At 42.5% G+C, this 144,179-nt stretch overlaps 3 protein-coding genes across 6 annotated transcripts in view; 1 reads left to right on the forward strand and 2 right to left on the reverse strand.

Annotated features, from left to right (window-relative positions):
• Positions 1 to 5,091: 5,091 nt before the first annotated feature.
• On the reverse strand, positions 5,092 to 75,182 carry LOC139762310 (metaxin-2-like). Its single transcript, XM_071686931.1, has 7 exons — positions 75,047 to 75,182; positions 70,579 to 70,746; positions 16,891 to 16,967; positions 10,015 to 10,107; positions 7,924 to 8,088; positions 7,336 to 7,412; positions 5,092 to 6,016 (listed from the first exon to the last, which is right to left on the reverse strand). The coding sequence occupies exons 1-7, from the start codon at positions 75,177 to 75,179 to the stop codon at positions 5,791 to 5,793; spliced, it is 939 nt and encodes a 312-aa protein (XP_071543032.1). The 5' UTR covers positions 75,180 to 75,182; the 3' UTR covers positions 5,092 to 5,790.
• Positions 75,183 to 75,249: 67 nt separating this feature from the next.
• On the forward strand, positions 75,250 to 98,982 carry LOC139762309 (uncharacterized). 3 transcript variants are annotated; one of them, XM_071686928.1, is made up of 9 exons: positions 75,250 to 75,386; positions 79,226 to 79,336; positions 83,194 to 83,793; positions 87,901 to 88,601; positions 91,575 to 91,713; positions 92,689 to 92,846; positions 93,501 to 93,622; positions 95,773 to 95,896; positions 96,530 to 98,982. In XM_071686928.1, the coding sequence occupies exons 1-9, from the start codon at positions 75,318 to 75,320 to the stop codon at positions 96,669 to 96,671; spliced, it is 2,166 nt and encodes a 721-aa protein (XP_071543029.1). In that variant the 5' UTR covers positions 75,250 to 75,317; the 3' UTR covers positions 96,672 to 98,982. The 3 variants fall into 3 exon arrangements, with proteins under 3 accessions (XP_071543029.1, XP_071543030.1, XP_071543031.1); XM_071686929.1 differs by having other exon boundaries at positions 91,590 to 91,713; XM_071686930.1 differs by lacking the exon at positions 79,226 to 79,336.
• Positions 98,983 to 132,887: 33,905 nt separating this feature from the next.
• LOC139762315 (ubiquitin-conjugating enzyme E2 S) overlaps positions 132,888 to 144,179 on the reverse strand; it is a 72,562-nt gene continuing 61,270 nt past the window's right edge. For both annotated transcript variants that reach the window (XM_071686946.1, XM_071686945.1), the window contains exon 5: positions 132,888 to 135,238. In XM_071686946.1, the coding sequence (XP_071543047.1) occupies positions 135,092 to 135,238 (147 nt within the window). In that variant the 3' untranslated portion in view covers positions 132,888 to 135,091. The remainder of the gene's footprint in view (positions 135,239 to 144,179) is intronic.

The following is a 144,179-nucleotide window of genomic DNA, read 5'->3' on the forward strand; positions in this document are numbered from 1 at the left end:
TGACTTCCTTAGAATGCAATAATTTGTATATCTTAAGAACCAAATGATAATTAGAACAGTATGCTGCATGATACCGTTTAACCCTGAACGGTGGGTGCAACATTGAGCAACTCAAATTTCCAACGATGAACAGGAACGGCCTTCCGGTGATTAGACCAGTTAAACGAATTTTATTTTAAGAAAGATTAAAACTACGCCATCACTTAATTTGCTTATTATTTCAAAGGAGAAAAGACGTAAAACAGCAGGGATCGGGTGAGATACTAGAAAGACCACTGGGAAATGCAGGTTACTAATTATTTTCAGAAAATTTGAAATGATTTATCGTTGAGGATTTGTAATTTCATGTTATATCTCCAGGTTGCTCTTTGCTCATATATCTTGAAGAAGTGTTCACCGTCCGTCGTCGATGTTTTAAAATATGTAGGGGTTGCGAGCATTTCACCACTCAATCCTTCTTAAGGCGCAATGGCAAGACTTGAGATGCATATTCTACTTTCGGACTATGAACAGCCTGTGAAATATTTCCTTATCCATTTACGCGACAGCTACTCTGATATTTGCCTGACAGTTTGTCTCCTTCACCGCTATTAATATTTTCATGCTACAGGGATAGAATGCATGTGTTGGCAATAAAGTACTGTGACATCATACACTGTATTAGGGAGAATAGGTTGAGACCATAAATGCTTCAAAAAGAGTTGATGTTGAAATGTAAGCACACTATGTACCAGCACATTCATTTCCTTCCTATTCTTGAACTTCATAACTTTACATATCTTGTGGATGATAGAGTTTCGATTCTTGCAGTTAGATATCTATAATGAACATCATACAGATGTGGTATTAGGTGAAGTAAACTTCCTGTAAAGGTGGAAATCTGATAAGAATGTTAACATTTGAAGGTGAAATTATCAGACTGGAGGTAGATAGATTGCCTAACTATATCAAAGAAATCTATATCTTGTGTTCATGGTTAGTGGTGAGAAAGTTGAAGTGGACATTAGGCATTTTATCATATAAATATTGATTACAATGCCTGGGAACTATGCATGAAATATAATGGGAAACATGTTATTAGGATACATAAAGTGAGATATTCTCATGGTGGAGCATAATTTCATTGGATAAATGAATACATGTCACAGAGAATACATGATAAGTTGGTTTGAAACCATGTTAAGACTTCAAAAATCTTTTAGAAAAAGTGGTGTGACATAAAAAGGGAGGTAAATTTAATTGCAAAATTTGGAAGGGAAATTCAGATAAAAGCAGCCAATATTGCTGTTAACAGATTAGTTAAACATTAGTGAAATAGTAACTCAACAATTGGAAGAGGTTTGGTATTACTGGGCAAGAATTGAAGGTATCACTTATCACATAACAATTCTGAAATGTGAAGAAAAATACAGAAAGGGAAAGAAAAATGTCACAAAATTACATTTTAATACCAAAGCACAGTCTATCATATTCCTGACAAGGGGAAAGATAATAGTAATGTTAATTCTTTACCATATGGGATTAAATTTCATTTCTGTTTTGGAAGTAGCAAGGAGAATGATTGAAATTTCTTTACAGAGTAAGTTAGATTAACCTTCTACAGCAAGTACAGCTGATTCAAAAGGAGCTAATAATAAACATCAAGAATACAGAAATCAGCAGGATAAAACGTTTTGGCCCAATTCTTCAACTTGAAGCTGAGGCAAGAAGAAAGGCCACAAGAGTATATATATCCAGTTTCACCTATAATATCATCCACAGACAATCCATCCCCATTATCTGCCTAACTCAATCACTCATCCTTCCATGTCAACCTAATTTTATAAAGATGCATTTGGATAACTATTTAGTAAGAGTTACTGCTGTACTACATATCAAAATAACATTTACATTTTTTTGTGCTTGTTTTCTGTTTTCTACATACTGAGGTAGTGCCAGGAACAGATGAAGAATGGCTTCCTTTACTTGCATCCTCTCTCTAGCTGCATATATAATGATGTGAAACTAGAGCCCCCTATCCACAGCCAAGCCCTACAAACCTTTTCATTGTTTCCCCTGGACACTTCACAGGGACATGTTCAGCCCACAAACAAAACACCACCCCTTGTATACCACATAACTCCAAGTTGCCCTATTCATGTGCAACTTTCCCATTCATGCATGTTAAGACCCCAGTAACTCAAAGTTTCTTTCACTCCATTCCTCCTTATTGGTTGTCCCTTCTCCCTTGTTGCCTCCACTTTTGATACATATATCCTCCTAGTTAGTATGTCTTAACTCATCCCATCCATATGTACATACCATTTTAGCATGCCTGATCAATTCTCTTAATCTTACTCCACTTCCTACCAAATCTCTCTCCTACATTGTCATTCCTGACACAATCAACCCTCCTTAAAGCATGTACTGTCCTGAAGCATCTTTGCCCTCACAGACAGTGATCTCTCTTTCTACACACTCCTCAGTGCATCAAGAACCTTTGCCTCTCACACATCCTATGTTCACTTCAGCCCCATAGTTCCATCTGCTGCCAAGCCCACTTCCTCCTGGTTCTCTCCATTCAAAATCACACTCAAATCACCATGTCTTGTCCCCTCTGCTAAACCTCATAACCTTACTTTTATTCACTATTTACTCTCGACTTCCATCTTTCATAAAGTTCTAAACTCAGACACCTGCTTCTCCAGTTTCTCAGTCGAGTTGGTCACGAGAGCTGTATTACCTTCAAACAGCAACTGATTCGCCTCCAAGGATCCACCATCCCCAGAATACTGTTGAACCTCTTCTCTCTCTATTTACCTTCCTCACCACACTATCAACAAATAGATTAAACAGCCATGTTGACATTACACACCCTTTATGCAGACCACCTTCACCTGCAACCATTCATCCTTCTTCCTCCTTACTCACATACGTCTTACTTTCTCAATTAAAAACTCCTCATTGAATCTGATTGCTTTCCTTCCATACTTCATACTCATAATTCCTCACTAAATTCATCTCTATCCTTATCATTTGCTTTCTCCAGATCCACAACTGTTCTACAAATCCCTCTCTTCTCCAGGTACTTCTTGAAAGCAAACACTTGATCCAAACATCCTCTTCTACTCTTAAAGTCACATTGCTACTCCCCTGTCTGATCCCCTGTGCATGCCACTACTCTCCCTTGCAACTGATCGGGTATACTCAACAGATTTATACTCTGTAATTCAAGCATTCACTTTACCCCCCTTGCCTTTACATAATGGCAATATACAGGCATTCTGGTAGTCCTTAGGCATCTTATCTTAAACCATACATATACTGAAAATACTGACTGACAAATTAACAAAACTCAATCTCTTTCTTGAGGAATTCAACTGTAATCTCATTCATTTCAGCTGCTTTCCCACACTTCATCTTATTTTTTCTTATTCATTCACATTTATTCCAGAACCAATTTCTGTGGTAATAGTGTTACCCAGGAATCTTTCTAACAGCTCAAGGGTGCACCACTTCCAGTAACAGATAAATGTAAATTCCTTTAGAAAGAGAAGTTCTTTGACGACACTGTACTCCCATAGGTGACTTTTCACTTGCAGTATAACCTTGAGTAGGCAGAGTCCAGTAACATCCATTTCACCTTATGCAAGGTTTTCTCCACCTCTTCCCATGTCAACAAACTATTTGCCACGGCTCTGTTGTTTCTCATACCTCCACTTCTTAAACTCTCCACACCTATCACCCTAATATTTAACATATCAAACAATCATCTGAATCACTTACTCCATCTCTATACCTCTTCTTTACCTGTTGCCACTTTCCATTTGCATCCCTAAGTGACAATCCCATTTTCTCTTTTTCTCACAGTGTTCACGTCCTTCCAAAAAAGTTTTTATTCTCCTTTAAGTTTGCTGATATTCTCCCACTCTTATCATTCACTTGCCTTCTTTTTCAGCCCCCATACCTTCATCTTGACTTTTTTGTTACTTTCTCTTGTACATCAAATCACTTGCGCTCCTTCACTGTAGGTAGAGCTTATAAACCTCATTTCTCTCTTTTTTGCATATCATCTCTCTCAAAAGCTACTCATCCTACTTTCTGCATGTCACATACTTCATCTGCACAAGTAAACAATGATTCGGTAAATAACCTTCCATTACTCACCTACTCCCCCAGTTACATTTACTCTTACTGTATGCCATTCTTCACCTAACATCTCTTGGTATGTTTGCACACAAGCCTCTTTTCCTAGATCACTCACTTTCACCACCTTCTTCCCTCTCATGTAGTTTTCTCTTTTCCTAAAGCCACTACAAATTATCACACCTAACTCTTATCACATACACATCCATGAGTCTCTCCCTTGCACATCTTACAATTAATATCTAATCCAATAATGCCCACTCACTCCTAACTCTACTCACCCCCATATACTTATGTATACGCTATTTCTTATACCAACTATTCCCAATTAATTGTCCTTTTTCAGAACACAACTCAATAAGTTTTACTATTTTCATTTACACTGGATATCCCATACCCAAATTATACCATTGACAGCCACATCAACCACTCTTGTATTGAATTTTATTGGTATCCATATGTATTTACATGTGTTTCACTGCACTGCATATCAATTTACATGTATTGTCTTTTACTATGAAAAATATTCCCATGTCAGTTCCAGAGGAACGTAGCTAGTAATTTTACACACTATTATGGAAAAATTGGATTTGACTAGAGTTACTGCAGAGTCACCCTTTCCAATAATGCAGCCTCAGCATTAACCCAGGCTCTCTTGTAAATGGTTCTTCAAACAAAACAGGTAGCAACAACAGCAAATGAACATCATCTCCCTTTGCATGAACCCACTCTCTACCTAGCATATACATTGTACAGAAAATATCACCTACCATCAAAAGCCAACTCTAACAGACTATTCCAAAGCTTACTTTCTCAATGAGCAAGAAGAGACAAGAAATATGCAGCTGAAAATGCATGAGACAGAATAAATTGGGCATATATTTTGATTGTAATGAGATTACAAGGAGGCTAGCCACCAAAGGTGGTACAAAATGATGGCAAAGTTCTATAATTAATACACCTTAATAACCATATCTGAAATTTATTGTATAAGATGTAATGACATTCCATGTTATTTACAATTAACATGAAATATTCATTATAACATAAGAAAAACTTTGTACATTAAACAATCTCTAAGTGACATTACGGTAATCTTGATTCCTCATGAAAACTAGGACATCTGTATTTATGACTTTATAGTTAAAGTTATTTGTTCTTCATTTATAATGAAAGGTAAAACTCTTGACTATTCTACATGTTTGATACTATTCAAAACAATTTCCAAAAATCTTCCAGCAAAACAATATTTCAAAAGCTTTAAGAATATACTGTATTTTGCCTTCTCATTTCAAATTACACTGAGATATGGATGCTTGTCTCTTTTTTCAGATAATTTCTAACATACAATGCCAATACCATCTATCTCACAGTTTTCATAAATAAAACTTTTTACACCAACACTGGACCTACTATTCTGATAATTTCACATGTGACATACTTCCACATATCATTTGGTTCCCTAAGTTCAAACAAAAATTTTCAGATTCATCTCTGATCTTGTCAAATCCCAATGTAAGACTTTAAAAATGGGCCTTTGCTATCTGTTCTTACTATTTCTCTGGATTTGGAGCATTTATATCATCTCTTTTTCCCCATTCACAATCTCATTTCATTCCTATAATCTTTAAATTTCTCTGTAAATCATAAATGTCCTTTAAGTGATCACATAGGGAGCTGGTTTAGATCTTCTAGCTTGTCATAATCACCTTCACCATTACCACTGCTGCTGCCTCCATTATTTTTCTCAAAGAAGTCTCTTTCAACCACCTGACAGAGTTTCACCAAGTTCCCAAATGATCGGACAATAGTTGCCAATCGGTTATCAGGCAGTGGTGTTGTAAGAAGTGTAAACAGATGTCCAAACACCAAGGCATCTAATTCTGTTGGTCTGTAAATAAGCACAAATAATCAAAATTCTGAAGTATGCTGTAAAATCAATTTTGAAATTCTATACAGTATATGCAAATCCACTTTCATTTGGTAGTTTCATGCTTGTTTGTCTCAAAATAAGAAATACAGCTTTATGCATGATGGTTACAACTTGTGATATCTACAATCAATAATTCATTCTTGGATTTAAAGCAACTTCATACACCATGGATAGTGCTAATGCGAGAACACTTAAAATAATAACTGAAATTCTTATACACACTTTCTCATGCTCGCCAATCTTTTTTTTTCTTTCATCCCTACTGTATTCATTATTTTCTATGTAAGTGAGTGCTTGGCTCCTTCTTGTGTTCCTTCTTTTGGAAAGTAATACATGAGGGTTGGATTTCCAGCTACCTGCCCCCTCTCCCAAATCTAATAAAAGCATTTCTCTATCAATCTAAAATTATATAGCTAGCTGTGCAATAAGCATGTGAATAAACTTTAATATTCTGCCCCCAAAATATTCAAAAACAAAATTAGTTGCTGAATGGTCTGAGCCATTACAGCTTCAAACATGCACTGCTAATGCTGCTTAAGCTAGCTCACTAAAACAAAATGCAATAAAGTGAAGGAATGATGGGCTTTAAGGCAATATTCCCTCTATACGGTAAAACAGTTGGTGAGAAAGACCACCTGTGACATGGAGAAATACAGTAGAAGAGTACTGGAAAGACAGAAATGTTGGAAGATGTGTGGAATACTGTATGTGAGGTAGGCATGTAAGGACAGTAATAAGTGACAATTTTAGCATGGTCACCCCCTTGATAGGGGTTCCCAGGAGGAATGGGCATCAAAGATATAAATAGATACATAAGTGTTAATTGTCAGCAATATTACTGATAATCTTTGAGCCTAGGATTAAGTCTCAGTTCAAATACTGAGTTCTTAAGAAATTCTGCTATTTATCATCACCCTTTTGGAAATAGTGATGATGTATGTACCTGAAATATGCTTGGCAAGGACATGGTATATCCAAGTTGTAATGTCCCAATAGATAGGTTAAAGAACTCTTCCAAAGGCTCAGGAGCTAAAATGTCAGGTAAGTGCAGCAGCAAAAGGCCAGCCAGGGTGCATTAACTATTGGCAATACATATAGAAGACATGCACAAATAAATACTGTATAAAACACCGAGTTAAATAATTAAAATGCTTGTATGCACTATCCAATTCTTATTACTTGGAAAAAAGAAGATTCTGCAGCTCTGTATTTCTATTTATTGCTGGATCCCCATCAAACTGTTACTTTCATATAAAGACAATGAAAATGATTCTCACCTGTTACCAAAGAAAAAGTCTTGGTTGTCCAAACGCTCAGACAGAGCACTACAGCAATGCTCCACTTCATTGTAGACCTTTAAGGAAATTTGAAGATAGGACATGAAAAATAACCATAAGAACATTCTTTTCTTATTTCAAATACTCTTGAAAAGCAATTACCATAAGCTAAAATAAGGTAAAAAATTACTGACATTTCTACTGCAATAACAATAAAAAACAATCACAAATTAAAACATCAGTAAACGTTTTAATCTATCTTACCACAAAATGCCTCTTACACTCAACAAATACAATAATCTATCCCTCTATCATCAAGATCACCCACATCCATATGGTGACTTAATCTCTTAAATACCTTACAGAGATTCACTTCCCTGAATATTCTACCTTAACACCTTGGTCATGAAAATCTGATCTTTGGCTACGACAATCAAACCACTTGAGTACACTGACTTCTCCCCTTAGGGAGTATATCAAACCCTTGATCATATTCCATGTGTTGATATTTGTTTCATATTTCTGTTAAGATGATGGCAGTTAAGGCAATAAAAAAGTTAACTATAAATGAAATAGTAAAAGACTTACTTCCTCCAAGGACTTCTGTTTCCAACCTAAAACACGTAAACGTCTTAAGACTTGATTGCGCTTCTGATGTGTCAGAATTCGATTAAGTGGCCAAGGATATACAGAACCATAGCGAGGTTTTGTCACCTCTTCAAATGTTACTTGATCAATCCAAGAGATGTATAACTGTGAGAAAGAGACATCATGTAATCTCAGTATGATGAAATACAGAATTACTGTATACCTGAATAACAGAAAAGAACTCTAAAATTGCCTATTATAAGAACTTACAGTGAAAGCAGGTAGTAAAAATTACAACCTATCTAAAAATCTTACAATAACACATCTACAAGTACTCGTAAAATCCACAAAATAAAATTAGCTGTTTACAAATTCATAACTCACCATAACTCACCAAGTATTTAGTAGGTTGTTAAGGTTCAAGTGCTTCTGTGGTCAAGTAACCAGTAGTATATCAGTTTACAAGGAATAACAATCATTTGATTATTGATAAGATTTTTGTGCATTATCAGGAGAGTAAATTAATAACTAATGAAATAAATTATACCCTGAAACAGCAAAACATGATAAGAAATTCCATGCAACCAAAAATTAATGTCCAGCATCCACAAATGGAAGTGCAAATCCCCTTCTATGCATAAAAAAAACAGTAACATATGCCTCTAAAACCATTTCATGGGACTATCTTAAGTTCTGAGACTGCACTCCATGCAAAAGCAGAGGAATGATGAAGTCCTTTAAAGCAAAAAGATCCTCAATGAGGCTGTAATACTTTCTGTCCACTGACATCAATACAACCTTGCAGGTGATTACTTGCTTGTGGTGTAGTTAGTTGCAGATGGAGTCTAGTAACACCTCTACATAAAAATATATGATGAGGGAGGAATGCTACTACAAGAGATGAAGAATTTTAGTACACTGTGCATGGAAGAGGGAAGAGAGGAGGGTGAGTGGTTCCATGGTAAGATGGGTCTGCAGTAGGGGTTTGTGATGTCACCATAGCTGTTTAATCTGTTTATGGATGGGGAGGTGAGGGAGGTGAAATGTGAGATCTTGAAGAGAGAGACAGGTTGACAGTCCGTTGGGAGTAGATGGGGACTTACAGGTGAATCAATTACAGTTTGCTAATGACAAGGCTCTGGTGGTAGATTCAAGTAAGAAATTGCAGATACTGGTTTTTGAGCTTGGGAGAGTGTGTGAAAGGAGAAAGTTGAAATTCACTGAGAAGAAAAGCAAGATTATGAAGTTTAGTAGTGGGGAGAGAAAGGTTGGTTGAAAAGAGTGTGAATGGACAGAAGTACAGTGTTTTAGATACTGGAAAGATATGGCAGCAGATGGAGCCGAAGTACGCCATAATGTGAGTGTGGAGGCAAAGGTCTTGTACACACTGGAGAGTGCGTGGAAAGAGAGGTCACTGTCAGTGAGGGCACTGAAGTGTGTGTGGAAAGAAAAGCCACGATCAACAAGGGCAAAGATGGATATATATGATGTGATAGTAGTCAGATGCAAGGCATGGGCCTCAGATGAAAAGAAAAATAAAAGAGGGTTGATATGGTGGATATGAAATACTTGAGGACAACATGCAGTGTAAGGAGAGTTGACTGAGAAATAAATGACAGAATAAGAGAAAAGTGTAGTAGTAAGTGTGACAAGTGAGTATCTAAGGGATTATATGTGTATGAAATGGAAGGGAAAAGAAGCAAAAAGACCAAAGTGGAGACAGAATAACAGAGTGAAAGATGTTGTGAGGGGTAGGGGTTTGAACATGCCAGAGGCTGTAAGTCCTGCGCAAGAGAGAGTGGTCTACAGCGATGTGGTATACAAGGGGCAATGTCCTGTTTACGGACTTGAATCAGGGCTTATCATTTCAGCCCCAAAATATACAATGATTGTAATGACCAATGCTTTATTAAAGCTCTTTATATAAAAATCCTGCCATGCTTGTAAGTGCACTTAAAAGACACTTTATTATTTATTTGGTTATGGGTGAATGAAAACTTTTTAATGTCAAATTACGTGAACTGTTTTCTGATTACCATATGAAAAACTTACATTAAGGATAGTGGAGCACCTCTGCATGATTACACTTACCTCAGCATTTGCTAAGACATTGCTAACAAGTGACATGTAGGCCCGCATATCTGCTCTCTGTGTTGTGTCCAAACCTTCTGTCAGTGATACACCCTGGAAAAGGTAATTTAATACTATTATTAGTCTTTAAATCTCATTAAACCTCATCACATATATTGCATTATATTAATTTCATTATACTTAATCACTATTTCCCGCATTAACGAGTTATTGCCAGGAAAAAGACAAAGAATGGCCCATCCACTCATATACACATAAATATACATAAACACCCATACATAAATATACATAAACACCCATATGTATATGTGCCATGCACATATACATACATATACATATGCATATCAACCTGCAAACATATACATACATATATATACAAATACACAGACATATACATATGTCCATATTCATACTTGCTTGCTTTTACCCATTCCTGGTGCTATCCCGCCACACAGGAAACAGCATCGCTACACCCTGCTTCAGTGAGGTATCGACAGGAAAACAGACAAAAATGGCCACATTCATTCACTCTCAGTCTCTAGCTGTCATGTGTAATGCACTGAAACCACAGCTCCCTATCCACATCCAGGCCTCACAGACCTTTCCATGGTTTATCTGACATTTCACATGCCCTGGTTCAGTCCATTGACAGCAAGTTGACCCCGGTATACCATATCATTCCAATTCACTCTATTCCTTGCACACCTCTCACCAATTGCTCAATATCTTTTTCACTTCATCCTTCGACCTCTTTCAACCTCCTGCATGGTAAGGGCCTGATCAATCAAAATCTTTTTCACTTCGCCCTTCAATCTCCAATTTGGTCTTCCCCTTCTACTTGTTCCCACCACTTCTGACACATATATCCACTCTGTCAACCCTCCTCACACATTCTCTCCATATGTCCAAACCATTTCAACACATGCTCTTCAGCTTTCTCAACCACACTCTTCTTATTACCACGCCCCTCTCTTACACCACATTTCATTTCCTACAAATCCATCCTCCTCCACACATCCTCATCTAGAGCCCATCCCTTGCATCCACACAACATCACTGGGATTATTATCCCTTGAAACTTACCAATTTTTGCCCTCTCAGATAACCTCTCTTTCCACACATTCTTCAATTCTCCCTGAGCAGTAGCTCCCTCTTTCACTCAATGACACTTCTACTTCCATTGTTCCATTTGCTGCCATGTCAACCCTCAGGTATCTAAAACACTTCATTCCTCCAAATTTTCACCATTCATACTCAAATCCCAACAAAATGCTCCCTGTATTCTGCTAAACCCTCTAAATAATAACCTTCACATCTACTATTAAGATAAGGCTGAGTGAAGGAGGGAGGATGTATTGGAAATTAATTGTCTGAGGACAATATGTGGTGTGAGGTAAGTAATGAAAGGGTAAGAGAGAAGTGTGGTAATAAGAAGAATGTGGTTGGGAGAGCAGAAGAGGGTGTGATGAAACGATTCAGATAATATAAGGAGAATAAATGAGGAAAGGTTGATAAAGAGGATGTATCAGAAGTGGAGGGAACAAGGAGAACAGGGAGATCAAAATGGAGAAGGAAGGATGGAATGAAAATTATTCTGGGCAATTAGAGTCTGAACATGAAGGAGGGTGAAAGAAGTATGTGGGATACAGCGAATTGTAAAAATGTTCTACTGGGGTCAATGTGCTGTCAATGAATTGAACCAGAGCATATGAAGCGTCGGGGGTAAATCATGGGAAGGTCTGTGGTGCCTGGATGAAGGTGTGGAGCAGCAGTTTCGTTATATTACACATGACAGATATAGAAGGGATGTGAGTGGGTGTGGCATTTCTTTGTTAATATGCTACCTCGCTAACATAGGAAACTGCAATAATATATATATATATATATATATATATATATATATATATATATTTTTTTTTTTTTTTTACTTTGTCGCTGTCTCCTGCGTTTGCGAGGTAGCGCAAGGAAACAGACGAAAGAAATGGCCCAACCCCCCCCATACACATGTATATACATACGTCCACACACGCAAATAATACATACCTACACAGCTTTCCATGGTTTACCCCAGACGCTTCACATGCCTTGATTCAATCCACTGACAGCACGTCAACCCCGGTATACCACATCGCTCCAATTCACTCTATTCCTTGCCCTCCTTTCACCCTCCTGCATGTTCAGGCCCCGATCACACAAAATCTTTTTCACTCCATCTTTCCACCTCCAATTTGGTCTCCCTCTTCTCCTTGCTCCCTCCACCTCCGACACATATATTCTCTTGGTCAATCTTTCCTCACTCATCCTCTCCATGTGCCCAAACCACTTCAAAACACCCTCTTCTGCTCTCTCAACCACGCTCTTTTTATTTCCACACATCTCTCTTACCCTTACGTTACTCACTCGATCAAACCACCTCACACCACACATTGTCCTCAAACATCTCATTTCCAGCACATCCATCCTCCTGCGCACAACTCTATCCATAGCCCACGCCTTGCAACCATACAACATTGTTGGAACCACCATTCCTTCAAACATACCCATTTTTGCTTTCCGAGATAATGTTCTCGACTTCCACACATTCTTCAAGGCCCCCAGAATTTTCGCCCCCTCCCCCACCCTATGATCCACTTCCGCTTCCATGGTTCCATCCGCTGCCAGATCCACTCCCAGATATCTAAAACACTTCACTTCCTCCAGTTTTTCTCCATTCAAACTCACCTCCCAATTGACTTGACCCTCAACCCTACTGTACCTAATAACCTTGCTCTTATTCACATTTACTCTTAACTTAACTTATATATATATATATATATATATATATATATATATATATATATTATTATATTATTTTTTATTATACTTTGTCGCTGTCTCCCGCATCTGCGAGGTAGCGCAAGGAAACAGACGAAAGAAATGGCCCAACCCCCCCCCATACACATGTATATACATACGTCCACACACGCAAATATACATACCTACACAGCTTTCCATGGTTTACTCCAGACGCTTCACATGCCTTGATTCAATACACTGACAGCACGTCAACCCCGGTATACCACATCGCTCCAATTCACTCTATTCCTTGCCCTCCTTTCACCCTCCTGCATGTTCAGGCCCCGATCACACAAAATCTTTTTCACTCCATCTTTCCACCTCCAATTTGGTCTCCCTCTTCTCCTCGTTCCCTCCACCTCCGACACATATATCCTCTTGGTCAATCTTTCCTCACTCATTCTCTCCATGTGCCCAAACCACTTCAAAACACCCTCTTCTGCTCTCTCAACCACGCTCTTTTTATTTCCACACATCTCTCTTACCCTTACGTTACTCACTCGATCAAACCACCTCACACCACACATTGTCCTCAAACATCTCATTTCCAGCACATCCATCCTCCTGCACACAACTCTATCCATAGCCCACGCTATATATATATTCATTTATTTACTTATTTTGCTTTGTTGCTGTCTCCCGCGTTTGCGAGGTAGCGCAAGGAAACAGACAAAAGAAATGGCCCAACCCACCCCCATACACATGTATATACATACACGTCCCCACACACAATTATACATACCCATACATCTCAATGTATACATATATATACACACACAGACATATACATATATACCCATGCACACAATTCACACGGTCTGCCTTTATTCATTCCCATTGCCACCTCGCCACACATGGAATAACATCCCCCTCCCCCCTCATGTGTGCGAGGTAGCGCTAGGAAAAGACAACAAAGGCCACATTCGTTCACACTCAGTCTCTAGCTGTCATGCAATAATGCCCGAAACCACAGCTCCCTTTCCACATCTAGGCCCCACACAACTTTCCATGGTTTACCCCAGACGCTTCACATGCCCTGATTCAATCCATTGACAGCAAGTCGACCCCTGTATACCACATCGATCCAATTCACTCTATTCCTTGCCCACCTTTCACCCTCCTGCATGTTCAGGCCCCGATCACTCAAAATCTTTTTCACTCCATCTTTCCACCTCCAATTTGGTCTCCCTCTTCTCCTCATTCCCTCCACCTCCGACACATATATCCTCTTGGTCAATCTTTCCTCACTCATTCTCTCCATGTGCCCAAACCATTTCAAAACACCCTCTTCTGCTCTCTCAACCACACTCTTTTTATTTCCACACATCTCTCTTACCCTTACATTACTCACTCGATCAAACCACCTCACACCACACATTGTCCTCAAACATCTCATTTCCAGCACATCCACCCTCCTGCGCACAACTCTATCCATAGCCCACACCTCGCAACCATACAGCATTGTTGGAACCACTATTCCTTCAAACATACCCATTTTTGCTTTCCGAGATAATGCTCTCGACTTTCACACATTCTTCAAGGCTCCCAGGATTTTCGCCCCCTCCCCCACCCTATGATTCACTTCCGCTTCCATGGTTCCATCCGCTGCCCGATCCACTCCCAGATATCTAAAACACTTTACTTCCTCCAGTTTTTCTCCATTCAAACTTACCTCCTAATTGATTTGACCCTCAACCCTACTGTACCTAATAACCTTGCTCTTATTCACATTTACTCTTAACTTTCTTCTTTCACACACTTTACCAAACTCAGTCACCAGCTTCTGCAGTTTCTCACATGAATCAGCCACCAGCGCTGTAACATCAGTGAACAACAACTGACTCACTTCCCAAGCTCTCTCATCCACAACAGACTGCATACTTGCCCCTCTTTCCAAAACTCTTGCATTCACCTCCCTAACAACCCCATCCATAAACAAATTAAACAACAATGGAGACATCACACACCCCTGTCGCAAACCTACATTCACTGAGAACCAATCACTTTCCTCTCTTCCTACACGTACACATGCCTTACATCCTCGATAAAAACTTTTCACTGCTTCTAACAACTTGCCTCCCACACCATATATTCTTAGTACCTTCCACAGAGCATCTCTATCAACTCTATCATATGCCTTCTCCAGATCCATAAATGCTACATACAAATCCACTTGCTTTTCTTATTATTTCTCACATACATTCTTCAAAGCAAACACCTGATCCACACACTCTCTACCACTTCTGAAACCACACTACTCTTCCCCAATCTGATGCTCTGTACATGCCTTCACCCTCTCAATCAATTCCCTCCCATATAATTTACCAGGAATACTCAACAAACTTATACCTCTGTAATTTGAGCACTCACTCTTATCCCCTTTGTCTTTATACAATGGATACAATGGCACTATGCACACATTCCGCCAATCCTCAGGCACCTCACCATGAATCATACATACATTAAATAACCTTACCAACCAGTCAACAATACAGTCACCCCCTTTTTTAATAAATTCCACTGCAATACCATCCAAACCCACTGCCTTGCCGGCTTTCATCTTCCACAAAGCTTTTACTACCTATTCTCTGTTTACCAAATCATTCTCCCTAACCCTCTCACTTTGCACACCACCACGACCAAAACACCCTATATCTGCCACTCTATCATCAGACACATTCAACAAACCTTTAAAATACTCATTCCATCTCCTTCTCACATCACCACTACTTGTTATGACCTCCCAATTAGCCCCCCTTCACTGAAGTTCCTATTTGTTCCCTTGTCTTATGCACTTTATTTACCTCCTTCCAAAACATCTTTTTATTCTCCCTGAAATTTGATGACACTCTCTCACCCCAACTCTCATTTGCCCTCTTTTTCATCTCTTGCACCTTTCTCTTGATCTCTTGCCTCTTTCTTTTATACATCTCCCAGTCATTTGCATTATTTCCCTGCAAAAATCATCCAAATGCCCCTCTCTTCTCTTTCACTAATAATCTTACTTCTTCATCCCACCACTTACTACCCTTTCTAATCTGCCCAACTCCCACGCTTCTCATGCCACAAGCATCTTTTGCGCAAGCCATCACTGCTTCCCTAAATACATTAGAAGAGGGAGTTTTAAAATGGTTTGGTCACATGGAGAATGAGTGAGGAAAGACTGACAAAGAGGATATGTGTCAGAGGTGGAGAGAACAAGGAGAAGTGGGAGACCAAATTGGAGGTGGTAAGATGGAGTGAAAAAGTTTTGAGTGATCGGGGCCTGAACATGCAGGAGGGTGAAAGGCGGGCAAGGAATAGAGTGAATTGGAACGTTGTGGTATACCGGGGTCGACGTGCTGTCAATGGATTGAACCAGGGCATGTGAAGCGTCTGGGGTAAACCATGGAAAGTTGTGTGGGGCCTGGATGTGGAAAGGGAGCTGTGGTTTCAGTGCATTATGCATGACAGCTAGTGTGAACGAATGTGGGCTTTGTTGTCTTTTCCTAGCGCTATCTTGCGCACATGCGAGGGGGGGGGGGGGGGCCTGAGGTTTTTTTTTTTTAATGTGTGGCGGGGTGGAGATGGGAATGAATAAAGGCAGACTATGACTTATGTACATGTGTATATATGTATATGTCTGTGTGTATATATATATTTATACGTTGAGATGTATAGGTATGTATATTTGCGTGTGTGGACGTTTATGTATATACATGTGTATGTGGGTGGGTTGGGCCATTCTTTCGTCTGTTTCCTTACCTCGCTAACGCAGGAGACAGCGACTAAAAAAAGCAATATCATATATATATATATATATATATATATATATATATATATATATATATATATATATATATATATATATATATATCAACTCTTACCACCGCATTATTCCCCAACTCTAGCTCATCACCCGGCATTCTCTTCCCATATATACTGCCTACACTCTTCTTCATACATGTCCTTGATAACGTTAACACACTCCCCTCTCCCTCTGACGCCACCCCTGCCATGCACTGCTTCTTCCCCCTACCGTGCGAGGCTTTTGGTCTTTACCTTGTTGGCAACAAAGGCCACGATGGGGTCCAGCTCGGCCACCACGAAGGCCCCGGCCTTGATGAAGGGAACCCGACCTGCAACACGACAGACGCGCCTTAGGATACTGCTTTACAAGTAATTAACTAGTTGGTAATCAGTGACTACTTACACTCCACGAGAAACAGCCAGCCTGCACTAATTGCTAAGGATGACATTTAATATTATAACATATATATATATATATATATATATATATATATATATATATATATATATATATATATATATATATATATTATATATATAGATAGATAGATAGATAGATAGATAAATAGATATGCTGATCACACTAATCCGTGATGATTATTTATGGAGGTGAAATCGAAATTCAGTAGTTGATATAATTGTATTTAACGCATTTTTTTTTTTTGTCCATGAGGCATAGTATATACAAAAAATTGAATGCCAAATAAAATCATATCTACTACTGTACTGCGATTTTACCTTCGTGTGTGTGTATATATATATATATATATATATATATATATATATATATATATATATATATATTATCCCTGGGGATAGGGGACTAAGAATATTTCCCACGTATTCCGTGCGTGTCGTAGAAGGCGACTAAAAGGGGAGGGAACGGAGGGCTGGAAATCCTCCCCTCTCGTTCTTTTTTTTTTTAATTTTCCAAAGGGAGGAACAGATAGGGGCCAGGTGAGGATATTCCACAAAGGCCCAGTCCTCTGTTCTTAACGCTACCTCGCTAACGCGGGAAATGGCGAAGTTTAAAAGAAAGAAAAAAAAATATATATATATATACCTTTTATATCTTTATTATACCTAATCGCCATCTCCCGAGTCAGAGAGGTAGAGCAAGGAAACATACGAAAGAATGGCCCAATCCACCCACATACACATGTATATACATAAACGCCCACACACGCACATATACATACCTATACATTTCAACATATACATACACATACATATATACCCATGTACATGTTCATACTTGCTGCCTTCATCCAGTCCCGTCGCCACCCAGTCACAAATGAAATAGCATTCTCTCTCTCTCTCTCTCTCTCTCTCTCTCTCTCTCTCTCTCTCTCTCTCTCTCTCTCTCTCTCTCTCTCTCAGACGTAGCGCTAGGAAAAGACAACAGAGGAGACATTCGTTCACACTCAAGTCTCTAGCTGTCACGTATAATGCACCGAAACCACAGCTCCCTTTCCACATCCAGGCCCCGCAAAACTTTCCATGGTTTACCCCAGACGCTTCACATGCCCTGATTCAATCCACTGACAGCACGTCGATACCACATCGTTTCAATTCACTCTATATATGTATAACGAGTGGAAATTATCACAAAAAAAAAAAAAAAATGATGGGAAAGACGAGTATTGGGGAAAGAGGGCAAGGAATGGTAGAGTTCGCTGGGAAGGGAACACCACACAGCCATGGAAATGAGGCATTCTGCCTAATTAGAATTCCCATTTCTCTCACACAAGATGGGCCACGTAATTAAAAGCGATGGACTAGACGGTCCGCCACCACAACCTATGAAATACCGTGAGTGAGTCAGTGTTAGTCCCGACCAGGGTATTACTGACCATCCCACATCACAGCCGTTGTATTTAGTTGACTGACTGATGTGCTCAGCCTGCTGCCCCGGCGTGGGTACGTAACATCTAAAAGTGGACATTAAGACAGTCACGCTAGGTCAATCTGGCGGACGGTCCTCGAGCAGGGGCGTGTGTGTCGTACTGCTGGTGCTGGGGGATCAATGACTCTCTGCCCCAGGTGGGCTGCTACCATTGGGATGAGAAAGGGAGTGGGGGGGATCACACTGAAGAGAAACAGGTCTCAGTGGTACACGGGAAGCTGCTGTGCCTACCCGAGAGGGAAGAAAATAAATTGCAATAATCCTAAGAAGACGAGAGAGTCTCCCGTTATCTCTTAAGTCCCTGACGAGACATTGCTGTCCTCCATCCCTCGAGAAATAACCTGTTGTACCAATTCTCAAGATGAAGAGAACGGTGGGCCAAATCCCCCAGGAAACAACGTTATATTAATCCCTCTGGCAAGAACTTTTGCACCACAGTCTCAGGTAAGAGAAAGGACCTTCTTACGTACATATACAATGAAATTTTGCCATGAGAATGAACTAGCGCGCAACGCTAAAGAGAGAAAAAAAGGACACACAGAGAGATAATTAAGTCATATACACATGATGCTATGATGATACAAGTAAAACATCTGCTGTAAAATTACGCGGAGGGGGGAGGGGTATAGCACGCGTTGGGTGTGGCAACATCTTTCCCGTGGACCTTGTGCGCTGATCAATGTCCTAACGCCAGCCAGGCACCACCCACCCATCTATCCTATTTCACACTAAACTTTTCAACCATGAAATTCTAACTCGTAGAGTAAACATTTCAAAATAGAATGTAACATATCATTTTATTTTGGACAGGGATGAGCATGATGCGTCTGTAGGCTCTACGAAACCGAAATGATCCTCTTTTTGTTGCTCTCGTGGTATTCATAATTCCGCCATCCATTAAACCACTTTGCTGTATTACACGTTATTTAAACGCTTTTGATATAATCTTTTTCCTTAATCTAGGAAAACATTTATACAAAACTCATTTAACTGAATTTCTCAGTCGTAAATGAGCTCTCGGTTACCGCAGACCGTGTCCACCTAACCATCATGGGATATGCAATAACTACACTAAAGGTGATAGTGGATCATAACAGAAAAATGCCAGTTTGAACCATAACTATACTATCACAAGCTGACAAATCTTAATCACAGACTCTACCTTGACCATTAACTTATTATGGTTATTATAACTATACGTATGTAACTGTGCCCACCAAAATCGACCAAGCTAGGCTACCTTTGCTCACCAAAATCGACCAAGCTACGCTACCTTTGCTCACCAAAATCGACCAAGCTACGCTACCTTTGCTCACCAAAATCGACCAAGCTACGCTACCTTTGCTCACCAAAATCGACCAAGCTACGCTACCTTTGCTCACCAAAATCGACCAAGCTACGCTACCTTTGCTCACCAAAATCGACCAAGCTATGCTACCTTTGCTCACCAAAATCGACCAAGCTATGCTACCTTTGCTCACCAAAATCGACCAAGCTATGCTACCTTTGCTCACCAAAATCGACCAAGCTACGCTACCTTTGCTCACCAAAATCGACCAAGCTACGCTACCTTTGCTCACCAAAATCGACCAAGCTACGCTACCTCTGCTCACCAAAATCGACCAAGCTACGCTACCTTTGCTCACCAAAATCGACCAAGCTACGCTACCTTTGCTCACCAAAATCGACCAAGCTACGCTACCTTTGCTCACCAAAATCGACCAAGCTATGCTACCTTTGCTCACCAAAATCGACCAAGCTATGCTCCCTTTGCTCACCAAAATCGACCAAGCTAAGCTACCTTTGCTCACCAAAATCGACCAAGCTACGCTACCTTTGCTCACCAAAATCGACCAAGCTACGCTACCTTTGCTCACCAAAATCGACCGAACTAGGCTACTTAAACCAAATGCACACTTGTTCTCTAGAACCAGTTCTCCACTTCGAAATGTACCTTGTTCTCCAGAGTCGTACAGTCGTATTCAAGAGGAGAGCAATAAAAATGGCGGTAATACTGTAATATGATTATCAGTCCATACCATTTTCAAATTATGAACCGGAAACAAATAAATGCATTTTACCCGTGTACTCAAAACACACGGTTATCAATTATTTATTAGCTGTTGAAATTTCAACATCAGCCAATGGTGAAGCGCCGGGAGTCTTCAGCTGGAGGGAGCCACAGAACATACCACCTGAGGCTTACAATAACAGGTTTTCTTGTGCGGGGCTCCCACAGCGGTGAGGAAGTCAGCCACGTCCTCCAGCCGGGACTACGAGTCGTGAAGTGTGGTGATGTGTTTTGTCTGGGCAGGGTAAGTGCATGAGTGTCGGCTGACGGTGTGGTCGAGTTATAACCTGGCCATGATAAGTCCTGTGAAATACTATGCGTATGCTTTTGGTGTTTTGAAGAGATGGGTGGACGTTCTTGCCATACGTACGAAAACACAAAAGAGAAATAATCAAATTGTCTGACAGGTAATTTCATCCGTAGGTTATGTAAATGTACGCAAAATATATATCCACATGAGGGATATATATTTTGGAATATATATAACCAGGCTCTCTTTCCTGCTATCTATCGCTAGCTGGGAAGCCATTCCCCTCGCCTTACAACCACCACACTCTGGTGTGCTGTGGTGGTTTCTGGCGATGACCTAACAACAATGTGGTGTGTGTGTGTGTGTGTGTGTGTTGATCTTGTAACACTGCCGTCCGGACACCATAGAGTAAGATAACACCAATGCTATGATTTACAGGAACTCTCAAACCTATCAGTTACCACGACGGTACCTGACATACAAGGGTATCATACCTTACGGTCGTATATTATCGTACTCAACGGTCGTATATTGTCGTACTCAACGGTCGTATACTATCGTACTTAACGGTCGTATATTGTCGTACTCAACGGTCGTATATTGTCGTACTCAACGGTCGTATACTATCGTACTTAACGGTCGTATACTATCGTACTTAACGGTCGTATACTATCGTACTTAACGGTCGTATATTGTCGTACTCAACGGTCGTATATTATCGTACTCAACGGTCGTATACTATCGTACTCAACGGTCGTATATTGTCGTACTCAACAGTCGTACCGTCGTGCTTCAAGGGTCGCCCTGTCTTACACAGGTCTTAAATGATAACAGATCATAACTGGTCATACCTGATGCCAACCACAACTCCAAAACCTCTCTCAACAACCATGGCATCTAACAATCCCCAACCCCTTTCACCACAGCTTAACATCAACCTCTCCCCCAGCCTCCAAATTCCTCCCTCCACTCTGCTAACCTCAGTGACACCCTCCCCTCTCACCAAACCCGAGGTCCAACCCCTCACTACCATCCTACGACTACATCTTTCCCAACATCCTCACAACATCCTCACACCAGGGTCAACCCCTCACTATACCATCCTACGACTACATCTTTCCCAACATTCTCACCCCACGTCCTACCCCTCACTATACGACTACATCTTTCCCAACATTCTCACCCCACGTCCTACCCCTCACTATACGACTACATCTTTCCCAACATTCTCACCCCAGGTTCTACCCCTCTCACCCCACCGACAGAGTCAACATCTGACCCAATGCCTCACCTCACTCACCTACTTACTCCACCGAGTAAACACGAATGAGACCCAGGCGGAAGGAACTCCGCAAACACACACAGTCCAGCACACACAGCTGGAGGACAGTTGACACACGCGCATACACACGAGCACGAACACACATACATACACCCGAGCACGGATACACATACATACACACGAGCACGGACACACATACATACACACGAGCACGGACACACATACATACACACGAGCACGGACACACATACATACACACGAGCACGGACACACATACATACACACGAGCACGGACACACATACATACACACGAGCACGGACACACATACAAACACACGAGCACGGACACACATACATACACACGAGCACGGACACACATACATACATATGTCTACACGTGTTGTTATCAATACACTCAGACACACACACGCACATACGCGAAGCACATACATAGAGGTACACATGCAAACACATATATGCATATATCCTTACGCACACGAAGGCAAACAAACGTATGTACACAGACACAATCTCTCTCTCTCTCTCTCTCTCTCTCTCTCTCTCTCTCTGTGTGTGTGTGTGTGTGTGTGTGTAAATCATGGAATATCGGAGAAATTTTCAATTCACATAATAACTGCGATTTACCTGAATCGCCTCGGGGGTCACATATTTTGCACCCGGGATCATACTGCTGTCCCCTGTCCTCTGGTTTACAGCGGGCTCTTGGTTGACTGTAAACCACTGGGTTTACTCCCACGTTAGCAAGTTTACTTATAGGTTCCGTCAGTTGCCATGGGTGAAATGATGGATCAAAGTCAAATGTGATCCAGGTTAGGTGGCTCTTCCTTCTGTCACCGGCTTTCTCTTCGGTTATCTGCTCTATCTTTAGCCACCTGCTTTATTCCCCGTTATCAGGTCTCCAGTAAGTCATCTAGTTTACCTTGTATCGACAGGTCTATTCCCGGCCATGTGGGCTACTTCGGGTCGCGAAGTTTACCCTAGGTAACCCCGGCCTACCAAAGATAACCTGGTATACCATGGCTCATGCAGTTTACCGCAACGAAGGTAATTTACCCAAGAAGACCTGGTCAACCCTAAGTCACCTGGTTTACCAAAATTCAAGTTGGTTTACTCTAAGTCACCAGATATATATATATAAAATGGTATACCGAAGACCACCTGATCCATCAGTCGTTAAACAGTTCACCCGTGAGTATCCATTAGTCACCAAGTTTACCCAGTGTTAACTAGGTTACATGAGGAAGGGGGGGCTGCAGTCAGGTGACAGAGGGGGGGGAGGGTTGTTTCGCGATGTGACGGATAATGACTGGTTGTAAGGAGGCAAAAGGCTGGTGGAGAGGAGAGTGTGGCGGGTGAGAGCAGTGAGAGGAGCAGGTACAAGAAAGAATGAGAGAGGAAGGAACAGGAGACGAGGGGAGGTGGGAGAGAGAGGATGAGAGGGAGCATGAGGGGGAGGGAGATAGGAAGGGAAGGGAGGGGCGGAGAAGATGGGAGAGGAGATCAGAGGGGAAGGAAAACAAGAGTGGAAGGAAAGGATCAGGAAGTATGGGGAGATGATGGGAAAGGAGAGAGGAAGGGAGGGGAAAGGAAGGGAAAGGGGAAAAAATATATGAAGGAGGCAGTGGGAGAGTGGCAGCAGAGAGACTTGAACTGGTGAGATGTGGACACAGAAGCACATGAAGACAGGACGGAATGAAGAAGAAGAAGAAGAAGAAGAAGAAGAAGAAGAAGAAGAAGGAGAAGAAGAAGAAGAAGAAGAAGAAGAAGAGGAAGAAGAAGAAGCAGAAGAACTGGAGAAAATTAGACTACCTGGTAAAAGAAAGATGAAATGGAAAACAAAGTGAGTAACAAAAACTAATTGTATAAGAAAAGAGAGAGGGGGAGAAAGATGAAAGAAAACGGGGTAGGATACTCCTTCATATGTGTGTGTGTGTGTGTGTGTGTGTGTGTGTGTGTGTGTGTGTGTGTGTGTGTGTGATGAAGCCCCAGGGTGGCAGGGAGGGAGGCCCTCCCTCGCCTCACCACACGATGCTCAACTTTAACCCAACCTGAACAGTTCGCCTCCAGGTAACGGCAACCGGGAGGGTGTAGATCACTTGCCCGAGAACCCATCACTGAGGTCCTCCCTCGTACCTGCTGCCTCCTGAGCACTGCTCCTACCGTGGGGCGCCGCCGCCCCCTTCCTCCAGCAGCCAGCGTCAGCGTGCCCCCCGGTGGGGCCCACATTACCATTACTGCCAGGGAACGCCGCACTGCGTCGTCCCACACACACACACACACACACACACACACACATCGTGTACCGCGACATCCCCACACACACACAATTCTCCCTCACCCTTACGATGGGCACCGTATTGACACTGTCGACTGACGAGCGTGTATGGATGCCTCTCTCTCTCTCTCTCTCTCTCTCTCTCTCTCTCTCTCTCTCTCTCTCTCTCTCTCTCTCTCCTCAGACGCCCGCACACCAGCGAGGGTCAGAATGGCTTTTATCCCCGTAATGCCGACATTTTTTTCTGACCTCATGAATACTCTCCTTCTTCCTGACTGCCCACGTGAGGATCCTCGCTTGACCTGACCTCTGACCTACTTCGTGACCTCCCACACAAGGTTCTTCTTTAACCTCCCACGTGACCGCCACTCCCTGACCTCGCAGGCAACACCCACTCCCTCACCTCACACAAGACCTCCTATACCTCATCACACAACATCCCACTCCATGATCCCAGGGGACACATCTTCCTTGACGTCCCATGCACTCCCTAGCCCTGGCCTCCCAGCCACCCAGGGTAGAGCCCCAGGGTAGAGTTTCCTTGCGCTACCTCGCAAACGCGGGAGACAGCGACAAAATATATATATATATATATATATATATATATATATATATATATATATATATATATATATATATATATATATATATATATATATATTAAGCGTAAATGAGATGGCCTTGATTAGGGCATCCAGTTTTACGTACCGTCTCAGCTGACACACACACACACACACACACTTTCTATAAGGTCCTGGATAGACCTCATCTGGAATACGATGTTCACCTCTGGTCACCAAACAATAATCAAAGATGAAGAAAAAGTACAAGGACGTTAAAGATCACAAACGAATCTAATTTCGTTCCACAGAAATAAGCCTCGTAAGGAGAGACACATGTGTGAAACTGTCGTCTAAGCAAAAAGTGCAGACTTCGGCGAGCTACCATTAGCTTTCACAAGTACTCATATAGTGTCGAAACTTTCCTCACGTTGTACAGCAATTCAGATATACCAGTATGTTATTGTAACGTGTGTATAAAGGCCGCTTCTCAGCTGGAGAGCTTCAGAACCCTGGTGTACTCTACCAACAGATGTGGTATAGAAAAGGACCATCAATGACTCTTACAAGCCTTAGTGGTATGTGTTATCACTAAACTGTCCTGCTTCGAGAACAGTTTATAATATAGTGTCCATCCCCAGTAAAGCAGCTTCAAGAACAGTTTATAATATAGTGTCCATCCCCAGTAAAGCAGCTTCAAGAACAGTTTATAATATAGTGTCCATCCCCAGGTAAAGCAGCTTCAAGAACAGTTTATAATATAGTGTCCATCCCCAGTAAAGTAGCTTCAAGAACAGTTTATAATGTAGTGTCCATCCCCAGGTAAAGCAGTTCTGTATTTAATTAGGAACGTCCAGCCCAGATAAGGCAGTTTCTATTGAAAGTTATGAACGTTTCCCTTTCACACATTCCTCTAAAATGTACCACGGCGGTGTGCTTTCTTCGTACTTCATACGGTTCCGTTTCAACTATTTTTCCTGGTGGTAGTTGAGCTTGGAGGGAGAGGTGGGAGTGGGCAGGTTCTAATTTTCATTTCTAATGGGGTAGTTAGAGCAGGGGTTGGACATGGGCAGGCGAAGTTCTGAAATGGAGGAGAGAGTTATAGAGGTGTGTGGTGTAGGTCATGCGAGAACATATCATGTTTCTCCTACGATTACGACCGCGCATCTCCTCGTCATGAACCCTCAGGTCTCCTCTTATCCAATATTTGCATGTACTCTCATGCAACCCTCGCTCCTCGATCTCCCATGCGAACACCGCCCCCCCCCCCCCCACCTCATTCCTGACCTTCCAGGCGACCTCCACCTCCGGCTTATCTCCCACGCATCCACCCCCCCCCCCCACCTTCCCGATTACGCCCACTTCCCTGGCTGACCTCCCACGCGATCCCCTCCCTTAGCTGACCTCCCATGTCTCACGTGACCTGCCCTGTCGGACCTCCCACGCCACTCCCTCAGGTCACTTTCCACACAATCCCATCCCTCAGCTGACCTCTCACGTGACTCCCTCCCTCGGCTGACCTCCCAAGCGATCTCCTCCCTCACATCTTCACATGACCCTCCTCTGCCTGACCTTCCACGCGATCCTTCCCTCCCTCGCCGACCTAACCTGGTCAAAGATCGCTCCCGCGTGAGCACATGACCTAATCTCGTCTCCAGGGAGGGGGGGAGAAGCCATAAATCATGCCTTCCTTCGCCATGTGAACCGCAGCAGACATGAGTTAATCTGTGATAATCTGTGAATACTTCCTCCGAATCACCCAGTGATTCCCGCCATCGCCGCCAGGTAGCCGCTAGGAGGCCTCACGATCTCAAATTGTAGCGTCGGTTAAGGCTCCCGATGTCAGCGAGTCGCCCCCAGCTCTAATGCACGAATCCCCCCAGGGAAGTTCAGGTTCCTCCATGTGTGCCAAATGACATTCATGTCTTACTGGGTGAATAGAATCTTCTGATATTCGTCAGACTGGAATCTTTTGATATTTGTATGTCTGCAACGTATTCTTTCCATGGACGAAAGAAGAAAAAATTGGGCAACTTTCGTTCCGATGTTCGCGAGCCTGCATGATTTCGGTTTGCTAATATCAATACACACATATCATTGCTCTCCTGATCTATAAACTTTAAAGATGACTTTCTATATTCCCCTGGATCCCGATAAGACTAATATGATCACAAGAATCGCTAATAAAACAGCCAAATCTAAATATATAGAAAAAAATAAATTATTTCGTTTATGCCGGAAAAAAAAAATTACTGGACAAGAACTATCGAATATCAGCGAATATCAAAATCCCTCTTTCAGTGATACAACAGCAACTGATTCATATCTGTTGTGTCCACTGGTGTAATATCTGCAGCCTATCGAACATTAACTGTTCATACCTACAGCCTATCGAACATTAACTGTTCTAATATCGACCCGCAGCATCGTCACAATCATAACACTTCTATACCAACCTAACGTTTACATTAGTTACATGTCATTATTTCTCCAACGTAATTACGAAGCCCATTAAATCCTATGACAAGAATAGACGCAAAAATCTATTTTTACCTTCTCAATTTCTTCGTGATGTGTCAAGACAACGTCGCTTCCCAGAGCGCCCGCCACATGCACAAGACCCACCGTGACCAGGGGGGTCGCCTAATCTATCAATCTATTGCTATACACTGAATTGGCTTCATCTGCACACACACAACAAGAGACACACGACATACTACCCTTCCTCTCCTACTGGCATTCCCCGTAAGAAATGGGGGTACTCAAAAAGGCATTCGTCCGTAAGGGGTAATTGTCATCCCTTTTCAACACATGTTTTGTTGTCTCCACGCAAAAATCGACGAGTGTCTGGGACGGGGAAATATAGAGCATACGGGTGAGGGGAAACATGACGGTTGGAAATTAGCAACGAGACGAGTTCACCTCAGCAGAGGACAATGCACCCCAGGCCCCATAAGAAGTCATGCCAAGCCAAGAGGAGGCTAGACACGCGATGATGACGTCCCAATAACAGAGCCGAGCGAACATCAATCCAGCAGCGTACAGTATAATAAGTCCAGGAGAACAGCCAAACAGCATAGCCAGGCTCATGAGATCACAGCAGAATGTAGATAAGGCAAGTCGAGAACAGCTTAACAACGCTAAGCGGAGGTGAGTACCATCTCCCTCCGTGGTGTAGCTGTTAGCGTTACTGACCCGCAGCCAGGGATGGGTTGGCTGCCTGGGATCAAGCTCGCACAGATTCGAATCCTGGTTGCGGCAGCCGGTCCACAATTCACCCTGCTGTTCATCCTCCCCACGGGAGCTGAACAATAATATGGATCTCTAACATACGATATGGCGTGTATGTGTTTGAGTCTGTGCAAACATACATACACGATTTATGGGACATATATACAAGGTTATGAAACGGGGCAATACGGGCGTAAACCTCTCTCCCCGTAACACACGAATTTCAGTCAGAAATAGGGATCATACACTCAAGCCTGTAGTCATGGGTGGGTCGTGCTGCAACCCACCAACATACATCAGTACCACCCCACCTCATCACAAACCACACTAACATCGTTACACCACTAAGAAACATACTAACATGACCACATCACAAAACAAACTAATATCATTACACCACTAACAAACACACGAACACAACAATCACACCACATCATAAAACAAACACACTTACAACGTCACACCAGCAACAAGGAACATCAAGTGAAGTTAAAACATCAACGCCTGAACAAAGAAGTTGATGTAAAGAAGGCACCGATCCACCAAGGAGCAAGAAAGCAACGAACACCAGAGTGACACACACACACGTACATCATCATCATAAACAGCCACACAATCTTCCTAAATCAAACGTATTCGAGGTGAGTTACAGCCGCCATCCACAGGTTCGCCACAAGAATGTCCCTCTTTATTCTTCCTTTTGGTCCGCACTCGGTCGATAACACCCCCCCCCCTACCCCACTCCCTCTCCCGCAGCCCTACCCATGCCAGATCCCCTTTCGAGCCTTGGTCTCTTTCATGCCAATTCCACCCAATGCCTTGCCAGATTTGGTCTCTTTCGTGTCATTCCCACCCAATCCCCTTTCAGAATTCATCGCGCTGAAAGCAATTCTGTCTAATCCTTGTTCAGACACTCTCTTTCATGGTAATCCCATCTGATCTTTTCCCAGACAGTCTTCTGTACGGTAATCTCAAATAATCCTCTTAAAGGCTTCGGTTATTCAAGGTAATCCCACTTAACCCCTTCCCAGACTTGGTCTCAAGGTAATCTCGCCGGATCCACACCCAGAGATCAGTTCTCTTTCAAGGGAATGCCACACAATCCCCAGACGCAGTCTCCCACACGGAAATCCCAGCCAATTCCCTCCTCCTCAGGGTTGCTCTCAGGTAAGAATGCAATTCCCTCCCTCACATACCATCCTTCACAGAGGCGGGGGCGTACCTAGATCCTCCGAGAAAATACCCCCACCATACACACTCGAGCTGTATAACGAAGAGATCTCCAATATAAGCCGAACCCTATTTCACGTGTATTATTTCGGCCGATGTTCCCGCGAGCTGCCTGGAAGTGTCTTAGCCACCCTATGGGCCTGGAGCTTTACGTGTTGTGGGAGGTCCAACAATACCAGGGAAGAACAGAAGGTGATGATGACGTTGTCTGCTGACCTGGCCAGAAGATACGGCCGGGAGGACCCCAGCCAGAGAGGCAGTCACAGAAATGTCGTGACGAGAAGACCTTCCTTGGGTATCTAGATCACGACGGCACGACCCGTGGGTACAGCAACCACGACCTTAGACCTGAGCGTCGGAGGTCGAGACCATAAGTCAGGCCGTCGTAGGGTTGTGCTCAAATGGTTACCTGTCGTAATGAGGAGAAATTCATTTCATCTTTACTGACAAGACTGTTCCACATTGTCGTGGCACTGCACACGTCACCCAAAGCACTGCTGTGTCTATCCAGGTGGTCATTACTAGCCTCCCTCACCCTTGCCTGTCCTGCTCCTGCTGCCGCTGGCCTGTGGTCAAATGTAGGTCGTAAATCGAAGGTGTGATCAATGCCTCCAGTCCGCCAGCAGCTTCCCTTGTCCCGGCCCGGTGACTGGCGTCCAGTCCTCACCAGGAGACACCGATACCTTTCTCATGCTCCAGCCGACGATATCTCACAGACTCGAACACAAATAAATAATGACAATAATAATAATAATAATAATAATAATAATAATAATAATAATAATAATAATATCATTATCAATATTACTATTATTATCATTATCATTACTATTATTATTATTATCATTATTATCATTATCATTATTACTATTATTATTATTATTATTATTATTATTATCATCATCATTGAGAGAGAGAGAGAGAGAGAGAGAGAGAGAGAGAGAGAGAGAGAGAGAGAGAGAGAGAGAGAGAGAGAGAGAGAGAGAACTGCGTTACCGGATTCTGTCTACATGTCTTTAAAAGCAGCAATAGAGAAATGTCACTTTCAGCTTGGCTGTATAATCGTCAGTGGACGAAAAGGAGTATAGGCTCGCCGCAAAACTTTCGCTCCAAGAGCCCAACCTTTCCCTGCTACTGACTCACTTGTTTTCCACTGGGTAAATTTCACAACATTACAGTTCACCCGAGCAGTATGTGAAACATTAGCGACAGCTGTACCCACCCATCTATCTTCCAAACCTCACGTAGAGAACAGTACGAAAAATATGTTTCACACAAGCTGTGAGCGCTGTAAAAGTACCATAGTTAATTTGTCATCTCTCGTGATTAGCTATTCCACATCTGTAGATGTATGATTTGCCCCAGTATGGAGAACTGCTTACATGCTTCGTTTCTAAGAGTGACAGACATGGCACGGGCGAAGCGTGCCTCAATCAAGGCCATCTCGGATGAAAGAGAGAAAAAAAGCAAAAAAAGAAAAGAATGTCGACATTAATTAGGAATCCGGAGGTGTACAATTGTAGACCAGAGAGGGAGACAAAAAAAAGAGGAGAATTCCAAAGGATAGCCCTTCGAGGGAAGAAGTTGATATCCCCCATCTATCACATCTCTTCAACCATCCTTTCCTTCCGCCGTGATGTCGCTGCTCTCTCCATCACTAAGACCACCACTGCCCTTGTGGGCTCCGTTAGCGTTCCGAGACTATGGCTTGGACTGGTGGCACGCGTGCTCTCGGCTGCTGCATCCTACTGATTGTGTGTGGAGACCAGCCATATGAGGACTAGCCGTTGTAATATCTCATTCTTTTCCCGAGACCCAAAGATGTGGATTCACTCCCTTTCCACATTCCTACAACTTTCCACCTTTTGGAGTTGGGTCTACAAACACCTATACAGTAATAACAAAAGTATCTTTTCCTTAAGTTCCATTTTACGTTCATCCAAGAGCTGGCCACGATCATGTCATGCTTCTGCTCGATTCGTGTCCGACAAATAATAATAAAAAAATAAAATAAAAATGTGGCTCCACTAGCTCCCTGTACCGTACAAATATTCGATAACATTATTTACCCGTATCGTGTAAATATGTCATCACATACACAAACCATACGCACATACTCTCTTAAATCATCTCTGCCGTTAAAGATTGAATGTGTGCAAGAGGGAATGACCAGGAGGAACACCTGATACATTACATGACACAAGCGGCGGCCCAGAGGCATTACAAGACGCAAGGCATTGCGCCCCTGGCAACTCGCAGAAGGCGTGGCCAACGACCCTGATTCTTTCCAGGACGAACAACGTTCACATGTAGTGCAAGATAGCCCACTTATTTCCCAATATACGTAACTCCATCAGATCTTACCCTGACCTGAACCTCTCGTAATGAACACCGTGATACTACCTCTAAGTAAACAGCTTAAGGAAATTCAATTCACTAATTAGAGAATGGGAACTTGTTAACATTGCCAACTGCAGTGCTCACCAAACCATCATAAACATACAGAATTTTTTTCTCATGTACATCAATGTTCGGATGGATACCATAGACAGTTTACTGGGATGCCTCTACACGTCCTAGATCGTTCTGGCGAAAATATATATTTGAAGTTAAAAGCTGAAAAGACGAATCGCCGCGCACACCAAGCAGGGCCTTCTTCTGAGCCTGACTGGTTATTTTGATTTATGTCAACTCGTCTAGTGTTGCTGACAGCCTGTGTGTAGTTCAGCTTAGTTACATGTGTTGCTGACAGTCTGTGTATAGTTCAGCTTATCTACATGTGTTGCTGACAGCCTGTGTGTAGTTCAGCTTAGCTACATGTGTTGCTGACAGTCTGTGTATAGTTCAGCTTATCTACATGTGTTGCTGACAGCCTGTGTGTAGTTCAGCTTAGCTACATGTGTTGCTGACAGCCTGTGTGTAGTTCAGCATAGCTACATGTGTTGCTGACAGCCTGTATGTAGTTCAGCATAGCTACATGTGTTGCTGACAGCCTGTATGTAGTTCAGCATAGCTACATGTGTTGCTGACAGCCTGTATGTAGTTTAGCATAGCTACATGTGTAGCTGACAGTCTCTGTGTAGTTCAGTTTAGCTACATGTGTTGCTGACAGTCTGTGTGTAGTTCAGTTTAGCTACATGTGTTGCTGACAGCCTGTATGTAGTTCAGCATAGCTACATGTGTTGCTGACAGCCTGTATGTAGTTCATTTAGCTATTTGGGTACATGTGTTGCTGCACAGGGCTCTGTGTCGATTAGTTCAGCTTGTAGTCGTTTCTACATGTGTTGCTGACAGTCTGTGTGTAGTTCAGTTTAGCTACACGTGTTGCTGAGAGCCTGTGTGTAGTTCAGCTTATCTAAATGTGTTGCTGACAGCCTGTGTAGTTCAGCTTATTTACATGGGCTGCTGACAGTCTGTGTGTAGTTCAGCTTATCTACATGTGTTGCTGACAGCCTATGCGTAGTTCAACTTATCTGTGTTGCTGACAGCCTGTGTGTAGTTAAGCTTATTTGCATGTGCTGCTGACAGTCTGTGTGTAGTTCAGCGTGTCTTGTGTTGCTGGAAGCCAGTGTATAGTTTGGTTCATCTGGATGTGTTGCTTGTGAGAGGCTTTGAAGTCTGGACGAATTCCATCGCATCCAAATATGTTCTTTACACACCGTCTGGGTGTATTGCAGCGCGTCGTCCGGGTCTATCAGTGTCCGGCGCACTTGGGCAGTGCACGTGAGTGATGCGGTGTCCATCTTCCAAGCTTATATTTCCTGGTTTATGCTGGCGTGTTTGAGCACGACGACTCTTGAGTTCTGAACACGACTGCGCGAGTCGTCTGAGCACAACGGCATGACCCTTCTTAACGCGACGTTACGACCCCTTGAACTTCAAGCTTACGACCCGGGAGCAACGAGAGTACTACGACCTTTGGGACATGTGTTTTATGACCGTTCCATTAAGGATCTGGTCAAAAGGTCAGGCAATCATGGAAAAAAAATGTCATACCGTCGTGCTAAAAGGTCATACCGTGATTTTCTGCATCTCGTCACTCGGACTTTAAGTGCTACTGCTTTCTTTTACCAGGCCAGCCATTAACACCACACGACAAACGTTAGTTGTCTTAGGGGGAACGAAACACAACTAGAAAAAAAAAACCAACCATCCACCACTTGAGCAACATTGCCATCTCGCCTGAATCCGAACATGGGTATGTCAGAACATTGCTCTCACGTCAACCTCTTCACAAACGCTGACATCACTCTCAAAAACTACAAAAAACTTCTTCCTGTAAATACATAAAGACTCGGCCACGTACGATATTATGATCAAATATTGACACGTCAGCGAATATAGAAAGCACGACCGCCATCAATTACCTCAAGTTGTTGACACTGGCACAAACGTTACGTTGCCTCCGTCCACGCGATCAAGCGCAGGTCTTCGGGACCTACATAATGGTGTCCTTTACTTCCACGAAACCTTCCAGACTTTTAGTCCGCGGAGGATTTGGCGGCTTTGAAACTTATTCTTAAGCATAAAGTCGTCAATCTAGTATCACTTTACCTCTCAGAGATACGTTATTTCAATCCTGAAAAACTTCAGTGTATGCGAAACACCATATATATGATATAATATAATATAATATATATATATATATATATATATATATATATATATATATATATATATATATATATATATATATCAGTACGTGATAGCCTCCATCAAACTTTCGCGCTTAACTGTAAAGGTCTGGAGAATGTGTCTTATTTTACGCGTTTTTATTCCACAGAAGCACAAGAACTAACATAAGGAAAAAAAATACAATGGGAATCACTTACAGCTCCTCAGGTGTTTGTGGATTCGACCCATATAAACAAAAAAAAAGAAGAAAAAGGAGATACATAGACGAAGATAATTTCACAATTGCCCTGACCGCAGTGAAAAGAGACCATAACAGCCAGTGAGTGATCCCACGACTCTGTCTCCACACAGTAACCATGAAAAGCAGCAGCCAGTAGCGGTCCGCGCGTCCAAGTGCAAAGGGCTGAGACACACTCCTAGGAGTAGTGACCGAAATGATACCTGTACAGAGAGAGAGAGAGAGAGAGAGAGAGAGAGAGGAGAAGCAACATCATGGCGGAGGGAAAGGGATGGTTGGAGAGAGGTGGTAACAGGAGAGTCAAATGATGTACAGAAACCACCTGCCTCCACTCTGACTATAAGAGATGCGGAAGAACTGCCACGCCAGGTTATAAGAGCAGTACACCATACAGGGGGACGAATGAGGCCTCTGCAGATACGGAGAAGCTGTTCAGAGTGTAACAACGGCACCTGAGCAACACAGCCTTAGTGACAGGGGAAAGAGATGCTGTGAGGTGATTTACGTTATTTTTAGGAGTGGAGGATATGACAGTGACTAACGTGTTGATGCTAGTGTAGGGGTGGATTGTGATGTCTTGAACATTCGATAGTATGGGAAGAGATATCTAGAGAGAAATTCAAGAAGATTGCGCTCTTCCGCCGAATTTAACGAAGGCACTGTATTCCCATTTGGAATTGCAGCCCAGGCTCCGAATTAAGAGGGGGAACTAATCCATTCAGTGCAAGGAAAAGAATAAGCAGAGTGAGGAAGGGGAAGGTGAGTATGCTGAAGAATGTGGGGTGGAATCGCCGGCGTATGAATGAGCCGGGGTAAACAAAATACCACCTCGCGGCCATCTCGGCACACCACACAGATACAGATAATGTAAAACCAAAGACACAACTCATCTTTAATAGCAGTAACCTGAAGACCGAGAGAGAGAGAGAAGAATCATGCCTCAGCTACGACCATCACGACCTGGGCAAAGTTATCCTGACGGAGGGATGTAGTGGCGGTGGTGCAGGGAGACGAGGCAGGTGAAGTAGAGAGTGTAGGCTGGGGCGGACGTGCGGTGTGGGTGGGGGCGGCGTGCCTCCCTCGCCAGGAAAACCTCTGGGTCCAGGCAGCCAGTTGGCTCTCAGCTAGTGTTCCTCGTGGTCGATGCTCACACCCTCCAGTGTCAGACACTCCACGCCGCAACCTCTCCCCCGTACTACACCCAAGTCATCCTCCCGTGAGGGGGGTCATCTCGAACTCGAACCCCCCCCCCGAGTGTTAAGAGTAAGCAAAATCTGTAGTGTTGCCTCTGGTGCTCCTGTTACTAGTGCCTTGAGACGCTCCTAACGGTCCATTAGTTGCCAGGCTAATACAGTACCTGGAAATAAAGTTCCGTAAAGTGTTTGGTAAAAGAAAATATAATAAAGTATCTAGACGGGAGGCGGCCATCCCAGGCAAGCCGGATCTACGCCCTCACCGACACTACGGCACAGTTTTCTCTTTAACACTGCCAGACTCTCGGCCGTAGTGGGGCCAGGAGTGTGTGTTCGTCTTCCAGCAGGCAGGCAGGTGGGTGTTTCATAATCAATGCAGGTCCAGGAGGAGACATAAATAACAGAAGTCGTGCTATTTCTTGTCTCAACATGGGTCATCCATCACTACACATGTACCTCACACCGACAACTTTCCATCGCTACTCGTAACCGATGATGAGAGCAAAAGAAAGCAGGTCGAGATCTATTTGTTCACGGCGGGGGTGTGTGTGGGAACGAGACCAGAGAGTCGAGGAATGTTCGAAAAAGTGTGGGTCGTATTTCACGAAAACAGTGACATCCAAAGAGGCATTGTCTCACGTCGCGGAGTCCCATGAGCCCAGGAACTGTACTGAGTTGAGCAGGACGGTACGAGGGTGACGTGTACCACCTCTAGCAGGACGGTACGAGGGTGACGTGTATCACCTTTAGCAGGACGGTACAAGGGTGACGTGTACCACCTCTAGCAGGACGGTACGAGGGTGACGTGTATCACCTTTAGCAGGACGGTACGAGGGTGACGTGTACCACCTTTACAGAACGGTACGAGGGTGACGTGTACCACCTCTAGCAGGACGGTACGAGGGTGACGTGTACCATCTCTAGCAGGAAGGTATGAAGGTGGCGTGTACCACCTCTACCAGGACGGTACGAGGGTGACGTGTATCACCTCTAGCAGGACGGTACGAGGGTGACCCGTACCACCTCTAGCAGACGGTACGAGGGTGACGCGTACCACCTCTAGCAGACGGTACGAGGGTGACGTGTACCACCTCTAGCAGGACGGTACGAGGGTGACGTGTACCACCTCTAGCAGACGGTACGAGGGTGACGTGTACCACCTCTAGCAGGACGGTACGAGGGTGACGTGTACCACCTCTAGCAGGACGGTACGAGGGTGACGTGTACCATCTCTAGCAGGACGGTACGAGGGTGACGCGTACCACCTCTAGCAGACGGTACGAGGGTGACGTGTACCATCTCTAGCAGGAAGGTATGAAGGTGGCGTGTACCACCTCTACCAGGACGGTACGAGGGTGACGTGTACCATCTCTAGCAGGACGGTACGAGGGTGACGCGTACCACCTCTAGCAGACGGTACGAGGGTGACGTGTACCATCTCTAGCAGGAAGGTATGAAGGTGGCGTGTACCACCTCTAGCAGGACGGTACGAGTGACGTGTACTTCAGCAGGACCGTACGAGGGTGATGTGTAACACTAAGCAAGACGGTACAGAGTGGCGTGTAACACCTTCAGTGTGACGGTACAACGGTAACATGAACCACTTAGATAAAGACGTTAGGAGGGTGACATGTACCATCTTGAGCATGACGGTATGTATGTGAGATGTACCATCCTAGGTACCCAATCCACCCAGACACCACACACACTCCTCCCTACTCTACCACACTCTCTACTATACACCTAAAGCCAATGTGCAGACCCCAGACGACGCGCGGAATCAAATCTTAACATTCGACATGGCGAGCGATGTGGTGTATCTTTAAGCGATATACTGGTAGCGCTGTGTACCTCGCGGTGTACCATGGCCAGCAGGTACATACACTCACGTACCTGTCTACCTCTTATGACTTACGTGTGCACAAGGGTCTTGCTGTGACACACAGCGGCCTTGTGCGGTCCGGGCCGTCATGACCAATGGCTGGATGTTCGATGACTGTGAAGTGTCACTAGCCCATCACCAGCGTGGATGTGGAGCCAGGGGTGTGAGGGGTGAGAGGAATGAGGTCAGGAGGTGATAAGGAGATATGAGGCGCTTACTGCTGTCTGCACCGCACCGCAATACCCCCGTCCATTCAGTGCCGTGCTCCCCACCCACCAACCATACATCATTCTCCTCACGCACCAACCTCCCAGGATCATGGTCCTCACACACCACTCCCCCAGCACTAGGCTCCTAACACACCACTTCCCTACCACTAGGCCCCTTACACACCAATCCCCCAGCACTAGACTCCTCCCACACCACCCCACCTGTACCAGGCTCCTCACACACCGTTCCCCCAGCACCAAGCTCCTCATACACCACTCCTTTAGCACCAGAATCCTTACACACTGCTCCCCCAGCACCAGGCTCCTCAAACCTCAGCCTGTGGCGCCTGGCCCACTCCCCTGCAATGCTCGCTGCTCACTAAGCCTCCCCCAGCCTTCCACAAAGCCCCCATGAATATACCCAACACTTTCCAACCATCAGTATGCATGACTTCACCACCAACACTAACAAAGTTACAGCAGCCACTCAGGTGGCCACTCCTTACTTTCCCGCCTAATACGAAACTCCTCTCGCCCAGCTAACACGTTAACTCCATAATTTCCCAGCTAATGACTTGTTCGATTAGTGCCGCTGTCGGCGGCCAGTTTATAGGAAACTCATCCTCATTTTCCCAGGTAACTATACAATATGCAGTAATAATACTAATTCCACTTTATGAGGTGTAATTCAATTCAGCCTCAGTTCCAGCAAGATATCCCCTATGTTGGGTTGGGGCGCCACACCCCATGATCGGAGAGAGCACACACACACACACACACACACATACCTCACAACTTCCTCATACCAACACCATCCTGTGGGATTTTACCTCATAAACTTCAGTGATTACACTGACGGTCATTTACGCTCTTCAAAATCAATGATTCATCCCTTACAAAACTTTTCACTACATAAAAAAAAAAAAAGTATACTCCTCAACTCTCCTGAATGCTCAAATAAAAACAAAAAAATTCCCGTCAGTCATCCCTTAAACATCTCTCTTGCCATAATCTTCCCCAAAAGGTCCAAAATCCCGCGGCTCGTGACGCGTACTGCTTCCCAGACTTTAAGCCCAACACAGGCTAAAAATCAGGCAAGCGAGGCCGAGTCATCTTGATATAAGCCAGTCAGGACGTGTGAGTGTGTTGGTGGCAACACCGCGTCTTGCCGACATGCCTCACGTAATACTTGACTACATGATGCCATGCTACAATTTACCGTCATTTTACTGACACTGGCCACGCGACCTAACCTCAAACCCACCGTCATCACGGACGTGCCTGTGTGGCGGGGGCTCCGCGTGCAAGGCCCCTCAGCATTACAGTCTGACACTGTGGGTTCCTGTCGTTATGCATCCGTGCATGACGATGGATAAGACGGTTGTGGCCGTTGGGTAACGCTGAGAGACCGAGGGGGGGTGAGTGTAAACCATGTCTCCCCGCACGATACAAATAGTTATAAAACGCATACACGTTCCTGGCTGATTGACGAACAAATAGTTATGAAACATATATATACACGTCCCCTTATTGATTAAACATACAAATAGTTACGAAGTGCATGCGCGTTCCTCATTGATTAACAATTTCCATGTGAATTTTCTAGAAAGATGACGGCACAAGATAGATTTCTTGTCCCAGTGAAAGAATAGCATCCCTGGCCACTACATACTATCAACCTAATAAAACTATACTAAATTTCAGATGATATAGGGTTGGAGGTGCCAGGGAATATGCAAATTCGGGTGCTACAGCTATAGAAAGATAATCATTTTACGTGCTGCTCTCGGTGAGGTTGGGATATATTCTTAATGAAGCGCTAGAAATTTGGTTATTCAGTGCTTTTCTGCAATAAAAGAAAATATCTAAAAAGACTGAGAAGACTGGAAGCGGAAGTGAATCATAGGGTAGGGGAGGGGGCGAAAATCCTGGGAGCCTTGAAGAATGTGTGGAAGTCGAGAACATTATCTCAGAAAGCAAAACTGGGTATGTTTGAAGGAATAGTGGCTCCAACAATGTTGTATGGTTGCGAGGCGTGGGCTATGGATAGAGTTGTGCGCAGGAGGGTGGATGTGCTGGATATGAGATGTTTGAGGACAATGTATGGTGTGAGGTGGTTTGATCGAGTAAGTAATGTAAGGGTAAGAGAGATGTGTGGAAATAAAAAGAGCGTGGTTGAGAGAGCAGAAGAGGGTGTTTTGAAATGGTTTGGGCACATGGAGAGAATGAGTGAGGAAAGATTGACCAAGAGGATATATGTGTCGGAGGTGGAGGGAACGAGGAGAAGTGGGAGACCAAATTGAAGGTGGAAAGATGGAGTGAAAAAGATTTTGAGTGATCGGGGCCTGAACATGCAGGAGGGTGAAAGGCGGGCAAGGAATAGAGTGAATTGGATCGATGTGGTATACCGGGGTTGACGTGCTGTCAGTGGATTGAATCAGGGCATGTGAAGCGTCTGGGGTAAACCATGGAAAGTTGTGGGGGGCCTGGATGTGGAAAGGGAGCTGTGGTTTCGGGCATTATTGCATGACAGCTAGAGACTGAGTGTGAACGAATGGGGCCTTTGTTGTCTTTTCCTAGCGCTACCTTGCACACATGAGGGGGGAGGGGGATGGTATTCCATGTGTGGCGAGGTGGCGATGGAAATGAATAAAGGCAGACAGTGTGAATTGTGTGCATGGGTATATATGTATGTGTCTGTGTGTGTATATACATGTGTACATTGAGAAGTATAGGTATGTATATTTGCGTGTGTGGACGTGTATGTATATACATGTGTATGGGGGTGGGTTGGGCCATTTCTTTCGTCTGTTTCCTTGCGCTACCTCGCAAACGCGGGAGACAGCGACAAAGCAAAATAAATAATATAAAATATATATATATATATATATATATATATATATATATATATATATATATATTGGCTTACTTAAAGTTTCCAGTTAGAAAACATGACACGCAAAAAAAAAAAAAAAAAAAATTCTTTGAAAATCTAGTTATGTAGAGTTGCTTTCTCCATAGAAGTATGAAACAAATTCTTGCTTACAGACTTTCTGGGGCTTCCCTCCTACATCATCTTAAAATCATATGTTTTTCTACGACTTGTTTCTCTTGCATTTTTCTTGGATGCTCTCTGGCAATTCAATCTCTACGTCATCATACATTATTTAATTTTAGTGTTCTTCTTTAAATGTTTCTCTTACATTTTTTGGGGGTGATTATATATCATATGTCACCAGAATAGAAAAAGGGAAGTAAATTAACAAGCGGAAGCAGCAGCCTTCCCAGCCTGAAAACCAGCAGCACTTCGGTTCCACTGACGTACTGTCGTCCCTGCCTGAGCACCATCTCGCCAGGTCAGCAGCCAGTTAACAGGAATATTCCTCTTCATACTCTACTCATAACAGTAGCTCCGACAATGATAGCCAAATGTACATCTTGATATAAGCTGCTGATGTGTGTGTCTCAACCAGGCCCTACAGTGTTGCGTTACCAAAATGTCGTTGGAGAAACTTAAAATATGAACAATTTGGTACTTTTGGCACATACTGTTCTGCTATCTTAACGAAAGTTTCTCGACACACAGTTTTAGGTTCGTTAAGCAAAGAACCAGCCGAACGAAAATGTTAAGTACTCGCTGTGGCCCAAATTTTTGTTTATAGCGTACTTTTTGCGTTTATGTGTGCCATGCGTCTCCAGTGCCTTTTGGCCATGTTCCAAGATGATAGTCCTCACACCGTACCCCTCACCATGCTCCTCCTCTCCTCCTCCTCCTCCTTCGCTCCCAGCACCGTGATCTTCACCGCGTCCTCGTCTCTGTGATATGCAAGACGATTCTCTTTTTTTTTTTACTTTACGTTCATGACCAAAATTTGCGCTGTCGAGGAACGTAATGTGTAATACGTCTCACTACATTATTAAACACGAGGAAGAATGTTAAGTGTGTGGTACTAGTCTAGGAACGGAACATATTCTAGGGACGTTACTAGTCTCTCTCTCTCTCTCTCTCTCTCTCTCTCTCTCTCTCTCTCTCTCTCTCTCTCTCTCTCTCTCTCTTCATCGAGTCTGGTGGAGTTGGTCGGGCGCACGTTGCTCTTCAAGCCCACGCAGCCTCCACCCCCGGGACACATTCTGATAACATCATCACACCAACAACCTTATCGTCTACTGCCAAGTGGAAGGGAAATACTGTTCCATTTTTTCGACATCTTTAAAGAGTCTCTCATCCTTCCTTCCTTCCCCCTTTCGCACTCATACACACGTTCACATCTCGCACACACTCCCTTACAGAAATACCACCCTCCTTTCTCTTACACACACACACACACACACACACACACACACACACACACACACACACATAAACAACAGGTTCAAACATATCATTCCACGAAGGAAGGCGATTTATATTATTCAAAGCTACATTACTTTTTTTTTTTTTTTTACCTCGACTCCCTTGCTCTATACATGACTCATAACTCTACTCACAATATGCACTCTCTGAGCACGCTTCATCCCATCCGTCACGCATGATCACAACCACAACAGGTCATCATACATCGTTCAACAACGCCATCATGCGACACATCTACTCCTTGAAATCATTCCTGTTCCCGAAGTTACCAATAAAAGATGACCATATTCGTGAGGGCGATGTGAGTGAGTAATGTTTACATGAATATAAACACTATGAAATACAATACAACAACACAAAAATACACACACACACACACACACATTTCTCCTTTCTTTAATATCAAAAGCTTCAGTCACTGAAGCCAGACCTTGAATGAACCATGGATGAAGCGAAAATAAAAAAAAAATTATAACACTCGCTGAAGTGGTAGAAAGCTTGCTGCTATTGGGAAAGACTTGAGAGAGTTAAGACTTACAAGACTTCGTAATACAGGGATAGAAAGACATCAACTCTAATCCTTCGCGCTGTAGCAATGCTATCTCAACCCCAATTGGTTCATCAGTATTTTCACGGAACCTCCTCCTGCAGCTCCCTCCACACGTAAATATTAGCACCTCAGTAGAGCTGACTGGAGTAACTTACGTCAATTCTTTTCTGACTTTCCTTGGGTAGATTACTGTCTCTTATGTGCTGATGCTTCTACCATACACATGGTATGAGATACTGTTACGGGAAGGGAGGCATGTATCCACTCTTCCTCCCTGACTAACACTTCCCCCAGTCCATGGTTCAACCGTTCTGAGGCCACACAGTAAAGGGATCAGGCATATCGGGCTTGGGAAAACCCTCTCCTTCTTCCGACTTACATTCAGCCTGTAATCACTGTACGTACGTTATCCGTGAGGCAAAATAAGCGAACAAGGACTGAGGGAACACAATGACGGCCTTGAAGATATGGATATAGCGGCGGTGTCTGCAGTGAAAACGGGTACAGTGAGAACCACATGAACAAAACTAGTCTTGACGCACCTCAGTAAAAATGAAAAGGTACGGTGAAGATGAGAGGGTAGTGAGGAGGTAAGCAGTAAGCGCGAAAAGATCTCTGAACACAGCAAAAAGATTGGGATACTGTGGAGGTGGGATGTAGCGTTGAAAAAGCTAAGCACAGCTTAATGAATATATGGATATTGTGAAGATGATGTAATGGAGACCATGGTGTGGTGAAGATGATGGCGAAGTGACGATGAGAGTGTAACAAAAAGGGGTTTTGTCGTGGGCACAAGGGAGTAGTGATAGTGAGGTTATGGTAAAGATGTATGTCAGTGAAGATAAGGATGGAGTGAAGATGGCCTTCTTGACCACACCCTACAGCGATCCAAAATAGGTTCACAACCATACGAAACAGTTCGTATATCATAGTTTTTGACTCAATTTCCGCCCATCTGTTCATCGAAAAATCCTTACAACTTTCCTCTCTCCTGTGACAGATGTTTAATTTCACCTCCTGACTCCGTGAACATACGCGGTATCACTGTAACATCTACACTACCTTGGAAGCCCCAGCACTACGGAAATAGCTAAGTCTGCCTCTACGATATTACAGGTCCTGTTTACATGTCGAATTTCTTGTCTTGCGAGGAACTGCTCCATCTATACAAAGGACTGGTCAGTCCTTGCATGAGGAACTGCTCTCACATCTGGGTCTGGGGTGGTTCTAGCTCTACATCCTTACTCGACTCAAAAGCGGTCCGACTTATCAACTCTCCCAGAATACCTTCTTGCCCTATGCCGCCAAGTTGGTTCATTTTCCCCTCATCTATACGTTTTTGGCGTCCGAGAGTTGGCTGCCTGTGTGCCCCCCACAACTAGCCAAACCACGCCATATTCGGGAGGTTATTGAGTCACACGATTACTATGGGGTCGTTGGTAACTCAAGGGTGGATCATTTTGACAACTCTTTCTTTCCCTACACCTCGAAGCTATGGAACTCTACCCTCTCATGTCTTTCCAACATAACTATGACCTGCGCATTTCAAAAGACAGGCTTTCCACTTCCTTCAAGATTCGTAAATACTTTTCCTTGTCTCTTCTTTATCTTTCATTAATCTCTTTTATACTTCAATTAAGGGCTGGCCTTGGTGAGGACATTTGTCTGTGACTGGTGCCTCTAAAATGATATATATATATATATATATATATATATATATATATATATATATATATATACATACATGTGTGTGTGTGTGTGTGTGTGTGTGTGTGTGTGTGTGTGTGTGTGTGTGTGTGTGTGTATTTGTACGTTACAGGAAGCGTGTTCTACACTCGTGGAGCCTCATCTCTTGAACCATATATAGCACAAATCTCTCAAAATTTTGGAAGCTGTTCGACATTCACTGTCAACACTCAGCTTAGTCCATTCGTCCACTACTCTTGTAAATATGAAAGTCCTCCTTTTATACGGCCTTTTTTTTTTACACGTTTTTTTTTCACTTAATTTCACGTAATGGCCCCAGGCTATTCTCTCTCTGCATTATTTCAAAGAAATATTCATTGTATACATCGGGCAACCTGGTCCCCCCTGCACTCTGCCCGCCCCCAGAGAGAGAGAGAGAGAGAGAGAGAGAGAGAGAGAGAGAGAGAGAGAGAGAGAGAGAGAGAGAGAGAGAGAGAGCGTAGGTCTGCAAAATCAATGACCACACAAGATGCACGTCTGTACGCAAGTCATTCATCCCGTGGAAATGGCAAAGGGTGTTAACAAATAACAGACGGACAGACACTGACTCATGTTCTGTATTTGAACGGGAGTCTGTCTGTTGCTACGCCAACATGGATCATCACCAACACAGAGACCTGTTATGAACCAGGTGAAGATTTATGGCCTTCCATCCTCATCCCTCCACCTCCCGTGATGGGGTACATATAATGAGAAGGCGACTAAAAAGGAGAGGGAGCGGGGGCTGGAAATCCTCCCCTCCAGGTTTTACTTTTCCAAAAGAAGGAACAGGGGCCAAAGTGAGGATTTTTTCCACTAAGACTCAGTCCTCTGTTCTTGGCAATACCTTGCTAAAGAGGAAAATTGCGAATATATATATATATATATATATATATATATATATATATATATATATATATATATATATATATATATATATATTTTTTTTTTTTTTTTTTTTTTTTTTTTATACTTTGTCGCTGTCTCCCGCGTTTGCGAGGTAGCGCAAGGAAACAGACGAAAGAAATGGCCCAACCCCCCCCCCCCCCCATACACATGTACATACACACGTCCACACACGCAAATATACATACCTACACAGCTTTCCATGGTTTACCCCAGACGCTTCACATGCCTTGATTCAATCCACTGACAGCACGTCAACCCCTGTATACCACATCGCTCCAATTCACTCTATTCCTTGCCCTCCTTTCACCCTCCTGCATGTTCAGGCCCCGATCACACAAAATCTTTTTCACTCCATCTTTCCACCTCCAATTTGGTCTCCCTCTTCTCCTCGTTCCCTCCACCTCCGACACATATATCCTCTTGGTCAATCTTTCCTCACTCATTCTCTCCATGTGCCCAAACCATTTCAAAACACCCTCTTCTGCTCTCTCAACCACGCTCTTTTTATTCCCACACATCTCTCTTACCCTTACGTTACTTACTCGATCAAACCACCTCACACCACACATTTTCCTCAAACATCTCATTTCCAGCACATCCATCCTCCTGCGCACATCTCTATCCATAGCCCACGCCTCGCAACCATACAACATTGTTGGTACCACTATTCCTTCAAACATACCCATTTTTGCTTTCCGAGATAATGTTCTCGACTTCCACACAATTTTCAAGGCTCCCAAAATTTTCGCCCCCTCCCCCACCCTATGATCCACTTCCGCTTCCATGGTTCCATCCGCTGACAGATCCACTCCCAGATATCTAAAACACTTCACTTCCTCCAGTTTTTCTCCATTCAAACTCACCTCCCAATTGACTTGACCCTCACCCCTACTGTACCTAATAACCTTGCTCTTATTCACATTTACTCTTAACTTTCTTCTTCCACACACTTTACCAAACTCAGTCACCAGCTTCTGCAGTTTCTCACATGAATCAGCCACCAGCGCTGTATCATCAGCGAACAACAACTGACTCACTTCCCAAGCTCTCTCATCCCCAACAGACTTCATACTTGCCCCTCTTTCCAGGACTCTTGCATTTACCTCCCTAACAACCCCATCCATAAACCCCATATATATATATATATATTTATCGAGGATGTAAGGCATGTGTACGTGTAGGAAGAGAGGAAAGTGATTGGTTCTCAGTGAATGTAGGTTTGCGGCAGGGGTGTGTGATGTCTCCATGGTTGTTTAATTTGTTTATGGATGGGGTTGTTAGGGAGGTGAAAGCAAGAGTTTTGGAAAGAGGGGCAAGTATGAAGTCTGTTGGGGATGAGAGAGCTTGGGAAGTGAGTCAGTTGTTGTTCGCTGATGATACAGCGCTGGTGGCTGATTCATGTGAGAAACTGCAGAAGCTGGTGACTGAGTTTGGTGAAGTGTGTGAAAGAAGAAAGTTAAGAGTAAATGTGAATAAGAGCAAGGTTATTAGGTACAGTAGGGTTGAGGGTCAAGTCAATTGGGAGGTAAGTTTGCATGGAGAAAAACTGGAGGAAGTAAAGTGTTTTAGATATCTGGGAGTGGATCTGGCAGCGGATGGAACCATGGAAGCGGAAGTGAATCATAGGGTGGGGGAGGGGGCGAAAATCCTGGGAGCATTGAAGAATGTGTGGAAGTCGAGAACATTATCTCGGAAAGCAAAAATGGGTATGTTTGAAGGAATAGTGGTTCCAACAATGTTGTATGGTTGCGAGGCGTGGGCTATGGATAGAGTTGTGCGCAGGAGGATGGATGTGCTGGAAATGAGATGTTTGAGGACAATGTGTGGTGTGAGGTGGTTTGATCGAGTAAGTAATGTAAGGGTAAGAGAGATGTGTGGAAATAAAAAGAGCGTGGTTGAGAGAGCAGAAGAGGGTGTTTTGAAACGGTTTGGGCACATGGAGAGAATGAATGAGGAAAGATTGACCAAGAGGATATATGTGTCGGAGGTGGAGGGAACGAGGAGAAGTGGGAGACCAAATTGGAGGTGGAAAGATGGAGTGAAAAAGATTTTGAGTGATCGGGGCCTGAACATGCAGGAGGGTGAAAGGCGGGCAAGGAATAGAGTGAATTGGATCGATGTGGTATACCGGGGTTGACGTGCTGTCAGTGGATTGAATCAGGGCATGTGAAGCGTCTGGGGTAAACCATGGAAAGTTGTGTGGGGCCTGGATGTGGAAAGGGAGCTGTGGTTCGGGCATTATTGCATGACAGCTGGAGAATGAGTGTGAACGAATGGGGCTTTTGTTATCTTTTCCTAGCGCTACCTCGCACACATGAGGGGGGAGGGGGATGGTATTCCATGTGTGGCGAGGTGGCGATGAGAATGAATAAAGGCAGACAGTGTGAATTGTGTGCATGGGTATATATGTATGTGTGTGTGTGTGTGTATATATATGTGTACATTGAGATGTATAGATATGTATATTTGCGTGTGTGGACGTGTCTGTATATACATGTGTATGGGGGTGGGTTGGGCCATTTCTTTCTTCTGTTTCCTTGCGCTACCTCGCAAATGCGGGAGACAGCGACAAAAAAAAAAAAAAAAAAAATATATATATATATATATATATATATATATATATATATATATATATTTTCTATTATACTTTTTATTATATGAACGCTCTCTTTCAAAAGACACATAATACCCTTCAGCAGTCAGAAATCGAAACCAGGACCTTTGCGTGGTAGTTGAGAACGCTAACCACGATCATAGCCGAGCAGTTAGCGTTCCCAACTACCACGCAAGTGTCCTGGGTTCGAGTATATATATATATATATATATATATATATATATATATATATATATATATATATATATAATACAATACTTTGTCGCTGTCTGCCGCGTTAGCGAGGCAGCGCAAGGAAACAGACGAAAGAACGGCCCAACCCACCCACATACATAAGCATATACATACACGTCCACACACGCACATATACATACCTATACATTTCAACGTATATATATATATATATATATATATATATATATATATATATATATATATATATATATGTGTGTGTGTGTGTGTGTGTGTGTGTGTGTGTGTGTGTGTGTGTGTGTGTGTCCGGCAGCTCCACCCGTTACCCCCCAGCACCTCTTCATCTCCCTTGCTACACGATAAACTATAACTGCAACGTCCTAAGCTGGGGGGCGAGAGCCTCACCTCTCTCTCTCGCCCCCAGCAGTAAGGGCGGCAGTGTGAGCGTGGCCTCCTCGGGTGTCCAGCCAATCCTCGGCCTATCCTGGACAAAGACGTGCTCGGCTCAAGGTCTTCGTGTCTCCAGGGTCGTCCTCTCGCCCCCTCCATTTCGGGAGATTAACCCTCAATTGACTGTGGTGATCACCTCGGCTCCCCAGCTCATCCACCCGTCTCCAACTCATCACCAGCTGTGCGAAAGCCCAGCGCCAGTAGCCGCTACTCACTTACCACCGAGGCCTGGCACATAGCTGGCTCCAGTGCCCCCTCCACAGCACCACGCTAGCCAGCCTGGCCATAATTAGACAGATAAAAGGAAGCCACAGTCTGGTCACGCAACTCCCCACTGTTGTCTAACTTCCAAGAAGATAAGAACGGTTATTATGTCAGGGGAAATACCTTCACACGACACGCCTCCACACCCTGCCCTGCTTCCTCCTGCACCAAGCAACCTCAGTTATAACAACCAAGTTAATAATTTTACAGTTTCCCGTGGGTTCAGATACGCGGAGGGAGGAGAACGAAATTTAGACTCCAAGTTGGAGTGAAGGAGAGACGTCTGTGTTTTTTTTGTTTTTCCAGTGACTCTAATCTGGTCCTCTTTACCTGCCTGCCTGCCTCCTGGACCACAAGATAACACGGAGGGGAGAGAAATTACGCTCTGAGAGGGCAATGGAAAAGTCCCAAGTGGTTCTCCAGTGACTCGGGCATACACTGACTTGGCTGCTTGTTTCGCGAACCACAGGAGCAGTGATGTCACTCCTCTCCTTCTAGTGACCAAGTGATTCTCTCTCTCTCTCTCTCTCTCTCTCTCTCTCTCTCTCTCTCTCTCTCTCTCTCGTTCGCCAGTGTTTCTGCCTAATTACGGCCTCCGTGCCTCCCTGCCCCTGACACGCCCGTGACACACGGTACGACATCAAGCAGTACCGTCCCCCCCACACAACCACAACACACCAACAGAACCAAATCATTACGTCGGCGGACCCCGACCTCAGCAGTTGCCTGCACCAGGCCAATGCATCACGATATTTGTTCCTCAGAAAATTTACCAAAAAATAAAAAAATGGCTTGACGAACGACGACACACTTCTAACAGAAGTGCCGTGATTCACGATGACATACGTGGCCCAAAAACATGTGCACAGATAAAGTTTACGAACGTATCATAACGTATGCAACGACTCCTGTACTTCATCATGACATCTATCGTGAAATCATGAGGAACCACTTATCAAAATAACCCTGCCAATGGCTGGCGGGGCCACTTACCACCTCACCACACCTGCAAGATTGGACGAGAGTTATAGGCCCGACCATCGCGGTATAATGACCTGGCCTTTGACCTGACCAATTCCTTGGTACAGTCGTCTGGCCTTTGACCTGACTAGCAAAGGTCATCATGCCTAAGGGTAGTATATCCTCCTGCTCAATATGGTTACCAATGTGCACATGATATAATCTTATTCATCATTCGTATATAATCTATTATACTTCAGTGACATGGGGACTAATGCATGGTTATACTACACATGTACCATGCCACACTACCATGGGTATGGTGGGGCCTCTCGTGCCATGATAGAGGCGCAGGATGGAGAACACCATGGGTATGGTGGGGCCTCTCGTGCCATGATAGTGTGGGTGCAGGATGGAGAACACCATGGGTATGGTGGGGCCTCTCGTGCCATGATAGTGTGGGTGCAGGATGGAGAACACCATGGGTATGGTGGGGCCTCTTGTGCCATGATAGTGTGGGTGCAGGATGGAGAACACCATGGGTATGGTGGGGCCTCTCGTGCCATGATAGTGTGGGTGCAGGATGGAGAACACCATGGGTATGGTGGGGCCTCTTGTGCCATGATAGTGGGGGTGCAGGATGGAGAACACCATGGGTATGGTGGGGCCTCTTGTGCCATGATAGTGGGGGTGCAGGATGGAGAACACCATGGGTATGGTGGGGCCTCTTGTGCCATGATAGTGGGGGTGCAGGATGGAGAACACCATGGGTATGGTGGGGCCTCTCGTGCCATGATAGTGGGGGTGCAGGATGGAGAACACCATGGGTATGGTGGGGCCTCTTGTGCCATGATAGTGGGGGTGCAGGATGGAGAACACCATGGGTATGGTGGGGCCTCTCGTGCCATGATAGTGGAGGTGCAGGATGGAGAACACCATGGGTATGGTGGGGCCTCTCGTGCCATGATAGTGGAGGTGCAGGATGGAGAACACCATGGGTATGGTGGGGCCTCTCGTGCCATGATAGTGGAGGTGCAGGATGGAGAACACCATGGGTATGGTGGGGCCTCTCGTGCCATGATAGTGTGGGTGCAGGAGGGACATAGGACCCAGCCCGTAAAGCGTGGGCTGGCCGCCTCATTACCCGACATCCTGGCCACTAACGACCCCCCACTAATGGGGTGCTCAGCCATCTCAAAATGTCCCCACCTCCCTCCCTTCCCACCATTGCCTTGATTGCACTCGTGGCACTAAATAAAACTGTAGCTAAACTCTCTGTAACGTCTTAACACCCCAAGCTGGTACATCTCACTTCTCTGTTATTTGTTTTCAACAAAAGAACTAAGGGAAAAAAAAATAGTTTCAGTTGAACAATTAGGAGTGTCATGCGACCCCGGACACCAGGCGAGGCTGCCTGCCGTCTTGACCTTGACTCTCTTCCTGCCTCACAACCCGAGTGTCAACTGACCTTGACTCTCTCCCTGCCTCACAACCCGAGTGTCAACTGACCTTGACTCTCTCCCTGCCTCACTTGACTCTCTCCCTGCCTCACAACCCGAGTGTCAACTGACCTTGACTCTCTCCCTGCCTCACAACCCGAGTGTCAACTGACCTTGACTCTCTCCCTGCCTCACAACCCGAGTGTCAACTGACCTTGACTCTCTCCCTGCCTCACAACCCGAGTGTCAACTGACCTTGACTCTCTCCCTGCCTCACAACCCGAGTGTCAACTGACCTTGACTCTCTCCCTGCCTCACAACCCGAGTGTCAACTGACCTTGACTCTCTCCCTGCCTCACAACCCGAGTGTCAACTGACCTTGACTCTCTCCCTGCCTCACAACCCGAGTGTCAACTGACCTTGACTCTCTCCCTGCCTCACAACCCGAGTGTCAACTGAACCTTGACTCTCTCCCTGCCTCAAAACCCTGTGACTTGATCTTTGCCTTTTCCCCTCCTCAACCTGTGACCTGACCTTAGCCTTCTCCCCTCCTCAACCTGTGACCTGACCTTAGCCTTCTCCCCTCCTCAACTTGACCTGTGACCTGACCTTGGCCTTCACTCCTCTTCAACCTGTGACCTAACCTTGGCCTTCACTCCTCTTCAACCTGTGACCTAACCTTGGCCTTCACTCCTCTTCAACCTGTGACCTAACCTTGGCCTTCACTCCTCTTCAACCTGTGACCTAACCTTGGCCTTCACTCCTCTTCAACCTGTGACCTAACCTTGGCCTTCTCTTCCTCAACTTTGTAACCTGACCTTGGCCGTCTCCCCTCCTTTACCACGTGACCTGACCTTGGCCTTCTTCCCTCATACCAACCTTATAACCTGACCTTGACCTTCTTCCCTCCTTACAACCCCATGGCTTGCACGTATCCAGTCTGGCTCTTCCCTAGAACATCAACTTCCCTTCCTCTCCCTCCCTATTTTGCGTTCCTCCCCACCCCACTAGACTCCCACACCAACCCCTCTCCCCATCCCCTCACCGGTCATTAGTTCCCGTGATGTCACCTGGGGTCATTACCATACAAGAGGGTAGCAGGGACGAGGAGGCCACACCCCTGCAGTTCCCGGGTGGGTCAGGCCGCCCTTCTACACCTGCATGATGACAGCAAGGACGGGGGAGTGGGCTGTACCCTAGCCTCCGCGCCACTGAACAAGTCTTCGCCAACGTAACCTTGAAAGAAGGAAGCTGGCGTGGTGGCAAGTTTTCGTGAGTAAATAAGCTGTGACAAAACAAAGGTTGTGTATATAGTGTATCTTGAAAAAAAAATGGGAACCACACACACACACACACACAGACACAGAAAAACTAGATGCTCCTCAAAATTGGTCATCGCATGTCAAGAAGCATAACGAGCCATTAGAAAGGGTCCAAGAGAGAGTATCAAAGATGGTACCAATATTATGAGAGCTGAGTTACAGGGAAAGGATATGAGGCCTTAAATTTACCCACCTTAGAACAAAGAGGAGCGAAAGGCGACCTGACCGTAACCTTTTAAGTTATCAAAACAGTGATGATGTAGACAGTAAAATGTTCAAGATGTGTAGAGCATATCATGAAAATTAAACAGATTTCAAGAAGTACTTCCCCGGTATAAGAGTAATGGACGAACGGATCAAAACAAATGAAAACATGGCCAACCCTGACAGCATACAAAAATACAACAAAGTTTTCATGACTCTAGAAAATGTTCAAGAGATGGGGACGCCACGAGTGTAAAACTTCCTCCCCGCACAGTACAAATGGGGAAATACAGTGACCTAGCAGAAAGTCCTCTTGAGTCAGCGTCCGTGTCTTCAACACAAGAGATGATCAAGTCATCTGCTCTACCACTTAATGACTGCAGCTGAACTAGGCTCTAATGATTAGCAGCCGGAGCAGGTGCCCCAGTCACACGAGACGTAGCTATATATAACCTAGACTTCATTCTATCAACGGGATGAAATGCGGCAGAAAGTTGGAACAGCTATCCTAACTCCACATTACTAACTCCGTGACCAACACGGTACGACCCTTGAGCCTGATTCCTGAGCCCGACAGTACGATCTTTGGGCATGTAACACCTTACCCCCCTTACCAGTATTGTGCTGGGGGTGGGAAGGAAGGCCCTTAAGTCTGGCCAGACCTCAGCCTTCACTAGTGTTGTATGTAGTGTGGGATTGGGGAAGTCCCTGGGCCTTGGCTAGGCCTCAACCTACCACTGTTAGTAGGCTACGATGAGGAAAGAAAGCCCTGGAGTCAGGCCAGCTGTCATCCCCACCATTGTTGTGTGAGGGAGGGGAAGGAAGCCCCTGGGACCTGGCCAGGCCTTGCTCCTCACCAGGACACCGGCGGGTGACGCACTCCCCCTGCAACACGGCAGGTCACACCGCTTATACAACTTTAAACTACAATACATCAATACATCAACCAAGGACGCCTGGGCGCCAATATACATGAATACAATGAATGAAAAAGAGAACGGTCTATGACCGGGGCATAAAAGAAGAACATGCGTTGAGAGAAATCCATAACCCTGTCTGAGAAACGTCCTCATGATTTAGTACCCTGCGCCACAGATTATCAACAGAACATAAATCTACTTCATGAGAGAGAGAGAGAGAGAGAGAGAGAGAGAGAGAGAGAGAGAGAGAGAGAGAGAGAGAGAGAGGAGAGAGAGAGAGAGAGAGAGATCACACAAATCTTTTTCACTCCATCTTTCCACCTCCAATTTGGTCTCCCTCTTCTCCTCGTTCCCTCCACCTCCGACACATATATCCTCTTGGTCAATCTTTCCTCACTCATTCTCTCCATGTGCCCAAACCATTTCAAAACACCCTCTTCTGCTCTCTCAACCACGCTCTTTTTTTTCCCACACATCTCTCTTACCCTTACGTTACTTACTCGATCAAACCACCTCACACACACATTTTCCTCAAACATCTCATTTCCAGCACATCCATCCTCCTGCGCACATCTCTATCCATAGCCCACGCCTCGCAACCATACAACATTGTTGGTACCACTATTCCTTCAAACATACCCATTTTTTGCTTTCCGAGATAATGTTCTCGACTTCCACACAATTTTCAAGGCTCCCAAAATTTTCGCCCCCTCCCCCACCCTATGATCCACTTCCGCTTCCATGGTTCCATCCGCTGACAGATCCACTCCCAGATATCTAAAACACTTCACTTCCTCCAGTTTTTCTCCATTCAAACTCACCTCCCAATTGACTTGACCCTCACCCCTACTGTACCTAATAACCTTGCTCTTATTCACATTTACTCTTAACTTTCTTCTTCCACACACTTTACCAAACTCAGTCACCAGCTTCTGCAGTTTCTCACATGAATCAGCCACCAGCGCTGTATCATCAGCGAACAACAACTGACTCACTTCCCAAGCTCTCTCATCCCCAACAGACTTCATACTTGCCCCTCTTTCCAGGACTCTTGCATTTACCTCCCTAACAACCCCATCCATAAACCCCATATATATATATATATATTTATCGAGGATGTAAGGCATGTGTACGTGTAGGAAGAGAGGAAAGTGATTGGTTCTCAGTGAATGTAGGTTTGCGGCAGGGGTGTGTGATGTCTCCATGGTTGTTTAATTTGTTTATGGATGGGGTTGTTAGGGAGGTGAAAGAGGGGCAAGTATGAAGTCTGTTGGGGATGAGAGAGCTTGGGAAGTGAGTCAGTTGTTGTTCGCTGATGATACAGCGCTGGTGGCTGATTCATGTGAGAAACTGCAGAAGCTGGTGACTGAGTTTGGTGAAGTGTGTGAAAGAAGAAAGTTAAGAGTAAATGTGAATAAGAGCAAGGTTATTAGGTACAGTAGGGTTGAGGGTCAAGTCAATTAGGAGGTAAGTTTGCATGGAGAAAAACTGGAGGAAGTAAAGTGTTTTAGATATCTGGGAGTGGATCTGGCAGCGGATGGAACCATGGAAGCGGAAGTGAATCATAGGGTGGGGGAGGGGGCGAAAATCCTGGGAGCATTGAAGAATGTGTGGAAGTCGAGAACATTATCTCGGAAAGCAAAAATGGGTATGTTTGAAGGAATAGTGGTTCCAACAATGTTGTATGGTTGCGAGGCGTGGGCTATGGATAGAGTTGTGCGCAGGAGGATGGATGTGCTGGAAATGAGATGTTTGAGGACAATGTGTGGTGTGAGGTGGTTTGATCGAGTAAGTAATGTAAGGGTAAGAGAGATGTGTGGAAATAAAAAGAGCGTGGTTGAGAGAGCAGAAGAGGGTGTTTTGAAACGGTTTGGGCACATGGAGAGAATGAATGAAGAAAGATTGACCAAGAGGATATATGTGTCGGAGGTGGAGGGAACGAGGAGAAGTGGGAGACCAAATTGGAGGTGGAAAGATGGAGTGAAAAAGATTTTGAGTGATCGGGGCCTGAACATGCAGGAGGGTGAAAGGCGGGCAAGGAATAGAGTGAATTGGATCGATGTGGTATACCGGGGTTGACGTGCTGTCAGTGGATTGAATCAGGGCATGTGAAGCGTCTGGGGTAAACCATGGAAAGTTGTGTGGGGCCTGGATGTGGAAAGGGAGCTGTGGTTCGGGCATTATTGCATGACAGCTGGAGAGTGAGTGTGAACGAATGGGGCTTTTGTTATCTTTTCCTAGCGCTACCTCGCACACATGAGGGGGGAGGGGGATGGTATTCCATGTGTGGCGAGGTGGCGATGGGAATGAATAAAGGCAGACAGTGTGAATTGTGTGCATGGGTATATATGTATGTGTGTGTGTGTGTGTGTATATATATGTGTACATTGAGATGTATAGATATGTATATTTGCGTGTGTGGACGTGTGTGTATATACATGTGTATGGGGGTGGGTTGGGCCATTTCTTTCTTCTGTTTCCTTGCGCTACCTCGCAAATGCGGAAGACAGCGACAAAAAAAAAAAAAAATATATATATATATATATATATATATATATATATATATATATATAATATATATATATATATATATATATATATATATATATATATATATATATATATATATATATATTTTCTATTATACTTTTTATTATATGAACGCTCTCTTTCAAAAGACACATAATACCCTTCAGCAGTCAGAAATCGAAACCAGGACCTTTGCGTGGTAGTTGAGAACGCTAACCACGATCATAGCCGAGCAGTTAGCGTTCCCAACTACCACGCAAGTGTCCTGGGTTCGAGTATATATATATATATATATATATATATATATATATATATATATATATATATATATATATATATATAATACAATACTTTGTCGCTGTCTGCCGCGTTAGCGAGGCAGCGCAAGGAAACAGACGAAAGAACGGCCCAACCCACCCACATACATAAGCATATACATACACGTCCACACACGCACATATACATACCTATACATTTCAACGTATATATATATATATATATATATATATATATATATATATATATATATATATATATATATATATATATATGTGTGTGTGTGTGTGTGTGTGTGTCCGGCAGCTCCACCCGTTACCCCCCAGCACCTCTTCATCTCCCTTGCTACACGATAAACTATAACTGCAACGTCCTAAGCTGGGGGGCGAGAGCCTCACCTCTCTCTCTCGCCCCCAGCAGTAAGGGCGGCAGTGTGAGCGTGGCCTCCTCGGGTGTCCAGCCAATCCTCGGCCTATCCTGGACAAAGACGTGCTCGGCTCAAGGTCTTCGTGTCTCCAGGGTCGTCCTCTCGCCCCCTCCATTTCGGGAGATTAACCCTCAATTGACTGTGGGTGATCACCTCGGCTCCCCAGCTCATCCACCCGTCTCCAACTCATCACCAGCTGTGCGAAAGCCCAGCGCCAGTAGCCGCTACTCACTTACCACCGAGGCCTGGCACATAGCTGGCTCCAGTGCCCCCTCCACAGCACCACGCTAGCCAGCCTGGCCATAATTAGACAGATAAAAGGAAGCCACAGTCTGGTCACGCAACTCCCCACTGTTGTCTAACTTCCAAGAAGATAAGAACGGTTATTATGTCAGGGGAAATACCTTCACACAACACGCCTCCACACCCTGCCCTGCTTCCTCCTGCACCAAGCAACCTCAGTTATAACAACCAAGTTAATAATTTTACAGTTTCCCGTGGGTTCAGATACGCGGAGGGAGGAGAACGAAATTTAGACTCCAAGTTGGAGTGAAGGAGAGACGTCTGTGTTTTTTTTGTTTTTCCAGTGACTCTAATCTGGTCCTCTTTACCTGCCTGCCTGCCTCCTGGACCACAAGATAACACGGAGGGGAGAGAAATTACGCTCTGAGAGGACAATGGAAAAGTCCCAAGTGGTTCTCCAGTGACTCGGGCATACACTGACTTGGCTGCTTGTTTCGCGAACCACAGGAGCAGTGATGTCACTCCTCTCCTTCTAGTGACCAAGTGATTCTCTCTCTCTCTCTCTCTCTCTCTCTCTCTCTCTCTCTCTCTCTCTCTCTCTCTCTCTCTCTCTCTCGTTCGCCAGTGTTTCTGCCTAATTACGGCCTCCGTGCCTCCCTGCCCCTGACACGCCCGTGACACACGACACGACATCAAGCAGTACCGTCCCCCCCACACAACCACAACACAACACACCAACAGAACCAAATCATTACGTCGGCGGACCCCGACCTCAGCAGTTGCCTGCACGAGGCCAATGCATCACGATATTTGTTCCTCAGAAAATTTACCAAAAATAAAAAAATGGCTTGACGAACGACGACACACTTCTAACAGAAGTGCCGTGATTCACGATGACATACGTGGCCCCAAAAACATGTGCACAGATAAAGTTTACGAACGTATCATAACGTATGCAACGACTCCTGTACTTCATCATGACATCTATCGTGAGATCATGAGGAACCACTTATCAAAATAACCCTGCCAATGGCTGGCGGGGCCACTTACCACCTCACCACACCTGCAAGATTGGACGAGAGTTATAGGCCCGACCATCGCGGTATAATGACCTGGCCTTTGACCTGACCAATTCCTTGGTACAGTCGTCTGGCCTTTGACCTGACAAGCAAAGGTCATCATGCCTAAGGGTAGTATATCCTCCTGCTCAATATGGTTACCAATGTGCACATGATATAATCTTATTCATCATTCGTATATAATCTATTATACTTCAGTGACATGGGGACTAATGCATGGTTATACTACACATGTATCATGCCACACTACCATGGGTATGGTGGGGCCTCTCGTGCCATGATAGAGGCGCAGGATGGAGAACACCATGGGTATGGTGGGGCCTCTCGTGCCATGATAGTGTGGGTGCAGGATGGAGAACACCATGGGTATGGTGGGGCCTCTCGTGCCATGATAGTGTGGGTGCAGGATGGAGAACACCATGGGTATGGTGGGGCCTCTTGTGCCATGATAGTGTGGGTGCAGGATGGAGAACACCATGGGTATGGTGGGGCCTCTCGTGCCATGATAGTGTGGGTGCAGGATGGAGAACACCATGGGTATGGTGGGGCCTCTTGTGCCATGATAGTGGGGGTGCAGGATGGAGAACACCATGGGTATGGTGGGGCCTCTTGTGCCATGATAGTGGGGGTGCAGGATGGAGAACACCATGGGTATGGTGGGGCCTCTTGTGCCATGATAGTGGGGGTGCAGGATGGAGAACACCATGGGTATGGTGGGGCCTCTCGTGCCATGATAGTGGGGGTGCAGGATGGAGAACACCATGGGTATGGTGGGGCCTCTTGTGCCATGATAGTGGGGGTGCAGGATGGAGAACACCATGGGTATGGTGGGGCCTCTCGTGCCATGATAGTGGAGGTGCAGGATGGAGAACACCATGGGTATGGTGGGGCCTCTCGTGCCATGATAGTGGAGGTGCAGGATGGAGAACACCATGGGTATGGTGGGGCCTCTCGTGCCATGATAGTGGAGGTGCAGGATGGAGAACACCATGGGTATGGTGGGGCCTCTCGTGCCATGATAGTGTGGGTGCAGGAGGGACATAGGACCCAGCCCGTAAAGCGTGGGCTGGCCGCCTCATTACCCGACATCCTGGCCACTAACGACCCCCCACTAATGGGGTGCTCAGCCATCTCAAAATGTCCCCACCTCCCTCCCTTCCCACCATTGCCTTGATTGCACTCGTGGCACTAAATAAAACTGTAGCTAAACTCTCTGTAACGTCTTAACACCCCAAGCTGGTACATCTCACTTCTCTGTTATTTGTTTTCAACAAAAGAACTAAGGGAAAAAAAATAGTTTCAGTTGAACAATTAGGAGTGTCATGCGACCCCGGACACCAGGCGAGGCTGCCTGCCGTCTTGACCTTGACTCTCTTCCTGCCTCACAACCCGAGTGTCAACTGACCTTGACTCTCTCCCTGCCTCACAACCCGAGTGTCAACTGACCTTGACTCTCTCCCTGCCTCACTTGACTCTCTCCCTGCCTCACAACCCGAGTGTCAACTGACCTTGACTCTCTCCCTGCCTCACAACCCGAGTGTCAACTGACCTTGACTCTCTCCCTGCCTCACAACCCGAGTGTCAACTGACCTTGACTCTCTCCCTGCCTCACAACCCGAGTGTCAACTGACCTTGACTCTCTCCCTGCCTCACAACCCGAGTGTCAACTGACCTTGACTCTCTCCCTGCCTCACAACCCGAGTGTCAACTGACCTTGACTCTCTCCCTGCCTCACAACCCGAGTGTCAACTGACCTTGACTCTCTCCCTGCCTCACAACCCGAGTGTCAACTGACCTTGACTCTCTCCCTGCCTCAAAACCCTGTGACCTGATCTTCGCCTTTTCCCCTCCTCAACCTGTGACCTGACCTTGGCCTTCTCCCCTCCTCAACCTGTGACCTGACCTTGGCCTTCTCCCCTCATCAACCTGACCTTGGCCTTCACTCCTCTTCAACCTGTGACCTAACCTTGGCCTTCACTCCTCTTCAACCTGTGACCTAACCTTGGCCTTCACTCCTCTTCAACCTGTGACCTAACCTTGGCCTTCTCCCCTCATCAACCTGACCTTGGTCTTCACTCCTCTTCAACCTGTGACCTAACCTTGGCCTTCTCTTCCTCAACTTTGTAACCTGACCTTGGCCGTCTCCCCTCCTTTACCACGTGACCTGAGCTTGGCCTTCTTCCCTCATACCAACCTTATAACCTGACCTTGACCTTCTTCCCTCCTTACAACCCCATGGCTTGCACGTATCCAGTCTGGCTCTTCCCTAGAACATCAACTTCCCTTCCTCTCCCTCCCTATTTTGCGTTCCTCCCCACCCCACTAAACTCCCACACCAACCCCTCTCCCCATCCCCTCACCGGTCATTAGTTCCCGTGATGTCACCTGGGGTCATTACCATACATGAGGGTAGCAGGGACGAGGAGGCCACACCCCTGCAGTTCCCGGGTGGGTCAGGCCGCCCTTCTACACCTGCATGATGACAGCTAGGACGGGGGAGTGGGCTGTACCCTAGCCTCCGCGCCACTGAACAAGTCTTCGCCATCGTAACCTTGAAAGAAGGGAGCTGGCGTGGTGGCAAGTTTTCGTGAGTAAATAAGCTGTGACAAAACAAAGGTTGTGTATATAGTGTATCTTGAAGAAAAAAAAAATGGGAACCACACACACACACACACACACACACACACACAAAAAAAAAAAAAAAACTAGATGCTCCTCAAAATTGGTCATCGCATGTCAAGAAGCATAAAGAGCCATTAGAAAGGGTGCAAGACAGAGTATCAAAGATGGTACCAATATTATGAGAGCTGAGTTACAGGGAAAGGATATGAGGCCTTAAATTTACCCACCTTAGAACAAAGAGAAGCGAAAGGCGACCTGACCGTAACCTTTTAAGTTATCAAAACAGTGATGATGTAGACAGTAAAATGTTCTTCAAGATGTGTAGAGCATATCATGAAAATTAAACAGATTTCAAGAAGTACTTCCCCGGTATAAGAGTAATGGACGAACGGATCAAAACAAATGAAAACATGGCCAACCCTGACAGCATACAAAAATACAACAAAGTTTTCATGACTCTAGAGAATGTTCAAGAGATGGGGACGCCACGAGTGTAAAACTTCCTCCCCGCACAGTACAAATGGGGAAATACAGTGACCTAGCAGAAAGTCCTCTTGCGTCAGCGTCCGTGTCTTCAACACAAGAGATGATCAAGTCATCTGCTCTACCACTTAATGACTGCAGCTGAACTAGGCTCTAATGATTAGCAGCCGGAGCAGGTGCCCCAGTCACACGAGATGTAGCTATATATAACCTAGACTTCACTCTATCAACGGGATGAAATGCGGCAGAAAGTTGGAACAGCTATCCTAACCCCACATTACTAACTCCGTGACCAAAACGGTACGACCCTTGAGCCTGATTCCTGAGCCCGACAGTACGATCTTTGGGCATGTAACACCTTACCCCCCTTACCAGTATTGTGCTGGGGGTGGGAAGGAAGGCCCTTAAGTCTGGCCAGACCTCAGCCTTCACTAGTGTTGTATGTAGTGTGGGATTGGGGAAGTAAGTCCCTAGACCTTGGCTAGGCCTCAACCTACCACTGTTAGTAGGCTACGATGAGGAAAGAAAGCCCTGGAGTCAGGCCAGCTGTCATCCCCACCATTGTTGTGTGAGGGAGGGGAAGGAAGCCCCTGGGCCCTGGCCAGGCCTTGCTCCTCACCAGGACACCGGCGGGTGACGCACTCCCCCTGCAACACGGCAGGTCACACCGCTTATACAACTTTAAACTACAATACATCAATACATCAACCAAGGACGCCTGGGCGCCAATATACATGAATACAATGAATGAAAAAGAGAACGGTCTATGACCGGGACATAAAAGAACATGCGTTGAGAGAAATCCATAACCCTGTCTGAGAAACGTCCTCATGATTTAGTACCCTGCGCCACAGATTATCAACAGAACATAAATCTACTTCATGAGAGAGAGAGAGAGAGAGAGAGAGAGAGAGAGAGAGAGAGAGAGAGAGAGAGAGAGAGAGAGAGAGAGAGAGAGAGAGAGAGAGGACTCAGCCAAGAGAGAGCAGGGATCACGAACACGGAGCTCCCACCAAAGCTCTTAAACAATATAAGTTGCATTATCCTTACCCCAGACACAAGGCCGCTCATATCCCATTTCTGTAACGCGTCTACACCCAACACTGACACACTAAACTATTTCCCCACATTTTCCAAATTCTGTGCTGACTTGTGTCGACATGACCGGTAGCCCTGCCCCCAACCTCTCCAGCACGCTATACGTGTCACGAGTTCGTCAGTACACAGTGTATAATTCGTAAAAAAAAATCCAAGGTTTACCAAGGACATACAGACTTATGTACATAAACCACAGGCGACTTCCAGCACGTCTCCAGCAGCAGTAGGCAGCCAGAGTCAAGGACGCCCTCAGCAGGAGGAGGAGTGCAGCTGTGGGCGGGCAGATCGGTACCGAGAGTGGCCACGGTGATATCGGTGAATGGATCCCGCTGCTATTGTGGCCACGGTGAGGACTGGCATCAAGTGCGGCAGGCGGTCCCCCCCTCAAGCCCATCCCTCAGGCAACACAACCCACTGCACCACCACCACAAGATCTCACACCCTCCCTCATCCCACGCTTGTCTCAAATGCTTAACGCCTCTCGGTTATTTTAATCGAACCACATCCTCCTTCAGCACCAAAGTACGACTCTTAAGTATGATGGCCTGCCCTTTGACCAAACACATAAATGTCGTATCGTCGTGGCTCATGGGTAGTATAGTTGTAATCCAGGGTTGTAACTCCCACCGTCGTACGTAAGGATCGAATCGTCAGGCTAAGTTATGATCACGGGTTGAACCGTCATAATTAAGGGTCGTAACATCGTAAACAAGGGCCGTATTGTCGTGTTTAAAGGTTGCATTCTCGTCTTTCAAGGGTCGTACCTTCATGTTCGAGTGTGGCGTATCACCGTGTTCAAGAGTTTAACGTTAGGTCGTGGGTAACGTGTGACATTACTCTTGGTCAAACATTCCTCACGGATGGCAAAATATGACCCGTTACATGTGATGTGTATGATGCTTCGTATGCCTGTACGTCGAACTTAAGTCTTGCATATATTATCTTGACATCATCATCAGTTATTACTATACACACACACACACACACACATGTATAATAATAACGCATCACCTGAAGATCTGTTTCCCCAAACGACTTCTACGCTCTTAGGTTAGGGCAAGGGACAAACCTTATGTAACCTAGCATCAAAAATTGCCTGGGGGATGAACCTTCAAATGAGCCATCATAACTATCGATGTACAGTGAGAATGACGTAACTGTCAAATATTAGTCGGTAAATATTTTTCTGTATGGCCCCTCCGATAAGTAAATAATGTCCGCATTTGTTCATTCATGATCATGTTCCCACCTCCGATGAAGCCATAACATACGCAAACACTAGGATCAAATATTGGTCCAGAGCCACTCACTGTCCATTAACATTTAAAATCGCCCCAACGTGCGTCGAATATCATTAAAAAAATCATGACAAGAGCAAGTATGGTACCGACTGAAGGAAATGAATCATATATAAGAAAAGGTGTAAGCTTGGCTAGGCTTCAAGTAGTTTAATGCACGGAACTCCCTATTACTGTTACGGACGAATCGCAGGCTACCGTAACTACCACTCAGAGTACCATGCCTTTCTACCACACACACCCCTGGTAATTTGAAGAGGCCTCAGCAGGTATGTGAGCAGTAGTGTCAGTGGCAGTGCCCGATGGTAAGGAAGATAAAATGGTCAGGGTGGTTAGCGAAAGCCATGGGACACTTCTTACATAGCCAGTGAGGAGGCCACTCGACTGCTAGGATAGCACAACCCTACAGGAGGCGATGCGACCCCCAGGCATGATGGCATTATCCCTGAACTTAAAGATTTCAGGTCAAAGGTCAGACCATCAGGGTCAAGGATCGCATCTTCATGCTGAAAGGTCCTATCGTCGCGCTCAAGGGAATAAAGGAATTAGGGTCACCCGGTGAGTATCGTATCGCTGAGAACGAGCTACGCTATCCTTAATATAGGAACCAAGGAGAAACATAGTACCAATAAGAGATTGTCAGCTGGGGCGACAGTCCACTAGGAATGTGGTAATTACCATAAAAAAAAACATAATGATAAATACCAGATCAACTTCAAAGACGGAAACTCACATCGTCTACACAAGTGAAAAGAAATTTCCAGATTCAAACAATAAATTGTAAAATACTAAGAATAACAGTATATATGAGCTGTAAATATCTGAATATACAAACTAACATTACGCTTGCCTGATGTACTGGTGCAATGTAAATATTGTGTGTGTTTTTGTGTGTATATATGTACTGACGAATGTGACCGTGCACGCACACACACACACACACACACACACACACACACACACACACACAGTTTTCACTAAACCACTATTTCTACTGAAACCTGTCAATCAGAACCAGACACGCACTTCACCAATCGCTCATCACAGTTCACGTCTCGATTGCCTCGGGTAAAATCTTCGTACAACCAAATCACATCGCTCGGGTGACTCTCTGCGGCCTCAACACGTGAGTACGTCCATAATTCAACTGATAGTACAGACTTTGATAATCTAAGAACACAAACTTATCACCTTCAGCACGAAGGTACGACTGACTGTTAGAAGCATGACGGTACGAACCAATGACGGTACGAACCATGTGCAAGGCGGTAATACCCTCGAGTCCTTGGTGGTCTAGTCTTAGACCTGTCTTTTAAGGGTCAGGTCAAGGGGTAGGCCATAATATTCATGGGTCGCGTCATCGTGCTCACGGGTTATAAGAAAAAAAAAGTTTAACCGCAAAACTTCTACAAAAATGCAAGCGAGGCAAAAAAAAATGTGGCGTGTCCGCCACAAACACCTCCATAAAGGCAATTCGAGGCGCCATCATCACCCAGAGTGGCCTTAACCTGTTAAGATTTAGCCTAGTCTGGGACACTGACTACCATCACGACCTTAAACACCACCATCACCCCACACATATCATGTACAACCACCATCACCCACACATATCATGTACAACCACCATCACCCACACATATCATGTTCAACCACCATCACCCACACATATCATGTTCAACCACCATCACCCACACATATCATGTACAACCACCATCACCCACACATATCATGTTCAACCACCATCACCCACACATATGTACAACCACCATCACCCACACATATCATGTACAACCACCATCACCCACACATATCATGTACAACCACCATCACCCACACATATCATGTTCAACCACCATCACCCACACATATGTACAACCACCATCACCCACACATATCATGTACAACCACCATCACCCACACATATCATGTACAACCACCATCACCCACACATCATGTACAACCACCATCACCCACACATATTATGTACAACCACCATCACCCACACATATCATGTACAACCACCATCACCCACACATATCATGTACAACCACCATCACCCACACATATCATGTACAACCACCACCATCACCCACACGTATCATGTACAACCACCATCACCCACACATATCATGTACAACCACACACAATCAGGAAAGTGGTACATAGGCTGGACCTCTGTGGTGGTGATAATGGATTGTGTGTGGTAATGGTAAGTGGCGAGATGGTGTGTAATGTGGTGGCTAGCAGTGGTGGCTGCTGTGGTAGCTCGGTGACGTGATCGTTGGTCTTGTGGTGTGATCATATTCACTGTGGTGGTTGGTGTTGTGCTGATGAGGGTTGGAGTACCAGACGAAAGTTTGAACCGTACGTGTGGTGGCAGAGAAGATGCCGACCCCTTGTTGCTGAGGAAGCAGCCGGCAACTGCATTTCCAGGAGTAAGACGTGATCAAGGCTTTAAACCCAAGACATTTTAGCGTTATTCAACAGGTAGCCGACTCACCTTTGTTACAAATAATGTATTAACCAACTCTAAGAAAAAAAAATAGAATAATCCCTGCCGGACACAACCTTATGGTTTAAAAATCAAATAGGTCAACCCCGTACACACACACACACACACACACACACACACATATATATATATATATATATATATATATATATATATATATATATATATATATATATATATATATATATATATATATATTCCTATGAGTATCGAAGGACAGGTGTTACAGGAGTCCGCCTGCTTGAGGTTACACTGCGGCTCAAGTCACCTATGGTGATGCTGTATCATCAATTGAAGAAAGAGTAGTCTCGTCAAAGACCTTCTTGCTTCAAGGGAGTCCAACCTGTCCCTGTCACTATAGCGCAGCCTTGGAGCTACAGGAGCCCCTGAATGCCCTAGGGTAATACCAGGACCCTTTCCTGAAGTAGTCCCTTTCAGAAAGAAATCCTGGGGTAATAACATATAAATAAATATCCAATCTTACAGCGCAATGAAATAAACATTCCGCGCTGAAGAGTGAAAGGCAATATTTTCCAGGGCCAGGGAGATCAATACACACAGGCCCAAAGACACGAGTGATACGCCACTCCAGTAAAAGGGGTCAAATGAGGTTATGTTAAAGCAATCTACTTCAACGGCGGCCCCTGGCCCCTGAGGCGAGCAACTCACAGGTAAAGTCACTCAGGCTGCTTTACGACCCTCGCTCAGGGCACGTGAATACTATACCATGCAGAAGTCTGCACTTATTCACAAACTATTAATTTCGTTTCAGCTTGAACGTGGTGTCTGGTGATAAGTGTGTCACAAAACTACCTCCCAGAAACAAAAGAACGCTAATAATGTACCTGAACTGATGGACACGTCACGCCGGTGTAAGCAGGAACGATATATAATAATAATAATAATAATAATAAAAACAAAATCAAACTGAGGAAGCAATACTTCGCGGATATGAGCCATACGTATGAATGGAGGAAGCGCGACAACCGTTTTGAGTGAGGCTGGAGCCACAGCAGGATGGAAGCTACCACGCCCCACGACACGACAGGTGCTGCTGCCGCCACCACCACCAACCCGTCCTCCGCCTTCTCCCTCCTCCGATACATGCACAAGGCAAGTTATTGACCCTCCTCCTACTTGGCATGAAAAAAAAGAAATAGCCTGTTCTTAATCTTTCCGTGTTACGTGTGTGATTACTATTTTCTTGTGATCAATTTTGTATGTTACAGGGAAAGAGATTTACATTTGTGCTGCCCCGGCTCTTAACCTTGTATGTGATCCGTGTACACACATACACACAACAGCCTTAGATAGGTGCCCAATCATCGACAAACCCCAAGGGGAGGATGAACACATGGGTTGGGTGCGGGCCTATTGCCGCGCCCAGAATCCATGAGTGATGGCTCATAAGTAATGCTAACCACCATATCAAGAAAGTGCGCAACCATCTCACCAACATATATCCTGCTACTGATTGTAGTGCAGCCTTAAAGCTGCAGGAGTCCCATAAAAAGGGTCCTGTGGATGTAAAATATTAATATCCCTGAGAATAGCGGAGAAAGAGCACCCACTTATCTCCCACGTGTCGTAGAGAACGATTTGAGGGTCGAGTGTGTGATGGGGGGGGGGAGGGGGTTTGGGGCAGCCAGGCAAGGACTTCTCCATCAACGAGCTCAATCATCCGTTCTTAGCACTAATTCGCTAAGGAAGTGGAAGCAGAAGAGGGTGTATTGAAATGGTTTGGTCACATGGAGAGAATGTGAGAGGAAATATTGAAATGGTTTGGTCACATGGAGAGAATGTGTGAGGAATGATTGACAAAGAGGATATATGTGTCAGATGTGGAGGGAACGAGAAGTGGGAGACCAAATTGGAGGTGGAAGGATGGAGTACAAAAGATTTTGTGCGATCGGGGCCTGAACATGCAGGAGGGTGAAATGCGTGCAAGGGATAGAGTGAATTGGAACTATGTGGTATACCGGGGTCGACGTGCTGTCAATGGACTGAACCAGGGCTTGTGAAGCGTCTGGGGTAAACCATGGAAAGTTTTGTGGGGCCTGGATGCAGAAAGGGAGCTGTGGTTTCGATGCATTATACATGACAGCTAGAGACTGAGTGTGAACGAATGTGGCCTTTGTTGTCTTTTCCTAGCGCTACCTCGCGCGCGTGCGGGGGATGAGGGTCATTTGATGTGCGGCGGGATGGCGACGAAATGAATTAAGGCAGACAGTATGAATTATTACATGCGTATATATGTATATGTCTGTGTATGTATATGTATGTATACGATGAAATGCATAGGCATGTATATTTGCGTGTGTGGGCGTTTATGTATATACATGTGTATGTGGGTGGGTTGGGCCATTCTTTCGTCTGTTTCCTTGCTGTACCTCGCTAACGCGGGAGACAGCGACAAAGTATAATGAATAATAAATATTACCAGTATAATCATCACTACTAATACAGGTGCTAATATAGTGTATATTACTATCATCATTATTATACAACCCCAGGACCCCTTACAAGTGCTTCTGCAGCTTCATGGCTGGCCTACACTGGCTAGCAGGGAGAGGATGGATTCCTCCATGTGACAAGTCCTTCGAAGAGATCTAATTTGTCACCCATCATACTGTCTCGGCAACGGTGACTCTCTCTCTCTCTCTCTCTCTCTCTCTCTCTCTCTCTCTCTCTCTCTCTCTTGTAGGTCCACGAAGACAAAATGATAGGTAATCTATCAATCTCTTGAGGTTAGCGTTCCACACATACCAAGCCAATTAGGATAAATCTTGGCGCACGAAAGAATTTACTCTTAATCAATCAATTCATTTTAAGCTTTGTATGACCTACTCTCAAGTATTAAATAAAAAAAAAAAACTACACGATCAGATTGCGTCTTGGGGTTCACTTGGCATTTGAATTACAGCTTCAGTGAAGAATTCCACCAAATAATCATACATTTTCCACACACATCCCACTCAGCAGCGTGCGTCACGAGCGCCTGCCAAAGCAACGTGCATTGTGGGCGTCCAGCGTCTTTTCTTAGACGACTGACAGGAAAATTAAATACATTTTTAAATTGACTTCACGACTGACCTTAATAAATCTTGCCGAGCCTGGCTCTGGCTTGGTTCTGTTTACGGTTGGTGATGGTCAGGACAGCCATCACTAAAAAAAAAAAAAAAAAATCCTACAAGCTAAAATAGTCTACGCACGATCTCTCTCTCTCTCTCTCTCTCTCTCTCTCTCTCTCTCTCGAGAGAGAGAGAGAGAGAGAGAGAGAGAGAGAGAGAGAGAGACTCATGACGGTTACGTCTTGGCATATAAATCGTCCTAAGGACTTACGTGGCATGAGAAGCCAAGGTCACTGTACGACACAGGGCGTCACAGTCACGCAAAGCAAATAGTTCAAGCAATCTCGTCTACCTAAGACCGCGCTGATATTATAATAAAATGTTAACGTTTGATTATACAAATCAGTCTCTCAGGGCTATGTCTTTTACATGGATGAAAATAAAGCATATAAAATTTAAATTTCCGTGAAAAAAAGTAAGCAAAGAATTTGAAACCGTAATTCGTTTTCTAAACGGGGTCATGGTATGAACGTCAAACTGATGGGGCTGGAATAATTTTAAGAGGAGCTGTATGCATTTGGTGGCTGTGATGCCAATTTACTCTCGTGAATTTGGTGGTGTGGAAAATCTGACAATATGGTACATAACTAGTGGTTCTAGGACAAAATTTGGTCATCACGGGTAAATTTAGCATATGGAGCGAACGTTGTCACCCAAAACAATAAAATTTAATGACCAAACAGTGAAAAGCACCTATTGGACTGGCACTACTAATGCTTTATTGCTATTCAGGATCTAACGGGAATGAGGCAAATTCAACAGTTAATAAGACAGAGCTGATGGTACTGTGTGGTATGATTTTAGTCCCAGTGTGATGACACTGTTTCTGATGGTGAAAATTCCCTATAATAATGGAACACAATCTTTCACATCATCACCTAAGCACTGCAAACACTACTGAAATATCATGCCCTTCATTCATCGACACTAACCCATGAAATCTGCTTTGTTTATCCCACACGTCAATGCTTTGTCTCATTAGATAAAATTCATACAAACTAAATCAATCAAAAGAGTACCAAATCAATAAAAAGAAAAAGTATATCAAGTTGCCTACTGGACCCTTGGATGCCAGGTAAAACTGGTAGGACACCCAACAGATTCGGATGAGAGAGGGATGGTAAAATTGAAAACAGAACTAAGGCAAGATGCAAGAGGGGTAAACATCTCCCGGTGATATGTACTTCCCTTAGGTTAATGGTGTTTGACCAAATGCAGCCAACTGAGTTTACGAAGCAACATCTACAAAGAAATTATGTACATGTACAATGATTTATTACATATGGTAGTGTTCACTTAGTATAAACATCGGTAATAAATGAGGTTAAAAATATACATAATGTATTGTGTACTTACCACTAGGAGACATATGCTCAGCATTGCCTCTCATCTCTAAGCTATAGTTGAGATGGCCCATCTTAAGAAATGCCTGCACTGCCAAGCAGTTGGCATTATCAGGTAACAAAATCTGTTCAACCTCATACTGCTGGAACAATTTCACATCATTTGGCCAAGGCTCCTGGGCTGAAAGGTAGAAAGAGAAGTACACATAAGTAATAGATATGCAAAATGAAGACTACATGAAATTATGAGACTAAAATATGCTTTTGGACAGCTATTCATCCTCCCCTCAGGGCTAGCTGATAAATGGGTATACATGTATATAAAAATACTGTCAAAGTGACCAATGATGGGTAAGAGCATAACAAAGAAATTCTCCTACTTGTAAACCAGTATCTTTCCAGTATAAACATTAGCATGGGCATGATTGGCAAAAGTGATGTGCTACCTATTATTCAGATCTACTTCAAATATTCTAAAATTACTTAAGGTCATGCATACTGCACATGAGTGTCTGAAATTCTTGATTCATCATGATTCAGTCCAGCAGTTAGTATCTGAAATCTCCCTTAAATCTATGACTGATGCACTGAAAATAAGTACACTAATTTCTGTAACACTATCACAGTATGGCTAACACAAAGCAAACTATCCTTGTGAGAGATAAATCAAATGCAAACAACAGCCATGTTGCAACAGACAGATAATTAACAATTGGCCTTTTTTCAACAATTATTCTAAATGTTGTTTTTCTCTATATATGTTTAATAAATTGTGCAGTTAATTAGAAATCTTGCACACTCTTATATACATCATGAAATGCTTTTTATTTTATGGACAATAAATGTAGCACTTTTTTTAATCAAGAATTTCAGCATGACACTGAATAAATTTATGTAAGGCTATATGAAAAGTCTAGATCTGAACTAAAAACAAATGTCAGCAGTTAATAAAAACATCAATATACATATATATATATATATATATATATATATATATATATATATATATATATATATATATATATATATATATTATCCCTGGGGATAGGGGAGAAAGAATACTTCCCACGTATTCCCTGTGTGTTGTAAAATGCGACTAAAAGGGAAGGGAGCGGGGGCTGGAAATTCTCCCCTCTCGTTTTTAATTTTCCAAAAGAAGGAACAGAGAAGGGGGCTAAGTGAGGATATTCCCTCAAAGGCTCAGTCTTCTGTTCTCAACACTACCTCGCTAACGCGGGAAATACTGAATAGTTGAAAAAAAAAAATATGTGTATATATGTGGGGATAGGGGATTAAGAGTACTTCCCACGTATTCCCTGCGTGTCGTAGAAGGCGACTAAAAGGGGAGGGAGCGGGAGGCTGGAAATCCTCCCCTCTCGTTTTTTTTTTTTTTTTTTTTTTTAATTTTCCAAAAGAAGGAACAGAGGGGGGCCAGGTGAGGATATTCCACAAAGGCCCAGTCCTCTGTTCTTAACGCTACCTTGCTAACGCGGGAAATGGCGAATAGTTAAAAAAAAAAAAAAAAAAATATATATATATATATATATATATATATATATATATATATATATATATATATATATATATATATATACAAATATATGGTTTGATCGAGTAAGTAATGTAAGGGTAAGAGAGATTTGTGGAAATAAAAAGAGCATGGTTGAGAGAGCAGAAGAGGGTGTTTTGAAATGGTTTGGGCACATGGAGAGAATGAGTGAGAAGGATTGACCAAGAGGATATATGTGTCGGAGGTGGAGGGAACGAGGAGAAGTGGGAGACCAAATTGGAGGTAGAAAGATGGAGTGAAGAAGATTTTGTGTGATCGGGGCCTGAACATGCAGAGGGTGAAAGGCGGGCAAGGAATAGAGTAAATTGGATCGATGTGGTATACCGGGGTTGACGTGCTGTCAGTGGATTGAATCAGGGCATGTGAAGCGTCTGGGGTAAACCATGGAAAGTTGTGTGGGGCCTGGATGTGGAAAGGGAGCTGTGGTTTCGGGCATTATTGCGTGACAGCTGGAGACTGAGTGTGAACGAATGGGGCCTTTGTTGTCTTTTCCTAGTGCTATCTCGCACACATGAGGGGGGAGGGGGATGGTATTCCATGTGTGGCTAGGTGGCGATGGGAATGAATAGGGGCAGACAGTGTGAATTGTGTGCATGGGTATATATGTATGTGTCTGTGTGTGTATATATATGTGTACATTGAGATGTATAGGTATGTATATTTGTGTGTGTGGGCGTGTGTGTGTGTACATTGTGTATGGGGGTGGGTTGTGCCATTTCTTTCGTCTGTTTCCTTGCGCTACCTCGCAAACGCGGGAGACAGCGACAAAGCAAAATAAAATAAATAAATATATATATATATAAATATATATATATATATATATATATATATATATATATATATATATATATATATATATATATTTTTCTTTTTTTTCATACTATTCACCATTTCCCATGTTAGCAAGGTAGCATTAAGAACAGAGGATTAGCCTTTTGAGTGAACATCCTCACTTGGCCCCATTCTCTGTTCCTTCTTTTAGAAAATCTAAAAACGACAGCGGAGGATTTCCAGCCCCCAAATTTTCAAGGATTTTCACAGCCCTACCTACTTAATAATTATCAAATGTGGTACAAAACGAAATATGTCCCAATCACAGTCTACTGTTCTTAACACAATATGCTTATACAACAATTCTATAACAAAAACCTGTGAGATTCTACAGTTGAAAAGGTGGGGGGTTTGTTAGATGAACATTACCTCCAAGTGGATTTGAAATAGATCAAGAGTATTGATTACTCTTCATTAACAGTGCCTCAACAAAGTAGGTAAAAGCACATATTATACTCATCGATATCCGACTTGTTAATGTTATGTGTTTTCCTTTGCATGCCTTTATCAGTACAAAATCACCATTAGTCTTGATTCAATATTAATTGTGACTAGCACTTCAGATACATAAAATCTGAATCAATCACTTTATGGATCAAGAAAAGCAAAGTTCATTTCTCCCAGTCTGTTAATTGTTAAGTCACAGCCATGCTAATCACAAGCCAACCTGAAAATCCAACGGGAGATGCTACCTTGTTATAAACAACTTATTAATCTTTATGAAAAAAAGTAATTATAAAATCAAAGGGCACAATCTCTGGGAATATCAGAGATTTCATTTTGCAGTGATGGTATACTGCATAAAAATGCAACAGAACAGGAGTGCATGATTTGGAGCAATTTCTTATCCTATGACCTTGGATATGTTAAAAAGTAGGAAGGACTGTGAAAGTCATGGAAAATAAAGACTCCTTATCATAAAAGTAGTTTAACACTTCTAGAAATCACGAGAATAAAAATGTGTGTCCTTTTTGTCCCTCTGCACACTAGTTCTAGCAAACCACACAAGAAGAGGAATGAAAAAAATGATCAAATATGCTGACTGCAACACAGAACAGGGTATCAGCCACTAAGACAAGTTACTTGAAGTTTTTCAGGTTCTGTTCATTAGGAATAGACTTTCATCCAACTCTATTCTTACCACCCATCCCAATTTCCCCGCTCTTCACAGCCCTCCTGACTATCAACTTATTTATTATCAAAATTTAACACAAATTATATCTAACTTCTTTTCCTTCACAAATTCATCTCTAACATAAAAAAATGAATAAAGAAAAATGATTCATAGGATGACCTGAGAAAAGTAAAGGATTATCTTCAAACTGGGTTAAATTTTGGTGTTGCTTTACATTGCTCTTAGCTTGGATACTGAGTGATTTTGGTCAGTAATGCTAGTGCAGTCTTTATAATACAATAATAATTGTGGACCAAAGATTAGTTGACACCTAATGGTATTTGTGAGATGCACAGTCATGGGTGTGACTAAAAGCTGAACATTAAGATAAATCTCAACTGGTAGGGAGGTCAGATGAAACTTTCATAAAATGTTCATTTCTTACATGTGTATAACTATCCTTTACTTGAACTGACCCCACATTAGTCACTTATTCAATAATGTTATATAAAATCTAATAATCAAAATCATGCTCCACACCAATTACTGTATTATCTAAACACTACGCTAGCAATGCAGGGGAAGAAAATCATTCGATATCCAAAGATTATAGTAATGCGGAGCTAAACTAGACTGATACCATCTACTGGTCTAACTGCCCCAACGATGGATCGTTCTGACTACTGCTAGTATTTAAGGCTCATTTATCATGACATCTCATGTTCACGTATACTTTTCACCACTTCTGCCATAAACTAATATCTACATGAACTGTTATTTGCTATTTTTCGTTAAAAAGGAACACCGGCCTGCAGGTTTAGCTGACATTGGCTCTCGACCATGGCCTGAATCTCGTTTCCCTACATTTCCTGAGACTACACCCCAAGAGCTGCGTGTAGGCTGTATGTATTACATATTAATTCGATACACCAACTTCTTCTCAAAGGCTAATAGGAACATACATACCTCCCAATTCCACTGATATAGAGTCTGTCAACAACACCGACGGCATTTCTCTGGACTGGGGCAATGTTTTGGTTGCACTGGAACAGCTGATCCGCCTTACCCAGAATGCTCTACGACGACAGAAAATGAGCATCGTTTCCATGGTAACGCGACGCGCTCGATACAATACGGCCTCCGTGTGGTCAGTCGCTAGGGATCTCTCACGTGAGATGATCACGCCTCTAGTCTTCCAGCTGTGTCAATTAAATACCTCTTAAAAATCTACTTCCAGATGAAACCAGCCGACCTCTCGCCTCGTAACGATGACGGCTCAAGTCAAGACAGCTCTTTGGATAATGAGGTGAGCGCATCTTCTTTTCTATACAAGTTTGGATAATGATGCACAAAATTATTTCACATCAGTGTGGAGATAAATTGCAAAAGGTAAGAAATTATATATATATATATATATATATATATATATATATATATATATATATATATATATATATATATATATATATATATATATTCCAATTAGACACACAGGGACAATCTGCACTTTATTTCCAAGCTACAGTTCTAACCACGCTATCTATCACTGATCAACCACGATCAACGTTTCCGAATAAATACCATACTGTTCTCTAAGGAAGTCTTGCTTCAAATCACTGAAACTTGGAGACAGCCGTTGTTTCCACCTTATGTGTGTCATCATCTATTTGTACTGTACAGGAGGGAGTTTACTCGCGAGAGGCACCATCTCTGAAAATTCTCCACTGTCACACAAATTTCTGCACGCTGACTGCAATAACCATGTCTTCAGTCACTGTATTCCATTCATCCGTCACTCTTGTACTATAAAAGTACAGCACTTTTTCGCATCTTTTTTTAACAAGTATCTTGTTTATTTTCAAGTTATGTCCTCTGCTTGATCTGTCTCTATATCTCTAGAGGAACTAGTTCCTCTACCACGTCATCAATCTTTCAAAAAGTTAAAGGTTAAGATCAGGTCACCCCTCATTTTTTCCTATTCCAAGGTGGGCAAAGTTAAGACGTCTAAACTTCTCTTTATCTTAGTTCTCTTAAGTCTGGTACCATTTTCGTTATCCTCCTCTGGACCTTCTCTATTGGTTCTTTGTGTGTCTTTAGATGCGATGGCCTAACGTGGGAGCATATTCTAGTTTCTGTCTTATGCAGTAAACACTTTGTTGAAAATTTCCTTATCAATGAACTTGATTGTAATTTTAATCTTACTAGCAGACAGTTGGTCTCCTTAATTCTTGTACTAAGGTGGTACTCTGGTGATAGGTGAAGTCTGTTCGCAAGTCCTTCTCGCACACAAATTTCCTTACATATGATAATCAATCGGGATCTTCTTTCGCTGTGAACCTTTCTCATTATTTTACACACAATTGGGTTACATTACATTGCATTACCTTCAACTTCATCAGTCATGCATCAGAAACAACTATGGACTCTGTCAAAGTCTCTTTGTAAGATGATGCAATCATTCACGCTTTTCACTTCCCTCATGATTTTTCCTTCATACATAAAGCTATTCAGGTGGGATTCCATACCTTCTGGTAGAATATTCACATACCTCAAGAAGGGAAATAGTCCCAGAACAGAGCCCCGCGGCACTCCACCACTGACCTCAACCTTCGTTCCTTTCCACCGAAATAACATTTAGTGAAGGCGTCTCGTCCTTTTTCCTACTTAGTGATTCACCTTCTTACTCAGCCTCTCATGCTGTACGGTAGCAGTGTCAAATGCTCTCCGGCAGTCCAGATACAAACATTCCGCTCAGCCTTCCCCTTCTGTCTTTGACAAAGCTCACTCCCTCATCGTAATTTGAGAGGCTTGTTAGTGTGTGTGTGTGTGTGTGTGTGTGTGTGTGTGTGTGTTATAACCATGTATATATTCACTCAGTGCTTTTTCTAAGTAAGTTTATATGAATGTCTTCGTCTGACGTTAAGTTCTTACGGACTTGTATGTCTGTGTGCCTTACTAATTACCATCATGATGTAGGTACTGTACGCGGTGAATAGGCAGCCTTCCCACCACTAGACGTGGTAGTTGGGTGGATGTTGAACCTGTATGAATCAGTTTCCTCCTACAGTGATATGACCTTACATTACGTTTTCATCAGCCACCCGTGCCTACCCCGCCATATTGCTTTTAATGAAACACCAAAATGAATTTTTGTAATACATTTAACGATAATTGTACCGACTAAATTCGATATGATTATTTTCCACCATTCTGAGAGCTTCATGGGAATAAAATTGATACCCCGTTTCTATTTTTAGACTCTCATTTTTTTTCTAGATGTAGACGTCGTCTTTAAGTCTGCTGAATACTGGAAATACATCCAAGTTTTATGTCCTGATGACCCTGCTAGACCTGGTCAAACTCCCCACCGCAGACCCCGTTCAAATCTGACACATAGTTATAGACCTTATATTATGAACCTTTCAACCTCGCACCATAAACTTCGAAAGTCTCTCTGAACTACAGACCCCGCCAGACTCTGTGCTATGTACCATCTCCCTGTACTACACACCCTGCACTGTGAACCCTCGACCAGAACCTTGCACAGTGAACCATCTCCCTGCACTACACACCCTGCACTGTGAACCTCGACCAGAACCTTACACTGTGAACCATCTCCCTGTACTACACTTTCTGCACTGTGAACCTCGACCAGAACCTTACACAGTGAACCATCTCCCTGTACTACACACCCTGCACTGTGAACTTCGACCAGAACCTTCCACAGTGAACCATCTCCCTGCACTACACATCCTGCACTGTGAACCCCCTACCAGAACCTTACACAGTGAACCATCTCCCTTTACCACACACCCTGCACTGTGAACCCTCGACCAGAACCTTACACAATGAACCATCTCCCTGTACTATGGATCTCACCAGACCAAATTCTTCATGATTTTCTATCTTCCTAAATTCAAGACTCCACCAGACCCTGTGCTACGAACCGTCATCCTAGGACAACAGACCTTCCTGGACGAGAAGTGAAGGACCTCCTTCCACAATCACTACGGTCGGAGGAACACCTGTAATAGCAAACTATTTATGTACCCGAGATAGACAGGTGCCGTGAGAGAATCGATCAGGTCCCGCGATGTTTCAGGTGAAGATGCCACAGGAATGACTGGGGATCGGATGCATGTGGAAGTACCATGTGTAGATACAGGTGGTGTGAGTAAAGAGGTTGGCTTAAGTTGACGAATCAGTGTACGAAATGAAATCAAAGCACTTTTATAAGTGTGAAAACTTCTGTTTCACCTTACTGCACTGGGAATTGAGTGAGGATGGGTTTAAGAGGTAGTTTGTACCTGATATATCCTACGTGTAGGCAGCATGTACCTAGTACACCTCACGGGGAGCCAGAATGTACCTCATACACCTCATAAGAAAGTGGTACCTGGAACACGTCATAGGGAGGCTGTACGTACCTGGTACACATCATGGGGAGGTCGAACACCCTTATAGGACTGCTGTATATACCTGGTACATGTCATGAGGTGGTAGTATATACCTGGTACATGTCATGAGGAGGTAGTATCTACCTGGTACATGTCATGGGGAGGTAGTATATACCTAGTACATGTCATGAGAAGGTAGTATATACCTGGTACATGTCATGGGGAGGTAGTATATACCTGGTACATGTCATGAGGAGGTAGTATATACCTGTTACATGTCATGAGGACGTAGTATATACCTGGTACATGTCATGAGGAGTTAATATATACCTGGTACATGTCATGGGGAGGTAGTATATACTTGGTACATGTCATGAGGAGGTAGTATATACCGGTTACATGTCATGGGGAGGTAGTATATACTTGGTACATGTCATGAGGAGGTAGTATATACCTGGTACATGTCATGGGGAGGTAGTATATACCTGGTACATGTCATGAGGAGGGAGTATATACCTGGTACATGTCATGAGGAGGGAGTATATACCTGGTACACGTCATCCGGAGGCTGTCTGTACGTGCAGTCGCCACATGGGCGCTGAGTTATTTAGTAAGATGATCAGGAGAGAGAGAGAGAGAGAGAGAGAGAGAGAGAGAGAGAGAGAGAGAGAGAGAGAGAGAGAGAGAGAGAGAGAGAGCAGGACAACTGCAGCAAGACAAGTGTCAGTAACAACCATACTCCTGGCAGGAGGGCAGCAGCAGGAGTGCGCCGAGGTCGTCCTCCAGGAGCGGTAGCCGCACTTACTACTGCACCATCTGCCACACCTGCTCACCTGACGGCGGACACCACCATACACAGGTAACCCCACCTGACCCTTGCGTAAATCACTCGCAGTCACCTCCATCATCGACAGGTAATCTTATCTGTTACTCGTCAGGTAAATTCAGTCCACAATCAAGTAACTCACAGTCGCTCATAAGTAACTCTCCTCTCTGGCCAGTGGATGAGATGAGAGTAGTTGTTGCCTCTCAAAGTATCTATATATAATTAATCTTTTCCTTCCCATTGTGATCCTCTTCTTCCAAACAACTCCCTTTCATCACACAGTAGACTCTCTTCTCGGAAATCATCATCCATGCTCTTAAACACGGTACAGGAGACCTTCGTGGTGTAGTGGTTAGCGTTCCTGACAGTGACTGACGCATTCCGAGCCTCTCATGGTCGAGCGCATAGGTTCCAATTCTAGTTGCGCCAGTCGGTTCACGGTCAACCCAGCTGCTCATCCATCGCTAAGGGTTATTCGAAAAAATGGGTACCTGGTTCAGGTTAGGGTATAAATGCACAGCGTTAATGAGATGGCCTTAATTACAGCTTCATTTGCTTGTGCCGTCTCAGCTAACATAAAAAAGACAGGCATCTTACCCTCCATTGTCACAATGCTACCAACTATGTCACAGTACCTGGGAAGATCCCCAGCAGGAGGGCGAATGGCAGGCAGACTGTGGCTGGTTCGGCATTATCACCTTCAATGGAATGAGAAGCTGTAGCGTCCGCTTCTGTTCATTAAGGGTCAGGTCAAAGGCCAGACTACCATTTCCAAAGGTCGTTCTGTTGTGTTCCTGCGTTATTCCGTAGTGCTCAAGAGATTAACAGAAAAAAAAAAATATGTATTCGTGTGAAAATATTATGCTGGTTAAAGTCGGCGAAGACTTCATAAAAAATTATTCTTCGAAAATTAAAAGTGATTTTCAGACATTATCTCGCCATGTTTCAATCATTTTCTTTTTTCTTTTCTTTTTTTTCGTCCGGGAAAAAACGTTCATTCAAACTTTTTTCTTTCAAGCTCAGTAAATATACACCAGTCATGATATTCTTTACGGTAACATTTCCGAAATTGAATAGACGCAGCTGATGAATAAAATCTTTTATGTCGGAACGTACCGTACGCATACATTTTTTTTTTTTCTTAATTTCATGTGAGATATCATCGACCAGGAAGCCGACATCAATGAGTTTTGAGGTAACCTCCCGATAGCGGCCGTCGGCACTACACTACGCTCGCTTACATGACTGGAGCTCCACATGCTGTACACAAACTTCTAAGTAAATGATTGAAGGAGTGGGCTTAGTCACTCTGAATAATCAATACCTTTCTATAACACGAGTGTGAACAACTCGACTGAACTCTCCCGTCATTAGAGCGACCTACTATGTACGAAAAGTTTGTTAGAATCAATTTAGGTAGTTACACTTCCCGGAAGGAACGTTGCCATAAGAGGATGGTTTATTTCTTACTTGTTCTCCTCGTTTCTCTCATTTATACATTTATTCCTCCAAAATAAGGGAACAACATATTTCAGTTCCATGAAAATAACTTCGAACAACATATTTCAGTTGCATGAAAATAACTTCAAACAACCGTACAACCTCATCCACATTATATCATATTTACGTTTTGGAGTCAGTGACTCACCGCGTGGCAATTGTGAGAACATATCTTGCGTGAGGGTTCCAATATTGGCGACCGTTGATGCACTTAAGATATGGATGGAGTGACAATACGTTGGAGAGATCCAGGTCATCGCTAATGGCGATACAAATAAGAAAGCTGTTCTGTGGTCGGGGAATATTTCCTAGTACGTGTAGTCGAACACAGACATTTTTTTTTTTTTTTTTTGTACTTTACCATGTATTGATCCATACCTAAGTGGAGATATCGTTCATTCATTAGGATTTCATGTCCATATGATAGAACTTGACATGTAGATATGTGGGAAAATGATTTATCAAACTGGCACACTGAAGAGAAAATATATCCATCTAATATCAGCTTAACCTAACCTTTCGTCATTTGACTTTCAAAGTGAGATAATATGAATAGATAAGCATTAGACTACAAGCTACAAAACACATGAGGCAACCGACTGACCTTTACTAGCCTTAGGGTTCCCCTGGCTGGCGGGTCTGGCTGTAAAGGTTGGGTTAGTCTTTTCCATCGGCTGCCAGCGGGTGCGAGGCATCTGGAAACCAACCTCTCACGCTAGGGAATTTACCCTCTCATCACGGGAGTGACGATGTGCAGGTACGATTACATTTTCCTTGTCAATTTCTGATGATCATGGACAGGGGCGTATCCATGATCTGGTCAGTGTGGCAGCAGCCAAAATAATTATGAAAAACTCAAGAACAAGATGAGTTAGAATATGCTCAATGTATCAGAGAATTTTGCACCTTTTGATTTATCTAGATGCTAAAAGAAATCACAAATAACTCAAACTCTCATGAAATTGAATACAGGTGTTGTGCATAAGTTTAATATGAGACCGGCGACCACATTCAAATGAAAATGTATTTGAGAACATAAAAGCTGATGACCGAGAAGTGTGTTCAGTGAAACACACTGACATGCGTGCATCTAGAGAAAATTTTATGATAAAATATTGTCCTGTTTTAGGACTGTGATGAAAATGACAAAGGTGTTTCAGTTGATCAATGGTGTAAATCACAGTTAAATCAACATACATCCACGTTCATTTTTCCTTTCGAAGGACTAAACAGGCGTCCTAGTTACGTTCTCTTCGTTGTATACCAAATGATTGTTACATTTCTTTCTTGTATCTCCCCTGATGGTGTCATTATTACACGAAAGTGCACTTGGGAACTTATCGTGTTTCATTTCCCCGTGGACTCATAGGAATATATATATATATACATATATATACATATATATATATATATATATATATATATATATATATATATATATATATATATATATATATATATATATATATATATATTGAGTACGTAGAGTAGGCTATACTTTATAACAAATCACCTCTTCCCTTCGGATACGCCTTTGGTCATGGTTATACAAAGTACCGAAAGATGAATAACTTCTTTCAGCAGTTCTGAGTGAATGTCAAGAGTAGATTGGAAAGCCGAACGTTGCAAAACGAACGAAAAAAAAAACACGAATAACACTAGGATAGTTTGAACGCGATTGCCCGTTTAAAACAATTTTTCCATGCAAATAAATCGCCAGTTGTAATCCATCCATCTATTTCATCATTGAGCCTTCACCTTCCATCCACCTCTCCTCTCCCACTTACTTGAATTCCTGACATTTGTCTGGTGAATCAGAACTCTCAAAAGCCCTATTTTCAGCATAGGCTACTCCGCTAATCATATTCGGCAACTTGCTTCTCTGTACATATATCTATATCCTTCCACATATTTTCCAATTCTAGACTAAACCTGAGTTGGCTTGGTCAACATGGTTAGTATGAATTCTATTCAATGCTCAGTTCGAAACGAAATCATTATTTTGATTCTTCTATAATGAACGAAATGATTGCTTAACAAATATCAGTCATGCAAGAGAAAAGCTTAAAGAAATGCATGTTTTATTAATATTTTCGACAGAAATTTGTTCATACTAATTTTTAGGATATTGATATCAATTCCTGGAATTTGGCGAAAATGATAAATGAGGAAGTTTACAACATTAGTTGCAAATTATAAAGTACCATCTCGAGAGAAAGGCTCTGTGGCCATTGCTCTCTGAGATGGTTGTAGCCCTAGCAACCTCCACTGCAAAATACACCTGATATAACTTTTTGAATCTGTGACTGACCTGATCCATGACGGTAATTGATAATCAAATCTCATTCATGACGACCTCCTCATCTGTACGTGTGTCATCCATGTTTCAGAGCAACAGCGAATCTCCCAGGGTGGAAGCAGTGAATAAAGACACCGCCAATAACAACACCACCATTAACAACACTGCCAACAACAACACTGCCAACAACAGCACAGCTAACAACAACACCGCCAACAATAACCCTACCGCCATTAATAACACCACTAATAAAAACATCACCAACAATAAACGTGAGGAAGGTGTTGACCCCAGTGATAGTGAGGGCCCGTGTGGTGACAGCGAGACGGAGAGCGACGCGCCAAAGGGACGGTTGAAGAAGCCGTCGTCCGGAAGAGCCAGCATGAGTGGCATGGAGTCCCCGCACGATGTGGACCTCATGGAGGTCATCAAGATACCTGAGGTGAGCACCAGGAGGCCCATCACGGAGGTGTTGTCGCAAGTGGTCAAACTTGAAAGGTCGTCCTCGTCGTCGGCGTCAGAACTGACGAGGACCTCAGAAGCCCCAGACATAGTGACCTCGACGACGAAGGGGCGGGCGAGGAAAATGGCGCCGCCCAAGAGGGCGTCGAGTGGGGAGCAGCGTGGCGCAGACGTGACCACCCTGGCCATATTGTGCCAACACTACGCTCAGCTCGTGCAAGCACTCAAGGTAGGCGTCTGCACCATCTTCTTGCGTATGGACTTTAGATTAGCCATTCTCACCAGCTGAACGCTGGTTAATTTGCTCTTGTTGTTATGAACCGACATGTGAATACTACTGGCATACACACAAAACCAGTTAACGAACATGTAAAGGATTTAAGGCACACTCCTCTGTTCTTAACACTACCTCGCTAATGCGGGAAATGGCAGATATATATATATATATATATATATATATATATATATATATATATATATATATATATATATATATATGTGTGTGTGTGTGTGTGTGTGTGTGTGTTGTGTGTGTGTGTGTGTGTGTGTGTGTAATGTGCACGTGCGTTAGTGGCCATAAACATAGGTACGTACAAAAATCAATGTGTATAGACACAGACACGAACAAAAGCACCAGATAATCAAACAAAAACTAAGAACCCGAAGCGCTCAGGCGAAATAGTGAGATATGGAGAGGTAATGGTTTTTCGTTCGTGCTAGGCTGTCCCTTGTCCGGCCAGGCCTGGACGCTATCGGTGAATCATGTTTCCGGGAGACAGAGGGTTGAGTAGGGAAGACAGGGAACCGAGGAGTTAGAACAGGAGTGGGGACGTGTAACCCAGGAGGGAAGGAAAATGTCCCGGCCGATACAGTTCGCCTGTAAAGGCAATAAGAAAATTGTATTATGTAGCCACATGGATGAAAAAGCACGAGAAGTGGAGGTGTATCTCATTACAAAATCTAAGTGATATTTTCTCCCTTATTCCCAACGTTACCTCGGCAGACTGTATTTGAATTAGGCTCCGTTAGGTCGGGTTTGATCTAACTTTGGATTTGAATATTGTTGTCTACTGTCGTGTAGTCTTGGGTTGTAAAACTTGATTTCATTAAAGGTCACCCGATATTAGACAAGGTGGCGGACATGACAGGACCTTAGAGGAAAATTTTCACCTGGCTCCTTCCCTTGTTCTCTCCTTTTAGAAAATAATGACCTAGGAGTTCCAGCCCAACGCTCCTGCACCTGTTTTACTTGCCTCCTACGACACGCATGTGTTAAGTGGATGGTATATTTCCTACGGTATCCCTTAAGATAATAATTATAATAATAATAATAATGATAATAATAATAATAATAATAATAATAATAACAACTAATGATAATGACAATAAGTACTAATGATAATAGGCACAGGTTTGTTGAGGGGGGGGATGGTGAGGCGGGACACCGATGAATCAGCGCCGGCCACTATCGACCAGACCATGGGAGACGACCATGGTGGCCATTCATTATTCACCAACAGGTATCATGGCCTGGTTTCAGTATTGTGTTTTCCGTTAACAACCTTGCTACTTATAACAGTCTAGTGGCCCCAGACGCATGTAAATACTTTAGCGAAATAAAAAAAAAGAAAAAAAAAACACCGACGAGCAACATTACACACTAAATTATTCAGTGGAGGATGGTATGGGCGCACATAATTCACAGTATCATTACACTGTCGCAGTAAATACCCTCAAAGGGTATTTTCTAGATGGGCAAAAGGCATGTATATCAATTTTCCACTTGATATATTCGCACACAGGGAACTGTGTTTGTTGGCAATGCAATAAGATCCCGGTCTGATATGGCTTCATGTTCCTGTTTTTAATTCTATCGATTTGCTGTGAACACACACGCACACACATACACAAATACATATACAGAAAGGCAGACGCTCACTTACAAACATGCACAAGTAAACATACAAGCACACGCGTAAAAATACATACGAATTTAAAGAAATACGTAAGTATTCTCCTCCTGGTCCAGGAGCGAGGCTATTATTAATAACTCCTGTATATCTTCCCTAGTTCTCCAGCACTAGGCTGTGGAAACGAAACCCAGAAATCAGCTTTAAGGAAAGACAACATGGATCAATCTTACTCCCAGCTTCAGTCCAATATTTTTCATCCTGCTGTTATCTTTAGATTCAATCATTGGAAATACGGCGAAACAAAGAGTGCGGCGGTATCTTTTATAAGGCAAGAGGGACGGTAATGAAGACACGAACCCCAACTTCCTGACGTGTCTGGAGAGCCAAGATGGGCCCCTCTTGCACCACACTCTGAGAGGGGAGGTATTTCTTGCTGCTCCCAAGGAAACATTTCAAATGCAGTTCGTCCTCAATTCCTACGCGCGTCACTGACGGTTACTTGATGAAAATAAGAGCCGCGCGCCCGCCTCAGTTTCAGGCGTTTCCCATCACCCGACCTAGACATGATTATCAGAATAACTTAACCGAGACATCGATGCTCCTCATGAAATTAATAACTGCTACAACCGCTAAAAATAACCTTGTTACAACAGCCAAACTTAATAACCTTGCTACAACAGCCAAACTTAGTAACCTTGCTACATCCGTTTAACTTAATAATCTTGCTACAACCTACAGACTTTATTACCTTGTTCCGACCGCTAAACTTTGCAAGTCTGCCTTCTCATGATACCCCCACCAGTGACGTTCTGCTCGTCTAAAAGCCATGTTGTCTTCCTCTTCGAAATCTATTTGATTACTCATCTCCCTCTGTACTCTATAACTTTTGCCTCCCTCCCTTTCTTTTTTATTTAAGATCTGGTTTGAATGGGAAATTTTGTCGTTGAAGAGTTGGGCTTATATATAGTACCGAATTTCGTTCTGATCTCTGAAGTAGCATACATCAGCAAGGCTCTATCTAGACAAAATCACATACACAGATTATATCCTCACTGTTAAGCATGCGTTCAAATGAACAAAATAAGTTGAACAGAAAATCGTTCAAGAAAATGTGATTATTGTAGTGTCTTTTGTTGACGTCCGTCGACAATATGACAAGAAAAGAAATTCGGAGCCACAAGGATGACGGGAATATGGTATCTGGCACTAATGTTTGCTCGTTCTTTTGTTTAACCCCCTCCCCGGTCGCATCCTTGCATCTCAGTATCATCAGCATTCCACGTCAGCAGTCTGGTATCTCCAGAATCAATGGCGTTCGACATGTATGATGTTATCTGTTACAGACCTCACCTACATCTAAGGGCCTGAACTCCAACGCTCGGCTCTCTCTCGATTATATATCTGCCCCGAGCTACGTATATCCTTCTCTGGCTCTCACCTACTAGTCCAACTTATCCTCAGTTCAAAAGTCCGGATGAATGTTACAAAAAATATGGCGCGAAGATTTTATTGTGCTAATAGGAATCGTTTTTACGTTTACGTTCGATTTCAGGCCTTGACGAGCGTTCAGGGTAGAGCGTCGTCTCAAACCGTGGAAATTCAGGCTTAATAACTGTATTTCAGTGGTACCCGTGAACGTCACCAGAGGGTCATACACTACGCACTAGAGCACATGATTCTCACGCAGGAGTCACGTTTAATTCTCGATCGTTGCTGGAACAGAGGCCTCGTCCCACACACCCGTACATCACTAGTTAGAAATCAAGCTTCTTAGCTCATAGTGGGTCACCAAGCTCTTCTCTGCTTCCTTTTTCAAAAAGAAAAAAAAATCGTAACAACACATATCTACTTAGATTCGGTGACGAATCAGACCGGCGTCACCATTCGAGGTAGACTGGATGGTTCCTGGGACCACTTCATCGACATAAGTGACAGGAGCCAACTCTAGTCTTCTAGAGAACTCTTACTATTATCATTTGTGTAACTTTTGCGGATTGAAATTTACTCTTTCCGCTGCAGAACAACATGTCCACTAACACACGATAATCGGACCAACTCATGTAGAAATCTTCGTATATATAATTCAATATCACGCGAGGTCAGCACGCGTGCATTATCCTCGCATGTTTAACTTCTAAACTGATTTCACTTTACCGTAGGATTACTCTATTGTCGCACCATTACTACATATCATCAGTCTCCAGCGGGGACAGATTATATGTTCGACATATTTGTCAGAGTGACAGGCAAATATCTGGTCTGAACTGCACGTCATTAATTTCATAATTCCCTCTAGGCCTCGAGGTTATCGCCACTCACTGAACCATTCCATAACCCTGCCTGTCTTGCATCCTATATCCTAGGGTCATGATCTAGTGAACAGACGTGTTATGACCGGCTCTATCATCCTTCATCCCTTTCAGGAGGAGAACTACTTGCTGTCCTGCGCCAGGAGTCTGCCAGCCACGCCCAAGAGCAACAATTCCCGGGGCGCCACGAGTGAACTCAAAGGGCGGCCGCATCCCGCCAGCTGCAACGACTGCACCAATAAGGGTATCAAGGGCAACTTCACCTGGGAGTCCGAGATGATCAAGAACAGTGAACAGCATCGACCGGCCGGGACGGGCAAGCAGGAGGTAGATGCCTCGACCCCCCTGAGTGAACACTGTAAACTAATATCAGATCTCCAGATGCCGAATTCTCCCAGGAAAATCAAGGTACAAAGAAGTATATCAAGTTCTCGGGATAACTATAACAGTAGAAATTCCCCAAAGCAAAGTCCGGCAAGAGTGAAAGACAGCGAATCCCCTTACGCTAACCCCGGGGCTGACTTGCCCAAGGACAGAAGACCTTGGAACCTCAAGCCTCTACGATCCAATCCCAGCAGACATAAGAGGGACTCTAAACACCACAGGAAAAGTTCATTCAGTTTCTTCAGGGAATCAAAAGACGCCGAAAAAGTTGACACGGGTAATGCCACCGACTCGCCGCTCCTCCGCAGAAACCAGGCGAGCACGGTGCACAACCCAACGGTCGGGGTCTTGTCCTCCAAGATCAGCGAGATGGAGGTCAAGATTCAAGAGATACTGAAGCTGGAGCCTATCGACCTCATACTCAGGGAAAAGTAAGTGTGACGTCTTTGTTGATGAAGGATAACTTGTGGTTTTGTGATGCAATAGTGACTATATAAATCAATGTATAACTCAATATAAAAACCTAATATATATATATATATATATATATATATATATATATATATATATATATATATATATATATATATATATATATATATAGAAAAGATCACAATTTTGCGCGTGATCAAGTGTATTCCTATGAGTCCACGGGGAAAATGAAACACGATAAGTTCCCAAGTGCACTTTCTTGTAATAATCACATCATCAGGGGAGATATAAGAAATATAAGTCAGTTGATATACAACGAAGAGACGTAGCTAGGACGCCGTTTGGCAAACAAGTGATTGTCCATGACAGACAACGAGCGTATCAAACTTATGTGGACAAGGTGAATTGTTTACAAATTTTATCAACAATAAGGTTATTCAATTTGTATAGACCTTCACTAATATCAAGGTTATAATTCTTTGTGTATTTGATAATACAAGATTCAATATTTCTCGTGGTACTAGAGTTAAAGTTAATAACTGAAATGGCATTACTCCAGTCAATACAATGATCATTCTTGTCCTGTTATACTATATTTATGTCGCTTAAGTCTAACAGAAATATCCTTACCATTCTGCCCAACATAAAAGTTATCACTGTTTCTACATGGCACTTTATAGATGCACCCAGGAGAATTTTCTGGTGAATCCCTGATTAAGATATTCTTTATAGCAGTATTGTTGCTGAAGGCAACATTTTCATGGAAGGATTTAAGCAACACGGGAAGTAAAGTAAAATTATTATCAAAAGGGAGAACTAAAATATTCTTGGTGTCAACGGAAGGTTTGGGTTCCACTCTATAAAATGATGTGATTATTACACGAAAGTGCACTTGAGAACTTAAGGTGTTCCATTTTCCCCGAGGACTCACAGAAATATATATATATATATATATATATATATATATATATATATATATATATATATATATATATATATTTTTTTTTTTTTTTTTTTTTTCTTATACCAATCGCCATCTCCCGCATTAGCGAGGTAGCGCTAAGAATAGAGGATGAGGACTGGGCCTTTGAGGGAATATCCTCACCTGGCCCCTTTCTCTGTTTCTTCTTTTGGGAAAAAAAAAAAATGAGGGGAGGATTTCCAGCCTCCCGCTCCCTTCCCTTTTAGTCGCCTTCTACGACACGCAGGGAATACGTGGGAAGTATTCTTTCTCCCCTATCCCCAGGGTAAATTATATGGGAGGGTATTGATTGAGAGGGAGGGTGAAGGCATGTACAGAGCATCAGATTGGGGAAGAGCAGTGTGGTTTCAGAAGTGGTAGAGGATGTGTGGATCAGGTGTTTGCTTTGAAGAATGTATGTGAGAAATACTTAGAAAAGCAAATGGATTTGTATGTAGCATTTATGGATCTGGAGAAGGCATATGATAGAGTTGATAGAGATGCTCTGTGGAAGGTATTAAGAATATATGGTGTGGGAGGAAAGTTGTTAGAAGCAGTGAAAAGTTTTTATTGAGGATGTAAGGCATGTGTACGTGTAGGAAGAGAGGAAAGTGATTGGTTCTCAGTGAATGTAGGTTTGCGGCAGGGGTGTGTGATGTCTCCATGGTTGCTTAATTTGTTTATGGATGGGGTTGTTAGGGAGGTGAATGCAAGAGTTTTGGAAAGAGGGGCAAGTATGAAGTCTGTTGGGGATGAGAGAGCTTGGGAAGTGAGTCAGTTGTTGTTCGCTGATGATACAGCGCTGGTGGCTGATTCATGTGAGAAACTGCAGAAGCTGGTGACTGAGTTTGGTAAAGTGTGTGGAAGAAGAAAGTTAAGAGTAAATGTGAATAAGAGCAAGGTTATTAGGTACAGTAGGGTTGAGGGTCAAGTCAATTGGGAGGTGAGTTTGAATGGAGAAAAACTGGAGGAAGTGAAGTGTTTTAGATATCTGGGAGTGGATCTGGGAGTGGATCTGGCAGCGGATGGAACCATGGAAGCGGAAGTGGATCATAGGGTGGGGGAGGGGGCGAAAATTCTGGGGGCCTTGAAGAATGTGTGGAAGTCGAGAACATTATCTCGGAAAGCAAAAATGGGTATGTTTGAAGGAATAGTGGTTCCAACAATGTTGTATGGTTGCGAGGCGTGGGCTATGGATAGAGTTGTGCGCAGGAGGATGGATGTGCTGGAAATGAGATGTTTGAGGACAATGTGTGGTGTGAGGTGGTTTGATCGAGTGAGTAACGTAAGGGTAAGAGAGATGTGTGGAAATAAAAAGAGCGTGGTTGAGAGAGCAGAAGAGGGTGTTTTGAAGTGGTTTGGGCACATAGAGAGAATGAGTGAGGAAAGATTGACCAAGAGGATATATGTGTCAGAGGTGGAGGGAACGAGGAGAAGAGGGAGACCAAATTGGAGGTGGAAAGATGGAGTGAAAAAGATTTTGTGTGATCGGGGCCTGAACATGCAGGAGGGTGAAAGGAGGGCAAGGAATAGAGTGAATTGGAGCGATGTGGTATAACGGGGTTGACGTGCTGTCAGTGGATTGAATCAAGGCATGTGAAGCGTCTGGGGAAAACCATGGAAAGCTGTGTAGGTATGTATATTTGCGTGTGTGGACGTATGTATATACATGTGTATGGGGGGGGGGGCCATTTCTTTCGTCTGTTTCCTTGCGCTACCTCGCAAACGCGGGAGACAGCGACAAAGTATAAAAAAAAAAATATATATATATATATATATATATATTTATATATATATATATATATATATATATATATATATATATATATATATATATATATATATGAGTCACGTCACGTTATCATACGTAACATCATGTATTGCATGACGTAATATATAAATGACCACCGAAACGATGATGTAGATGATATATATCCCTGAACCTTGAATGCAATGCTACTGATCCATGAGTCATGACCCCATCACATGTCATACACCGTGACTGACGCAGGTCTCCCGCCAGCAGCAGCCTGGACAGGTCGCCGGCCAGGAGGTCGCTGGGCAGTGGCGGGAGCCTCCGCCGGTCAGCCAGCGTGGGCCAGCGGGGGGATTTCTACCGTCACAGCGTCAGGGATACGCGTAAGGACCAGGTATGTGGGTGTAGAGCTGGTGGCTCTGGGTGTGGGGCTGGTGGCTGTAGGTATGGGGCTGGTGGCTGTGGGTGTGGGTCAGGTGGCCGTAGGTTTGGGGCTGCTAGGTGTGCGCCAGGTGGCTGTCGGTGTGTGGCTGATGGCCGTAGGTGACGGGCTGGTAGCTGTGGGTGTGGACCAGGTGGCTGTGGGTGTGGATCAGGTGACTGTGGGTATGGCGCTGGTGGCCGTAGGTGTGGGGCTGGTGGGTGTGGGTGTGGGGCTGGTGGCCGTAGGTGTGGGGCTGGTGGCTGGTGGCCGTAGGTGTGGGGCTGGTGGCTGTGGGTGTGGCGCTGGTGGGTGTGGGGCTGGTGGCCGTGTTGGGCAGGTGGCTGCAATTTAGGAAGGAGTTAATGAGGAAAGATTACAGGGTGTTCAGATAAGTAGCTAATTAGTGAGAAAACGTAAAACAAGGGAGACATTAACAAACAATAAAGAAGGCCAGAAGTAAAGTTTAATGACCCATTAGTGTGGAATAGTAAATTATGCCACAAAGAGGTACCAGTCTAGAATCACTGGTAAAATGTCGAGAGGAATTCAGTAAAAAGGAAATATTTTAACTGATACTACTGAAGGTTATTTGCGAGAGATGCGTGTTTTCGTGGACCCTGAAGGTTATACACACAATAATATCGAGCAGCAATATGAAGTACTTATTATGTTAGAATCATTCCATTTGAGGGATTAATGATATAGTTCCTTCATTTATAAAGAAATGAAAGAAAATGGTCCTCTTGATAAGATAAAGATGTTTTCTTGTACTATCAACGTATTTCAAAAATAATTCCACTATCATGACTGAAAAATCTGATTAAACCTAATTAATTGTAATTGCCATGCCTCGACGGTTATACATTAAAGTAACATTCGAGTTTAGTCAAAAAATATATTAGTCTCGTCAGCTGTATTCTGCAACGTCTCCCCTCGCAACCCCAGCGCCACCAAGACGGGTCGTGCGAGTCGGACGACGTGGGTGAGGAGGGCTGGAGGAAGGGGTGCGGGGCCGGTGGCGGCTGTCAGTACCAGGCCCTCGCCCAAGCTGCACACGTCGAGGTCGACAAACTCAGGCAGCTCGTCCAGCTCCTCAACACCAGGTGAGTGAGACCAGCAACTGTATTCAGTAGTAAGGGAAAGACAGACTCGAGGACCGCAAGTTGTCAACAGAAAGCAAACCTAAGTCTATAACTGGTAAATTACGGGTTAATAATAGGTAATTAACATTAATAATAGGGCATTAAATGATGCCTCAGATAGGGATAGCCCATTAGGAGGTACTCATACGACAAAAGTTAAATAAATCTTGGCGACTTGAAACAAACTGTTCTCAGACAACGCTAGGCGAGTGAATGGACTAGATAACGTTTGGTGAGTAAAGGAAGACCTTAGACAACCATAGGCGAGTACCAGAAAGCTGACAATGTGTAGTGAGTAAGGTGGATCTCAGATGATAGGATGTTAGTTTCTGATGAATTTAGCATTAGGCCATCACCGGTAATTACTAATTAACTATTATTACTAAATGTCAGTAATTGCAAGTGATTAAACCAATGTTAACAGAGGTATGTTACAGACTGTAAGTAATGTTAGTTACTGTTTGAATTATCGTGTTTTGACATACTTTCTTTAAGGCCAGAGACCATTTCTACTACGGTTAAACCTATAGTGCAAGTTTACTATATCCTTTGGCACCAGTATATCACCTGGTTAGGATGTGTAGGGAAGTGAGAGAGAATGTGTTCCTCCTACAGACTGACGGAGCTGAGCGGGAGGATGCTAGAGGCGGAGGCTAAGCTGCGGGAGGAGCAACAGCGGGCGGCCATCATGGAACGATGCCTCGAACGTCGGAGTTTGGAGTCCGGTCGGGCGTCAGGTAGGCAGATGTGGACACTTTTTGTTACCTTTAACCCCACACTGGTTAACGTACGGGAAGTGGGGGAAACAACCAGATCAAACAATATCCAGCTTAAGTTTCTTCTCGTAAGAAGGATTAACAGGGAATCATTATCTCTTAAACCCTAATGTTTTTTACAACAATAAACGGAACCCAACGTCCAAAATGAGTTCAACACGTCAACAACTGCACTGCTGAGGCAGGTCATCAATCCCTCGTCCCAATTAATCCCTTTCATGCTCTGATCACGCAAGTCGAATTCATGTCTCACTTGACATGAAACCGTCACTACCTGTGTTTGATGTTATTAGCAGTTTTTTTCACGGCATGATTTAAAAGTCTTCCATCCTGACCTGACCTGAGGGTTGGTAATGCCTTCTTGGGGTTGGTATAATGCGGAAAGGAACAGTTGTGATGAGAGAGGGCGAAGGTTCCCCCCCACGCTGAATGGATAATAGGATGACGCACGAAATCCAACCATAATGGCAACTGTACGTCAAGATTTGAGAACCAGGAATTCTTCGTATTCAGTGCTTGACTTTGTCTTCAGCACGTGGAAAGGCAGAGGTAACACTGACTGGAAACACGCAACTGAACCCACATGCATATACAAACAAGTTGCCACACTCACACACACACACACACATATATATATATATATATATATATATATATATATATATATATATCAACCAACAACACCATCATAAAACAAAAAGAAACATCTTCCTTACGCTAAAACAACCTATACTCACAATCCTACTCTTCCCCAAACACGCCAAGCATTGACATAACACATTCACACTTCACTTTACTGGACGTACGGCCATCTGCAACGATGCTCCCGGACATGTACGTGTTACACTTTCTCGGTTGTATTCTGGCCATTATTCCATCAGAAACGTCAATTCAACATATCCAAAGGTCCTTCTCGTTCGAGAATAAACTTCCATATTGAAAACCACGCACACCTACTTCAGCGCTTGTCCAGCAATCACCCCACAAACACACATCACCGCACTTTTTGACCGCTAGTCCCGCCTGGTGGACTTGCTACCTTCCTGAGCGATAAGAAAGCCTGCTGAGAGGGGAATTCTGGGAACAAGGGAGAAAGAACTCTACCTACATATCTGCTGCGTGTCGTTGTAGGTTAATCAGAAGGGTTGGAAATTCTCCCCTTCTTCATTATCACCAGAAAAAAGGTAGGAACAGAAGGAAGCAAATGGAGTTTTCTTGAGTATTAAGCTGGTCAGTTCCCGATGCTACTTTGTTTAAAGTGGATATGGTCTGTGGGGCCTGGCTGCGGATAGAGAGCTCTCGTTTCGGTGCATAATACATGACAGCTAGGGAATGGGTAAGCCAGTGAGGCCGTCCTTTCCCTCTTCCCGGCGCTAACGCAGGAAACGATGATATATATATATATATATATATATATATATATATATATATATATATATATATATATATATATATATATATATATATATAATTCAATTATATGTATTTTACCCTGTTGCCTTTTCCGCCTCAGTATCAGGATCAGATAAATGGCCTCACTGGCACATATTCAATCTCTGCTCGTCACGTAACGTAACCAGAGCCCATCATGCCGTCATATCCCACAAAGCACTCCATGGTTTATCGCCACTACTTTATTTACCCTAACTCATCCTACTGACCGAACGTGATCCCCTCCCACCCCATATAACTAATCGATCCAATTCATTTTATCCAGCGCACGCCTCTCACCCTCCTGAATGTTCTGGAGCCTCAAAAACTCTCTCCCAACCGTCTCCAAACTCTCTCCCTCCATCTCCTAGGTCTTCCACTCTCCCTTGTTTCTTTCACCCTTGACTCTTGTCTTCCTTTATTCAGTCTTTCCTCATTCATCCTTTCCATAAGCCCAAATCATTTCAATACACATGGTCGGCCCCGTCAATCAGACTGCACGCACTACTACATCTGTCTGTCGCTGTCCTTTCTTACTTGATCAGTCTGTCTCACACCACATATTATACAAACGAGTAACATTCCCAGTACATTCACCCTCCTCATTTCCTTTGCATTCGAGGCCTAAGTTCACATCCATCCCCTGACCATCACAAGCTTCATTTGCCTGTTCGTTGTAGGTGATGCTGGGTCCCGGCGGGGTCGGAGGTCACCCGGACATAGCTCAGAGCGGGGTGGCCGGAGGCACAGACCAGCCCTCCTGGCGTGGGGCGACGCAGCCACAGAAACTCTGCTCAGGAACAAGTAAGTTCACGCACATCTGTACACAGTGTCCTGACATAAGCATTACTGGTTACAGTCTAACTATTATTCTTTACCGTATCTACTTATGTACTGAGGCTACAGTTACGAAGTTTAGTAAATCGTATATCTCGACAAATTAATGGGAGCAGCATTCTTTCATGCAGGAACACTTGGGTTGTACTTGAATGTACTACATGTTATATGTACATAGTGCAGATGTAGTACTTTATAGGGTAGTACATGACAGAGGCGAGGTAAACCTTACAAGGGAAATAAAGGCAAGGGTATGGAATAAATCGAAGATGTGAGCGCTACATGTAAGATGAGAGGTTAAAGGCGAGTTGCAGTGTTATATGAGATCAGAGATGCATTAATGTTAAGAGTTATTAGTAAAGTTAATCACAGTTGAGGGTGTACCTTAGGGTGTCATACCAGATGAAGGGCCGTGCTGTAGCACTCAAGAAGTTAATGATGCTTATGACAATTCAGGATACACATCAAATCAGCAAATATTTAGCTCTAAAAATAAACTTTGATTCTATCATTTCTTTTTCTTATTCTGCTAAGAATCTTACACCTAACTGACCCTTACAAGTAAGCATAACTCAATCCTTGTCTTTGGTACTTTGACAGAGTGGATATGGCAAGGGAGGAGATCGAACTTCTCCGCCAACACATCGATCTTCTGCTACGCATGCGTCAGGAGGATCTTAAGGTATACGAGTCGACAGTGGACAAGTTTCGACACACGATAGCCTCTGGCACCCAGTGGTAGATAAAAACAGGGACAAGACGGACTCAGCTACCACTGGTACAACAAGTGTGGGACATAAACTCAGCAGTGGACCAAGCCTAGAACATAACCACAGCAGCCGTAACAGGTTAAGCCTACGATACGGTAACTGCAACACTCAATCAGACTTACGAGAGTAAATTCGAGTTGGTTGTGAGAGCCCAACTAAAGAAATGCCTCAACAACCATGGCAGGCTAACTGTGGGACGTGGCATGCAGCCTAAGGTACCCTGAGATGCAACAGCGTTGGGACATTGTCGGGACCGAGTGCAATACCTCTTCGAACTCTTAGCGGTAAACCGACCACATGACACAAGTCACCTTGCAGAAAATGTTGGAACCTCGACACTCTCGTGTACCAACCGAGGAACCAAACCTAAGACGTGACAACAAAAGACACCAGGTGATACATCAACCCTGTTACATGGAAGCAATGAGATGTATATCAATGGTGAGGCACAGTAACCCCCCTCCCTCTCCAGTCTTCACTGACACAATAGAGATATGATTGATAGTTTCGTATACCTTCATTACCTAATCTGACATATATACATGTATATCACTGATATCAATATCCGATCTGGCATGAGCCATCACGGATGGAAGAAAAAAAAAAGTAAAAATTAATTAACCAGGGCTCTGTAGGAACTTTCATACCTTTTTAAAGAAGGAATGCTACTGGGTGAGGGAAAGACGAATGGAGAAATAGAATTCCATACCCTAGTTAGAGTGAGGGTGACTAAAGACACTCAAAACATCCATGGGACACGTCATGTGTGGTAAATGCAACCTTCCTGTTATATCCTTAAGCCACCGGATGAGTGTCAACTGGGAACACAGAGCTACAAGTATTCGGTGACAGGATCACATCACCTTACGCTATGCAACTAATGTTGTTAACTCTACCAGATCTCCGGGTTATACATCAAGCCATGCTAATACCAGAAATACCAAATGCTCTGGAATAATACAAATCAAACATCAGAAAATATTGGATTTATGCACTACCTTATATTGTGTTTGAGCAAAATGCCTGTTCCTTTTACTTAAAATATGTAATTAGGTTTTGAACATCTGTAATTGTATCTGTCCTGGTGACATGGTTGAGTTTTCGATGAGTTAGTGGTATGTCTTGTACTGCCATCCACCTTTTAAAGGCCGGGGACACTTTAAAGTGTCAATCAAACCCCCTCTAGGCACACACGTACAAGGGATGTGACGAAAAATGTGTATTTAGCGATTCACCTTACTTTATCATCTAGTCCTGGATTTTTATGCATGCCATTTTTGTAGTATCACAGTTACATTTCGTAAAACAAAAGCAAAAAAATTGCACATCACAAATCTTTTTCTTTGTAACATATTTTTGCTATTAATATTTGATAGTATCACATGACCATAGTGATATTTCATTTTTGTTTCACTTTAAATACTGTAACGGCAATAAAATCCATTACTTTTGATATCCAAGTGTACTCGTATCCAATAGTACTCCACATTTTTTGATAGAGCTTTACTCCCAAGTTCGTCACGATATTTAATACTGAAAAAGGAATGGATATTCTTTGAGCTGGGGATCACATTAGGCGCTGTGTGAATGTGCATCAAGAAATGTGTCTGGTTATCTGAGGCTGCCGGTGGGCAAGTGCTGAGGTTATATGATTATATGTTAAGCTATAGAATCTAAAGGTTATTCAGTGCTTTATAGCAGGAAACAAAACTTTTATATGAAGTTATATACTTTGGCCTCCTCTAAGAAATTTCAAGTATTAGAGTGTACCATGTAAACCAGCCCATGCTGCAATAATCTCCACATAAAGGACCAGCATTACAGGGCTCGGCTTCCAATATTATTAAACCACTCCTCCTAGACCTCATCCAACTCAATCAGATCGTAATTAGAAGACGAGGAAGACTTTTTAATCATTCTTATGTAAGAATCAAGCAAGCATGAAGAGAAAAAAATATCAAAGTAGTTTGTTAGGCGTACTTATGACTTTATCAGCCAGTTTCGTACACCCTACCTAACCTGACTGGATAATTTCATGTTACTGCTGAAAACTCAACAGTCACAACTGATTAGTGAAAAAAATCTGGATATTAGCCCATCTTCATACTAAAGCCTGATTTCCTAACTTTGTCTAACCTCATTATACCATTACTATATATATCATACTATGACCAAGAGAATAAGCAATCTATTCAGTTTATAGGTAGGCTGGAAAAAAGGACTTGGTCGAGATTACTAGGCAGTATTATAATGTCATGATTATAAATATAAGACTTACAAATGCACATCAATTTCATTTATCCAAATTAGTCTCATTCGGCTTAAGATGACCCTAACAGTACCTGTTGTGCTGGGAAACCACCACAACTGTTGAGTTTGTGGAATACATACAGCCTAATGGTTTTTCAGCGCTTTATAGTACGAAAAAGACGTGGAAATTTTTAAAATCATCAATAAACATGAATTTTAGCTGCCTTTACAACATAATCACTATCCAACCATAAGAAAACCCGATCATTAGGCAGAACTGACCATGAGAGACCCACTACTACAGGAGACTGACTAGTCCGTCAGACCTCTGGATATGAGGAAAACTTTTTTCTGGGAAAGACCAACCCATGGACGGTGCGGCGAAACCACCAACAAACGATCAGTAACTAAACACACACACACACACACACACACACACATATATATATATATATATATATATATATATATATATATATATATATATATATAAACGAACAAAGAGCATATGAACGCGCACCTTCAGAGAACATACAAACCTCCCACAGCCAGGATCGAACCCGGGACCCCTGTGCATGAAGCGGGAGCGATACCGCTAGGATATGATCGCCCCTAATAAGGATATGACTATTTCAATACTATGTACTCGAATACCCTTAGTCTCACGTTGGTGAGCAACGGGGTCTACACCGGTCATTTCCCATCAGGCTCACACAGCCAGCAGTTCGATCCTGGCTGTTGAAGGTTTGTATTTTCTATGAAGGTGCGCGCTCAATATGCACATTGTCCGTATTCATATCCCTCCGCGTTGTACAGTTAGGTTCGTTATATATATATATATATATATATATATATATATATATAATTACATTTACACGTTACCGGACTCTGCCTTCTCGTAGGTACAACGTAAGCGAGTAGTCGCTCTGGCAGGGATGTATCACTGGGAGTTCGGTCTCATCAGAGAACCTCTCACTCCCCAGAGCCATCCACATATCCTTGCTCCTGGAGCCTAAGACGTTTTGGGAAATATCAGGATTATATATATATATATATATATATATATATATACATATATATATATATATATATATATATATATATATATATATATAATCTCCATGGTTGTTTAATTTGTTTATGGATGGGGTTGTAAAGGAGGTAAATGCAAGAGTCCTGGAAAGAGGGGCAAGTATGAAGTCTGTTGGGGATGAGAGAGCTTGGGAAGTGAGTCAATTGTTGTTCGCTGATGATACAGCGCTGGTGGCTGATTCATGTGAGAAACTGCAGAAGCTGGTGACTGAGTTTGGTAAAGTGTGTGGAAGAAGAAAGTTGAGAGTAAATGTGAATAAGAGCAAGGTTATTAGGTACAGTAGGGGTGAGGGTCAAGTCAATTGGGAGGTGAGTTTGAATGGAGAAAAACTGGAGGAAGTGAAGTGTTTTAGATATCTGGGAGTGGATCTGTCAGCGGATGGAACCATGGAAGCGGAAGTGGATCATAGGGTGGGGGAGGGGGCGAAAATTTTGGGAGCCTTGAAAAATGTGTGGAAGTCGAGAACATTATCTCGGAAAGCAAAAATGGGTATGTTTGAGGGAATAGTGGTTCCAACAATGCTGTATGGTTGCGAGGCGTGGGCTATGGATAGAGATGTGCGCAGGAGGATGGATGTGCTGGAAATGAGATGTTTGAGGACAATGTGTGGTGTGAGGTGGTTTGATCGAGTAAGTAACGTAAGGGTAAGAGAGATGTGTGGAAATAAAAAGAGCGTGGTCGAGAGAGCAGAAGAGGGTGTTTTGAAATGGTTTGGGCACATGGAGAGAATGAGTGAGGAGAGATTGACCAAGAGGATATATGTGTCGGAGGTGGAGGGAACGAGGAGAAGAGGGAGACCAAATTGGAGGTGGAAAGATGGAGTGAAAAAGATTTTGTGTGATCGGGGCCTGAACATGCAGGAGGGTGAAAGGAGGGCAAGAAATAGGGTGAATTGGAGTCATGTGGTATACAGGGGTTGACGTGCTGTCAGTGGATTGAAGCAAGGCATGTGAAGCGTCTGGGGTAAACCATGGAAAGCTGTGTAGGTATGTATATTTGCGTGTGTGGACGTGTGTATGTACATGTGTATGGGGGGGGGGGGTTGGGCCATTTCTTTCGTCTGTTTCCTTGCGCTACCTCGCAAACGCGGGAGACAGCGACAAAGTATAAAAAAAAAAAAAAAAAAAAAAAAAATATATATATATATATATATATATATATATATATATATATATATATATATATATATATATTTTTTTTTTTTTTCTCTTTTCATTTCCCATGACAGTTAGAGACTGTGAACGAATGTGGCCTTGAATTTTCCTAGCGGTTTGGATGGTATTGCAGTGGAATTTATTAAAAAAGGGGGTGACTGTATTATTGACTGGTTGGTAAGGTTATTTAATGTATGTATGACTCATGGTGAGGTGCCTGAGGATTGGCGGAATGCGTGCATAGTGCCATTGTACAAAGGCAAAGGGGATAAGAGTGAGTGCTCAAATTACAGAGGTATAAGTTTGTTGAGTATTCCTGGTAAATTATATGGGAGGGTATTGATTGAGAGGGTGAAGGCATGTACAGAGCATCAGATTGAGGAAGAGCAGTGTGGTTTCAGAAGTGGTAGAGGATGTGTGGATCAGGTGTTTGCTTTGAAGAATGTATGTGAGAAATACTTAGAAAAGCAAATGGATTTGTATGTAGCATTTATGGATCTGGAGAAGGCATATGATAGAGATGCTCTGTGGAAGGTATTAAGAATATATGGTGTGGGAGGCAAGTTGTTAGAAGCAGTGAAAAGTTTTTATCGAGGATGTAAGGCATGTGTACGTGTAGGAAGAGAGGAAAGTGATTGGTTCTCAGTGAATGTAGGTTTGCGGCAGGGGTGTGTGATGTCTCCATGGTTGTTTAATTTGTTTATGGATGGGATTGTTAGGGAGGTAAATGCAAGAGTTTTGGAAAGAGGGGCAAGTATGAAGTCTGTTGGGGATGAGAGAGCTTGGGAAGTGAGTCAGTTGTTGTTCGCTGATGATACAGCGCTGGTGGCTGATTCATGTGAGAAACTGCAGAAGCTGGTGACTGAGTTTGGTAAAGTGTGTGAAAGAAGAAAGTTAAGAGTAAATGTGAATAAGAGCAAGGTAATTAGGTACAGTAGGGTTGAGGGTCAAGTCAACTGGGAGGTAAGTTTGAATGGAGAAAAACTGGAGGAAGTAAAGTGTTTTAGATATCTGGGAGTGGATCTGGCAGCGGATGGAACCATGGAAGCGGAAGTGGATCATAGGGTGGGTGAGGGGGCGAAAATCCTGGGAGCCTTGAAGAATGTGTGGAAGTTGAGAACATTATCTCAGAAAGCAAAAATGGGTATGTTTGAAGGAGTAGTGGTTCCAACGATGTTGTATGGTTGCGAGGCGTGGGCTATGGATAGAGTTGTGCGCAGGAGGATGGATGTGCTGGAAATGAGATGTTTGAGGACAATGTGTGGTGTGAGGTGGTTTGATCGAGTAAGTAACGTAAGGGTAAGAGAAATGTGTGGAAATTAAGAGCATGGTTGAGAGAGCAGAAGAGGGTGTTTTGAAATGGTTTGGGCACATGGAGAGAATGAGTGAGGAAAGATTGACCAAGAGGATGTATGTGTCGGAGGTGGAGGGAACGAGGAGAAGTGGGAGACCAAATTGGAGGTGGAAAGATGGAGTGAAAAAGATTTTGTGTGATCGGGGCCTGAACATGCAGGAGGGTGAAAGGAGGGCAAGGAATAGAGTGAATTGGATCGATGTGGTATACCGGGGTTGACGTGCTGTCAGTGGATTGAATCAGGGCATGTGAAGCATCTGGGGTCAACCATGGAAAGCTGTGTAGGTATGTATATTTGCGTGTGTGGACGTATGTATGTACATGTGTATGGGGGTGGGTTGGGCCATTTCTTTCGTCTGTTTCCTTGCGCTACCTCGCAAACGCGGGAGACAGCGACAAAAAAAAAAATATATATATAATATATATATATATATATATATATATATATATAAGAATACTTCCCACGTATTCCCTGCGTGTCGTAGAAGGCGACTAAAAAGGGAGGGAGCGGGGGGCTGGAAATCCTCCCCCTCACACTTTTTTTTTTTTAATTTTCCAAAAGAGGGCACAAAGAAGGGGGCCAGGTGAGGATATTCCCTCAAAGGCCCAGTCCTCTGTTCTCAACGCTACCTCGCTAATGCGGAAAATGGCGAATAGTAGTATGAAGATGATGAATATATATATATATATATATATATTTTCAAACCTCCAACAGTCAGAATCAAACTAAGAACCTTGCTTGGCATGCAGGAGTGCTAATGATAGGCTATGATCCTCCCTATTGGGAAATAACTATTCGAATACTATGTAATCGAATACCCTTCGTCTCACATTGGTGAGCAACGGATTCTCCACCGATCAAATCCCACCAGGCTCACACAACCAGCAAATAGCACTCTACAGAACCTAACTGTACAACACAGTGCATATGAACACGCATTTCCACATAACACACAAACCTCCAGCCAGGATCGAACCCAATTTCAAATCCGGCTGCCATGGAACAGCTTCTTTCTCTGACTCTTCAGCTTCTTCCAACAAGACCTTCCATTACCTCCAGCAAACCACACAAAAATCTCATATGCAAACAATCACATCACAACACTACATTAAGCAACTGGAACACTGGCTTACCCAAAACAGAATGCCTGCATCTCCACAAAAGTCTTCAGTCAATCTTTTATCTTTTAACCCTAGTCTGAGAAGAATCAGCCCATACCGTCCAGTACCTTGAATGGACAATCACTCCCACTGAACAAACCACCACCCATTCTAAGCATCACATACCATACACACATAACATTCATTCATCAACCAATAACATCTACACAAAACCAACACAAACTAATTGCCCTCAGAACACTAAATGAAACCAGGATTGGACAACAGAAAGAATCCCTTACTATTTTCTATAAACAACTCCTCAGCTCCACTCTAAACTATGCCTCAACTGCCTGGTCTTCCACCCTCTCAAAAACAAATACAACAAAGCTGGAGACTCCGTATAACAGTGCACAAAGAACAATGATTGCCTTGAAACCACATAAACTAAATACCTACACAATGAGACAAAGGTCCTCATAACACAATCCCACCTCAACATGATTGGCATTCAGTTCTATGCAACAACACTAGAAACCTTGCATCCAAACCACTCCATAACTAACCTCCAAACCCCAAGTAGAAATAAAAAGCTTACTCTGCCTCACTTAAAACTACTCATATAGTACTGTCAAAACACATACACATGGAAATAACCAGAAAAATACTGAGCTGCCCTCCCAACTCCAGCCCACCAGAGTGCACCCATCAGAAGCCACACTCCCCAGACAAACACATATCAGTCACACTTTCCTCTCCACACTCTCGTGATCATCCACCCCTAAAATACTAATAACACAGTTTCAACATATCCCAAGATCCCTCATGCAACTTTAACATACTACACCACAGCCCATGTGCAATCTAAGCACTAACAGATATCTTCAACTACTCCTAACAACACAACAAAATCCTGAACATACTACAAATCCTAAAACCCTCCAAACTACCCAACTACCCCTCCGGCTACCATCTATATCTTTTCTATCCTCAACATCCAAACAGTGAAAAACTGATCCATAAATTCAAACAAAAGATCCTACACAACATGACTTTAGATCACAACACTACCATCACACTACTCACCAAAGGAAACAGACACTACTCCTAACTACACAACAAAATCCTGAACATACTACAAATCCTAAAACCCTCCAAACTACCCAACTACCATCTATATCTTTTCTATCCTCAACATCCAAACAGTGAAAAACTGATCCATAACAAATTCAAACAAAAGATCCTACGCAACATGACTTTAGATCACAACACTACCATCACACTACTCACCAAACTCACGTAACATATCCTAGTTGGATTCAACCCCCTCCTCTCCAGTCACACAGTGCTAGTGACGATAGACAAAAACAAACCATTTAGCTTTGTCTTTGAGCACATCCTTACATAAAACAATAGTCGACTCACCCTCCACAACAATAACAAATTGACCAATTTCATAGCTGGCTACCATGTCAGACACTCACAATGACCTCTCCTTTAAAAATGCAAACTCTGCAATGGAATTTCCCAAGGAGCAGTTCTCTCTGCAACTCCCTTCAATCTCTTCCTACATGACCCATTACTTCAGGCAAGCATGAAAACAAAGGTCTTTTCTTATGCCAACGACCTCACAATTACAAAATTCTGACACCACAGTAAAAACATCAAATATGCAGAATTAAATCTCAACACCCAGAAAGACTTGAATTCAACTTGAAGTCAACTTGGATAGACAGTCACTCCAACTGAAAAAAACACCAGCCATTCTAAGCACCCCATATGACACATCAAAAACTTCCTGCTCAAGGAGTCTCTTCTATCCTTCCTTATAAGGCTCCTTCAGCACTCAGGATGCTGACCATGCCAACCAGTCGGGACCATAAGTCATAAGTGTTGTGATGTGTGAGTCTATATGCAGAGTGCACAGCACTCAAGTAGAAAGTGCTCCGTGCTTAAAGTCTTTATTGTAGTTGCATTGTAGACATGAGGGGTCTTGGGAAAACTGAAACACCGTTTGTAGTGTTCCTATCTTGGCTTTGTCTAAAGATGGTATGTGGTTTGGGCCTAAAATGGGCTCCAAACTATCACCTGACTGGTATGTTATCATGTCATATGATTACTACCATCCTAATTTCTCAAAAGATCCTTCCAATTGTTCAAAACAATTCCAAGACTGTACACATTCCACAAGTATGGCTTCTATAGGAAGGGTATGACAATAACAATGGCTTTTATAGGAAGGGTATCTGACAATAACAATGGCTCCTATAGGAAGGGTATCTGACAATAACAATGGCTTCTATAGGAAGGGTATCTGACAATAACAATGGCTTCTATAGGAAGGGTATCTGACAATAACAAGGAAGTCTGGATATGTCTGACAGTATTACAAATACACAGAATTTTGTAGGTCACCCTGGTGTGGTCTAACAGACAGCAGGAATAATGAAGTCGTAACAAAGTGGTGACAAATGATTAGTGAGAATATACCTGAAGACAGCAAAGGCTGCTACCAGCTGAATGGTGCTTACCGAAGGACAAGAGTCGCTAACCTCAACCACAGGTAAGGGGTCTGGAAACTTCTAACCCCAAGGGATCATGGAAAACTCTTAGCTTACATGGTAAACTGACCCCAGGGAGAAACAGGGGATATGTATATGTCACATTCCTATTTAAGGCTAACATATCATCTCAAAACTATTTATAGCTAAATTAATATTTTCATCTACTTAGGTTGTGAGATTAAACCAAAGTTAAATATAAATATCTTTTATTATACCTAATTAACATGTAAAAAGGTAAGGATTACACTGTTTTGTAAACAATCATACAGAAATAAATTAATTCTGGATATGCTGTGTCACACAAACAGATGATAAGCTATAACAACAAACACAACAGAACTGAAGCTCTAGGGTTTCAAAGCAAACTATGTCATACTTCTTCACTGTAACAGCCTCAAACCTTCTAAAGGAAATCATCCTTAAATAACATCATTACCTAAGAATGTAACCCTCTGTAACTAGTTTTAAAACAATAAGCTGTGAAGAATGTAATACTGTACACTTAATTTCAACATAACTTTGTGTAAAGGAAAACAATGGTGACACTGATATCTCAGAAAGTTATTCAAATAATTTCAATAATTCCAGCTTTCTAAAAACTGAGACAACTATGAATGTAACTGTTCTATATTTCTGATATCTGAACAAAATATATATACATCCTATACTAGTATTTAATGGGTATAAAATGTCTTCAATATGTTAAATGCAATTTGATGTGCAAGGTTAATGAAGGCCTCAATCCACAAATTCACAGCATACCAGGAAATGTTTTAATAAATATATACAATCACACTTCAGCTAACATTCAATAGGTACAGTAGCTGTTTTACTGAATACTGTACAATGCATTGTTTATACTGAATTACAAAAGCCGCTAATGAAAAACATTAACTAATAAAATAATTATATCTTTTTTCTCACAATCTTATCATCATTATTATTATAAAAAATATCAGCTAATGTAGTTTCTATATGATAACTATAATAAAAAGATCTGGAAAAATCTTTAAAAACTAACTCACATACTGTTTGTAATCATTCCCTACCATTCTTTCCTTAGTGCCAGATAAAATATATTATTCATGATGCAGCAGCAATAACATTAGACTTAGAATGCACTGAGACCTCCAATGGAATAAAAGATTTACACAAAAAAAGCTACTATAGCCACAAAAATGTCCATAATGAATACACCTGTGCCCAAATTTACTCAACATTTATGCCAGCACATTAAATTAAATATGCTGGGAAGTGTAGCCAACAGAGAGTTGCTGACTTAAGCAAGGACCTCACATCAACTAACTCCAAAACAATATCATCAAAGCCAATTTAATATGGCAGCTATTACAGCTCATGAACAGAAATAAGGCCACACTTCCCAATTCAAGGTTAACCCTTTCACTGCAGCACTCCCAACATCCAATGTGCACTCACTTTGCATGATGGTTTCAAATATTCTAAAAAAAAAATCAAAAACTTATTAAGAACATGTTTTTCTTAATATAAACCAAATCTGGTGAAACACTGTTTATATCTGCTACATAACCTACTGCCAATCATACAAGGTACTCCAGTACTTAAAGGCATATACTATGAGAAGTGAGGTATTTTTGGAAGAATTTTTGTATAAAAGAAAATATGGATGCTAAGGGCATTCTTCACAAATATCTATATCTTGTAAGAGTGTCACAGTTTCACAAATAATCACATGAAGTGAGGAAGCAAGTTTTGTACATATTTCCTTGACATCTTCAGTTAAAAATGCTTGAAATGCCATGATAAGCAATAATGGGTGTATTCTTATCCTCCAGGTAGGTGATGTTGATTCAAGAATTATCAAAGTATATGCCCCAGCTGCAGTGAACAAACTAAAACTTTCAGGGTGTACATGCCCTAGCTATAATGTAAGGATTAATTCACGTGAGCAGAGAGAAGCACCCTGGCCCAAATGAAATGAAATTACACTCCAAAATACATCAAACATCAAAATCTGGAACCTGTATGAAACCTACATTAACAAAAATATAAATTATGTATTCATGTCTTTAGACTCATTTCAATGGAAATAATCAAAGTTTGGCTGGAAATTAAATGCACAAATAAATATATGATTTTACAAAGGAAATCAAAGTGCAATGTTTCCCCATATAAAATTTGGCGGGAAAATCCATTAAATGCTGACAGTCGTAGTACTAATTGGTGTGCAATTAAACATTTAAGTATATCCTACGAAACTTCCCCTGCTACAAGCAGGATGGCTTACAAGTCCTCTAATCCCAGCAAACTTTTAACTAAGATGGATGCTAGTTCATATACAAAATTCAAAAAATAAACAATTCACCTATCGTCTCTTTTATACACCTGTGAATAAAATGTTATGGTCCCCAAGTAATAAATGTCCTCCATATACACCTTCCAAAGGCCTAAAATCTATCAATCAATAATGTTGGAAAGAAAAAAAGCCCATGGCAATGATTCAAATACCAAAGAATTTTAACATAAAACTGCTAACCCTAGCATCTAGTCTTTTATCACCTGGGCTGAACTTTACAAACCGTCAGATCTTATATCAATCCATGCAGTGCTGAATGATGAATGTCTTGAAAATAGACATGATAAAATAAAGGATACAGAGCCAAAGACAGAAAAGTTAAAACCTGCTTTGAATGAGGGAAATGGCATATTCAAGGTACTACTGGACTGTTTCTCCAATAAATTTCTCTCTCATAATCTTTTACCAATTTTATCACAATGGACCTTATTCCAGTACAGTAGACCTCTATTAACAAAACAGTCCACTGACTTCACCTATCATCATTCACAATGACCTTAATATGTAATGTTCCTTGGAGATGACCACAACCATCTGACCCATGCTTTGTCTGTAGGCATATATCAACCTACCATTTTCTTTGATTATCTACATTAGCACTAGTGAATTAATATAAAGCATATATACATTTAAATTAAAAACTGTAAAACCAGTCATTATATCAATGGCATACTATGCCACTGATAGTGTCTAAACATTAGCCTACCATGAAAATGAGCTGAGCTCAAACAGTTCATAATCATTCTAAAACAATATGCTATTGATAATTATATGTAGCCATACCTAGGCAAGTGATAGACAATGGATATGTAAGTAACCCATATGCATTATTTACTGTATTAGTATCCACTGGACCATGAGTAAATGTCTTTGCACAGTTCATATCATTCTAATGACAATTATTTTCTTCTACTGCACCATTGTATTACATTCTAATTTTGCACCACAGCAGGCTTGTCATGATTCAGGTCTTCTTACTTGAAGATCATCTACCAATTCTGATGGATTAACAATACCTCACTGAGGATACACTGAGTCAAGACAATCTAGGAAAAAATGTTAATGTACAATTCTTTCTGTATTTTGAGCTTCATGTTATGATCAATTTGCCCAGTTTAGATTTGGACCAACATCACTTCAAAAACAATATCCCTGAATAGAACTATTAGGCTGACCCTAGCAAACTAGCATCCAGATCCAACCAGTGAAAAATGATTTTTTTTCAGCAGCAATAAACCAAGCTGGGGTACACTGCAGTGTAAAGGTTAACACCATCATCTACAATCCCAAACTTCTGCCTCATTAATGGAATACATTCATTATATCCAAACAAAATACCATTAGTCAATCAGGGAGCAAATGGAAACTTTGTTCCTAAGAAATTTATACAAGGTATCAAAATCTCATTCCAACTACAGTAGACCTCCATTCGCTTTCAAATAAACCTTATGAACCTAACAGACATTTCATGACATTGCAACTTTAGCTCAGTAATCTATGGAATCATCCAACTGAGTTCAGGATGCAATAGAATCATCCATTTGTTCCCAACCTTAGTCCAGGAAATTGGTTGTCACAAGAACAAGTGACAGCCTACTGCATCTCACCTCAAGTGCATTTACTCTATTTTACCAATATAAAATGTTCTCTCTTCATACAGACAGTTTTAAACTGATTTACAATAATTCAATGGTGCAAAATTATTTCTTTCTGCCTTCACATAAAGCCTATAAAGATTGGTGTTGGACGGTGGTAATCAAGTGTGATGTTGGGATTTAAATAACTTTGTTTAGTACTTACACCTGATGAGGTGGATTGTCTCCACAGAAAAATTATATGATAAATAAAATTTTAAGAACTACTGAAGTGCGATTTCACCTTCATATATCTGGGAGTGGATATGGCAACGGATGGAACCATGGAAGCAGAAGTGGGTCACAGGGTGGGGGAGGGGGCGAAAGTGCTGGGAGCATTGAAGAATGTGCGGAAGGCGAGAACATTATCTTAGAAAGCAAAATTGGGTATGTTTGAGGGAATAGCGGTTCCAACAATGTTTTATGGTTGCGAGGCATGGGCGATAGATAGGGTTGTGCCGAGGAGGGTGGATGTATTGGAAATGAGATGTTTGAGAACAATATGTGGTGTGAGGGGGTTTGATCGAGTAAGTAATGAAAGGGTAAGAGAGATGTGTGGTAATAAAAAGTGTGGTTGAAAGAGCAGAAGAGGGTGTATTGTAATGTTTTGGTCACATGAAGAGAATGAGTGAGGCAAGATTGACGAAGAGGATATATGTGTCAGAGGTAGAGGGACCAAGGAGAAGTGGAGACCAAATTGGAGGTGGAAGGATGGAGTGAAAAAGATTTTGAGCTGGGGCCTGAGCATGCAGGAGGGTGAAAGGCATGCAAGGAATAGAGTGAATTGGAACAACGTGGTATACCGGGGTCGACGTGCTGTCAATGGATTTAACCAGGGTATGTGTAGCGTCTGGGGTAAAACATGGAAAGCCACCCCGCCACACATGAAATGACACCCCCCTCCCCCTGCACGTGTGCGAGGTAGCACTAGGAAAGACAACAAAGGCCGCATTCTTTCACACTCAGTCTCTAGCTGTCATGCAATAATGCCCGAAACCACAGCTCCCTTTCCACATCCAGGCCCCACACAACTTTCCATGGTTTACCCCAGACGCTTCACATGCCCTGATTCAATCCACTGACAGCACGTCAACCCCTGGTATACCACATCGATCCAATTCACGCTATTCCTTGCCCTCCTTTCACCCTCCTGCATGTTCAGGCCCCGATCACACAAAATCTTTTTCACTCCATCTTTCCACCTCCAATTTGGTCTCCCACTTCTCCTCGTTCCCTCCTCCGACACATATATCCTCTTGCTCAATCTTACCTCACTCATTCTCTCCATGTGCCCAAACCATTTCAAAACACCCTCTTCTGCTCTCACAACCACGCTCTTTTTATTTCCACACATCTCTCTTACCCTTACATTACTTACTCGATCAAACCACCTCACACCACACATTGTCCTCAAACATCTCATTTCCAGCACATCCACCCTCCTGCACACAACTCTATCCATAGCCCACACCTCGCAACCATACAACATTGTTGGAACCACTATTCCTTCAAACATACCCATTTTTGCTTTCCGAGATAATGTTCTCGACTTCCACACATTCTTCAAGGCTCCCAGGATTTTCGCCCCCTCCCCCACCCTATGATTCACTTCCGCTTCCATGGTTCCCATATATATATATATATATATATATATATATATACGTAGGAAGAGAGGAAAGTGATTGGTTCTTAGTGAATGTAGGTTTGCGGCGAGGTGTGTGATGTCTCCATGGTTATTTAATTTGTTTATGGATGGGGTTGTTAGGGAGGTAAATGCAAGAGTTTTGGAAAGAGGGGCAAGTATGAAGTCTGTTGGGGATGAGAGAGCTTGGGAAGTGAGTCAGTTGTCGTTCGCTGATGATACAGCGCTGGTGGCTGATTCATGTGAGAAACTGCAGAAGCTGGTGACTGAGTTTGGTAAAGTGTGTGAAAGAAGAAAGTTAAGAGTAAATGTGAATAAGAGCAAGGTTATTAGGTACAGTAGGGTTGAGGGTCAAGTCAATTGGGAGGTAAGTTTGAATGGAGAAAAACTGGAGGAAGTAAAGTGTTTTAGATATCTGGGAGTGGATCTGGCAGCGGATGGAACCATGGAAGCGGAAGTGAATCATAGGGTGGGGGAGGGGGGCGAAAATCCTGGGAGCCTTGAAGAATGTGTGGAAGTCGAGAACATTATCTCGGAAAGCAAAAATGGGTATGTTTGAAGGAATAGTGGTCCCAACAATGTTGTATGGTTGCAAGGCGTGGGCTATGGATAGAGTTGTGTGCAGGAGGGTGGATGTGCTGGAAATGAGATGTTTGAGGACAATGTGTGGTGTGAGGTGGTTTGATCGAGTAAGTAATGTAAGGGTAAGAGAGATGTGTGGAAATAAAAAGAGCGTGGTTGAGAGAGCAGAAGAGGGTGTTTTGAAATGGTTTGGGCACATGGAGAGAATGAGTGAGAAAAGATTGACCAAGAGGATATATGTGTCGGAGGTGGAGGGAACGAGGAGAAGTGGGAGACCAAACTGGAGGTGGAAAGATGGAGTAAAAAAGATTTTGTGTGATCGGGGCCTGAACATGCAGGAGGGTGAAAGGAGGGCAAGGAATAGAGTGAATTGGATCAATGTGGTATACCAGGGTTGACGTGCTGTCAGTGGATTGAATCAGGGCATGTGAAGTGTCTGGGGTAAACCATGGAAAGTTCTGTGGGGCCTGGATGTGGAAAGGGAGCTGTGGTTTCGGGCATTATTGCGTGGCAGCTAGAGACTGAGTGTGAACGAATGGGGCCTTTGTTGTCTTTTCCTAGTGCTACCTCGCACACATGAGGGGGGAGGGGGAAGGTATTCCATGTGTGGCGATGGGAGTGAATTGGGGCAGACAGTGTGAATTGTGTGCATGGGTATATATGTATGTGTCTGTGTATGTATATATATGTGTACATTGAGATGTATAGGTATGTATATTTGCATGTGTGGACGTGTGTGTGTATACATTGTGTATGGGGGTGGGTTGGACCATTTCTTTCATCTGTTTCCTTGCGCTACCTCGCAAACGCGGGAGACAGCGACAAAGCAAAATAAAAATATATATATATATATATATATATATATATATATATATATATATATATATATCCATACTTGCTCGCCTACCATTTCCCAGTGCCACCCCACCCCAAAAGAAACAGCATCGTCGCCCTGTTACAGCGAGGTAGCGCCAAGAAACATATGGAGAAAGGCCACATCCATACTCTAGCTGTCATGTGTAATGCACTGAAAGTACAACTCTCTGTCCACATCCAGGCCCCATGCACCTTTCCATTGTTTACTCCAAACATTTCATATGCCCTGGTTCAGTTCATTGACCCCAGTATACCACATTGTTCCAAATCACTCTATTAGCATGTTCAGGCCCCAATCACTTAAGATCTTTTTTGCTCCATCCCTCCACATCCAATTTGGTCTCCTGTTTCTTGTTCCCTCCACTTCTGACACATATATCCTCTTTGTCAACCTTTTCTCACTTATTCTCTCCACATGTCTAAAACCATTTCAACACACCTTCTAATGCTCTCTCAACCACACTTTTCATTACCTCAAATCTCTCAAACCTTTTCATTACTTACTCCATCAAACTACATTATATTGTCCTCAAACATTACATTTCCAACACATCCACCCTCCTCCACACAATCCTATCAATAGCCCATGCCTCACAACCATTTGATATTGTTGGAACTACTTTTCCTTTAAACATGACCCATTTTTGCTCTCCGAGGAAATGTTCTCTCTTTCCACACATTCTTCAATGCTCCCAGAACCTTTGCCACCTCCCCCAACCAATGACTCACTTCTGCTTCCATGGTTCCATTTGCTGCTAAGTCCATTCCCAGATATTTAAAACACTTAACTCCCTCCAATTTTTCTCCATTAAAACTTACCTCCCAAATAACTTGTCCCTCAACCTTGCTGAGCCTAATAACCTTGCTATTACTCACATTTACTTTCAACTTTCTCTTTTCACACATTCTTCCAAACTCAGTCACCAACTTCTGCAGTTTCTCACTCAAATCCGCCACCAGTGCTGTATTATCGACACACAAGTAACTTTACTTCCCAGGCCCTCTCATCCTCAAAAAGACTGCATACTCACCCTTCTCTCCAAAATTCTTCCATTAACCTCCCTCATCACCTCATCCATAAAGAAATCAAACAACCATGGTGGCATCGAACACCCTTGCCACAGACCGACCTTCACTGTGAACCAATCATTCTCCTCTTTTCTCTTTTCTTACTCATACACATGCAGTAAACCCTTGACAAAAACTTTCCCTTGCTTTTAGCAGCTTACCTCCCACACCATATATTCCTAAGAACTTCCATAAAGCATCTCTATCAACCCTATAACATGCTTTCTCCAGATCCATAAATGTCACATACAAATCAGTTATTCAAGTATATAAATATATGTGTGGCAATAGAAAGAGTGTGGTTGAGAGAGCAGATGGTGTGTTGAAATGGTTTGGCAACGTGGAGAGAATGAGTGAGGAAAGCTTGACAAAGAGGATGTATATGTCAGAGGTAAAGGGAACGAGGAGGAGCAGGAGACCCAATTGGAGATGGAAAGATGGAGTAAAAAAAGATTTTGAGCGATTGGGTCCTCAACATACAGGAAGGTGAAAGGTGTGCAAGGAATAGAGTGAATTGAAACGATGTGGTATACCTGGGTCGACGTTCCGTCAATGAATTGAATCAGGGCATGTGAAGTGTCTGGGGTAAACCTTGGAAAGGTCTGTAGGGCCTGGATGTGGAAAGGGAGCTGTGGTTTCGGTGCATTACACATGATAGCGAGAGACAGTGTGAACTAATGTGCCCTTCTTGTCTTTTCCTAGTGCTACCTCGCATGCACGCGTGTGTGTGTGTGCTATTTCATGTGTGGTGGGGTGGTGACGGGAATGGATGAAGGCAGCAAGTATGAATATGTACACGTGTATATATATATGTATGTTTATGTATACATTGAAATGTATAGGTATGTACATGTGCGTGTATGGGAATTTATGTATATACGTGTGTACGTTAGTGGGTTGGGCCATTCTTCGTATAAACATATACATATATACACATGTACATATTCATACTTGCTGCCCTCATCCATTCTCGTCACCACCCCACCACACGACATAATATGTATCTTTATTCTATTTATATTTATTATACTTTGTTGCTGTCTCCCATGTTAGCGAGGTAGCAAAAGGAAACAGACGAAAGAATGGCCAACACACCCACATGCACATGTATATACATAAACGCCTACACACGCACATATACATACCTATAATTTCAACGTACATACATATATACACACATGTGCATATTCATACTTGCTGCCTTCATCCATTCTTGTTGCCACTATGCCACACATGAAATGACAACCCCCAACCCGTGCACGCGAGGTAGCACTAGGAAAAGATAACAAATGCCACATTTGTTCACACTCAGTCTCTAGCGATCATCTGTAATGCACCAAAACCACAGCTCCCTTTCCACATCCAGCCCCACAAAACTTTCCATGGTTTACCCCAGATGCTTCACATGCCCTGGTTCAATCCATTGACAGCATGTCGACCCCAGTATACCACATTGTTCCACTTCACTCTATTCCTTGCATGCCTTTCACTCTCCTGTATGTTCAGGCCCTGATCACTCAAAATCTTTTTCACTCCATCCTTCCACCTCCAATTTGGTCTCCCACTTCTCCTCATTCCCTCCACCTCTGACACATATATCCTCTTTGTCAATCTTTCCTCACCCATTCTCTTCATGTGACCAAACCATTTCAATACATCCTCTTCTGTTCTCTCAACCACACTCTTTTTATTACCACACATATCTTTTACCCTTTCATGACTTACTCAATCAAACCACCTCACACCACTTACTGTCCTCAAACATCTCAATTCCAACACATCCACCCTCCTCAGCACAACCCTATCTCTAGCCCATGCCTCATACCCATATAACATTGCTGGAACCACTATTCCTTCAAAACATGCCCATTTTTGCTCTCTGAGATAACATTTTCACCTTCCACACATTCTTCAACGCTCCCAAAACCTTCACCCCCTCCCCCATCCTGTGACTCACTTCAGCTTCCATGGTTCCATCCGTTGCCAAATCCACTCCCAGGGGATAAAACATGAAATTGGAGCCAAGACTTTCTACTTGAAGATGACCTTGTCAAAATATCTGGAGTGAAATCTTGGCACCAACCTTGTGTTTCTCCACCACCTCATTTATCATTATGGTTACTGATATAAATTTTTTCACACATATTTGACATTTCCCGTGTTAGTGAAGTAACGTTAGGAACAGAAGACTTCGCCTAAAAGGGAAAATCCTCACTTGGCTCCCTTCTTTTGGAAAGGATAAAACTTAAATTTCAACCTGCAGACAGGAGTGGCTTTTCCAAAACACTGCAGTTTCTCTAGGGGCTTCTGTAATTTCACTATTTCTCACTTCCCAAAAGACATTCTATGAAGTCAAGCACTTAATATTTCTGAATGTTAGTTGATAAACCTGATTATGCCATGTATTCTCTTCTTAACTATGTGAAATTACTGTAGTGAAATAATGTGATGCCTGACTACTCACAAAGTCATGATTATTTTTTAGACTAGCTTGCTATCTTCCATGTAAAAAGGATTCACCAGGAACAAATGAAAATGACCTTCTGTGTCATGTATGATGCAACAAATCAAAGCACAACTATATTTGTAGTTTCTGATGGTGCTCCAATAGAGCCAAGGGATTAATAATAGAGATAGTTGTCAAACAGAAAGCATATACTTCAGTTTTATGAAAAATATTGTCAAATACCCCCTTACATTCAATCCTAGTAAATATGCTGATTCTTCCCACACCCCAATCAAGCTAAAATGATATGAAGATAAGCTAAGAGAAAAGTTCATTTCTGTGAAGTATTCTAACAAGCAGTTAAGTCATTTTGTCAATTTGCTTATTTTTGTATACTATTAGGACCTACCTATTAAACTAAATTATACAAAGAAATTTATTGACACTAACACTCATTCTAAACTTTAGCTGTTTCATGTATATCTAAGATTCAATGGCTGTACACTAAGGGACTTCAGCAATAAGAAATCTATCAAAAAAGGATGAAAGAGTGCTGTGCAAATTCGTGTGTTAATCGCTATATCTATAATGACTTCAACCCTAACCTGATTTTCACACCTTTGCAGCAGTTGTGCATAGGTAAATGATGTTGCATAGGAATCGATTATCTGGCTGTGTTACGTCATTCATTGGCAAACTCTGTCAGGAGCAACTCCAGATTTTTCTATAGATGTTATGATAATGATGACACTCCCATGATGTAGCGGTCAGCATTTCCGACCATGACGCATTCACAGGCCATTCAGGGTTGAGTGCTTAGGTTCAAATCCTGGTTGTGGCAATTGGTCCACAGTCAACCCAGCTGTTCATCCACCCCTAGGGGTTGGTTGCTAAAATGAGTACCAGGCTCAGGCTAGTACAGATATATAATATATATAATTTGTTTATGGATGGGGTTGTTAGGGAGGTAAATGCAAGAGTTTTGGAAAGAGGGGCAAGTATGAAGTCTGTTGGGGATGAGAGAGCTTGGGAAGTGAGTCAGTTGTTGTTCGCTGATGATACAGTGCTGGTGGCTGATTCATGTGAGAAACTGCAGAAGCTGGTGACTGAGTTTGGAAAAGTGTGTGGAAGAAGAAAGTTAAGAGTAAATGTGAATAAGAGCAAGGTTATTAGGTACAGTAGGGTTGAGGGTCAAGTCAATTGGGAGGTGAGTTTGAATGGAGAAAAACTGGAGGAAGTGAAGTGTTTTAGATATCTGGGAGTGGATCTGGCAGCGGATGGAACCATGGAAGCGGAAGTGGATCATCGGGTGGGGGAGGGGGCGAAAATTCTGGGGGCCTTGAAGAATGTGTGGAAGTCGAGAACATTATCTCGGAAAGCAAAAATGGGTATGTTTGAAGGAATAGTGGTTCCAACAATGTTGTATGGTTGCGAGGCGTGGGCTATGGATAGAGTTGTGCGCAGGAGGATGGATGTGCTGGAAATGAGATGTTTGAGGACAATGTGTGGTGTGAGGTGGTTTGATCGAGTGAGTAACGTAAGGGTAAGAGAGATGTGTGGAAATAAAAAGAGCGTGGTTGAGAGAGCAGAAGAGGGTGTTTTGAAGTGGTTTGGGCACATGGAGAGGATGAGTGAGGAAAGATTGACCAAGAGGATATATGTGTCGGAGGTGGAGGGAACAAGGAGAAGAGGGAGACCAAATTGGAGGTGGAAAGATGGAGTGAAAAAGATTTTGTGTGATCGGGGCCTGAACATGCAGGAGGGTGAAAGGAGGGCAAGGAATAGAGTGAATTGGAGCGATGTGGTATACCGGGGTTGACGTGCTGTCAGTGGATTGAAGCAGGGCATGTGAAGCGTCTGGGGTAAACCATGGAAAGCTGTGTAGGTATGTATATTTGCGTGTGTGGACGTATGTATATACATGTGTATGGGGGGGGGGGGGGGGGGGGGTTTGGGCCATTTCTTTCGTCTGTTTCCTTGCGCTACCTCGCAAACGCGGGAGAAATCGACAAAGTATAATAAAAAAAAAAAATAAATATATATATATATATATATATATATATATATATATATATATATATATATATATATCTGATCATTATCTTCTGGAGGCGAAGGTGAAGATTTGTATGGGTTTTCAGAAAAGAAGAGTGAATGTTGGGGTGAAGAGGGTGGTGAGAGTAAGTGAGCTTGGGAAGGAGACTTGTGTGAGGAAGTACCAGGAGAGAACAAAGGAGGTAAGGGGAGTGGGGGAGGAATGGGATGTATTTAGGGAATCAGTGATGGTTTGCGCAAAAGATGCTTGTGGCATAAGAAGCGTGGGAGGTGGGTTGATTAGAAATGGTAGTGAGTGGTGGGATGAAGAAGTAAGATTATTAGTGAAAGAGAAGAGAGAGGCATTTGGACGATTTTTGCAGGGCAAAATGCAAATGAGTAGGAGAGATGTATAAAAGAAAGAGACGTCAAGAGAAAGGTGCAAGAGGTGAAAAAGAAGGCAAATGAGAGTTGGGGTGAGGGAGTATCATTAAATATTAGGGGGAATAAAAAGATGTTCTGGAAGGAGGTAAATAAACTGCGTAAGACAAGGGAGCAAATGGGAACTTCAGTGAAGGGGGCTAATGGGGAGGTGATAACAAGTAGTGGTGATGTGAGAAGGAGATGGAGTGAGTATTTTGAAGGTTTGTTGAATGTGTTTGATGATAGAGTGGCAGATATAGGGTGTTTTGGTCGAGGTGTTGTGCAAAGTGAGAGGGTTAGGGAAAATTATTTGGTAAACAGAGAAGAGGTAGTAAAAGCTTTGCGGAAGATGAAAGCCGGCAAGGCAGCAGGTTTTGATGGTATTACAGTGGAATTTATTAAAAAAGGGGGTGAATGTATTGTTGACTGGTTGGTAAGGTTATTTAATGTATGTATGACTCATGGTGAGGTGCCTGAGGATTGGCGGAATGCGTGCATAGTGCCATTGTACAAAGGCAAAGGGGATAAGAGTGAGTGCTCAAATTACAGAGGTATAAGTTTGTTGAGTATTCCTGGTAAATTATATGGGAGGGTATTGATTGAGAGGGTGAAGGCATGTATAGAGCATCAGATTGGGGAAGAGCAGTGTGGTTTCAGAAGTGGTAGAGGATGTGTGGATCAGGTGTTTGCTTTGAAGAATGTAAGTGAGAAATACTTAGAAAAGCAAATGGATTTGTATGTAGCATTTATGGATCTGGAGAAGGCATATGATAGAGTTGATAGAGATGCTCTGTGGAAGGTATTAAGAATATATGGTGTGGGAGGCAAGTTGTTAGAAGCAGTGAAAAGTTTTCATCGAGGATGTAAGGCATGTGTACGTGTAGGAAGAGAGGAAAGTGATTGGTTCTCAGTGAATGTAGGTTTGCGGCAGGGGTGTGTGATGTCTCCATGGTTGTTTAATTTGTTTATGGATGGGGTTGTTAGGGAGGTGAATGCAAGAGTTTTGGAAAGAGGGGCAAGTATGAAGTCTGTTGTGGATGAGAGAGCTTGGGAAGTGAGTCAGTTGTTGTTCGCTGATGATACAGCGCTGGTGGCTGATTCATGTGAGAAACTGCAGAAGCTGGTGACTGAGTTTGGTAAAGTGTGTGAAAGAAGAAAGTTAAGAGTAAATGTGAATAAGAGCAAGGTTATTAGGTACAGTAGGGTTGAGGGTCAAGTCAATTGGGAGGTAAGTTTGAATGGAGAAAAACTGGAGGAAGTAAAGTGTTTTAGATATCTGGGAGTGGATCTGGCAGCGGATGGAACCATGGAAGCGGAAGTGAATCATTGGGTGGGGGAGGGGGCGAAAATCCTGGGAGCCTTGAAGAATGTGTGGAAGTCGAGAACATTATCTCGGAAAGCAAAAATGGGTATGTTTGAAGGAATAGTGGTTCCAACAATGTTGTATGGTTGCAAGGCGTGGGCTATGGATAGAGTTTTGCGCAGGAGGGTGGATGTGCTGGAAATGAGATGTTTGAGGACAATGTGTGGTGTGAGGTGGTTTGATCGAGTAAGTAATGTAAGGGTAAGAGAGATGTGTGGAAATAAGAAGAGCATGGTTGAGAGAGCAGAAGAGGGTGTTTTGAAATGGTTTAGGCACATGGAGAGAATGAGTGAGGAAAAATTGACCAAGAGGATTTATGTATCGGAGGTGGAGGGAACGAGGAGAAGTGGGAGACCAAATTGGAGGTGGAAAGATGGAGTGAAAAAGATTTTGAACATGCAGGAGGGTGAAAGGTGGGCAAGGAATAGAGTGCATTGGATCGATGTGGTATACTGGGGTCGATGTGCTGTCAGTGGATTGAACCAGGGCATGTGAAGCGTCTGGGGTAAACCATGGAAAGTTCTGTGGGGCCTGGATGTGGAAAGGGAGCTGTGGTTTCGGGCATTATTGCATGACAGCTAGAGACCAAGTGTGAACGAATGGGGCCTTTGTTGACTTTTCCTAGCACTACCTCGCACACATGAGGGGGGAGGGGATGTTATTCCATGTGTGGCGAGGTGGCGATGAGAATGAATAAAGGCAGACTGTGAATTGTGTGCATGTGTATATATGTATGTGTCTGTGTGTGTATATATATGTGTACACTGAGATGTATGGGTATGTATATTTGCATGTGTGGACATGTATGTATATACATGAGTAGGGGGGGTGGGTCGGGCCATTTCTTTCATCTGTTTCCTTGCGCTACCTCACAAATGTGGGAGGCAGCAACAAAGCAAAATAATAAAAATATAATATATGTATATCCCTGGGGATAGGGGAGAAAGAATACTTCCCTCGTATTCCCTGCGTGTCGTAGAAGGCGACTAAAAGGGAAGGGAGCGGGGGACTGGAAATCCTCCCCTCTCGTTTCGTTTTTTTTTCTTTATTTCTCCAAAAGAAGGAACAGAGAAGGGGGCCAGGTGAGGATATTCCTTCAAAGGCCCAGTCCTCTGTTCTTAGCGCTACCTCGCTAATGCGGGAAATGGCGAATAGTATGAAAGAAAAGAAGAAATATATATTTTTATTTATTTTGCTTTGTCACTGTCTCCTGCGTTAGCGAGGTAGCGGATATATATATATATATATATATATATATATATATATATATATAGTGGTAGAGGATGTGTGGATCAGGTGTTTGCTTTGAAGAATGTATGTGAGAAATACTTAGAAAAGCAAATGGATTTGTATGTAGCATTTATGGATCTGGAGAAGGCATATGATAGAGTTGATAGAGATGCTCTGTGGAAGGTATTAAGAATATATGGTGTGGGAGGAAAGTTGTTAGAAGCAGTGAAAAGTTTTTATCGAGGATGTAAGGCATGTGTACGTGTAGGAAGAGAGGAAAGTGATTGGCTCTCAGTGAATGTAGGTTTGCGGCAGGGGTGTGTGATGTCTCCATGGTTATTTAATTTGTTTATGGATGGGGTTGTTAGGGAGGTGAATGCAAGAGTTTTGGAAAGAGGGGCAAGTATGAAGTCTGTTGTGGATGAGAGAGCTTGGGAAGTGAGTCAGTTGTTGTTCGCTGATGATACAGCGCTGGTGGCTGATTCATGTGAGAAACTGCAGAAGCTGGTGACTGAGTTTGGTAAAGTGTGTGAAAGAAGAAAGTTAAGAGTAAATGTGAATAAGAGCAAGGTTATTAGGTACAGTAGGGTTGAGGGTCAAGTCAATTGGGAGGTAAGTTTGCATGGAGAAAAACTGGAGGAAGTAAAGTGTTTTAGATATCTGGGAGTGGATCTGGCAGCGGATGGAACCATGGAAGCGGAAGTGAATCATAGGGTGGGGGAGGGGGCGAAAATCCTGGGAGCCTTGAAGAATGTGTGGAAGTCGAGAACACTATCTCGGAAAGCAAAAATGGGTATGTTTGAAGGAATAGTGGTTCCAACAATGTTGTATGGTTGCGAGGCGTGGGCTATGGATAGAGTTGTGCGCAGGAGGGTGGATGTGCTGGAAATGAGATGTTTGAGGACAATGTGTGGTGTGAGGTGGTTTGACCGAGTAAGTAATGTAAGGGTAAGAGAGATGTGTGGAAATAAGAAGAGCATGGTTGAGAGAGCAGAAGAGGGTGTTTTGAAATGGTTTAGGCACATGGAGAGAATGAGTGAGGAAAAATTGACCAAGAGGATTTATGTATCGGAGGTGGAGGGAACGAGGAGAAGTGGGAGACCAAATTGGAGGTGGAAAGATGGAGTGAAAAAGATTTTGAACATGCAGGAGGGTGAAAGGTGGGCAAGGAATAGAGTGCATTGGATCGATGTGGTATACCGGGGTCGACGTGCTGTCAGTGGATTGAACCAGGGCATGTGAAGCGTCTGGGGTAAACCATGGAAAGTTCTGTGGGGCCTGGATGTGGAAAGGGAGCTGTGGTTTCGGGCATTATTGCATGACAGCTAGAGACTGAGTGTGAACGAATGGGGCCTTTGTTGTCTTTTCCTAGCACTACCTTGCACACATGAGGGGGGAGGGGATGTTATTCCATGTGTGGCGAGGTGGCGATGAGAATGAATAAAGGCAGACAGTGTGAATTGTGTGCATGTGTATATATGTATGTGTCTGTGTGTGTATATATATGTGTACATTGAGATGTATGGGTATGTATATTTGCATGTGTGGACATGTATGTATATACATGAGTAGGGGGGGTGGGTTGGGCCATTTCTTTCATCTGTTTCCTTGCGCTACCTCACAAATGTGGGAGGCAGCAACAAAGCAAAATAATAAAAATATAATATATGTATATCCCTGGGGATAGGGGAGAAAGAATACTTCCCTCGTATTCCCTGCGTGTCGTAGAAGGCGACAAAAAGGGAAGGGAGCGGGGGACTGGAAATCCTCCCCTCTCGTTTCGTTTTTTTTTTCTTTATTTCTCCAAAAGAAGGAACAGAGAAGGGGGCCAGGTGAGGATATTCCTTCAAAGGCCCAGTCCTCTGTTCTTAGCGCTACCTCGCTAATGCGGGAAATGGCGAATAGTATGAAAGAAAAGAAGAAATATATATTTTTATTTATTTTGCTTTGTCACTGTCTCCTGAGTTAGTGAGGTAGTGGATATATATATATATATATATATATATATATATATATATATATATATATATATATATATATATATATCGTGGTAGAGGATGTGTGGATCAGGTGTTTTCTTTGAAGAATGTATGTGAGAAATACTTAGAAAAGCAAATGGATTTGTATGTAGCATTTATGGATCTGGAGAAGGCATATGATAGAGTTGATAGATAGAGATGCTCTGTGGAAGGTATTAAGAATATATAGTGTCGGAGGCAAGTTGTTAGAAGCAGTGAAAAGTTTTTATCGAGGATGTAAGGCATGTGTACGTGTAGGAAGAGAGGAAAGTGATTGGTTCTCAGTGAATGTAGGTTTGCGGCAGGGGTGTGTGATGTCTCCATGGTTGTTTAATTTGTTTATGGATGGGGTTGTTAGGGAGGTGAATGCAAGAGTTTTGGAAAGAGGGGCAAGTATGAAGTCTGTTGTGGATGAGAGAGCTTGGGAAGTGAGTCAGTTGTTGTTCGCTGATGATACAGCCCTGGTGGCTGATTCATGTGAGAAACTGCAGAAGCTGGTGACTGAGTTTGGTAAAGTGTGTAAAAGAAGAAAGTTAAGAGTAAATGTGAATAAGAGCAAGGTAATTAGGTACAGTAGGGTTGAGGGTCAAGTCAATTGGGAGGTAAACTTGAATGGAGAAAAACTGGAGGAAGTACAGTGTTTTAGATATCTGGGAGTGGATCTGGCAGCGGATGGAACCATGGAAGCAGAAGTGGATCATAGGGTGGGGGAGGGGGCGAAAATCCTGGGAGCCTTGAAGAATGTGTGGAAGTCGAGAACATTATCTTGGAAAGCAAAAATGGGTATGTTTGAAGGAATAGTGGTTCCAACAATGTTGTATGGTTGCGAGGCGTGGGCTATGGATAGAGTTGTGCGCAGGAGGATGGATGTGCTGGAAATGAGATGTTTGACGACAATGTGTGGTGTGAGGTGGTTTGATCGAGTAAGTAACGTAAGGGTAAGAGAGATGTGGTTGAGAGAGCAGAAGAGGGTGTTTTGAAATGGTTTGGGCACATGGAGAGAATGAGTGAGGAAAGATTGACCAAGAGGATATATGTGTCGGAGGTGGAGGGAACGAGAAGTGGGAGACCAAATTGGAGGTGGAAAGATGGAGTGAAAAAGATTTTGTGTGATCGGGGCCTGAACATGCAGGAGGGTGAAAGGAGGGCAAGGAATAGAGTGAATTGGATCGATGTGGTATACCGGGGTTGACGTGCTGTCAGTGAATTGAATCAGGGCATGTGAAGCGGCTGGGGTAAACCATGGAAAGCTGTGTAGGTATGTATATTTGCGTGTGTGGACGTATGTATATACATGTGTATGGGGGTGGGTTGGGCCATTTCTTTCGTCTGTTTCCTTGCGCTACCTCGCAAACGCGGGAGACAGCGGCAAATATATATATATATATGGATTGAACCAGGGCATATGAAGCGTCTGGGGTAACCCATGGAAAGTTCTGTGGGGCCTGGATGTAGAAAGGGAGCTGTGGTTTCAGTGCATTATTACATAACAACTAGAGACTGAGTGTGAACGAATGGGGCCTTTGTTGTCTTTTCTAGCGCTACCTCGCACACATGAGGGGGGAGGGGGTTGTTATTCCATGTGTGGCGAGGTGGCGATGGGAATAAAATAAAGGGAGACAGTATGAATTATGTACATGTGTATATATGTATATGTCTGTTTGTGTGTATATGTATGTATATGTTGAGATGTATAGGTATGTATATTTGCATGTGTGGACGTGTATGTATATACATGTGTATGTGGATGGGTAGGGCCATTCTTTCATCTGTTTCCTTACGCTACCTCGCGAACAAGGGGGACAGCGACAAAGCAAAATAAATATAAATATATATTTCAAAACAATTTATCCAGTACCGTTCTAGCCTGAAAAAATTAACTGAAGGACAACCTATCCTTTACATAATCAAATCAATTGTATGAGCTGTGTACCAACCTATGCTTCATCTATTACATAAAAAATACAGTTTTTTTACTTGTTTTTTAACAAACTAATTTGGTGACAACATATACAGAATTCCTTTTTATCTTGTGCATTGTTTTGTTTATTGCTTCTTAAGGTTTTTCTCTAATATCATAGAATGTAACTCACTTTCATATCACAGACATGAAATCAACTCCGGGATCGACGTGCTGTCAATGGATTGAACCATGGCATGTGAAGCGTCTGGGGTAAACCATGGAAAGTTCTGTGGAGCCTGGATGTGATTACATGACAGCTAGAGACTGTGTGTGAACGAATGTGGCCTTTGTTGTCTTTTCCTAGGGCTACCTCGCGCACATGAGCTGGAGGGGGTTGTTATTTCGTGTGTGGTGGGGTGGCGATGGGAATGAATAGAGGCAGATAGTATGAATTATGTACATGTGTATATATGTATATGTGTGTATATATATGTATATGTTGAGATGTATAGGTATGTATATTTGCGTGTGTGGATGTGTATGTATATACATGTGTATGTGGATGGGTTGGGCCATTCTTTCATCTGTTTCCTTGCACTACCTCCCTGACGCGGGAGACAGCGACAAAGCAAAATAAATAAATAAATAAATATATCAATCATTCTTTTCATGCAACTGGCTGATGTATCTGACTAAATATGGTCACTGGATTTTAAGCCAGTAATGTTAAGCACTGCAATACAAAGATACACTATGTCTAATTATCAAGCAATAAATAGTGTTCCATTAATGGTGTAGCAAGAGTAACATAGACACTAAGTTATTCACATGCATTTTTTGGCTTCTCTGTGTAGAGTTTAATAATCAAGATAAATTATGTCAACTTTTCCTCATGAAATCTGGTTCTATAACCTTAGAAGCAGTGCTTAAATAGAATTAGCTGTAAATCAAGATGATGTCTATCTATATTACCTTACCTAACCTCTATACCATTCAGCATTGAATTTGTTTAAGTTTTATGTTAAATGAAGTTCAGCAAACACTGTGTTTCCTGTATGATGAAAAACGTTACATTTTCTAAATGCATTTTCCTTAAAATTGGACAAAAACTTTAAATCTTCTATACATAAATGGACACAGCACTGATATACTGTTCTGGAAAAATCTGAGTTCCATATTCTGCCATTAATACAACAGTCTCATCATCCAGTACAATCAGGACATCAATGAGAGAATAAGAAATTACTATTGAAAAATGCAGAAAAACATCAAATGTACCATATTCCAAACAAAACATAATCATCTATTGCCTTACACTAAAATGCACACTGGATCCTCTTTAAATGTTCTAGGTGCATTCCTGAAAAATCTTACTTTATGGAAAACTGCTTTAAATGAAGCCAACTTAATGTTATACAATGGAAATATGTTCCTGGTAAATACTTTTGGACATTTTCTTACATATGCTATTCTGTGTTTCTTAATTACATTAAAGGTTCTATCATAAATAAATATATCATTTCACACTTATCAAAAGGATTCCATCCACTATAATATCTCATTAAAACATCCAGTTTTTTGCAAGTACAGACAGTTTAACTGTCTTTTCATGATGCTGACACAACTAGATGCTGGGCACTTTTAACTGATTTTACCAAAGTTACACATTAGTTTTAAACAAAAATATGTACTAGCTCAAAGATTGGAGGAGAGCACCAAAGGAGTGATGTGTCAATGTTAATCATTCAAATCAAATCCAGATGATGCACTGATGAATGTTACATGAAAACTACAAAGTTTGCACTCATAAGTAATCAAAAAAGTTAAGCATTTCAATGAAAGTTTAAGACAGGAAATGCCTGTTTAACAATCTCTTATTTGTATAACCTATGTAAAACCATGTGCTGTAAAAAAAAAAAAAAAAAAAAAAAAAAAAATATTCCACAGTTATGAAATTCTTTTTCAATGGTTGAACAATTATTTGAGTTTCAGTACAATAATCTACAAAAGAAAATTTGGCAACAACATGCATAGGGAATTGTGGGTATCATGAACTTGCGTGTATATAACTATAATTTCATCAACGTATAAATAACTTATTTGTAATGTATCAATCAGTGGAAAAATGGGGGAAGCGTATAGATAGAATGTATCCAGATAGCTAGTGTTAAAACATGCCTAGAAGGAGAGAAAAGGAACATCACCCTACTACTGTGCTAAGATTTCACAGTAAATGTTGTCACTAGCTATTAATCATTTCATGGGTTATTTAATATCAAATATCCTTTAAAGATCCCTTTCCAGCCAGCTGAATGGGAAAAATGAATAGTGCTTGTTTCAGGATTTTATCTGAATGGGGTAAAACTGAATAAAGCCATTGTTTTGAGTTTTCCGCTTAACCTAAGTCAGTGGCAAACAGAATTTCACTGTTCAGATTTTCTCATTCTGCTATGTGTTCCATACATTACCATTACTGTCTGCACAAGTGTATGTCTGAAATGCATGGAACATGAACTATGGTTTGTGTGTATGGTATTAACAATCTGATGTGTACTTCGTAATAGTGTGTCAGTAAGTTAAAGGCATTTCCTTAAACTGAAAGGTGCAGTTTATAAAGCTTCTTTTATTCTATGACTTAAACAGGATTCTATGACAATCCTATTCTCAAGATCTCCAGTAATACTTAATTTTTTAAATTAATGTTCTCTCAAAGTGATAATGATGTGCAATTTTTATGATGTAAAAACAGAGCCAAATACTGAAATGTATGACTGCAAGAAATATAATATTGTACATTCTCTAAGGAAGGCTGTCAAGTTCAAAAGGAATGGTTGTTCCTGCAACAAACAAACCCAACTGCCCAGTCACACATCTATAAATGTATGTTAACATACAATATTGCAGGCATTTATACCTAAATACTGTGGCCTTATGAATAATATGCTATTTCCCTTGCTTTAAAGTTAATTTTCAGTGGAATTACTTTCTTACACATGTACCTATCATGGTTATACTTATGATCAGCTAGCCTGTTTATCATTTAAACATGGCTGATAAGATGCTGAATGGTTTGTAAATTCTGCAAATGCCTCTTACATTTATTGATTCACAAACATGAGGCAACCAGCCTAATCCCAAACAGTAATCTCAGTGAAGCAAATAAAAAACAATAAAAAACTGACACTGTGCTTTACCAAGGGATTAAACAAGCAATTGCAGATTTGCTTCAAGACAATTACTGCTGTTTAACCAACTGGAACTAGTGTTACAATATATATATATTATCATAATTTATCATTATACATAATCACAGTATCCCGCGTTAGCGAGGTAGCGCCAGGGAACAAAGACCCATCAACTCATACACACACATATATACACACATGTACATATCAATACTTGTTTGCCTTCATCCATTCCCAGTGCCACCCCACCCCATAGGAAACTGCATCACCATCCCCTGCATCAGTGAGGTAGTGCCAGGAAAAGACAAAAAAAGGCCACATTCACTCACTAACTGTAATGAGTAATGGACCGAAGCCACAGCTTCTATCCACATTCTGGCCCCACAGACCTTTCCATGGTTTACATCAGAAGTTTCACATGCCCTGGTTCAGTCGCTCCTGGCATACCATATTGTTCAAATTCACTCTCCCTTACTTGATTATCATCTCCCACAATAACAAGGTAGTGCCAGGAACAGACAAAGAAAGGGTACATCCACTAACATCCATTCTCGAGCTGTCATGTGTAATGCACCGAAACCACAGTTCCCTATCCACATCCAGGCCCCAAAGACATTTCTGTGGTTTACACTGGATGTTTCATATAACCTGGTTGAATCAATCTACAGCATGTAATTTTCCCTCACTTTGTTTACAATGCCGACAGCCACTTGACAAGTCAGTTGACAGGCCTTTCAAAGAATACAAGAATGCTGCTCTGATCCAGAAACACCTTGCACACATTTATGAAAGTATGTAAAATTCCGTATGTCCTAACCAAGATGTTTTCATATTGTTTCCTTTGATGATGACTATCAGAAGGATAAGAATAACCACACTTAAAGGGGTATTTCACCCTGATCTCCAGTGATATGAAATTGCAATAATCTACTTTAAAATTTTACTTAGACAATTGTAATCAGCAGCCTGCTATGCTGGAAAAAATGCAGTTAGCACATCTGACTTAATTTCTAAGCTAGTTAATATTTCTAATAAAAATGGGCAATAAAAAATCCATAAGGGAGGGGGGAGAAAGAGACTGAGCCTCATAAAAAGGGGACTCCTGAAACTGGAAGTATATATGTTTACTTAATTCCTGCCCCTGGAGTCCCTTCTATCTTTATGAAGCTCCTACAGTGCTCAGGATTATAGGTCATAGTCTTGTGGTGTGTGTGCATCTACATGCAGTGTGCAGGGTAATGGAGGAGTTTGCGCTTAGTGTCTTCTTTATGGTAGTTGCATCAAGGGTCTTGGCACATGATGAAATGATTTTTTGTTGATTTGTAGTAATATAGTTGATGTCCAAAGCACTGATTGGAAAGTACAACTCATGTTTGTATAGGAAGTGTGGTGTCTCATGGGTGTATGGAGTTTGAGACTTTGGAGGTCGATTGTTTAGTGCTTGTTGGGTTAGTTCCGTGCATGAAGCTAGCAGATGAATTGTTCTTAGAGCATATATTTTGTGTTGCTTTTGTAGTGATGTTATTGGTTTATTGGTATCGGCAAGGAAAGTCATTGTTTTTAACTATTTAATATGATCTTTAAGGAATATTAATGCCAGATGAAATTAAAACTACCTTCAATGATAAAAAGGTAGTGCAAAAGGTCATTCAAATACTTTTATTTTTTGGTGATATACCTGGCTATATGTTTCTTTAATTTCAATAATCATTATTCAATAACTGACAAGTTTTCACAAATTGTGTTTTCAGTATTGTCAGGAATAGAAAAAATAAATTCAGTCAATGCAAAACAGCAAGAAAAAAGTTAGTTTTCATTTTTGGTGTATAACTGACAATTTTCACAAACCATCCTGTAATCTAATTATCCTGCAAATGGGTTAGATTTAATGCAGCATGTGTTTCAACAAAAAAGAAGATTTTTAAACATGGTATTCAAACATTCAAGATCGTAGGTTTACATAAACACTGGAAATATTAGAAAAGATAAACTATTTGCTGTGAACTCATTTTATCACTGTCAATTTTCTTGCCATCTGAGGTTATAACAGCACTTCGACAGATAAACCCATGACACTCATTCTCCCCAATACAAATATCCATTATCATAGTGACCCAAACAGGAACCCAATAGCCCACTACTGTTAATCGTTTCTTTCCTGATACAGGAAGGCTTATTGCCATGACAGGTAACCATTCCATACCAAGACCATTTACATATGTGCCCATTACAGACAAATGTCCAACATCTGGGCCTCCTTTGCAATAGGCTAATCTTATTTGTTATAACTTATAGTTAGCTGACCTAAGCTTATTTGAGTTCTGACCAAATGAGCTAGTCATTTGATTTCTAAATGATATGGGTCTAAACCTGAACTAGGAATATAGCCAAAGCATAATTACTGTCATCTGCTGTGAAAGACAGATTCAGAATAATGCTGTGTGGGTGATAAAAACTAACAAATGATTATGATCATGGTACTTATGCCACGTTTGTAATCTAAATTGGGACAAAACACAATATTATTTCTGATCACTTATCTGCTCTCTAGTTGAAATAGTAAAGTACTGTAATTGTTAAACTGTCTCAATCATATTCATACTTCATATGACATATTCATACTTCATATGACAGATATGTAAAAGCATGTGCACATAACAACACTTATTTTTCAATTGAAATGTACAAAAGACTGCAACAATCAAACAAGTTCAAAGTTTGTAGGTCTATGAATAATAAGTCCTAAATGGCCTACATAATTTGAGGCTTAAAAATTCAAATTTCATTTAGTAACTGCACAGCTGCACTGCTACTTTGTGGTATATATATATATATATATATATATATATATATATATATATATATATATATATATATATATATATATATATAACCTGCAGATTCATAACCAAACTGCCAAACTGAAAGGCACAAAATGTGACACTGTTAGAAAATACCTACATTCTCTCATAAGTGTGTGTGTGTGTGTGTGTGTGTGTGTGTGTGTGTGTGTAAAGAACTTCACCTACCGATGTTAGTTAAGATGATGATTGAGCTAATACCTCCAAATTCTACAAATATGTAAGCAAGGACCTAAAAAAAAAAAAAAAAAAAAAAAAAAAAAAAAAAAAAAAAAAAAAAACCTGACCATTACTAAATGCAGTTACTGCCAACTTTCAAATATGTCCTTTCCCCTCATATTTTCACTGTATTTGGTCTATCTTTCCTTTAAGTTGGTCTGAACAAAGGCATTGTGCAAATTTGCCCTTAAAGGCTAACTTCAAGATTAGAGCCAAGTAAGGCTTTTTATTACACATTCATAAAATCCAGCATCTGCTAAATGGTTATATAATTGCCTCCTCCTAACAGCAGAAAAGTAATACATGTATAACACACGATGTGTTCAAATGTGCTAAAGACAAATAGTAAAAGTAGAGAGGGAGAAACTCAAATATATCAATAATTACTTAAACTATACTGACTATTTGTGTTTTATTGTCAGCAATTCATTTATGCCATACATCTGAATATCAGATATAAAGGTAGTTACAAAAAAGTATTGATACCCATGGAATCTGAAATGACCAATGTTAATGCAGCTGTTTCAGTATGGTTAATACTTCCGATCATGGTATTTGCTTTATTTCTTATACAAATTAAGTCCCTTCCTCAAGTCATATTCTTTGACATAAATCTCTGGAAACAAAAAAATACTCTCAATATTAGTAAAACAATCAAGTGCAACATACTGGTAATACTTACTTTGTAAATATTTGCAGTCCACTTACAGTACCAAAAGAACTTTGCAAGCTAAACATAGGAGTTGCTATTTACCAAATACCATGTAATTATGAAAATAAACAAGATTAGAAGGCAAGAGGGCTGACTAATACCATCCCATCCTCCTATGATTTTGAGAGGGAAACATGGGAACAAGTTGACAAAAAATATTTTAATCAGTATGGCATTACTACTTTGTTCAAGGAAATTATCAAACCAATGCATGTTTGCTTTTCTACAATCACAGGATTTTGAAACATCTATGTCCAAAAGAATTCAAAAGATATCAAACTAAATTCAAATCACAAATGAATCAGCATCTAAGATATGTATGACTTTAGTTATTATTTGGTCAACAAGCACTTATAGAGAATGCAACATAGAAATATCAACAGGGCTTTACAAGAAATGAATGAATGCATTAAATATTCATAAACTGCATTTTCTTTTTTCAGAAATGTGGCCTGTGGCACTCTGCAAGGTTTTACAAACATTCCATTGCTAAATATTTCATCTCATTCAAGTATTCTTTTCTACAAAAAATTAATTATCCATGTATATTCTTCTATCAAACACAATGAGGTTTTCAATATAACAAACTATATATATATATATATATATATATATATATATATATATATATATATATATATAATTTTTTTTGCTTTGTCGCTGTCTCCCGCGTTTGCGAGGTAGCACAAGGAAACAGACGAAAGAAATGGCCCAACCCACCCCCATACACATGTATATACATACACGTCCACACACGCAAATATACATACCTACACAGCTTTCCATGGTTTACCCCAGACGCTTCACATGCCCTGATTTCAATCCACTAACAGCACGTCAACCCCGGTATACCACATCGATTCAATTCACTCTATTCCTTGCCCTCCTTTCACCCTCCTACATGTTCAGGCCCCGATCACACAAAATCTTTTTCACTCCATCTTTCCACCTCCAATTTGGTCTCCCACTTCTCCTCGTTCCCTCCACCTCCGACACATATATCCTCTTGGTCAATCTTTCCTCACTCATTCTCTCCATGTGCCCAAACCATTTCAAAACACCCTCTTCTGCTCTCTCAACCACGCTCTTTTTATTTCCACACATCTCTCTTACCCTTACGTTACTTACTCGATCAAACCACCTCACACCACACATTGTCCTCAAACATCTCATTTCCAGCACATCCACCCTCCTGCACACAACTCTATCCATAGCCCACGCCTCGCAACCATACAACATTGTTGGAACCACTATTCCTTCAAACATACCCATTTTTGCTTTCCGAGATAATGTTCTCGACTTCCACACATTCTTCAAGGCTCCCAGGATTTTCGCCCCCTCCCCCACCCTATGATCCACTTCCGCTTCCATGGTTCTATCCGCTGCCAGATCCACTCCCAGATATCTAAAACACTTTACTTCCTCCAGTTTTTCTCCATTCAAACTTACCTCCCAATTGACTTGACCCTCAACCCTACTGTACCTAATAACCTTGCTCTTATTCACATTTACTCTTAACTTTCTTCTTTCACACACTTTACCAAACTCAGTCACCAGCTTCTGCAGTTTCTCACATGAATCAGCCACCAGCGCTGTATCATCAGCGAACAACAACTATATATATATATATATATATATATATATATATATATATATATATATACATGAAACAGGGATGCATCTTTTTAATTCATTAGGGGAAGTCCCTTCATCCATCAAACTGTATTCATTGGTTTTCCTATCTTGAACAGTAACTGCCAAACAAGGAAAGCAGGCATACCATTGTATAATGAGACTTAGGAGAGTGTATAAAAATCTTTGCCCTGTGTTTCAAAATGTACTGCATGACATGTGTATCAATACCTTTTTGTTGACTGTTCATAGCCTTATAACACCACACACCACATGATGAAGGGGATATCTGCTGATTCACTTACATCTAAATACCACCAGACTAAAAATCATGGAACATCCACAATAAAGCAATTTCATTGCTTAAAAATGTATCCATGATCTCAAAGGCTTCATATTATTTTATAACAAGGCATGGTAACATTTTTCAAGTACCTCCTAATACAAGAAATTTCCTCCGGGACATTCTAAAAAAAGCACGAAAAGTTGCCTAAAACGTTTGTAAAAATACAAAGGTACAAAGTCTCAAGTAATTTACCATGACAAGTGATCTGGTACTTCTGGATGATCAGTGAAGTTTACATTTGCCATGTGAAACTTGAGGATCAAAGCCTTTGCCTGAGAAGGAGAAAGAGAGAGGGAGGTATCATTCAAAGATACCCACGTGTTTTTTTGCACTTCAAGGTGACAATGACACAGCACAATTATTCAGTTCATAATCTTTTTAATGTCCGTTTTTTATCTTTTAATAACTTTTTGCGATCAGCTATTATCTTCTTGTCTGAAGCATGCTTCTTTGCCTGGGGCCCATCTTGACTTGATCCTTCGCCACTGGGCTCTCCTTTGGAGATTTTTGGACCCTGAAAAGGTGTATTAATACTTAACAGCAGTTTTGACTAGAGATTAATATCTATATCCTGAAGGTGTCTGAAGGATGTAAGCTAGGTCATCTTAGTCACACCAGTTTGACCACAGCCATCATAATACTGCATTAAACTCTCCAACAACCTATGTCATGCAGGCCTATCCCATAATATTTTTTCATGCATATTCAAAATTTCCCACATTAGTGAGGTAGCATTAAGGGCAGATGAATGAGCCTTAGAGGGAAAATCCTCACTTGGCCCCTTCTCTGTTCCTTCTTTTGAAAAAGTAAAAACTGGAGGGGAGGACTTCCACCTCCCACTCCTACCCTTTAATCAGCTTCTATGACACACAGGGAATAATATACAAGCACAAGAGAGAGAGACTGAATGTGAATGAATGTGACATTTTCTGTCTGTTTTCCTGACACTATCTCTGATGAATTGCAATTGAGTGGGAGAAGTATAAAAGAAAGAGACAGGAGGTCAAGAGAAAGGTGCAAGAGGTGAAAAAAAGGGCAAATGAGAGTTGGGGTGAGAGACTATCAGTAAATTTTAGGGAGAATAAAAAGATGTTCTGGAAGGAGGTAAATAGGGTGCGTAAGACAAGGGAGCAAATGGGAACTTCAGTGAAGGGCGTAAATGGGGAGGTGATAACAAGTAGTGGTGATGTGAGAAGGAGATGGAATGAGTATTTTGAAGGTTTGTTGAATGTGTCTGATGACAGAGTGGCAGATATAGGGTGTTTGGGTCGAGGTGGTGTGCAAAGTGAGAGGGTTAGGGAAAATGATTTGGTAAACAGAGAAGAGGTAGTAAAAGCTTTGCGGAAGATGAAAGCCGGCAAGGCAGCAGGTTTGGATGGTATTGCAGTGGAATTTATTAAAAAAGGGGGTGACTGTACTGTTGACTGGTTGGTAAGGTTATTTAATGTATGTATGACTCATGGTGAGGTGCCTGAGGATTGGCGGAATGCGTGCATAGTGCCATTGTACAAAGGCAAAGGGGATAAGAGTGAGTGCTCAAATTACAGAGGTATAAGTTTGTTGAGTATTCCTGGTAAATTATATGGGAGGGTATTGATTGAGAGGGTGAAGGCATGTACAGAGCATCAGATTGGGGAAGAGCAGTGTGGTTTCAGAAGTGGTAGAGGATGTGTGGATCAGGTGTTTGCTTTGAAGAATGTATGTGAGAAATACTTAGAAAAGCAAATGGATTTGTATGTGGCATTTATGGATCTGGAGAAGGCATATGATAGAGTTGATAGAGATGCTCTGTGGAAGGTATTAAGAATATATGGTGTGGGAGGCAAGTTGTTAGAAGCAGTGAAAAGTTTTTATCGAGGATGTAAGGCATGTGTACGTGTAGGAAGAGAGGAAAGTGATTGGCTCTCAGTGAATGTAGGTTTGCGGCAGGGGTGTGTGATGTCTCCATGGTTGTTTAATTTGTTTATGGATGGTGTTGTTAGGGAGGTAAATGCAAGAGTCTTGGAAAGAGGGGCAAGTATGAAGTCTGTTGGGGATGAGAGAGCTTGGGAAGTGAGTCAGTTGTTGTTCGCTGATGATACAGCACTGGTGGCGGATTCATGTGAGAAACTGCAGAAGCTGGTGACTGAGTTTGGTAAAGTGTGTGGAAGAAGAAAGTTAAGAGTAAATGTGAATAAGAGCAAGGTTATTAGGTACAGTAGGGTTGAGGGTCAAGTCAATTGGGAGGTGAGTTTGAATGGAGAAAAACTGGAGGAAGTGAAGTGTTTTAGATATCTGGGAGTGGATCTGTCAGCGGATGGAACCATGGAAGCGGAAGTGGATCATAGGGTGGGGGAGGGGGCGAAAATTTTGGGAGCCTTGAAAAATGTGTGGAAGTCGAGAACATTATCCCGGAAAGCAAAAATGGGTATGTTTGAAGGAATAGTAGTTCCAACAATGTTGTATGGTTGCGAGGCGTGGGCTATGGATAGAGTTGTGCGCAGGAGGATGGATGTGCTGGAAATGAGATGTTTGAGGACAATGTGTGGTGTGAGGTGGTTTGATCGAGTAAGTAACGTAAGGGTAAGAGAGATGTGTGGAAATAAAAAGAGCGTGGTTGAGAGAGCAGAAGAGGGTGTTTTGAAATGGTTTGGGCACATGGAGAGAATGAGTGAGGAAAGATTGACCAAGAGGATATATGTGTCGGAGGTGGAGGGAACGAGGAGAAGAGGGAGACCAAATTGGAGGTGGAAAGATGGAGTGAAAAGGATTTTGTGTGATCGGGGCCTGAACATGCAGGAGGGTGAAAGGAGGGCAAGGAATAGAGTGAATTGGAGCGATGTGGTATACAGGGGTTGACGTGCTGTCAGTGGATTGAATCAAGGCATGTGAAGCGTCCGGGGTAAACCAAGGAAAGCTGTGTAGGTATGTATATTTGCGTGTGTGGACGTGTGTATGTACATGTGTATGGGGGGGGTTGGGCCATTTCTTTCGTCTGTTTCCTTGCGCTACCTCGCAAATGCGGGAGACAGCGACAAAGTATTAAAAAAAAAAAAAAAAAAAAAAAAAAAAAAAAAAAAAAAAAAAAAAAAAAAATCTCTGATGAAGGCGGTGGCGATGCTGTTTCCTGTGGGGCAGGGCAGAGAGAGGAATGGATGAAGGCAAGCAATTATGAATATGTACATGTGTATATACGTATGTGTATGTATATGTGTATATGATGATATGTATATGGGTGTGCATGGGCCATTCTCTCTCTGTTTCCTGGTGCTCCCTCACTGATGCAGGAAAGTTTTGTGGGGCCTGGATGTGGAAAGGGAGCTGTGGTTTCAGTGCATTACAAATGACAGCTAGAGACTGAGTGTGAATGAATGTGGCCTTTGTTGTCTTTTCCTAGCATGCACACACAGGGGGAGGGGGGTGCCATTTCACGTGTGGCAGGGCGATGACAGGAATGGATGAAAGCAGCAAGTATAGATATGTACATGTGTATATATGTATATGTCTGTGTATGTATATGTATGTATACGTTGAAATGTATAGGTATGTATATGTGCATATGTGGGCATTTCTGTATATACGTGTGTATTGGAAAGGATCATAATTTTGCGCGTGATCAAGCATATTCCTATAAGGCCACAGCAACTTAACGTGCTTCATTTTCCCCATGGCCTCATAGGAATATGCATGTGTATGTGGATGGGATGGGCCATTCTTTCATATGTTTCCTTGCAATACCTCGCTAACACGGGAGACAACGACTAAGTATAATCAATAAAATAAATATAATAATATGATATATATAACATATACCTATATGTGGAAGGTATTAAGAATATATGGTGTGGGAGGAAAGTTGTTAGAAGCAGTGAAAAGTTTTTATCGAGGATGTAAGGCATGTGTACGGGTAGGAAGAGAGGAAAGTGATTGGTTCTCAGTGAATGTAGGTTTGCGGCAGGGGTGTGTGATGTCTCCACGGTTGTTTAATTTGTTTATGGATGGGGTTGTTAGGGAGGTAAATGCAAGAGTTTTGGAAAGAGGGGCAAGTATGAAGTCTGTTGGGGATGAGAGAGCTTGGGAAGTGAGTCAGTTGTTGTTCGCTGATGATACAGCGCTGATGGCTGATTCATGTGAGAAACTGCAGAAGCTGGTGACTGAGTTTGGTAAAGTGTGTGAAAGAAGAAAGTTAAGAGTAAATGTGAATAAGAGCAAGGTTATTAGGTACAGTAGGGTTGAGGGTCAAGTCAATTGGGAGGTGAGTTTGAATGGAGAAAAACTGGAGGAAGTGAAGTGTTTTAGATATCTGGGAGTGGATCTGGCAGCGGATGGAACCATGGAAGCGGAAGTGGATCATAGGGTGGGGGAGGGGGCGAAAATTCTGGGGGCCTTGAAGAATGTGTGGAAGTCGAGAACATTATCTCGGAAAGCAAAAATGGGTATGTTTGAAGGAATAGTGGTTCCAACAATGTTGTATGGTTGCGAGGCGTGGGCTATGGATAGAGTTGCGCGCAGGAGGATGGATGTGCTGGAAATGAGATGTTTGAGGACAATGTGTGGTGTGAGGTGGTTTGATCGAGTGAGTAACGTAAGGGTAAGAGAGGTGTGTGGAAATAAAAAGAGCGTGGTTGAGAGAGCAGAAGAGGGTGTTTTGAAGTGGTTTGGGCACATGGAGAGAATGAGTGAGGAAAGATTGACCAAGAGGATATATGTGTCGGAGGTGGAGGGAACGAGGAGAAGAGGGAGACCAAATTGGAGGTGGAAAGATGGAGTGAAAAAGATTTTGTGTGATCGGGGCCTGAACATGCAGGAGGGTGAAAGGAGGGCAAGGAATAGAGTGAATTGGAGCGATGTGGTATACCGGGGTTGACGTGCTGTCAGTGGATTGAATCAAGGCATGTGAAGCGTCTGGGGTAAACCATGGAAAGCTGTGTAGGTATGTATATTTGCGTGTGTGGACATATGTATATACATGTGTATGGGGGGGGGTTGGGCCATTTCTTTCGTCTGTTTCCTTGCACTACCTCGCAAACGCGGGAGACAGTGACAAAGTATAATAAAAAATAATAAATATAACATATACCTATATCAATTACTTATCATATTTCACTGTCATTTTCCATGTTAGCAAGGTAATGCCAGGAAACAGATGAAAGACACATCCACTCATATACACATCTATATACATACACGCACATAAACATACATTCATACATAAATACATACATATATACACATTTTGCGGGTCAAAGTGGTGCGCATGATCTAGTATATGTATAAAACCATGAGGAAAATGAAACACGATAAGTTCCCAAGTGCACTTAGTGGAAAGATCAAATCGTCAGGGGAGATAGTGTAAAGATCAAATCGTCAGGGGAGATACAAGAATGAGACAGAAGATGTAGAACAGCCAGTTGATATACAAGAAAGAAACGAAGCTAAGACACCATTGGTAAACAAGCATTACCAAAGGGTGATGTTCGGGTACAGCATCATGCCTGTCATAAAATTTTTCTTTATGTGGACAGGAAAGGGAACTGTTTACAATTTTTGCCTACAACAAAGCTATCCAGTTTGTATAGACCTTCACCAATATCAATGTTACAATTCTTTGTGTATTTCACAATAGAAGATTCAAAGATATCTATTGTGGTATAGGGATTCTAGTTAATAAGTGAATTAGTGTTGCCCCAATAAATATAATGAATAATCTTTTAACATGATTAAATATAGGATTTGATTCTTGTCCTGTTCTTATACTAGATTTATTTTGCTTAAGTCTGACATAAAGATCCTTACCAGTCTGCCCAACAAGGTATTCTGTAAACAAAGCTCATAGAATTTTCTGGTGAGTTTTTGATATTCTTTATAGTATTGTTATTGCTGAAGGCTACATTTACATCAAAGGATTTAAGCAGCCTAGGAAGTAATGTAAAACCATCACTAAAAGGAGGAACTAAAGGATTCTTGGTATCAGAGAAAGGTTTGTGTTTAACTCCATAAAATAAGTTCTTTGCAAACTTATGGGATTTATCAATGAAAGATCTAGGATACTTTAACTTGGATCCAATAAAATATATCTTCTCAAACACATCATCAATAAATTCTGGACTGCATATACGTAATGCCCTAAGGAACATCAACTGGAATGATGATAGTTTACCTCTCATGTTGGCCTGATTAATAAGGAATAGAACAAACACTGGTGGGTTTTCTGTAAATGCTAAACAAACATGCTTCTATCCCTATGGATCATGCAATCTAAAAAGGGTAACATACAATAATTTTCCACTTCCACAATAACGTTGACAGAAGGTATCAAATTGTTAAGTAACAGGAGAAATGTATGTAAATTGCCCTAGAATGTAAGATATCCCTTAGTACAGTGATTCTCAACCTTTTTTGCCCAATTCACCCTTTTCATCATATGAGAGAATGTCATTCACCCTTTCCAAGACTGCCTGACTCAATTGATGCATTCCAAATAATATGCATATAATACTGAAAAATTTGGTTAGGATATTTAATGTATGTATGGCCTGAGGATTGGTGGAAAGCATGCATAGTGCCACTGTACAAAGGCAAAGGGAATAAAGGTGAGTGTTCAAATTACAGAGGTATAAGTTTCTTGAGTATTCCTGGGAAATTATATGGGAGGGTATTGATTGAGATGGTGAAGGCATGTACAGAGCATCAGATTGGGGAAGAGCAGTGTGGTTTCAGAAGTAGTAGAGGATGTGTGGATCAGGTGTTTGCTTTGAAGAATGTATGTGAGAAATACTTAGAAAAGCAAAAGGATTTGTATGTAGCATTTATGGATCTGGAGAAGGTATATGATAGAGTGGATAGAGATGCTCTGTGGAAGGTATTAAGAATATATGGTGTGGGAGGCAAGTTGCTAGAAGCACTGAAAAGTTTTTATCAAGGATGCAAGGCATGTGTATGAGTAGGAAGAGAGGAAAGTGATTGGTTCTCAGTGATTGTAGGTTTGCATGATGTTTCCATGGTTAATTTGTTTATGGATGGGGTTGTTAGGGAGGTGAATAAAAGAGTTTTGAGAGAGGGGCAAGTATGCAGTCTGTTGTGGATGGGAGGGCTTGGGAAGTGAGTCAGCTGTTGTTTGCTGATGATACAGCGCTGGTGGCTGATTCGTGTGAAAAACTGCAGAAGCTGGTGAGTGAGTTTGGTAAAGTGTAAGAAAGAAGAAAGCTGAGAGTAAATGTGAATAAGAGCAAGGTTATTAGGTACAGTAGGGGTGAGGGACAAGTCAATTGGGAGGTAAGTTTGAATGGAGAAAAATGAGAGGAAGTGAAGTGTTTTAGATATCTGGGAGTGGATTTAGTAGTGGATGGAACCATGGAAGGGGAAGTGAATCATAGGGTGGGGGAGGGGGCGAAAGTTCTGGGAGCGTTGAAAAATGTGTGGAAGGCGAAAACATTGTCTCAGAAAGCAAAAATGGGATGTTTGAAGGAATAGTGGTTCCAACAATGTTACATGGTTGCGAGGTGTGGACTATAGATAGGGTTGTGCGAAGGAGGGTGGATGTGTTGGAAATGAGATGTTTGAGGACAATATGTGGTGTGAGGTGGTTCGATCAAGTAAGTAATGAAAGGGTTAGAGAGATGTGTGGTAATAAAAAGACTGTGGTTGAGAAAGCAAAAGAGGGTGTTTTGAAATGGTTTGGCCACATGGAGAGAATGAGTGAGGAAAGATTGACAAAGAGGATATATGTGTCTGAGGTGGAGGGAACAAGGAGAAGTGGGAGACTAAATTGGAGGTGGAAGGATGGAGTGAAAAAGATTTTCAGCGATCAGGGCCTGGACAGGCAGGAGGGTGAAAGGTGTGCAAGGAATAGAGTGAATTGGAACAATGTGGTATACTGGGGTTGACGTGCTGTCAATGGATTGAACCAGGGAATATATATATATATATATATATATATATATATATATATATATATATATATATATATTGGATTACGTGTTAATTGACAGGCGTGCGAAAGAGAGACTTTTGGATGTTAATGTGCTGAGAGGTGCAACTGGAGGGATGTCTGATCATTATCTTGTGGAGGCTAAGGTGAAGATTTGTATGGGTTTTCAGAAAAGAAGAGTGAATGTTGGGGTGAAGAGGGTGGTGAGAGTAAGTGAGCTTGAGAAGGAGACCTGTGTGAGGAAGTACCAGGAGAGACTGAGTACAGAATGGAAAAAGGTGGGAACAATGGAAGCAAGGGGAGTGGGGGAGGAATGGGATGTATTTAGGGAATCAGTGATGGATTGCGCAAAAGATGCTTGTGGCATGAGAAGAGTGGGAGGTGGGTTGATTAGAAAGGGTAGTGAGTGGTGGGATGAAGAAGTAAAGAGTATTAGTGAGAGAGAAGAGAGAGGCATTTGGACGATTTTTGCAGGGAAAAAATGCAATTGAGTGGGAGATGTATAAAAGAAAGAGACAGGAGGTCAAGAGAAAGGTGCAAGAGGTGAAAAAGAGGGCAAATGAGAGTTGGGGTGAGAGAGTATCATTAAATTTTAGGGAGAATAAAACGATGTTCTGGAAGGAGGTAAATAAAGTGCGTAAGACAAGGGAGCAAATGGGAACTTCAGTGAAGGGCGCAAATGGGGAGGTGATAACAAGTATTGGTGATGTGAGGAGATGGAGTGAGTATTTTGAAGGTTTGTTGAATGTGTTTGATGATAGAGTGGCAGATATAGGGTGTTTTGGTCGAGGTGGTGTGCAAAGTGAGAGGGTTAGGGAAAATGATTTGGTAAACAGAGAAGAGGTAGTGAAAGCTTTGCGTAAGATGAAAGCCGGCAAGGCAGCAGGTTTGGATGGTATTGCAGTGGAATTTATTAAAAAAGGGGGTGACTGTATTGTTGACTGGTTGGTAAGGTTATTTAATGTATGTATGACTCATGGTGAGGTGCCTGAGGATTGGCGGAATGCGTGCATAGTGCCATTGTACAAAGGCAAAGGGGATAAGAGTGAGTGCTCAAATTACAGAGGTATAAGTTTGTTGAGTATCCCTGGTAAATTATATGGGAGGGTATTGATTGAGAGGGTGAAGGCATGTACAGAGCATCAGATTGGGGAAGAGCAGTGTGGTTTCAGAAGTGGTAGAGGATGTGTGGATCAGGTGTTTGCTTTGAAGAATGTATGTGAGAAATACTTAGAAAAGCAAATGGATTTGTATGTAGCATTTATGGATCTGGAGAAGGCATATGATAGAGTTGATAGAGATGCTCTGTGGAAGGTATTAAGAATATATGGTGTGGGAGGAAAGTTGTTAGAAGCAGTGAAAAGTTTTTAACGAGGATGTAAGGCATGTGTACGTGTAGGAAGAGAGGAAAGTGATTGGTTCTCAGTGAATGTAGGTTTGCGGCAGGGGTGTGTGATGTCTCCATGGTTGTTTAATTTGTTTATGGATGGGGTTGTTAGGGAGGTAAATGCAAGAGTTTTGGAAAGAGGGGCAAGTATGAAGGCTG

Source organism: Panulirus ornatus, chromosome 43 (assembly GCF_036320965.1).
Source record: "Panulirus ornatus isolate Po-2019 chromosome 43, ASM3632096v1, whole genome shotgun sequence".
Classification (NCBI taxonomy): Eukaryota; Metazoa; Arthropoda; class Malacostraca; order Decapoda; family Palinuridae; genus Panulirus; species Panulirus ornatus.

What these genes read in the sequence shown, in the direction of transcription:
- LOC139762310 (XM_071686931.1), bottom strand. Translation starts at nt 75,179, where the DNA reads ATGCTCATTTTCTGTCGTCGTAGAGCATTCTGGGTAAGGCGGATCAGC. An exon ending in TGAGCATATGTCTCCTAGTG is followed by an intron (nt 16,968 to 70,578) that starts GTAAGTACACAA and finishes GTCGTGTTGCAG; the next exon opens with GTCGGGTTCCCTTCATCAAG. An exon ending in TGGCCTTTGTTGCCAACAAG is followed by an intron (nt 10,108 to 16,890) that starts GTAAAGACCAAA and finishes TACCTTTTCCAG; the next exon opens with GGTGTATCACTGACAGAAGG.
- LOC139762309 (XM_071686928.1), top strand. Translation starts at nt 75,318, where the DNA reads ATGAAACCAGCCGACCTCTCGCCTCGTAACGATGACGGCTCAAGTCAA. An exon ending in ACAGCTCTTTGGATAATGAG is followed by an intron (nt 75,387 to 79,225) that starts GTGAGCGCATCT and finishes TACTCCTGGCAG; the next exon opens with GAGGGCAGCAGCAGGAGTGC. An exon ending in GGGATACGCGTAAGGACCAG is followed by an intron (nt 91,714 to 92,688) that starts GTATGTGGGTGT and finishes TCGCAACCCCAG; the next exon opens with CGCCACCAAGACGGGTCGTG.